This window comes from Pristiophorus japonicus, chromosome 6 (assembly GCF_044704955.1).
Source record: "Pristiophorus japonicus isolate sPriJap1 chromosome 6, sPriJap1.hap1, whole genome shotgun sequence".
In the NCBI taxonomy this organism is placed as follows: Eukaryota; Metazoa; Chordata; class Chondrichthyes; family Pristiophoridae; genus Pristiophorus; species Pristiophorus japonicus.
In genome coordinates this window covers 199569205-199713383 of record NC_091982.1, presented here as the reverse complement: position 1 = coordinate 199713383, position 144179 = coordinate 199569205, and the positions used below count along the sequence as shown (strand labels likewise).

Below are 144179 nucleotides of genomic sequence, written 5' to 3'. Positions count from 1 at the left end.
CAGTGCCAGTGAGAGTAATTGTGCGCAAATTGAAAGGGAAGCTTTGGCATTAATATTTGGGGTCAAGAAGTTTTGCAAATACTTGTAAGGTCATAAGTTTATCATCGTTACGGATCATAAGCCCCTTACAGCGATCCTCCATCCAAAGTCCCCAGTTCCAACATTAGCTGCAGCCCGAATGCAGAGATGGGCTTTGATTTTGTCAGCATATACATATGATATTGAATACAGATGATCAGCTGATCACAGTAAAGCTGATGCAATGTCTAGATTGCCTTCCCCATCACAAGTTACACCTGATAGGGAAGAAGTGTTTTATTTTTCATACATTGATGAACTGCCAGTCACAGCTGAAAAGATTGGTAGAGCAACCAAACGTGACCCAGTGATGTCAAAGGTGTATGAATATATTGCAAATGGATGGTCAAACCAGGTAACAGACAAAGATATTCATCCATTCTTCATTCGTAGGAATTAATTATCAGTCGATAAAGATTGTATCATGTGGGGTGCAAGAGTGGTTATAATAAATAAATTCAGGTCCAAATTATTAGGAGACCTCCATGACCAGCACCTGGGAATGTGCTTGACCAAGAGTTTTGCACGCAGTTATTTATGGTGGCCAGGTCTTCATAAAGATATAGAGTATGACATGTCAATCGGTAAGCAAGCAACCACCACCAGTACCATTACAGACAGGGAAATGGCCTCCCAGGGTCTGGCAAAGGCTACATATTGATTTTGCTGAGTTAGAGGGACAACAATTGTTCATTGTGATTGATAGCCATTCGAAGTGGGTTGAGGTGTTTCCAATGTGGAAAATAACAAGTAAAACATTGGACATTTTACGAAAATTATTTTTTTCATTTGGCCTCCCAGAAGAAATTGTTTCGGATAATGGACCACAATTTTGTTCAGAAGAATTTGCACAATTCAAGAGCAAAAATGGTGTGAAACATACCAAGGTTTCACCATACCATCCTGCTTCGAATGGTGCAGCAGAGTGCACTGTACAAATTGTAAAACGTGCCCTCATAAAACAAATGTTAGATCCAAATCCAAGGAAATTACAGTTGTCATTGGATCACAAATTGGCTAATTTTTTGATTACATATCGAAATACTCCTCATACAACTACTGGTAGAACACCAGCAGAGTTGTTTCTCAAACAACAGCCACGAACCAGATTCTCATTGTTAAAGCTAAATTTGGCACAGTCCGTAGAAGAGACACAATTAAGACAGAAAAAGAATCATGATGAAAGTAGAGTAAAAGAGAGAAGTGTGAAATTAAACCAGAAGGTGAGAGTGAAGAACCATCACCGTAAATGGTTAAAGTGGTTACTAGGAAGAGTGGTGAAGATATATGGTGCTCGCACATATTTGGTGAAGATATTTGATAATGGACAGGTTAGGTTTGTTCATATTGATCATATTTTACCTACAGACATGGAAGGAGTTGAAGGTGGGAATGATTCAATTATTTCTGACTCATCAGATAGTTTTGATACATCAGTAGCAAATCCTAAATCCAATGTACTGGAAACAAATCCAGGAGAGATTCAGAATGAAAGTCTGAGTCCGAGTCAGGAAAACAAAGAGCCTGAAATTAGAGTGAGTTCAAATGAAAATCAAGGAAATTCCGTGGAGGAAAATGTTCCTCAGGACGAGCCTCAAATGAATTTCGATTCGACACCATGTTTGGAAGGTTCTGTTCGAGAGCGAAGGTATCCTCTTCGAAACAGAAAACAAGTGGTAAAATTAAATTTGTAAATATGGAAATAAAAATAAGTTTATATCCTGTGTTATGTATCAACATGAAAGTTATGTATGATGTTTGTTATGATTGTTTCTTTATTAAGGAGGGAGAAGTGTAATATCTGTAAGTAATATCTGCAGTGCCACACTGTGGATGTGGACGTATTGTGTACTGCAAGTGCAGGGTTAATCATTAAACAGAACCAGGCAATTCCGGAGGCTTCCGAGAGAGCTGCCTGCCATGTTAGGAAGCTGTGTGTGCTGTGCGCTGTGAATATATCACACCAGCCTTCAAGACCATCCACAGGCTGGGGCCATTAGAGGGAGCAACGTGTGGCGGTATACCACTCCAGGGAGTGACGTGTGCTGCTGCAGGAGGGCGACGGCTGCGAAGAGGGCAACCGGATTTGACGTCACCCAAATCCAGATCGCTGACTGGAACATGGGCAGGTACAGCAGGAGCAGGCGAGGTTGGGGTGAGGGAGCAGCAAGAGTTTGTAGAGGGACATGATCGGGGCTCTGGAGAGGTGTGAGTTTGGGCCCAGGAGAGGCGAAGGCCCAGGGGCAGCACAGACCAACCACACTGCGATATGTGCGCATGCTAGATCCGTGCAGCAGAGCTGGTCTCCAGTTGTCTTGATTCATCCTTGCCACTGGACCAAGACCTAGCTCTGTCAAGCCCGTGTGGTGTGCAATGGCCACCACACATTAAAAAAATTCCACACACAGGCATCTTCCACCCTTTAACGTGTAGTTCGGGACCTGGAATATTAGATTCTTCAGTGAAACACCTGTGAACGCATTCCTTTTTGGCGTGGAAGCAAGTCAACCTCGTTTCGAGGGACTGCCTATGATGATGAATTTCGTATCCAGGCTGCCAATGTCCCTTTTATTCCATGGGCTTCAATTTTGTTGGAAATCCTATTAAGTGACACTTTGCAAAACACCTTTTGGAAATCCAATGCTTTGATATGGACTTCCACAGTTCAAGAAGGGAACTTGAAGGTATTGATTGGAAAATACAAGAGACATCTGTCCCTCCCCACTATTGATTCATATTGATACCTGGGGGTCTAAATTGGGCCATGTAGCACTTATTTTTTTAGGCGCAATGTGGCCAACTGACACTCGAAAATGTGGTCCGAGATGCATGCACACACTTCCAATAGGATGCCATCTTAGTAAAGGGGTTTGCGCGTGCCATTAACAAATGCCAGCAGCATGTAGAGCAGGGAGATGATGACACAAATCTATTTGCAATGCTGATCTGAAGCCACCACTGCCGTTTTGCAACTCCACACTCCAGCCAATACTCTGTCTTAACTTTGCTCAGCTGTACACGTTAAACAGAATGAAGGACTCACCACCAGCGCTATTTAAAGAGAGCATGAAGTACTGACTTAGTTACTGGATTCCTTCTTCTGGCTGCTGGTGCAATTTTACGCATTTTTGGAGGTTTCCTATACTTGGCTATAGCTTGATTAATTTACAGGGCGTGTTCTGACTGGTCTTGCAGTTTTTTTTTCATATAAAATATTACGCTGGAAGAAGTTGCTTCCTGACATGGGTGGCCTGGTAGGACTTTCTCTGGGAATTGGACATGACTGGGAGAAGGAAGAAAGGCCACGCAGAGCAGGAAAAGCTACTAGAAGAGAGAAGAGGAGCAAGAGGGGTGAAGGGCACTCAGAAAGAAGCCATATCCATGGAGGGCTTCAGAGAGCAATTCTCTTACCTCAATTTCAGTGATGACCAGTGCATGAGATGTCTTCATTTCACAAAAGAGGCCGTGAGTGAAATCTATCAACTGCTGCCGCCATAACTGCAGCCTCAAAGCAGGGCAAGGACAGCATTGATTGTGGCTGTCAACATGACCATGGCTCTTAACTTTTATGCATCTGGCTCCTTTTAGGCTGCTGTTGGAGATATAAGCAACATCTCACAGTTTACAGTGTACTGCTGTATAAGGGAGGTTACCGAGGCTCTCTATATAAAGAGAAACACATTTATCTCATTCTCTCCTCCAGAGACAGCAGGAGGAGTGAGTACAAGATTTTGCACGATTGCAGGCTTTGCAGGGTGTCATTGACTGCACACACATTGCACTGTGTGCTCCTCAGCTGAACTCAGCCACGATCATGAGCAGAAAGGGATTCTATTTCCTCAATGTGCAGCTGGTGTGTGACCACTGGCAGCACACCACGTAGATGACTGTCCATTATCTTGGCAGCAGTAATGATTCTTCCATTTTGTGGCACTCCTCTGTTTCACCTGTATTTGAACCAGTATGACAAGTCAAAGCCATGCTGACTCTTCTTACTGGCAATTACCTATTTAAAGTTCAAATGCACAACCAATAAAGACTGTAAATTAAATAACAAATTAAAAGGAAACTTAACAAATTAAATTAGAATTCTATACCTGGGGGTGATGAAGCACTCCAGTCCCTCTGGTGCCCACCAGTCACAGAAGGCCTCAAGTGTGCTGGTGGATACCCCGTGCTCCATCTCCAGGAATACCCGAGCGTGAACGTAGCCGCGGAAGAGAGGCAGGCAGTCGGCCCCAACGACCCCCTTGACCACCCGCTGCCTGGACCTGTTGATGGTCAAAACTATGCTGCCCGAAAAGAACATTATAGAATATATCATCACTGTCCTCAAGCAAAGCTTCCACCGCCTGGACGGCTCTGCAGGAGCCCTGCAGTACCCAGCTGAGCAGGTATCTCAATTTGTGCTGGTATGCTGCATGCCACATAACCTGGCCATTATGAGGGAACAGCCCTAACCACCACCTATTAGGTGAGGAGAAGGAGGAGGAAGTGGAGGAAGATGAAGGGAGATGACAAAGTAGACAGGCATCTTCTGCCTGAGCACAACCTGATCAGATTATTCATGAGCAATATCCGTAACCGCAACTACACCTCCCCATTGTACCCCAAGAAGTACAACACTCCTTACCTTTCCTTTATCACTGACAATCACATCGTCATCTTTCTGACAACACAGAAATAAAAACCACAAGCAAATTAAAAATTTAAATTCAATTTTATAAATTCACTCATTAAATAATGCATACAAAATGAAACTAAGCATTCTCTTAGTGCTTGCCTTCCGTGCTGCTTTATCTTTCCTAGTGCTCCCAAGAGGTGCTGCCCCAGTGGTTGCAACATGGGAGGTGGAAGGTTGCTGACCTTCAATTCAGCAGACTGCAAATGGCCTGGAGGGTAATCTCAAGCAGCTCTGGGCCTAGGGGTTCGGCTTCAGACCGCATCATCTCGGCCTGGGCTACAGAAGTCTTTGCTGGCTGATTGACAGGCAACAGCAAGGGACCTGGCAGAATGGCAGGGGTGGGAGCAGGAATGCTGTCACTGTGAGAGAGGACAGCAGGTTTCTGTTCCATGGAGCCACTGCCATTCTTCTGGGGGTGGGGACAGGGGGGGCTCAACAATCCTGGTGATCTGTTGGAGAACACATTGCTGGACAGCTCTGATGCCCTGGAAGCCCCTTTGAACAGTGGTATCCAGAGCCATGATGGCAGCAGTCTGCGCTTCCACTGCAGCAGTCAGACCTTTTGTTATGTTCAAAATAACTCCACAAGGCTGTATACTGTAAGCTCAAACTGTTGTGACCTTGGTCTCTTTAATGTAACTCCAGAGTCTGGAAGCAGCATGGTGGACTGCCTATTATACCTGCTTGCCCGGGATGTGCAGGTGACCCTTGGGTCTCCCACAGGTGTGCCCCCAGGTGGCAAGTCTTGCACACTAGTAATGCTTACATACATAACATCCCTCCCCCTCAAAGTCTTAGATACAAGTTATTTACAAGTTGAGGCGATCCGGGGCTCTACGTTCCCGGGTTGATCGCCTGAGTTGAAGTCCTGGCATGGGTGAGTCGGTCGGATCATTGCTGCACTGTAGTGCAGCTGCTCTGATCGGACTGTCGGGTATGGTGGGTTCACCTTGTGGTTGACAGTGAGGTCGATTGCTGGTTGGGTGTGTGTTGGTGGATCAATGATGGTAATGTCCTCTTCAAACTGTTCTTGGTTGTCAGTGAATCGCAGTTTGGTCTGATCCAAGTGCTTCCTGCATGTTTGTCCATTCAAAAGTTTGACAACAAACACTCTATTCCCCTCCTTGGCTAAAATAGTGCCAGCAACCCATTTTGGACCATGATCGTAATTAAGAACAAACACAGGGTCATTAACCTCAATGTCACGCAATACAGCCGCGCGATCGTGGTACATGTTATGCCGGTGACGCCGGGTTTCTACATGATCATTGAGATCTGGGTGATCTAAGGAGAGCCTTTTTGAGTGCTCTCTTCATTAACAATTCTGCAGGGGGAACACCAGTAAGCGAGTGGGGTCGCATGCGGTAGCTGAGCAGGATCGGAGATAACCAGGTCTGCAGGGAATCATCCGTCACGTGTTTCAAGCTCTGCTTGATAGTTTGGACTGCCCGTTCCGCTTGACCATTGGATGCGGACTTAAACGGGGCTAACCTGACATGCTTGATGCCATTGTGGGCTATGAACTTATTGAATTCCGAGCTGGTGAAACATAGTCCATTGTTACTAACAAGGACATCAGGCAAACCTTGGGTGGCGAACATGGCCCTAAGGCTTTCAATGGTGGCAGTGGAAGTACATGATGACTTTGTTATACATTCAATCCATTTAGAGTAAGCGTCCACTGCTACTAGGAACATCTTTCCTAGAAAGGAGCCAGCGAAATCTATGTAGACCCTGGACCACGGTTTGGAGGGCCATGACCACAGGCTCAGTGGGGTCTCCCTTGGTGCATTGCTCAACTGTGAGCAAGTGTTACATTGATGTACGCATGACTCCAATTCCGAGTCAATGCCGGGCCACCAAACGTGCAACCTGGTGATAGCCTTCATCATGACTATGCCTGCGTGGGTACAGTGTAGGTCCCGTATAAACATTTCCCTGCCTTTTTTGGGCAAAACTACGCGATTCCCCCATAGGAGACAATCCGAATGGATGGAAATTTCATCCTTGTGTTGGTAAAACGGCTTAATTTCGTCTTGCATTTCCCTGGGAACAGCCAACCAGCTCCCATTAAGGACACAGCTTTTTACTAGTGATAGCACAGGGTCCTAGCTAGTCCAGGTCCTGATCTGGCGAGGAGTGACGGGTGACCCCTCACTCTCAAAAGTATCCATTACAAGAAGCAAGTCTGTGGGTTGCACCATTTCCACCCCGATGGTGGGCAATGGTAGCCGACTGAGGTCAGCAGCACAGTTCTCAGAGCCTGATCTGTGGCGGATTACATAGTCATACACAGATAACGGTAGTGCCCATCTTTGGATGTGGGACGAAGCATTGGTGTTAATACCTTTGCATTCTGAGAACAGCAAAATGTGCGGTTTGTGGTCAGTTTCGAGCTTGAACCGGAGTCCAAATAGGTATTGGTACATTTTCTTAACCCCGTATACTCATGCTAACGCTTCTTTCTCAACCATACTGTAGGCTCTTTCAGCCTTAGATGAACTTCTGGATGCAAATGCAACCGGTTGCAGTTTGCCTGACACATTGGCTTGTTGTAACACCCAACCGACCCGGTACGAAGATGCATCACAAGCTAGTACTAAATGTTTACACGGGTCATCCAATACAAGTAACTTGTTGGAACAAAGCAGGTTTCTGGCCTTATTGAGGCTGTTTCTTGAGATTTAGCCCAAACCCAGTCATCACCCTTGCATAGCAATAAATGCAAAGGTTCCAGCAAAGTGTTCAACCCCGGTAGAAAGTTACCAAAATAGTTGAGGAGTCCCAGCAACGAACGCAGCTCCATCACATTCTGTGGTCTGGGTGCATTCTTGATGGCCTCCGTCTTGGAGTTCGTGGGTCTGATGCCGTCCGCCGCAATCTTTTTCCCCAGAAATTCAACCTCTGGTGCCAAGAAAACACACTTGGAGTTCACGGAGGGTGAGGACTGGGAAGCCTATGTCGAATGGCTAGACCAGTACTTTGTAGCCAACGAGCTGGACGGAGAAGGAAGCGCTGCAAAAAGGAGAGCGGTCCTCCTCACGGTCTGCGGGACACCGACCTACAGCCTCATGGAGAATCTTCTGGCTCCGGTGAAACCCACAGATAAGTCGTATGAGGAGCTGTGTACACTGGTTCGGGAGCATCCTAACCCGAGGGAGTGCGTGCTGATGGCTAGGTATCGGTTCTACACATGCTAGCGATCTGAAGGTCAGGAAGTACCGAGCTACGTCGCCGAGCTAAGGCAACTTGCAGGACAATGTGAGTTTGATGGCTACCTGGAGCAAATGCTCAGAGACTTTTTTGTACTGGGCATTGGCCACGAGACCATCCTACGAAAACTTTTGACTGTAGAGACACCAACCCTCAGTAAGGCCATTGCGATAGCACAGGCGTTTATGTCCACCAGTGATAACACCAAACAAATTTCTCAGCACCCAAGTGCTAGCAATGTTCATAAATTAATTGGAACTGTGTTTGCAAGCAGAAATGTACAGGGCAGAAACCACAAGTCTGCAACTGCCAGTAGGCCTCAGGTGACCCAGATGACTCAGAATCCGCAACAAAGGATGAATGCAAGGCAATTCACACCTTGTTGGCGTTGTGGAGGCTTCCATTCAGCCTATTCATACCGCTTCAATGTATATGTTTGCAACAGCTGTGGAACAATGGGGCACCTCCAACGAACTTGCAGACGAGCTGCAAGCTCTGCAAAACCTGCTAACCACCAAGTGGCAGAGGAAGATCGGTCCATGGTGGACCAAAGCAATTTCAAGCCTCAGAGAGAGGATGCAGATGCTGTAGTACACGGGGTGCACACATTTTCAACGAAATGTCCACCTATAATGCCAAACGTAAAATTGAATGGCGTATCCGTAGCCATGGACACTGGCGCTAGCTAATCCATCATGAGTAAAAAGATGTTTGAGAGACTGTGGTGCAACAAGGCACTCAGACCAGCCGTGAGCCCCATCCACACGAAACTGAGAACGTACACCAAAGAGCTTATCACTGTCCTGGGCAGCGCCATGGTCAAGGTCACCTACGAGAGCACGGTGCCCGAACTGCCACTCTGGATGGCCCCACACTGCTTGGAAGGAGCTGGCTGGGCAAAATTTACTGGAACTGGGATGACATCCGAGCGCTATCACAAGTCGATGAGGCCTCATGTACCCAGGTTCGTAACAAATTTCCTTCCCTTTCTGAGCCAGGCATTGGAAACTTTTCCGGGGCGAAAGTGCGGATCCACTTGGTCCCAGAGGCACGACGCGAGCGGTACCTCACATGATGAGGGAAAGAGTGGAAATCGAGATGAACAGGCTGCAACACGAGGGCATCATCTCCCCAGTGGAATTCAGCCAGTGGGCCAGCCCGATTGTTCCATTACTCAAAAGTGATGGCACGGTCATGATTTGCGGTGATTACAAATTAACTATTAATCGTTTCTCGCTACAGGACCAATACCCGCTACCTAAGGCAGATGACCTATTTGCGGCGCTGGCAGAAGGCAAGACGTTCACCAGGCTCGACCTGACTTTGGCCTACATGACGCAGGAGCTGGAGGAGTCTTCGAAGGGCCTCACCTGCATCAACACGCACAAGGGACTGTTCATCTACAACAGATGCCCGTTTGGAATTCGGTCGGCTGCAGCGAAGTTCCAGAGAAACATGGAGAGCCTACTCAAGTCGGTACCACGCACGGTGGTTTTTCAGGACGACATATTGGTCACGGGTCGGGACACCGTCGAGCACCTACAAAACCTGGAGGAGGTCCTCCAGTGACTGGATCGTGTCGGGCTGCAGCTGAAGAAGTCGAAATACATCTTCATGGCAACAGAATTGGAGTTTTTGGGGAGAAAGATCACAGCGGACAGCATTCGGCCCACAGATGCCAAGACAGAGGCTATCAGGAATGCGCCCAGGCCAAAGAATGTCACGGAGCTGCGGTCGTTCCTGGGACTCCTCAACTATTTTGGTAACTTCCAACCAGGGTTAAGCACCCTCTTAGAGCCCCTACATGTGTGATTGCATAAAGGTGAGAACTGGGTATGGGGAAAAAAAACAAGTAATTGCTTTTGAGAAAGCCAGAAGCATTTAATGCTCCAACAAGCTGCTTGTACTGTATAACCCGTATAAAAGACTTGTGCTATCATGTGATGCGTCGTCGTATGGAGTCGGGTGTGTATTACAACAAGCTAACGTTGCGGAGAAGTCGCCTATGCCTCCAGGAGCTTGTCAAAGGCCGAGAAGGCCTACATCATGATTGAGAAGGAGGCGTGTGTGTTCGGGGTAAAGAAAATGCATCAGTACCTGTTTGGCCTCAAATTTGAGCTGGAAACCGATCACATGCCCCTCATATCCCTGTTCGCTGAAAACATGGGGATAAATACTAATGCCTCAGCCCGCATACAAAGGTGGGCACTCGCGCTATCAGCATATAACTACACCATCCTCCACAGGCCAGGCACCAAGAACTGTGCGGATGCGGTTCAGAGACTGTCCTGAACAACCCACAGCAGGCACCACCTTTTTTGAGCCCACAACACACACCCAAAGGATCAACGACATCAGTCCGGACCAGGAAATCGAACCCATCACGCCCAACAGCCCAGCAAGGTCAGGCTCACCCAGCAGCCCTGCAGGGCCAATAACACACCAGCCCAGCGAGTGCACAGCCAACACACCAGAACAGACATTTCTACCGAGGCGGTCCACCAGGGAAAGAAAGGCTCCCGACCGCCTCACCTTGTAAATAGTTTTCATAGAAACATAGAAACATAGAAAATAGGTGCAGGAGTAGGCCATTCGGCCCTTCGAGCCTGCACTGCCATTCAATGAGTTCATGGCTGAACATGCAACTTCCGTACCCCATTCCTGCTTTCTTGCCATACCCCTTGATCCCCCTAGTAGTAAGGACTACATCTAACTCCTTTTTGAATATATTTAGTGAATTGGCCTCAACAACTTTCTGTGGTAGAGAATTCCACAGATTCACCAGTCTCTGGGTGAAGAAGTTTCTCCTCATCTCGGTCCTAAATGGCTTACCCCTTATCCTTAGACTGTGACCCCTGGTTCTGGACTTCCCCAACATTGGGAACATTCTTCCTGCATCAAACCTGTCTAAACCCATCAGAATTTTAAACATTTCTATGAGATCCCCTGTCATTCTTCTGAACTCCAGTGAATACAAGCCCAGTTGATCCAGTCTTTCTTGATATGTCAGTCCTGCCATCCCGGGAATCAGTCTGCTGACCCTTCGCTGCACTCCCTCAATAGCAAGAATGTCCTTCCTCAAGTTAGGAGACCAAAACTGTGCACAATACTCCAGGTGTGGCCTCACCAAGGCCCTGTACAACTGTAGCAACACCTCCCTGCCCCTGTACTCAAATCCCCTCGCTATGAAGGCCAACATGCCATTTGCTTTCTTAACCGTCTGCTGTACCTGCATGCCAACCTTCAATGACTGATGTACCATGACACCCAGGTCTCGTTGCACCTCCCCTTTTCCTAATCTGTCACCATTCAGATAATAGTCTGTCTCTCTGTTTTTACCACCAAAGTGGATAACCTCACATTTATCCACATTATACTTCATCTGCCATGCATTTGTCCACTCACCTAACCTATCCAAGTCACTCTGCAGCCTCATAGCATCCTCCTCGCAGCTCACACTGCCACCCAACTTAGTGTCATCCGCAAATTTGGAGATACTACATTTAATCCCCTCGTCTAAATCATTAATGTACAATGTAAACAGCTGGGGCCCCAGCACAGAACCTTGCGGTACACTTTGACTTTGTGGGGGAGTGATGTTGTGTATCTGTAAAGCATGCACTCCCATGTTCCGCCACCAGGGAGCGCATCCCATTGGAAGCACTGTATATAAGCCGGCCCCTGAGTCCTGTTTCTCACTCTGGAGTGTCTTAATAAAGACTGAGGTCACTGTTACTTTAACCTCCCTGTGTGCAGTCTCATCTGTGTTTGGAACACAATAGTGAGAAAAGAGTAGAAAGTAAGAAGTATGTATTTACACCATCTACAACTTGTAAGTCAGAAGAGATTGTGGGATGAGGGAGAACTGGGAAGAGAGAAGGATGATTTGTTATGGAGAGACCCTCATATCGATTCCTCCAGCACTGCCAGTGGTCACGGCCTTAGCGATGCCACTTTCCATGATGGCCAGCAATATTTCCTCCATGGCAGTTACAACGTGCAGGCGTGCTGGTCATCCTCCAGTTTTTTCCTGCTGCCTCCTGTTATGTGGCACCTTCTCCTGCAAGAAAGAGGGAAGTGTCAGTGAATGTCCTATAATATGCTTTGGTGATGTGACTGTCATAGTTAATAGCTGTCAGCGTTGTGCAAGCTGTGAGTTGTGGATGTGAGGCTTCCAACTGTGTTAAGTTTGTGAGGGTGAGGTAAATCATATGAATTGAAGGGTTGAATACTGATTGATAGATATTATTGGTAGGTGGTTGATGGGGATGTAGTGAATTGAGTAGTGAGTGAGGCTAATGGTGTAGTTGGTAGGATATGCCAGTGAAGGTTGAACTTACTCACCTTTACAATTCGTGTCACATCATTGAAGTTCTTCCTGCACTGCATCTCTGTTCTTGGAGCTATACTGTTAGCATTGAACTCCACTGCTATCTCTTCCCACTTCCTCCTGAGTTTATATCTCGAGGGTCCCTGCACTCCGGCAGATATAGGGTGACTCTCCTTCTCTTCACGTCTTGCGCCAAGGTTACCAGTACATTATCAGGAAACCTTGTTGCATGCTTTCTCACATGTTCAGTGATTCTTCATTTATTATAGCACAAATTCAGTTAACAAAGGACTCCCATCACTTCTTGGAGCCACAATACACCTCCCCTTTAATAAGTTCAGGCTGCTTTTAAGTAGCACTAGCCACCCGCAATATGTGGCCCCCTGCTGATGAGTGCAGCCAATGAACAGCATGGGTAATGCTGGCTGCATATAGCAATCATGTAAAACATCAGGCAGCACAAATTTAGCATGCTGCCAGCAAAGTAATAAATGGGCGTGATTTACTTGCATACCGCGATCCCTATGCCATTTTTGGGGGTTATCCAATTTAATCTGCTTCGAACCTTGGTGGATTCCAACTTCAGCGTGCATATAGTCCTCCAGGATCACTCTGAGAAGAGTCTTTCTCATCTTTCTTCAATGATAGCAAAATTCCCCAATACCAGTTAAGTTTGTGGTATAAAAGATATATGTCCAAACATTTCTCCTTCATGGTTCAAATCTCTTAAGCATGTAACTGAAGGGCTTCCTCTGACCAACATGCAAGATCCAGAACCAAGCTGTGAAGTAGATTTGTGATTGCAAAGAGGAAGCTGGAAGGAGAGTTATCTTCAAGGCGACAACAATCCGTTGCTAAGTCCCCTCATGTATGATTTTGGATTAGTAGCTGGTGATGAATAAACATCGGATGTTGGACTTGGATGTCTAGAACATCAAGGTGGTTGGCACAATTTTACCTTGACTTGCACATGCCTATGAGGCTCCTATCTGTTTCCAATGGGAACACTGGCCGTCAGGATGGAGGTCCATCTGAATATTGGGATGGACTTGAATGCAACAGTACTTGATATTACCACCCTATTGTTAAGCACAAATGGGGCAGTAACAACATGAAATCATGGGGTTGGGGGTAATATATTAGCATGGATAGAGGATTGGCTAGCTAACAGAAAACAGAGAGTCGGGATAAATGGATCATTTTCCGGTTGGCAAACAGTGACTAGTGGGGTGCTGCAGGGATCAATGCTGGGTCCTCAACTATTTACAATCTATATTAATGACTTGGATGAAGGGACCGAGTGTAATGTAGCCACATTTGCTGATGATACAAAGATGGATGGGAAAGCAAATAGTAAGGAGGACATTAAAAAATCTGCAAAGTCAGACTAAGTGAGTGGGCAAAAAATTGGCAGATGGAGTATAAAGTGGGAACATGTGAAGTTATCCACTTTGGCAGAAAAAATAGAAAAGCAAATTATAATTTAAATGGAGAAAAATTGCAAAGTGCTGCAGTACAGAGGGTCCTGAGAGTCTTTGTGCATGAAACGCAAAAAGTTAATATGCAGGTACAGCAAGTGATCAGGAAGGCAACTGGAATGTTGGCCTTTATTGCAAGGGGGATAGAGTATAAAAGCAGAGAAGTCCTGCTACAACTGTACATGTTATTGGTGAGGCCACACCTAGAGTACTGCGTACAGCTTTGGTCTCCGTATTTAAGGAAAGATATATTTGCATTGGAGGCTGTTCAGAGAAGGTTCACTTGGTTGATTCCAGAGATGAGGGGGTTGACTTATGAGGATAGGTTGAGTAGGTTGGGCCAAGACACACTGGAGTTCAGAAGAATGAGAGGTGAGCTTATTGAAATATATAAGATAATGAGGGGACTCGACAAGATGGATGGAGGGAGGATATTTTCACTCATAGGGGAAACTAAAATTAGGGGCATAGTCTCAGAATAAGGGGCCGCCCATTTAAAACTGAGATGAGGAGGAATTTCTTCTCTCAGAGGGTTGTATGTCTGTGCAATTCTTTGCCCCAGAAAGCTGTGGAGGCTGGCTCATTGAATATATTTAAGGCGGAGATAGACAAATTTTTGAGCAATAAGGGAATAAAGGGTATGGGGAGCTGAGTCCATGATCAGATCAGCCATGATCGTATTGAATGGCGGAGCAGGCTTGAGGGGCCAGGTGGCCTACTCCTGCTCCTATTTCTTATGTTCTTATGTTCTTATGTTCACTCTTGGGACATCAATCAGGAATAGATCCTTCTATTATAATGCCCAACTAAATCTTAGTTTTACATTGCTGTTAATGTTTCAGTTCTGATATTTATTCTTTTGTGCAAAAAAAACATTTCAAGCAATTCCTCCTAACACCCTCTGATATTTTTGACTCTGATCTATTGTGCATATATTGCATCCCTCCCCCGAATCCACTATCAGTGGTGGAGTAGCAGAGTCTTCACCTTAATACATCTGAGCTCTGGAATTTTCTACCTAAACTCCTCCTCCTCACCTTCAAAAGCCTCCTCAAAAATCAACCTTTCACTATGCATTCTGCCACCTCACCTAACTCTTCTCACAAGTCCCCCTCACTATCCAATTCCATTTGGTGATGTGCCACTATATTAAAATGCATTGTAAGTGAAAGTTATTTTTTGCCAGCATTGCCTTGAGTGCTGACAACTTGATCTGAGTTGTAATAAGGTATCAACAAAAATTATTGGAATCCATAGCCTGCCTGTGAGGAATTTGACAAACTAACAACTATTTTCCACAAACTTTTTTGTTTTGGTGAGGGCACATGCTTTTGCAAACTCAGATATTTCATTGTTTCATTTAATTCACTTTGATTCCAGAAAGTTCACCGTATTGTAATGCTAGTTAATTAGAATAACTTTTGGAAGTGGAGACCTTGACAGTCTCTTGTGAATATTATGATCTGACCTAGTCATAAACTATGATTTCAGACTCTTGTGCTGCTGTAGACCCCTAATGAATATTTTTAAAGACAACCAACCAGTGGATCCATGCATAAGGATTTTCCTATAACCCTGGTTAGGGAATTAAGTACATTGCTGCACTGGTACATATCGTCTGCTGTTGTATTCCAGGCAGTAATATCATTTGAGTAAATCTTTTTCTGTAAATTCAAATAGCTCTGCATAATATTTTGATTTATATTCCATAATATTTTCAGCAATGTGCTTTAACCTAGGGATGTCCAATAATTTGGACCAGGAGGCTGGACACATATCTCTAAAGACCCAAACAGCCCCCAGTTGAAAATCTCCTAGAATGAAGACCCTAGCTCGACACATTAAACATCCAGCTCACTACACTAAACTTGCATGTCCTCCTAGGCTAAAGATCCAAGCTCCCACTGAAAATCCAAATCTCCATGCTAAAAGTCTCAGCCCTCATGTGCAAAGTCCAACCCCAATCCCCACGCTAAAATCTGAAGCCACCCTGACATGTATTTCACCATCTTGCAATGACTATAAGTATGTAACTGTAACTCATGCACACTGTATCTGTACCCTTGTAATGCACACCCTGACCACAGGGAGTGAGCTCCTCACCTGGGCTTCCAGGTATAAAAGGGGAGGTCCCACCCAGGATCAGGACTCTTTAGTCCTGCGAATAAAGTGAAGGTCACAGAGTGACTGTGTCTGATATATCCATGCCTCGTGTGAGTTTGTAACAAGGTGCAGAGACACAACATCTGGCGACGAGAAACGGGAATCACCGAACCACGAGAATGGCCACCGGCAGCACAGAGGAACGCTACTGTGTGGGTGAGGACTGGGACGATTTTGTGGAAAGACTCCACCAGAGCTTTGTCACAAACGACTGGCTGGAAGAGGCAGCAGCTGAAAAGCAGAGGGCGCATCTACTGACCAGCTGTGGTCCACAAACGTATGCGCTAATGAAAGACCTGCTCGCACCCCAAAAGCCAGCGGACAAGTCCTTCGAAGAGCTCAGCCAGCTGATCAGTGAGCATCTCAAGCCAACAAGTAGTGCACATATGGCCCGGCACCAGTTCTACTCTCACCGGCGTCGGGAGGGTCAAAACATCTCGGACTTCGTGGCGGAACTGCGGTGTTTGGCCAATCTCTGTAAGTTCTCCGATGCCTGCAGGGGGGAGATGTTAAGGGACTTTTTCATCGAGGGCATTAATCATGCCGGCATTTTCAGGAAGCTCATAAAAACTAAGGATTTGACTTTAGAAGCTCAGACCTTTATGGAAGGGGAAGAGGAGACCAAGCTAATCTAGGCACACAGCCCTGGTTTTAAAATTGCGTTGAACCAGGGAATCAATGTTATAAAAATGACACAGAACCCCACAGGCAGGCAAGGACAATTCGACACGGTCTAGGCAGGCAGGCAAGGGCAATTCGACACCACCTAGGTAGCAACAAGCTCCTGGCAACAGGGACAATGGAAAGGGGATCGGCAATTCACGCCATCACGAGGAACAATACATCCTGTGATGGGACAATTAACTTCCCCCTTCAGAGTGCTTAGAAACAGCCGAAAGAGAGGAATGCCTGGGAATAGTCCTTTTGTTAACAGCAATCTCAGCTCATGTTGGAGATGTGGGAGCAGACACACCGCAAAAATCTGCAGGTTCCAACTTTACATCTGTAGGATTTGTAACATCAAGGCAATAGCGAGGCTAGTCTGCGAGACAGAGGAACCAGACGAAGGGTCTAAAATGCAGGATGAGGCCTGGGGAACAACCATGGATGCTGAAGTTCAGAGAGTTCATTTGACTGATGTCCATAGCTCATACACCAAAACGCCACCCATGATGATGAAAGTCTTACTGAATGGCATCCCGGTGCACATGGAGCTGGATACCGGAGCTTGTCAGTCACTCATGAGCGGCCATCAATTTGAGAGACTATGGCTACACAGAGCTAGCAGGCCCAAATTGGAACACATTGAGACACAGCTACGTATGTACACCAAAGAGATCATCCCAGTGCTGGGCAGTGCAAACTTGGTGGTAACGCATAATGGATCACAGAACCGGCTGCCACTCTGGATTGTTCCGGGAAATGGTCCCACGCTCTTGGGGAGGAGTTGGCTAGCTGAGATGAATTGGAAATGGGGGGATGTGCATGCTATTTCATCCGTGGAGCGAAGTTCATGCTCGCAGGTATTGCAAAAATTCGAGTCACTCTTTCAACCCGGTGTCGGAACGTTCAAGGGCACCAAAGTAGTGATACACATCACTCCGGACGCCAGATCAGTGCACCACAAAGCCAGAGCCGTGCCGTACATGATGCGTGAAAAAATTGAAAGTGAACTGGACAGGCTGCTCAGAGAGGGCATAATTTCGCCCGTTAAATTCAGCGACTGGGCAAGTCCCATTGTTCCCGTCCTCAAAGCAGATGGCTCGGTCAGGATTTGTGGCGACTACAAAGCCACCATCAACCGAGTGTCGCTGCAAGATCAATACCCACTCCCGAGAGCGGAGGACCTTTTTGCCACGCTGGTAGGTGGTAAGCTGTTCACGAAGCTGGACCTCACTTCGGCCTACATGACTCAGGAACTCGCTGAAGAATCCAAGTTTCTGACCACCATCACGACGCACAAAGAATTATTTGTTTACAATAGGTGCCCGTTTGGCATTTGTACGGCAACGGCTATCTTTCAGTGAAACATGGAAAGCTTGCTCAAGTCCATCCCTGGAACGATCGTGTTCCAAGACAACATCCTTATAATGGGTCGAGACATTGAGGAACACCTCCGCAACCTGGAGGAGGTGCTACGCCGATTAGAACGGCCATGCCTGCAGCTGAAAAAGGCCAAGTGCGTGTTTTTGGCCCCGGAGGTCGAGTTCCTGGGCAGGAGGGTTGCCGCAGACGGGATCCGGCCCACTGAATCAAAAACTGAGGCGATTCGCCGGGCGTCCGGGCCTGGCAACATGTCAGAGTTGCAATCATTCCTGGGACTCTTGAACTATTTTGGGAACTTCCTGCCGAACTTAAGCACATTGTTGGAGCCGTTACACATGCTCCTCCGTAAAGGTTGTGAATGGTCTTGGGGGGATTGTCAAGAACGGGCTTTCAATAAGTCGAGGAACCTGCTGTGTTCCAACAAACTGTTAACTTTGTATGACCCCTGTAAAAAAACTGGTTTTAACATGCGATGCGTCATCCTACGGGATTGGGAGTGTTTTGCAGCAGGGTAACGATGACGGCCGACTCTAACCGGTGGCTTACGCCTTCAGGTCGCTTTCCCAGGCAGAGCGTGGATATGGCAAGGTCGAGAAGGAGGCACTCGCGTGTGTGTACGGTGTGAAAAAGATGTACCAGTACCTTTTCGGTAGACGGTTCAAGCTAGAGACGGACCACAAGCCGTTAACATCTCTGTTGTCCGACAGCAAGGCTGACAACGCTAATGCGTCAGCTCACATACAGCGATGGGCCCTCACGCTGGCTGTGTATGACTACATCATACGGCACCGGCTAGGCACTGAAAATTGCGCAGACGCGCTCAGCAGGCTCCCACTGGCCACCACCAAGGGGGCGTTGGAGCAGAGCACTGAGATGGTCATGGCCGTTGAGGCTTTTGACACTGCGGGCTCCCCCATCACAGCCCGCCAGATCAAACTCTGGATCAACTCTGGACCAACTCCTGTCCATGATAAAGAAATGTGTCCTGACTGGGGACTTGGCGCTCGCACACAGGGCGTGCCCCGAGGAAGTCAGGCCGTTTCAGAGATGGATGGATGAACTCTCCGTCCAAGTCGACTGTCTGTTATGGGGCAGCCAGGTAGTCATGCCCCACAAAGGAAAGGAAGCGTTCATCAGGGAACTCCACAGCGAGCACCCTGGCATCGTGTTAATGAAGGCCATTGCCCGGTCACAAGTGTGGTGGCCGGGGATTGATTCAGACCTGGAACACTGGGTTTGCAGGTGCACGACGTGTGCCCAGCTGGGCAATGCCCCCTGGGAGGCCCCACTCAGCCCGTGGCCCTGGCCCACCAGGCCATGGTCACGTATTCACGTGGACTATGCAGGCCTGTTCATGGGAAAAATGTTCCTGATCGTTGTCGATGCATACTCGAAGTGGATCGAGTGCATCATATTGAACTCGTGCACGACATCCATCACTGTGGAGAGTCTGCATACGGTTTTCGCGACCCACAGCTTGCCAGACATCCTGGTCAGCGATAATGGCCCGTGTTTTACCAGCCATGAATTCCAGGAGTTTATGTTGGCAATGGGATCAAGCACGTCCGGACAGCACCATTCAAGCCAGCCTCCAATGGCCAGGCGGAACGGGCGGTCCAAGTCATAAAGTAGGGCATGCTACGCATCCAAGGACCCTCCCTTCAGTACCGCCTATCGCGCCTCCTGCTGGCCTACAGGTCCCGGCCGCACTCGCTCACGGGAGTCCCGCCAGCGGAACTCCTCATGAAACGCACGCTCAAGATGTGACTGTCCTTCATTCATCAAGCCCTGGCAGACATTGTTGAGGGCAAGCGCCAGTCCCAAATTGAGCTCCATGATCAAGGCTCAAGGGGGAGGTGTCTAGAAATAGATGACCCGGTATTTGTTCTTAACCATGCTTTGGGACCCAAATGGCTTGAGGGCATCGTAATTGGCAAAGAAGGAAACAGGATCAAGGTGGTCAGACTAAACAATGGGCAGATATGCCGCAAACACTTGGACCAAGTAAAGACAAGGTTCAGTGCAGACACGGAGGAACCGGAAGAAGAGCATGATGTGATAGCACCCACACCACTGCCAGCGCACGAGCAACAAAGACAGCCCTCAGCATGCACAGTCCCTGCGGCCAGCTCGGACAGGCCGGAATCACCTCAAGTGACAGAGACACGTGCTGAGGCTCAGCCACCAGAGTCACAATGTGGCGCTCCACGAGAGAGCGCCGACCACCCGATAGACTTAACCTCTGAAACTAAAAGACCTAAGGGGGGAGGTGATGTCATGTATTTCACCATCTTGCAATGACTATAATTATGTAACTGTAACTCATGCACACTGAACCTGTACCCTTGTAATGCACACCCTGACCACAGGGAGTGAGCTCCTCACCTGGGCTTCCAGATATAAAAGAGGAGGTCCCACCCAGGATCAGCACTCTTTAGTCCTGGGAATAAAGTGAAGGTCACAGAGTGACCGTGTCTGATATATCCATGCCTCGTGTGAGTTTGTAACAAGGTGCAGAGACACAACACATCCCATGACAGAAATCTACCCCATCTGCAAATATCAAAGTCCACTTAAATAGTATTAAATATCTTTTTAAATCTATACAAAGATTCTGTGCTGCGCATACCTTTTTATTCTTTGTGGCCTGCACCACAGTCCCACGCTCTCATCTACAGCTTAGTTTGCTCCACTATAGACTATACCGTAGCTCTTTCTGCTATCCCACAGTTCACAAAGTGGAAGCTGCTTCCTGATTTGTGCATTTGGACCAGTAAAGGAGTATCATTTTTGATCCAATCAGGAAGCAGTTTTTTGAATTCTCAAGGCCAGGGAGTTTGAACTGCTCAGGGAAGTCTTTGTTGTGCCCAAGTACACAAACAGAAGAAAGGAGTCAGGCATCGAGTTGATGGAGCTTGTGGAATTAAAATGTAAACGTCCCTCCCCAATGAATGCAATCAATCATGGGATGATCAATCTCTCCCCAACTGGTAGATTTGGCTGGTTGGTTCTGAGGATCCACACTCCTTACTGCCTGGTGGCAAATGGCCTCTGTAAGCTGCTGTGAGCAACATAGTCCAGCAAGAGCAGCAATTGTCCTCTTCCTTCTCTTTGCAGGCTCCCCAACAAGAGGGGTCACCAAAAAAAATTGCATATGGCTCCCCTTAGGAAATTCACAGGTATCAGAGCAGATGGTAAGGCACAAGTCCACCATGGCAACTTTACACTGGCTAGCATGGCAAAGGGGTAGTCCTACCTACCTTTTTATTCAACAATCTATTCTTTTTATGGTACTGACTCCTGTTGTGGATCTAGCAGCTATTATTTACATGTGATTTTAGGAAGGATACAAAATTGATGGGATTCCACTCTCTGAGGGTGAGTGCACCAGGGCAGTATTTTCATCTGCTGGCCGTTCAAGCCATTAACCCCATTCCAAATCCTGAGGATGAGGTCAATAACCTAGACAGGTGATCCACACTTGTAGAGATTCAACAAAGGCATCCTTGCCAGTGGAAATGGAGTGTGGCACCCTGCTGTTCCAAAGGGAGAGGCCCAAGGCACTTAACAATCTGAAGAGGTTGGAAAAAATAAATTCATGGCCCTGAAATCCCGGTGCCGGGCTTCCCGCGGGCACTCGCCAGAAAATAGTAAAAAAGATCCGCACCTACCTTTTGCTGCTGCGCCCTCCAGCGATCCCCCTCGGAGGCCTCCTCTCCCTACGCATCGGAGCGTGTTCACATCTTGGAGATGAGCAGGGAGAAGCTGGCGTCACGTGGCACTGGACAGCCAATCAAAGTACAGTATTCTCATTCATAATAATGGAAACTCCGTAAGTAGGAATTCTCATTAGTATGAATGAGGAACAACTCCCCCAAACACCAAAACACAAATTTAAAAAAATTAAAAAACATGACACATTTAACATTAATTTAAATTAAAGTTAATAAATGTTAGAAAAAAATATATATTTTTCGGATTTTTTTTAAAGTTTTGTAATTAGGGTTTAAAATAAATGTACCTTCGTGGGCAGGGTTTTTAACGGGAAAATGTGTTTTTAAATGTTATTTTTATATGTTTTTTGTATGTTTTAAAACTCTTATGCTGGTAAAAGTAGGCTATGCGCCTGCTTTTCCCAGGCGCAAGAGTTTTAAGGACATTCGCTAAGCAAGAGATGGGAAAATAGTGCAATCTTGCCCATGCGAATGTCCTTGCTGCCGAGATGTGTTGGATCTGTGAAGCCAGAACTTGACAGATGGGAAATGCCAGTTTTTGCCACATGCGCATTGCACGCCAAAAAACGGCTTTTGAGGTGCCTCGGTGCGGACCCGGTCAGGGTGGAATTTCAGGCCCAACAATTCTCCACAAAGAAACTAGAGTGTGAATTCTGAGGCAATTGATCCCCAATGGTATCGATGACCTGTACTCCTTAACACCTTTGAGGCCTTTACAAGGCCCACCATGGAATCCATGCCTCTTCTCAACAGCCATGGAATCCATTCGGCCTATCAGTGGAATGCTGGGTGGGAATTCCTGGACGAGCCCAGGAACACTTCCAGTGTCTGTGCAGGATATAAGGGGAGAGCTTCAGAAGTACCCACCCAGCTACACACACCCCATCTCCCTCCTCCCACCACTCTAGTTGGGATTTACAACAGTGTAAATGGGACAGAAATCTGTCAGACCCAGGTACTTCACCCCCTGCTCACCTCCCAGACCTAACCCTAAACCCCATCGGCGTGTGAAATTTCAGGCCCGAGTGCCAAGTAATTACGCAATTGCGTGAAATATCACGGCTGATCCTAAGGCTGTAACCTCTGCGGGTATATTTTATTACAATCCCTCATGTAAACAGAAAAGTCAGTGTGAGTAATGGGAAATCCTGTTTCATACTTGCTGGAATTATGCCCAGTGTGTAGGATAGGGTTTTAATAAAGGCCAGGCTGTGAAGGATTACTCAAAGGACATAAGGTGGTGACATCATCCCTGATAATCAGGCCATTAATACCTAGCAATGCATCACGTTATTTTGGAGAGTGAATTTTTATTAAAATTAGCACCGTCCGTAGAATATGAACTCACACCAAGTCAAAACTAAATGGAGACATCTGGAAACTTCTGAATCTTTGTAGCCATCAGAGGAATTTGTTATCTTCTCTATTTGAGCTGCCCTAAATAGTGTCTCAAGGTACAGGGATAATGCTTCAGAACAGTGCCCTTTCAAACTGAGATTCTATTGAGAATTTTGTTTTTACAATCAGTTTGCTTGTAAAACCAAAAATTTGCTTATAACCCTATTGACAATATGATATTGTGTAGTGATATCCGTCAGTAGTTTGAGTAATTACAGCAGCAACAGAGACATATTTAAAAGAATGCTAATTTAAAAGCTGCTTTTATTAGCTGTGCTGGTAGTTTGCTTTCTTTTTTAAAGCTTCCAGTTTTCTTGATTTCCATCCATTTCAGTTTGTATGAACTAATCTTGGCGCTCAGTACAATAAACATTTGATGAAAACTTCATCCCATTATTAAGCTTGATATTTTATAGCCAAGGAAATGTGGAATGCATGGAAGGAAGTTCAATCCTTTGCAATGAATCAACTTTAAAGTCTATTTTTGTTGAAGCGGTTATTTCCTCAACAACCACGAGCCTTATTGTGTTCTCTGGTTTCTGTTACCGTGGGGTCATTTTGTGTTCTGAGAGTTAATGGGCATCAGCATTCAGTTCCGGAGAGCTCCCGGTGTACAAACTTCATGTTGGAATGTGAGTACTGCCAGAATGTTAGCTATCACAAGCCACACAAGAGAAAAGTCAAGTTTTTGTTTGAAAAATACAATTTCACTGAATATATTTTCAGACTCCGACCTGAAGAAAACATTTTCCACATGGCCCCCGTACTTGCACTGTAATTCTAAGGAATTCTACTTATCATTGCTGGTGAGTTCTTATTACAAAGTAATATGTCAGATGTGCAGTGCCAGCTGTCTAGATTGCACCAAGTGTCATTTGCACATAAAAGTCTATAAATATCGTCCTAATAAAAGGTTCAGCTGAGGCTCTTTGCCTCTCACCTTACTGCCATTTCCTGCCAGGCATGCCTCTTTTAAAACTTGAATGACTTTATTGCCAGTTATTTTGTTGATAACATCATATGACTGCAGGCACAAATTATAGTTTGTCATTAAGTCGTCACAGTACAGTGCACTTCCCTTCACCAATTACACACTAATGTGCTTAAACTTGAAGGAAAGAGTTCAAAAGCTGTATCAATGGGCTCAAGTTTCGGACCCCCGCTAGAACAGCGCACATCGGAGAGGCCCGCCTAATTTGTAGAACAGAAATTGCGCCAAATACTTACCTCACCATTCTCCGATAGCTGTAGGCCCGTTTCCAGCTCGGCGCGGCGCAGCAGGAGCTGCTGGGGGCGGAGCTACAGCCCTGCGCTAAAAACAGTGCCGGCAGCTGCGCGCGTGAGCAATGGAGGCTGCGCGCGTGCGCAGTAGCTCCTGGCCCTCCCAGCGCATCCTGTCTCCAGGTGACAACCCTATCCCAGGCCGAAGGGACGTCACCCCTATCCCGGGCCGAGTGGCCTGACACCTTTTACCTCGTCGGCTGGGCCCACCCGGCATCTCCTGGGGGGCGGGCCCTGCCCAAAGTTCTCGGCTGCCCGGCTTCTCGGTGTGGGCATCGGTGTTGTCGGCGGCGGCGGGGCCCACCCACGCGGCCTCTCGCTGGGGGCGGGCCCCGTCCGAAGTCCTCGGCGGGGGCCAGGCTTCCACGTCATCGGCGGGGCCCGTTCAGCTTCCCCCGCCTCCCTCCTGCTCAGCCTCCCCCCCTCCCTCCCCCCTTTCTCCCCCCTCCCTCTTGTTCAGCTCTTCCCCCTCCTCCCCCCTCCTCCCCCATCCTCTCCCCTCCTCCCCCTCCTCTCCCCATCCCTCCCCCCTCCCTCTCCCTTCCTCTCCCCCTCCCCTCCCCCCTCCTCTCCTCCTCCCTCCCCCTCCTCCACCCCCTCCCCCTCTCCTCCCCCTCTCTCCCCCCACCCACCCCTCACTGTCAGAAACACAGAGAGACACTGACAGAGACAGAGAGAGAGCGAGAGAGAGAGACACTGGGGGGAGGGGGGAGCCATCCCAGCACGCTGTTGGAGGGCTCCCGGTGCTGCAGTAAGTGAGTAGAAACTTAATTTTTTATTTATTGATTGATTTTTTTAGTATTTTTTTTATTTTTTAACTTCCTCCTCCTCCGCCCCCCTCCACCCATCTCTCATTCCCTACGCCTGATTAATAAGTATAGGCAAGGTTTTTCTGAGCATACAAAAATCTACACTTACTCCATTCTAAGTTAGTTTGGAGTAAGTTTTCGCTGCCTAAACTTGCAAAACAGGCGTAAGTGGCCGGACACGCCCCCTTTTGAAAAAAAATCTGTTTTAAAATGAAACTATTCTAACTCACGAGAACTGGAGCAAACTAAATGCCGAGAATTGCAATTTCTAAGATGCTCCATTCTAAACTAGTTGCTCAAAAAAAATAGGAGCAACTCAGGCTGAAACTTGAGCCCAATGATACTGCCAAAATCAGACCCCATTGCAGGTGAAATTATAGCCTCTTAAGTTTGTAATATTTCTAAAGATTTGATTGGGCATAGTTCACAAGCTGACCACTTGCTAAAAAAATGATTGCAGTCTTCACAACAAATGATACTAGAAAGAAAAATTAACCAAACAGATGTCTTAAACCTAGAAATTTCTGACAATATAAGATGCAGCATTATTAGCCAGCAAATTGGAGAGTCTCTTATTCCACATAATTCCCCACGTTATACGCCAGCCAGAAAGTTCCAGCAATCCCTTTGAGCTTGCAGTGTAGTAAAGTGTCTGTACAATGCTAAAGCTTTGCTAATGTTCACTAATTCTTCAAGTATTGCAGGATAAGCAGGTAACCCAAAAAGATTCAAATCTTCACCCATTGCATGTATGCTGCCATGTGAAGTGGGCATTATAGTCAAAACAGGTTTCTGAATCAGAAGGGAATTGTAGCAGGTTCACACAGTTTGTGCAGACAGAAAGTTCACGCGAGGCCACCTCGGGGAATGCTTGGTAATGGTCCCTGGTTAAGGTATGGCTAGGGGATGTGGGGGGGAAGGTGGCGGGGGGGGGAGGGAAGCCCCTAAAAATGGCGTTGGAATATGAATGACATCATCAGACCCCAACTTTTACACTTCCCTTGGGTCCTCATCTGCCTGGGGTGAGGGATGGAAACACTGCCTGAATCGCACTGGTAAAAACAGTAATTGGTGTGAACTGAGTGTGGACAAAGTGAGTGTTACCCTGCCACAATTTTAATCCCCTAAATGCCCCATCCTCATCCGGTACGGGGAGGGTTAAAATTGTTAAAATCTCTCGATGATGAAATCAAATATAGTGCAACTGCAGTGCTTTCCCTTAGTGCTGCTGCATTGTGGTTGTGTGTGTTTACCCTGTACCTCTTCATGTTGACTAATGAGATGGCCTACAACTGATTCAGCCATATCTGCTATTACAGTGGCTGGCTGGTCCTGCTCACTGGCTGGCACATCTCTTGTCATATGCACCAGGGTGCTGGGTCCTGCAACCAGTATTAACTGTCAATAACATGTTCCCACACCTGCTTTGAGGAGACTTCCTTCCTGTGTTATATAAGCCCTCTTTTTCTGCACTTCATGAATGAGAAGTCGAGCACTAGATATGTATTAGTTGCCTGTAAATTTTGCAATTACTACACTTTCTAACAGTTCTATGGGACGAAATTGCCCCTTTTTGCAATGCCCGTTAGTGTGGGGCACAAAACACCTTCGCCCGGGGGGGTGGGGGGCACTACCGGCTCCTGGGAAATTGACAGCGAGCTTGCGGAAGTGCTGTCACGGCAGCGCAGCACACCGCATGTAGTGACAAGGGCCGCTGTGCAACCGCCGATTATGTCATTGCCGTGCACGCCGACCCCTTTTCGCCCCGCAGGGGAAATTGCCCCACTCCTCACGAGTGGGTGTCAACGCCAGCTTCCCAGGTCACGAAGCTGGCTGACATCGCTCATGGGGCGGATATTAAAGGGAAGGTTGCAAGCGCCCGCGCTGCCATCTTTAAAGTTTCGCCAACTCCGAGAATGGCTCCCCAGCATGGACTGGGCCACCATTGTGCAGCCCAGACTTCGTTTTGGGTGCTGGGCTGCAGGCCTGGTACCACGCTACCTTGGTGATCCAGTGGAGGCCATCAGAGTGTGCAGCAGCCTGCCCCTTTAAGTGAAGGGGAGGGACATTGAAGTCACGGAGCATCCACGTTGTGCTCCCGATTGCACCCAGTTAGCGCCACTGGTCCCGCCCCATCATGAAGTGGGGCACGCAAGATTGCCTCCACTTCCTTTGAGGGACAGTAAGCCCAATTCAGCGACTGGGGTAGGCCTTCCACGCCAGGCGCAGGAAGTCCCACCCCGAGCAGGTTACCGGCCCCAATCTGCAGGGCAATTTCACCTCTTTAATATTTAATAATTAGTGGAATTTTTACTTAATGTCCACATTTTAGCAAACAATGTTGCATATATTTTCAGCGACATCCCTGCCCTCCCAACTTTTCTCAGGAAATCATTCCAACCTAGGCTAGTTTTTTGGGACTAAAATCAACAGGACATGTAAGTGCTTCTGGCATGGGTTTTTCTTTGTTCCCTTCCCTTTGGACTGATCGCCCACGAATAAGTAAGCCACTTGGTCCCAGCCTGTGCTAAAGTTGCTCTAAGCCAGGCAATTGTCAGGAAATATTTGAGAGCAATGCATGGTTAAACTTTCCAATGAGACTATTCTCCCAGCAGCAGTGTGACTAAGATCACAAACACAATGCTGTGCAGAGAATCCAACCTATGTGCCACCATAGCCTGGCAAAGTATTTTGATACACTTTGCTATACCAAAGAGATTACAGCTATTGGGAAAATGTGAACAGGTTAGGGTTTTTTTCGTGGAAAAAAGAAGACTTAGAGGAGACCTAATAGTCTTTAAAATTATGAATTGGTTGGACAGGGTAGAAGTGGAGAGAATGTTTCCACTTGTGGGAGAATTCAAAACTAGGGCCCATAAATACAAGATAGTTTCCAATAAATCCAATAAGGAAATAAGGAGAAATTTATTTACTCAGAGAGTGGTTAGAATGTGTAACTCACTACCACAGGATATGGTTGAGGCAAATAGCTTAGATGCTTTCAAAAAGAAACTAGATAAGTACATGAGAGAAAAAGGAGTAGAAAGACATGCTGAGAGACTGAGATAAGGCAGGTGAAATGGGAGGAGGCGTATAAACACCAGCACAGATTAGTTGGGCCAAATGGTCTGTTTCTGTGCTGTATATATTCTATGTAATACCAACATTAACCTAGAATCATATTTCATAGAAATATATGGCACAGAAGGAGGCCATTCAGCCCATTGTGTCTGTGCCAGCCAAAGAAGAGCTTTTCAGCCTAATCCCACTTTCCAGCTCTTGGTCTGTAGCCTTGTAGAATAAAACGTTTTAAGTGCATATCCAAATACCTTTTTAATGCGATGAGGGTTTCTGCCTCTACCACCCTTTCAGGCAGTGCACTCTGACAACCACCCCACCCTCTGGGTGAAAAAAGTTATCCTGAACTCCCCTCTAATCCTTCTACCAATTACTTTAAATCTATGCCCCCTGGTTATTGACCTCTCTGCTAAGGGAAATGTCCTTTCTATCTACTCTATCTAGGCACCTCAGCCTCCTCTGTTACAAAGAAAACAAACCCAACCTATCCAATCTTTCCTCATAACTAAAATTCTCCAGTCCTGGCAACATCCTCATAAATCTTCTCTGTACCCTCTCTACTGCGATCACATCCTTCCTGTAGTGTGGCGACCAGAACTATAGGCAGTACTCTAGCCGTGGCCTATCCAGGGTTTTATACAGTTCAAGCATAACCTCCCTAATCTTATATTCTATGCCTCAGCTAATAAAGTATTCCGTATGCTTTTTAACCACCTTATCTACCTGTCCTACTACCTTTAGGGATCTGCAAACATGCGCTCCAAGGTCCCTGTGTTCCTCTACACCTCTCAGTATCCTACTATTTATTGTGTATTCCCTTGCATGTTTGCCCTCTCCAAATGCATTACCTGTGATATATCCTTACGACATCACAAACAAATGCACTCTACAAGATGGCTCTAATACAGAAACTGTCATCATGTGACTTTGCCACATGACCCTTTTTTTGTTATACATCAGTAGTTGTAGCATATCAGTAGTCCACTAGGTAGAGCTCTCTATTACACTTCTCCCTCCGTAATGAAGAAGTAATCATAACAAAATAATCATTATAAATAACTTGCATGGTTATAGGCAACAAAAGATATGGGGCCAGACTTTCGGCTTCATTGTCAGCGATTTTCTCGGCATTACAGCTGGTTTTTCACCCGGCGAGAGTTTGCACGTAAGTTTTTTCCTTGATATCGCCCACATCTGAAGTCGCCTGCCGTGACCAAACCGCCCACGTGCAACGGCGAGAATAACTGCCTGGGCATAAGTTTGGGCTCAACTGCCGGCGTCCAGATCACCGAGAGACCGGTAAGGGGGGGACCATGCAAAGAAAGATAAGTTAAAGGTTATTTAATTATTTATTTAAAATGTTACCATGGTGATTAGGCTTAAAATTGCCTTGGGAATGCTTTGTATGTGTTTTTTTTAATGATAATTTTTTTCTTTAGGTTTTCCCCCTTCGTAAGTCCAACTACAGCCTTGGCCTAAATTTTTGTACTTACCGTCAATTCCGGTAACGACTGCCCATTTGGCTAACTTTCCACTTACCTGCCGAGAAACCGCCGAGAATGAGTGTGCAACGCCGATTTTTTTCGCCAGGCGATCAGTTCTATACACTTTTACCCTCAAAATTGAAATTCTGGTGGTTTCTGCATCCACCACCCTTCCAGGCAATGAGTTCCAGACCCCCACAACCCTCTGCGTGAAGAAGCCTCCCCTCAAATTCCCTCTGAACTTTCCACCAACCACCTTAAAACTATGCCCCCTCATAATTGACCCCTCCACCAAGGGAAATAGGCCCTTGCTATCCACTATATCCAGGCCCCTCAAAATTTAATACACCTCAATGAGGTCTCCTCTCAGCCTTCTCTGTTCCAATCTATCCTCATAGCTAAAATTCTCCATTCCAGGTAGCATCCTAGTAAACCTCCGCTGCACCCTCTCCAGTGCAATCATGTCCTTCCTATAATATGGCGACCAGAATTGCATGCAGTACTCCAGCTGTGGCCTAACCAGAGTTAAGCATAACCTCCCTGCTCTTGTATTCTATGCCTTGGTCAACAAAGGCAAGCATTCCGTATTCCTTCTTAATCACCTTATCCACCTTGCCTGCTACCTTCAGGGATCTGTGGACAAACACTCCAAGGTCCCCTTGTTCATCTATACTTTTAAGTAGCCTACCGTTTAATGTGTATATCCTTTCCTTATTAGCCCTCCCCAAGTGCATTAACTCACACTTCTCCGAATTAAATTCCATTTGTCACTGTGACCAGTAGATTGGTAGCCTCCTGCAGTCCATGACTTTCCTCTTCATTATCAACCACACAGCCAATTTTAGTGTCATTTGCAAACTTCTTTATCATACTCCCTATATTCTATTGTAGATCATTGATGTATATCACAAAAAGCAAGGGACCCAGTACTGAGCCCTGCGTAATCCCACTGGAAACATCCTTCCAGTCACAAAAACATCCATCAACCATTATCCTTTCCTTCCTACCTCTAAGCCAATTTTGGATCCAACTTGCCACTTTGCCCTGCATCCCATGGGCTTTAACCTTCATGACCAGTCTGCCATGTGGGACCTTATCAAAAGCTTTGCTGAAGTCTTTTAACACTACCTCGTACGCACTACTCTCATCAACCCTCCTGGTTACCACCTCAAAAAATTCAATCAGGTTAGTCAAACACGATCTTCCCTCAACAAATCTGTGCTGACTGCCCGTAATTAATCCTTGCCTTTCCAAATGTAGATTTATCCTGTCTTTCAGGATTTCTTCCAATAATTTTGTCACCACTGAGGTTAGGCTAACAGGCCTGTAATTACACAGCCTATCTGTTATGTATGTTAACTGGGCTTTACCTGCCACCGGAGGGCGGGACTGTCGGAGTCCTAATGGTCACTGGCAGACACATGAAAGGTGTGTATATAATGTTGGTAGCCATGTTGACTCCTCACTTTGAGAATAAATAAACTGGAGTCAGGTCATGCCCGAACTACCTCACCGTACTTAGCCTCGTGGAGTTATTCGATACTTAGCAATTGGCGACAAGTTAAAAATACAAACATTCATGCAACCATGTCTGTTGGAATTTTGGAGAGATTCATGGAAGGGGAACACTGGGAGGATTTTACTGATCGCCTCGACCAGTACTTCGTAGCCAACGGATTGGAAGGAACCGATAACGCAATTAAGCGCAGGGCGGTTCTCCACACCGTTTGTGGATCAAAAATTTATGGCCTTATCAAGAATCTACTCTCACCGACTCGACCAATGGATAAGACTCACGATGAATCGTGTACGCTGGTTAGGAACTACTTTAAACTGAAGGAAAGCATCATCATGGCGAGGTATTGTTTCTATACGCACAATTGCTCCGAATGCCAGGACGTGGCAGAACTTGTCGCTGACCTGAGACGTCTCGCTGGGCCGTGCAACTTTGGAGCTGCGTTGGAGGAAATGCTGCGGGACATTTTCGTGCTTGGCATTGGCCACGAGGTCATCCTTCGAAAACTGCTGGCTGCTGAATCTCTAGACCTGAGCAGGGCCATCACCATCTCCCAGGTGTGCATGTCCACGGACGAAAACTCAAAACATATATCTTCCCAGCATCGAAACTCACCGGCAAGTACTGTGCATAAAATAATATCATCAGCAGGCAGAGCTGCACATGGCAGGGCCTCCTCGTCCGCGTTCGTGCGACCTGTAACTGCTCAAAGTCCACCATCGGGGGTGAATCAAATCTCGCCTTATTGGCATTGTGGGGGCTATCATCAGGCCCATCAATGCCGATTCAAGCAATATGTGTGCAAAGGTTGTGCAACAATGGGACACCTTCAGCGAATGTGTCCGCAACCGAGCAAGCGTGCTGCGGCATACCACATGGCTGAGGATGATCGATCCAGCATGGATCAAGCAGCACAGGCAACTCAACCCAAGGTACAAGACGATGAAGTGTATGGGGTCCGTTCTTTTACCAAAAGTCCTTCGATAATGCTGGAAGTTAAATTTAATGGGGTTCCAGTATCCATGGAATTGGACACGGGTGCGAGTAAGTCAATAATGAGCCAGAGGGCTTTCGAAAAGCTGTGGGACACTAAGGCAAAAAGACCCAAACTGAGCCCAATCAATGCGAAGCTGCATACCTACACCAAAGAGCTCATACCAGTCATTGGCAGCGCGGCAGTAAAGATATCGTACGATGGAGCTGTGCATGATTTATCATTGTGGATCGTTCCTGGCAATGGCCCAACGCTGTTCGGCAGGAGTTGGCTTGAGAAAATTAAATGGAACTGGATATTAAAGCCTTATCATCAGTGGATGATGCTTCTAGCGCTCAAGCACTGAGCAAGTTTCCCTCGTTGTTCGAACCAGGCATCGGCAACTTCACGGGAGCCAAGGTGCAGAATCATCTAGGCCTGGATGCAAGACCCGTCCATCACAAGACTCGGGCGGTTCCGTACATGATGAGGGAGAAGGTCGAGATCGAACTGGACAGACTTCAAGGGGAAGGAATCATATCATCAGTCGAGTTCAGCGAATGAGCCAGTCCAATTGTCCCGATGTTGAAAAGTGATGGCACAGTCAGGATCTGCGGCGACTACAAGGTAACGATCAACCGAGTCTCGATACAGGATCAGTACCCGTTACCCAAGGCTGACGACCTGTTTGCAATGCTAGCGGGGGGGAAGTCGTTCACCAAATTGGATCTGACCTCCGCTTACATGACACAGAAGCTAGTCAAATCTTTGAAAAAACTGACGTGCATCAACACGCACAAAGGACTGTTTATATACCACAGATGCCCTTTCGGAATTTGCTCGGTGGCAGCCATATTTCAGAGAAACATGGAGAGTTTGCTGAAATCCGTCCTAAGAACTGTCATGTTCAAAGATGACATCCTGATCACCGGTTGCGACAGCACTGAACACCTGCACAACCTGGTAGAGGTTCTACGTCGTCTAGACAGAGTGGGGCTCAGGCTAAAATGCTCCAAGTGCGTTTTCATGGCACCAGAATTCGAATTCCTGGAGAGAAAGATTGCAGCAGATCCATCAGGCCTTCAGACTCGAAGACAGAGGCCATCAAGAATGCACCCAGACCCCAGATTGTGACGGAGCTGCGTTCGTTCCTGGGTCTTCTCAACTATTTCGGTAACTTTCTACTTAGTTTGAGCTCATTGCTAGAGCCCTTGCACATGTTGCTGAGAAAGGGTAACGACTGGGTTTTGGGGCAAATCTCAAGACAGAGCCTTTGAGAAGGCCAGGAACCTGCTATGTTCCAATAAATTACTGGTACACTATGACCCATGTAAGCGGTTAGTGCTGGCCTGTGACGCCTCATCATATGGGGTCGGTTGTGTGCTCCAGCAAGCCAATGTATCAGGCAAACTGCAACCAGTTGCACACACATCCAGAAGTCTGTCTAAGACTGAAAGAGCCTATAGTATGGTAGAGAAAGAGGCTTTAGCATGCGTATATGGGGTTAAGAAAATGCACCAATACCTGTTTGAGCTTCGGTTTGAGCTTGAAACAGACCACAACCCACTCATTTCATTGTTTTCTGAGAGCAACGATATAAACACCAATGCCTCATCCCGCATTCAAAGATGGGCACTGACATTATCCGCTTATGATTATGTCATCCGCCACAGACCAGGCACTGAAAATTGTGCTGATGCACTTAGACGGCTCCCATTGCCCACAACCGGGGTGGAAATGCCGCAGCCCACAGACTTGCTGCTGGTCATGGATGCCTTCGAGAGCGAGGGGTCACCCGTCACGGCTCGCCAAATTAGGACCTGGACCAGCCAGGATCCTGTACTGTCAAACGTAAAAAGGTGTGTCCTAAATGGAAATTGGTCCGCCATTCCCAGGGAAATGCAGGATGAAATTAAGCCTTATAGCTGCCGCAAAGATGAATTGTCTATTCAGTCTGATTGTCTGTTATGCCAAAAAAAGGCAGGGAAACTGTTGTGCGAGATTTACACAGTACCCACCCAGGCATTGACATGATGAAGGCCATTGCCAGGTCTCACGTTTGGTGGCCCGGCATTGAATCGGACTTGGAGTCATGCATGCATCAGTGCAACACTTGCATGCAACTGAGTAACGCACCTGTGGAGGCTCCGCTGAGTCTGTGGTCATGGCCATCCAAACCGTGGTCAATGATCCACATAGACTTTACCGGACCCTTTCTCAGCAAAATGTTTTTAGTGGTAGTGGGCGCTTACTCCAAATGGATTGAATGCATAATCATGTCATCCAGCACGTCCACAGCCACTATTGAAAGCCTCCGGGCCATGTTCGCCACCCATGGCCTGCCTGACATCCTTGTCAGTGACAACGGACCGTGTTTCACCAGTTCGGAGTTCCACGAGTTTATGACCCGTAATGGCATCAAGCATGTTAGGTCTGCCCCTTTCAAACCCGCGTCTAACGGTCAAGCGGAGCGGGCTGTCCAAACCATTAAGCAGAGCCTAAAACCCATGACTCACGGCTCCCTACTGACCCGCTTGTCCTGCATTCTGCTCAGTTACCGGACGAGACCCCACTCACTCACCGGGATCCCTCCTGCCGAGCTGTTAATAAAGAGAGGCCTCAAAACCAGGCTCTCCCTTGTACACCCGGATCTTGATGATCCTGTCGAAACCAGAAGGCAACGGCAGCAATGGTGCCACGATCGCGCGGCGGTATCATGTGACATTGCTGTTCATGACCCTGTGTTTGTCCTGAATTATGGTCATGGTCCAAAGTGGGTTGCTGGCACGGTTTTGACCAAGGAGGGGAACAGGGTGTAATTAAATTGTTAAATGGCCAAACATGCAAGAGGCACATCGACCAAACCAAACTGCAATTCACAGACAACCCAGAACAAGTTGAAGATGACATCATCATCGATCAACCAACACACATCCAACCATCAGTTGACCCTTGTGTCATTCACAAAGACGAATCTACCATCACCGACAGTCCTGTCAGACCGACTGCTCAGCAATGCAGTAATAGGTCCTACTATCCAACTAACTCACCCAAGCTTGGGTTCGAACTGAGAAGATCAACTAGGAAGCGGAAGGCCCCGGACCATCTCAACTTGTAAATACAACCTATACCAATGTCTGTGGGGGGAATGATGTTATGTATGTTAACTGGGTTTTACCTGCCACCAGAGGGTGCGACTGTCGGAGTCCTAATGGTCACTGGCAGACACGTGCAAGGTGTGTATATAATGTTGGCAGCCATGTTGAATCCTCACTTTGAGAATAAATAAACTGGAGTAAGGTCATGCCTGAACTAGCTCACCATACTTAGCCTTGTGGTGTTATTTGATACTTAACACGATCTCTTTCTCCCTTCTTAAACAAGGGTACCACATTAGCAGTCCTCCAGTCCTCCGACACCATGCCTGAATCCAAAGAGGACTGGAAAATGATGGTCAAGGCTTCTGCTATTTCTTCTTTTACTTCACTCAACAGCCTGGGATGCATTTCATCCAGGCCTGGGGACTTATCTATTTTCAAAGCTGCTAAACCCCTTAATACCTCCTCTCTCACTATGTTTATTTCATCCAGAATATCACACTCCTCGATAACAGTATCTGCATTGCCCCTTTCCTTTGTGAAAACAGATGCAAAGTATTCATTCAGAACCATACCAACACCAACAAAGATTACCCTCATGGTCTTGAATAGTCCCTACCCTTTCTTTAGTTATCCTCTTGCTCTTTATATATTTATAGAACATCTTTGGGGTTTCCTTAATTTTACTTGCCAAGAATTTTTCATGCTCTCTCTTAGCATTCCTAATATCTTTTTTAATTTTACTTTTGAACTTTTTATATTCCTCCAAAGATTCTATAGGATTTAGCTGTTGGTATATGACATAAGCTTCTCTTTTTTTTCTTTATCCTCCCCTGTATTCAAAAAGGAGTTAGATGAGGTCCTTACTGCTAGGGGGATCAAGGGGTATGGCGAGAAAGCAGGAATGGGGTACTGAAGTTGAATGTTCAGCCATGAACTCATTGAATGGCGGTGCAGGCTAGAAGGGCCGAATGGCCTACTCCTGCACCTATTTTCTATGTTTCTATGTAAGTCCTTAGACATCCAGGGGGCTCTAGAATTGTTATTCCCACGCTTTTTCTTTAAGGGCACAGGTTTGGTCTGGGCCCTCCGGATCTCTTCCTTGAATACCTCCCACTGTTCCGACACTGATTTACCCACAAGTAGCTGTTTCCAGTCCACTATGGCCAAATCACTCCTGAACTTAGCAAAGTTAGCTTTTCCCCAATTTGGGACTTTTATTCCTGGTCTATCCTTGTCCTTAACCATAACTAACTTGAATCTGACTGAATTACGGTCACTGGCACTCAAGTGCTCTCCCACTAATACCCCTTCCACCTGCCCAGCTTCATTCCCCAAAACTAAATCCATAACCACCCCCTCTCGTGTTGAGCTTGTTACATACTGACTAAAAAAGTTCACTTGAATGCATTTTAAGAATTCCACACCCTCTATACCCTTTGCACTATATTTGTCCCAATCACTACTAGGATAGTTAACATCCCCTACTATTACTGCCCTATGGTTTTTGGATGTCACAGAAATTTACCTACATATTTGCTCCTCTATCTCCCTCCCACTGTTGGGGGGTCTATAATACATGCCCAGCAGTGTGATAGGCCTTTTTTTATTTTTCAATTCGACCCACATGGCTTCATTTGATGATCACTAGAACATATCATCCCTCCTCACAGCTGTAATGGATTCTTTAATCAATACCGTGACCACCCCACCTTTTTACCCCCTGACTGTCTTGTCTAAAAATCCTGTAACCAGGAATATTGAGCTGCCAAACCTGCCCCTCTTTCAGCCATGTCTCTGTAAGGGCTATAATGTCATACTCCCAAGTGTCTACCTGTGCTCTTAGCTCATCCGCCTTATTCGCTATACTCCTTGCATTAAATACCATTTAGCACAAGGAAGACCTACTTGATTACTACTTACTAACCCTTGTTTCCTCTGCCTTACAGATTCACTTTCTAAATTCTTGCTATCCAATTTTAGCTTTACCTCCTTCCCTATTGAATTTGTTCTCAGGTTCCCATCCCCCTGCCAAGCTAGTTTAAACTCTCCCCAACAGCACTAGCAAAACTCCCCACAAAGATATTGGTGCCGGCACTGTTGAGGTCCCAGTTTGTACAGATCCCAATGTCTCAGGAATTTGAAGCCCTCCCTCCTACACCAACTCTCCAGCCACCTGTTCATCCTCTTTATCCTTCTATTCTTATACTCATTAGCACGTAGCACCGGTAGTAACCCAGAGATTACTATCTTTGAGGTCCTACCCTTTAATTTTCTTCCTAGCTCCCTGAATTCTGCCTGCAGGACCTCATCCCTCTTTTTACCTATGTCATTGGTCCCGATATGGACCACAACCTCTTGCTGTTTACCTTCTCCCCCCAGAATGCCCGACATCCGCTCTGTGACATCCTTGACCCTGGCACCAAGGAGGCACCATACCATCCTGGAGTCACATCTATGGCTGCAGAAACGCCACTCTATTCCCCTAACTATTGAATCCCCTACCACTACAGCTCTTTTATTCTTCATCCCTCCCCCCTGTGCAGTTGGGCCACCCGTGGTTCCTTGGACTTAGCTCTGGCTGCACTCCTGAGAGGCACCATCGCCCTCACCAGTGCTCAGAAGAGAATATCGGTTGGAAAGGGAGATGGACTCATCCCCCATGACTCCTGTACTACCTGCCTAGCGTTCTTACTCCATCTGGTGGTTACCCACTTCCCTTCTACCTGCATGCTTTTAAGCTGTGGAGTGACCACCTCCTGAAACGTGCTATCAACGTAGCTCTCAGCCTCGCAGATGCACTATATTAACTCCAGCCGCCGCTCAAGATCCGAAACGCGGAGCTCGAGTAGTTGAAGCTGGAGACACCTCCTGCACACATGGTTGTCTAGGCTGCGCGAAGCATCCAGTACTTTCCACATGCCGCAGGACATGCACTCCAGAGGACTGAGCTGCCCTGCCATCTCTCTAATTAGACATATCGAACTAAAATCTAACTAAAAAGAAAAAGAGAGAGATACTTACCGAACAAACAGCCAACCACTTACCTGCCCGGCTGAGAGCTGTGAGCTTCTCACCAGAAGTGAACTCCTTGCCTACCTCTGGCCCTCCTCCTCCTCAGACTCCTGGTCTCCCGAACTCACAGAACTCTCTGGCCTCTCAGACTCACCGGGATCGGGGCCTCTCAGACTCAACGAGGTCAAGGCCTCTCGGACTCCGGGGTCGGGGCCGTTCGGACTCCGGGGTCGGGGCCGCTCAGACTCCGGGGTCGGGGCCTCTCGGACTCCGGGGTCGGGGCCTCTCGGACTCCGGGGTCAAGGCCTCTCGGACTCCGGGGTCGGGGCCGTTTGGACTCCGGGGTCGGGGCCTCTTGGACTCACCGAGTCAGGGCCTCTCGGACTCCGGGGTCAGGGCCTCTCGGACTCCGGGGTCGGGGCCGCTCGGACTCCGGAGTTGGGGCCTCTCGGACTCCGGGGTCAGGGCCTCTCAGACTCCGGGGTCGGGGCCGCTCGGACTCCGGAGTCGGGGCCTCTCAGACTCCGGGGTCGAGGCCTCTCGGACTCCGGGGTCGGGGCCTCTCGGACTCCGGGGTCAGGGCCGCTCGGACTCCGGGGTCGGGGCCTCTTGGACTCACCGAGGTCAGGGCCTCTCAGACTCCGGGGTCGGGGCCTCTCAGACTCCGGGGTCGGGGCTGCTCGGACTCCGGGGTCGGGGCCGCTCGGACTCCGGGGTCGGGGCCTCTTGGACTCACCGAGGTCAGGGCCTCTCGGACTCCGGGGTCGGGGCCTCTCGGACTCCGGGGTCGGGGCCGCTTGGGTTGGGGTCTCTTGGACTCAGTGAGGTCAGGGCCTCTCGGACTCCGAGGTCGAGGCCGCTCGGGTCAGGGCCTCTTGACTCTTGGGTCGGGGCTGCTTGGGCGCTCAAATTTTAGTCCAGTCCGACTGGTAAGAAACAAAATTGTCAAAAGAAACAAAGGGATCTGGAAATTCAGTTGCTTAAACCACTAAAATTACCAACACAAATTGAAAATAGAGTTAAGATTAACAATGATCTCCTGTGCCCCGTCTGAGAGCACGTCATGCACTGAGAGCACCTCACGCAGTGGATCTGGCAGCTCTTGTCTCCCTTGCCTTGTTAGCCCTCCCCAAATACATTATCTCACACTTATCCAGATTGAATTTCATTTGCCACTGTTCTGCCCACCTGATCAGTACATTGATATCTTCCTGCAGTCCGCAGCTTTCTTCTTCATTATCAACCACACTGCCTGCTTTAGTGCCATCTGCAAACTTCTTAATCATACCCTCAACATTTAAATCAAAGTCATTGATATATACTACAAAAAGCAAGGGACCCAGCACGGAGCCCTACGGAACCCCACTGGATACCGCCTTCCAATCACAAAAACACCCATCAACCATTACCCTTTGCTTCCTGCCTCCAAGCCAATTTTGGATCCAACTTCCCACTTAGCCCTCGATTCCATGGGTTATTACTTTCGTGACCAGCCTGCCATGTGGGACCTTATCAAAAGCTTTGCTAAAATCCATATTCACTACATCATATGCACTGCCCTCATCGATCCTCCTGTTTACCTCCTCGAAAAATTCAATCGTTAGTCAGACACGACCTTCCCTTGACTAATCCATGCTGATTGTCCTTGATTAATCCATGTCTTTCCAAATGAAGATTTATTCTGTCCCTCAGGATTTTTTCCAATAATTTCCCCACCACCAAGCTTAGGCTGACGGGCCTATAATTACTCGGTCTATCCCTTACTCCCTTTCTAAACAAAGGTACATAATTAGCAGTCCTCCAGTCCTCTGGCACCACATCTGTAGCTCAAGAGGATTGCAAAATGATGGTCAGAGCCTCTGCTATTTCCTCTATTGCTTCTCTTAACAGCCGGGGATACATTTCATCCTGGCCTGGGGATTTATCCACTTTTAAAGCTGCTAAGCCCCTTAATACTTCCTTTCTCATTATGTTTATCTTGTCTAACATTTCACACTCCTCCTCCCTCATTACAAAATCTGCATCGCCCCTCTCTTTTGTGAAAATGGATGCAAAGTATTCATTAAGAATCCTACCCACATCTTCTGCTTCCACACACAGATTTTCTTTGTGGTTTCTAATAGGCCCCACACTTTCTCGAGTTATCCTCTTACTCTTAATGTATTTGGGTTTTCCCTGAATTTACTTGCCAACATTCTTTCATGCTCTCTCTTTGCTTTCCTGATACCTTTTTTAATTTCACCCCTGCACTTCTTATACTCCTCTAGAGTTTCTGCCGTGTTGAGTTCTTGGTATCTGTCATAAGCTTCCCTTTTTTTCTTTATCTTACCCTGTATGTCCCTTGACATCCAAGGGGTTCTAGATTTGTTAGCCCCACCTTTTCTTTAAGGGAACACACTTGCTCTGTACCCTCAGGATCTCCTCCTTGAATGCCTCCCACTGCTCTGACACTTTGACCAAATACCATCTCAGCTCAGCAAAATTGGTTTTACCCCAATTGAGAACTTTTATTCCTGGTCCTCCCTTGTCCTTTTCCATAACTACCCTAAATCTTACTGAATTATGATCACTAGCACCTAAGTGCTCTCCTACTGATACCCCTTCCACCTGCCCCTCTTCATTCCCCAAAACCAAGTCCAAAACCGCCCCCTTCCTTGTTGGGCTTGTTACATACTGGCTAAAAACGTTCTCCTGAATGCATTTTAGGAATTCCGCACCCTCTGTACCATTCACAATACATTTTCCCAGTTAATATTAGGGTAATTGAAATCCCCCACTATTACAGCTCTATAGCTTTTGCACTTTGCAGCAATTTACCCATATATTTGTTTTTCTATCTCCCTCTGACTACTTGGGGGTCTATCGTACACTCCCAATAGTGTGATCACCCCTTTTCTGTTCTTTAATTCAACCCATATGGCATCGTTTGATAACCCGTCTAACATATCATCCCTTCTCACAGCTGTAATTATTTCATTAATCAATATTGCAACCCACCCTCCTATCTTACCCCCCTTTCTATCCCATCTAAATACCCTGTAACCAGGAATGTTGAGCTGCCATACCTGCCCTTCTTTCAGCCATGTCTGAGTAATAGCTATACTATCGTACTCTAAGTGTCAATCTGTGCTCTCAGCTCATCTGCCTTATTTCCTATACTCCTTGCATTGAAGTATATACCATTTAGTATTGCCAAACTCCCCTGTTTTCTATTTTCCAGCCCTTGTTTCCTCTGTCTTCCAAATTCACTTTCTACTTCTACTACTCTGCTGCCCAATTCCAGCTTTGCTTGCTTCCAACTGAATTTATTCTCCAGTTCCCATCCCCCTGCCAAACTAGTTAAAAACCCTCCCCAACAGTACTAGCAAAACCTCCTGCGAGGCTGCTGGTCCCGGCTCTGTTGAGGTGCAACCCGTCCGGCTTATATTGGTCCAACGTCCCCCAGAAATGGTCCCAATGCCTCAGGAATCTAAAGCCCTCCCGCCTGCACCATCTCTCTAGCCACGTATTCATCTTCTCTATCCTCCTATTAATGTACTCATTAGTATGTAGCACTGGCAGTAACCCAGAGATTACTACCTTTGAGGTCCTGCTTTTTAGTCTCTCTCCTAGCTCCCGAAACTCTGCCTGCAGGACCTCATCCCTCTTTCTACCTATGTCATTGGTACCGATATGGACAACGACCTCTGGCTGTTCTCCCTCTCCCCCCAGAATGTCTTGTAGCTGCTCGATGACATCCTTGACCCTGGCACCAGGGAGGCAACATACCATCCGGGAGTCACGTCTGCAGCCACAGAAATGCCTGTCTGCTCCCCTGACTATTGAATCCTCTACTACTATTGCTCTTCCATTCTTCTTCCTTCCCCTGCCACCGCCACACCACACCCCCCCCCCCTGCCCGCCCCCAGGCAGCTGAGCCACTCGTGGTGCCGTGGGCTTGGCTCTGGCTGCACTCCCCAGAGGCACCATTGCACTCACCTGTACTCGGAACAGAATACTGGTTGGAGAGCGAGATGGACTCATGGGATTCCTGCACTACCTGCTTGGTACTCCTCTTCTGTCTGATGGTCACCCACTTCCTCTCTGCCTGCATACTCTTAAGCTGCGGAGTGACCACCTCCTGAAATGTGCTATTCATGAAATTCTCAGTCTCGCGGATGTGAGTGACTCCAGCTGCCGCTCAAGCTCCGAAACACGAAGCTCGAGTTGCTGAGCTGGAGACACCTGCACATGTGGTCGTCCAGGCAGCGAAAAGCATTCAGGACTTCCCACATATCACAGGATGTGCACTACACAGAACTGCCATGCCTCTAGCTAATAGACACGGAACTATCGAGCAGAAATAAACTCTAAAACTTAGCAAAACACACCCTGCAGCTACTCAGCAATCAGCTGATTTAATTAATGAGGCTTTTTTAGATGAGAAATATTACTTATCTATTTTTAGTTTTTAGTTGCGGCTCTTAACTTACACCATTGCCCAAGGTAAAAAGAGAAATAGAGACATACTCACCAACCAACCAGCCAATTACTTACCTGCTTGGCTGTAACATCACACTTTAATTTTGGCCCTCTCTTCGCTCCCAACAGCTAGCTCCTTTTATTCCTGCCGCTCAGACCCATTCTCGCTGTATATGGTGGAACTTTGGTATGTTTCACACCATTTCTGCTCATGATCTGTGCAAATTCTTCTGAACAAAATTCCAGCCCATTATCAGACATAATTTTTTCTGGGAGGCCATATAAAGAAAACAATCTTTGCAAACTGTCTAGTGTTTTACTTGTTGCTATTTTCTGAATCGGAAACACATCTACCCACTTCAAATCATTATGAATAATTGTTGTCCTTCTAGCTCAGCAAAATCTACATGTAACCTTTGCCACACTCTGGGAGGCCATTGCCATGGCTGTAATGTTACTGATGGTGGTTTCTTGCTTACCGATTGACATGTTGTACACTGGCTAACGATGTACTCTATATCTTTATCCAAATTTGGACACCATAAGTAACTGCGTGCAAAACTCTTGGTCAAGCACATTCCCAAGTGTTGGTCATGAAGATTTCCTAACAATTTGGAACTGAACTTATTTGGGATAACTAATGTTGCACCCCAGATGATACATCTTTATCCACTGATAATTCATTCCTACAAACAAAGTATGGCTGAATATCTTTCTCTGACACCTGGTTTGGCCAGCTATTTGCTATGTAATCATATACCTTTGACATAACTGGGTCACATTTGGTTGCTCTACCAATCTCTTCAGCTGTGACTGTCAGCTCATCAATGTATGTAGAACACTTCTTCCCTATTGGGTGTAACTTGTGATGAGGATGGCAACCTGGATATAGCATTAGTATTACCATTTGACTTTGGTGCAACAACAATGCGTGTAGCCCAATTACTTAGATCTACCTTAGAGATAATGTTCCCAGTTTGTAATCTTTTGAATTCTTGCACAACTTTCTCCTTGAGTGCGTATGATATGGGATGTGGTTTGCAGTAAACTGGTCTTGTGTCCTTCTGCACACTGACACTTGCCTTGAAGTTTTGGATCGGTCTGCCTGTTTTGTGGAACACCTTTGGATACTACTTGACGACATCATCTTTTGATGCAAATTTTGTTTCCACATGAAAAATCTCATTCTAATCCGCTTCAGTGATCCCAACCTATTTCTACCTATCAAGGCAGGCTTGTCTCCTGCCACTACTATAAGATGCAAACTCTGAAACAGATCCTTGTATTTCACCGGTATGGTGATACGTCCTACAACAGGGATTTGCCCTCCTGAGTGACCTCGCAGCTCTATCTTCGATTTCTCCAGTCGAAACTCACTCAACTTGTTAAGATATAGCGATTCTTGTACTACCCTCATGGATGCACCAGTGTCGATTTCCATGGGTATCCTGGTTCCTGCAATGTCTACTTGGATGATGATACATCGCAAATCGCTGTTAGATACCCTCGTGCTCCTGATGACCTCCTTGTCCTGTTGCTTCTCTTCAATGCTATGTAATGTCTGGCGATTTCTACTTCTAGCATTGAAAGTTGGTTTACTCTTCAGTTGGCATGCCTTCACAAGGTGCCCAGTTTTATTGCAGTAGAAACACTCTGCCTTCACATATGGACAACTTTGAGCAATGCGTTGTCTCATGTACCGATAGCATGACTTCAATGCACCATCACCTTGGCCAATTGCTGAGGCCTTGGGGCCCAACTGCCTTTTACTTTTAAACTGCAGGTGATTCACCTCAGCTGTCTGATGGCTGGAAATGGGGTGGAATTCTCGGGAGTATTGGTCGGCCATATCCATTGTCATAGGTTGTGGGGATCTGGAACTCGCTGCCTGGAAAAGTGCTGGATGCAGAAACCCTCACCACTTTTAAGAGATGGTTGGATGAGCACTTAAAGTGCAATGACCTGAAGGGTTACGGACCTAGAGCTGGTAATTGGGATTAGACTGGATGACCTTTTGTTGGACAGAGCAGATATAATGGTAAGTACTGCAGGGAATAGAATACCGCCAGGATGATCCCCTGGACTAGTTTTGATCATCTGGATGGGTCGGAGAGGAATTTTCCCAGATTTTTTCTCCCTAAATTGGCCTGGGTTTTTATCTGGTTTTTACCTCTCCCAGGAGATCATACGGCTCCGGTTGGGGTGGAGTGTAGAATGTTTCAGTATAAGGTGTGTTGCAGTTGGGGTGAGGTGGACTGGTTGGGCTGGGTGCTCTTTGCCTTTCCGTCATTGTTCATAGGCTTATATGTAACCTTTAGGGCTGCTGCCCAAGCGTCGTGCGGCTCTTTGTCAGCTAACGCGGACACGATGGGCCAAAATGGCCTCCTTCTGCGCTGTAAATTTCTATGTTTCTATGTTTCTATAGCAAGCTAAATCAAAATTCAAGTTTGGGGTTGTCAACAATTTTCTTCTAATTGCTTCATTTTTCAACCCACAAACAAAGCGACCACGCAATTCTTGGTGCTGAAAGTTTCCGAAATGATGGTGACTGGATAACTTTTTAAAGCTACAATGTACTCTCATACCCTCGTTATGTAATTGATCTCATATTCCAAAACGATAACTTTCAGCAATTTCTAGTGGCTCAGGTCTGAAGTGCTAAATCTCCATCAGTGGCGTGTCCTTCAGCTTTACGGGAATAAGCACATTTTTCAGAGTTTCATACACTTCGGGGTCTGCTTCAGTCATGCAAATAGCCCATTTTCTTTCTAAAACCACCCAGTTATGGTTTTCATCACCGGGGTCTTCGACGATACTATTCGCGGTGAAAAACATTTCTAGCCTCTCCACATACGCTCTGAAAGTCTCTCGGTCGGGATGGAACTCATCCAAGCGCCCTATTATTCCCAGAGGCATGGCCATCTGGACTCTGGTAATGTTGACAGTTCGGCCAAGTGTGCTTCTAATTTACCTTGGATTTTCTTTTAACTGTTCTGCAAAACAAAGAACCTCTCAACGTCTCTCTGTTGGTTGGCAGGAACATCCACCATCAAAACCTTCAGCTAAGATTCCAGAAATCCTATCCTAGTAACATGGAAACATAGAAAGTAGGTACAGGAGTAGGCCATTCGGCCCTTCGAGCCTGCGCCACCATTCAATAAGATCATGGCTGATCATTCCCTCAGTACCCCTTTCCTGCTTTCTCTCCATACCCCTTGATCCCTTTAGCCATAAGGGCCATATCTAACTCCCTCTTGAATATATCCAATGAACTGGCATCAACAACTCTCTGCAGCAGGGAATTCCACAGGTTAACAACTCTCTGAGTGAAGAAGTTTCTCCTCATCTCAGTCCTAAATGGCCTACCCCTTATCCTAAGACTGTGTACCCTGGTTCTGGACTTCCCCAACATCGGGAACATTCTTCCCACATCTAACCTGTCCAGTCCTGTCAGAATCTTATAAGTTTCTATAGATCCCCTTTCATCCTTCTAAACTCCAGTGTATAAAGGCCCAGTTGATCCAGTCTCTCCTCATATGTCAGCCCCACCATCCCGGGAATCAGTCTGGTAAACCTTCGCTGCACTCCCTCAATAGCAAGAACGTCCTTCCTCAGATTAGGAAACCAAAACTGAACACAATATTCCAGGTGAGGCCTCACCAAGGCCCTGTACAACTGCAGTAAGACCTCCCTGCTCTTATATTCAAATCCCCTAGCTATGAAGGCCAACATACCATTTGCCTTCTTCACCACCTGCTGTACCTGCATGCCAACTTTCAATGACTGATGAACCATGACACCCAGGTCTTGTTGCACCTCCCCTTTCCTAAACTGCCGCCATTCAGATAATATTCTGCCTTCGTGTATTTGTCCCCAAAGTGGATAACCTCACATTTATCCACATTATACTGCATCTGCCATGCATTTGGCCACTCACCTAACCTGTCCAAGTCACCCTGCAGCCTCTTAGCATCCTCCTCACAGCTCACACCGCCACCCAGTTTAGTGTCATCTGCAAACTTGGAGATATTACACTCAATTCCTTCATCTAAATCATTAATGTATATTGTAAAGAGCTGGGGTCCCAGCACTAAGCCCTGCGGTACTCCATTAGTCACTGCCTGCCATTCTGAAAAGCCCCCATTAATCCCAACTCTCTGCTTCCTGTCTGCCAACCAGTTCTCTATCCACATCAGTACATTACCCCCAATACCATGTGCTTTGATTTTGCACACCAATCTCTTGTGTGGGACCTTGTCAAAAGCCTTTTGAAAGTCCAAATAAACCACATCCACTGGTTCTCCCTTATCCACTCTACTAGTTACATTCTCAAAAAATTCCAGAAGATTTGTCAAGCATGATTTCCCTTTCATAAATCCATGCTGACTTGGACCGATCCTGTCACTGCTTTCCAAATGTGCTGCTATTTCATTTTAATAATTGATTCCAACATTTTCCCCACTACTGATGTCAGGCTAACCGGTCTATAATTACCCATTTTCTCTCTCCCTCCTTCTTTAAACAGTGGTGTTACATTACCTTCCAGTCCATAGGAATTGATCCAGAGTTGATAGAATGTTGGAAAATGATCATCAATGTATCCAATATTTCTATGGCCACTTCCTTAAGTATTCTGGGATGCAGACTATCAGACCCCGGAGATTTATCGGCCTTCAATCCCATCAATTTCCCGAACATAATTTCCTGCTTTACAAGGATATCCTTCAGTTCCTCCTTCTCACTAGACCCTCAGTCCCCTAGTATTCCGGAAGGTTATTTGTGTCTTCCTTCATGAAAACACAACCAAAGTATTTGTTTAACTGGTCTGCCATTTCTTTGTTCCCCATTATAAATTCACCTGAATCTGACTGCAAGGGACCTACGTTTGTCTTCACTAATCTTTTTCTCTTCACATATCTATAGAAGCTTTTGCAGTCAGTTTTTATGTTCCCAGCAAGCTTCCCCTCATACTCTATTTTCCCCCTCCTAATTAAACCCTTTGTCCTCCTCTGCTGTATTACACAATTCTCCCAGTCCTCAGGTTTGCTGCTTTTTCTGACCAATTTATATGCCTCTTCCTTGGATTTAACACTATCCTTAATTTCCCTTGTTAGCCACGGTTGAGCCATCTTCCCCGTTTTATTTTGACTCCAGACAGTGATGTACAATTGTTGAAGTTTATCCATGTGATCTTTAAATGTTTGCCATTGCCTATCCACCGTCAACCCTTTAAATATCACTCGCCAGTCTATTCTAGCCAATTCACGTCTCATACCATCGAAGTTACCTTTCCCCAAATTCAGGACCCTAGTCTCTGAATTAACTGTGTCACTCTCCATCTTAATAAAGAATTCTACCATATTATGGTCACTCTTCCCCAAGGGGCCTCGCACAACAAGATTGTTAATTAGTCCTTTCTCATTACACATCACCCAGTCTAAGATGGCCAGCCCTCTAGTTGGTTCCTCGACATATTGGTCCAGAAAACCATCCCTAATACACATCCCTAATACACTCCAGGAAATTCTCCTCCACCACATTGCTACCAGTTTGGTTAGCCCAGTCAATATGTAGATTAAAGTCGCCCATGATAACTGCTGTACCTTTATTGCATGCATCCCTAATTTCTTGTTTGATGCTGTCCCCATCCTCATTACTACCTTTTGGTGGTCTGTACACAACTCCCACTAGCGTTTTCTGCTCTTTGGTATTCCATAGCTCTGTAACTCCACCCATACAGATTCCACACCATCAAGCTAATTTCCTTCCTTACTAGTGCATTAATTTCCTCTTTAACCAGCAACGCCACCCCACCTCCTTTTCCTTTCTGTCTATCCTTCCTAAATGTTGAATACCCCTGGATGTTGAGTTCCCAGCATTGGTCATCCTGGAGCCATGTCTCCATGATGCCAATTACATCATCCTCATCGCCAATGTGATATATCCTTATGACATCACCAACAAACACACTCTGAAAGCTGGCTCCAATACAGAAACTTATACTTCAGTAGTTGCAGTATATCAGAAGTCCACTAGGTGGAGGTCTCTATTTCATTACATAAGAACATAAGAAATAGGAGCAGGAGTAAGCCATTTGGCCCCTCGAGCCTGCTCTGCTATTCAATATTATGGTTGATCTGATCGTGGCCTCAATTCCACCTCCCTGCCCGCTCCCCATAAGCCTTCACTCCCTTATTGTTCAAGAATCAATCTATCTCCACCTTAAATATATTCAATAACCCAGCCTCCAGAGCTCTCTGGGGTAGAGAATTCCTATGATTTATGACCCTCTGAAAGAAAAAATTCTACCTCATTTCCATTTTAAAATGGTGACCCCTTATTCTGAAACAATGCCCCCTAGTTCTAGATTCCCCCATGAGGGGAAACATCCTCTCTGCATCTATCCTGCATTACCTAACACTTCTCCAGATTGAATTCCATTTGCTACTTTTCTACCCACCTGACCAGTCTATTGATACCTTCCTGAAGTCTACAGCTATCTTCCTCACTATCAAACACACGGCCAATTGTCGTATCATCTGCAAACTTCTTAATCATGCCCCTTTCATCAATGTCTAAATTATTGATATATACCACAAAAAGCAAGAGACCTAGTACTGAGCCTTGTGGAACCTATAAGTGGGGTGGTCTCTATGAGGGAGTCAGGTTCCCTTCTGACCAACTTGAGCGGTTTCGAATCGCTCCCACTCCCTTGGGTTCTGTACTCTGGATTTATTTGGGGGGGGGGGGTGACAAAAGTGCAAAGGACACTGGTTTGATGCAAATAACTTTGTTTTTATTACAGTCAAAGTAATACAGGCTTATTACTCTAGTAAGTAAAATACAAGGCCAAACTTACAATCACTCTAATAAAGAACAATACAAGGAAAAGTACAAGGTCAAACTTAAAATCACAAATCACTCTCATAAAGAACCATACACTACACATTCAAAGGGGGTTACAGTAAAATTATACCTCCCACCTCTCAACACCGAGTTCTAGCTAGGTTAGACTCCAGGGACTTATGCTTACCAATCCTTTTGATAGTTAATAGTAGATCGCGGTTGTGTTTTCCCTTGATACCACTTTGATTGTGGTCGGTCGCTGCTGCGATGGTGATATTCTTCCTTCCTCCAGGACTTCAGGACTTGGAGGCTGGAGAGGTTAGTTTATAACTGTCACGTTGATTTCTCTCCTTGTCTTAATGACACAACGTACTATGGTACTAGTCTATCAGTAGCAACCACCTAACCTCTGTTGAAAACAGGGGTCAGTTATACGATTTCAGTGTTCTAATCTTGCCGCCAAATCTGTTCAAAATTCTTTGTATAATTTTGGCAGGCTTGGTTCTTCTTTGTAATATTTTGTTGGGCTCATTAAAAGTTGACATGTCTTGGGTGGGTTGATGTTCGAAAACTGTTTCCTGATGGAAATATTAGTTTGGTAATTGCAATATCCTTTTGTGCTTAGTCTTTCGCATACAGGCTGGATTGGGCCTCTTTGTGATGTATATGCTGAAATGGTTATCCAGACCCATGTTGATGGGTAGCTACCTCTGGGTGATTTTGTGATGTTAATGTCTTTTGTGGGGGAAGGATTTTTGAATACTCATTCTTCCAGACAGGTTAACTCAGTTCTCACACCCAGGTAGCTTCACTTAATTAGACTGTCTCTTGCTAATTTCGTAGGTCCACCCACAGGCTTGAGTTTGTCTTGTAAAGTCCCAAATTCTATTAAAGTTCGTAGTTTCTTCCATAAGCACTTTAGAGTTCCAAACTTTTCGGTAGATAGCTCCAAATTAAATTTCCTTTTGAATGAGCCCAAACACAGGGGGGGGGAGGTTTCTTGTGAATTTTGCATTCCTTCAAACCCCACTGGAATCAGCCTTCCACTCACAAAAACACCCGTGACCATTACCCTTTGCTTCCTGCCACTGAGCCAATCTGCTTGGTGAAGGAATGGTTCATTATGAATGAAGAGAAAACAAACCATAATTATGGGGAAAATACATATCTTAAAAAATATACAATTGAACTTTCCAAAGCAATTATTAGAAGCTGGCTTAGGGAAATGGAGAAAACTGATATCATGATTTGAAATTTTTAAAATATTTTTCCACAGAAAGAATTTGGAAAAATGTTTAGTTTTTTCAAAGGCAAATTGGGCTAGATTTTCGGTTGTCTGCGAAAACGATAGTTTTACGCCAAAATTACCGTTTTCGCTGCACTACCTTTTTTAGGCCTAAATTTTGAACTTTACGCATCGGTAAAGTTAGCGTTGCATGAGGATTCGTGGCGAGTTTCGGCAACTTTAGTCCGGGGCCGGTAGCACTGTGAAAGAGACCTTGGAGGGGTGGATAGGGGGGGGTGTAAAATTGCAAAAAAACATTCAAAAATCTTTCACAAAACATTCACAAAACCCTTACCTACTAAATCGCTGAAAAATAATTAAAAAATAAAAACTTTAACTTACCTTTTTTGCAGGTCTTCATAATTACCGCTGCTGGCAGGGCTCAATAATTGGTTTGTGTCATGTATCTTACATTATTATATATAACTGTATCCTAACATGCTATACATGACTGTAATAAGATATGACCTGTAACCACCAGCATACCTTACCACCAGGTCTCAGGCAAGTGCAGCATTCCAGAGCTGTGAAATAAAAGGTGCAGGTCCAGAGTGACCTTGACTTCACTATATGCCTCATATGAATCTGTACTGAGGGGACAGGACTTTGCAGTGGCGACGGGTTATGGGATTACAGAATCCACAGAATGGCGAACAATGGATCAGATGAAAAGTACAATGAGGGAGACAATTGGGAGGACTTTATAGAAAGGCTCCAGCAAAGCTTTGCAACCAAAGACTGGTTAGGCGACGATAAGGCAGATAAGAGAAGAGCCCATCTCTTGACCAGCTGTGGCTCGAAAACATACGCTTTAATGAAGGATCTGTTGGCACCCGAGAAACCAGCAAGCAAGTTGTTTGAAGAATTGAGCACACTGGTAAGAGGCCACTTGAAGCCAGCGAGCAGCCTACACATGGCCAGCCACAGGTTCTACAACTACAGACGCTGTGTGGGCCAGAGCATACCTGACATCGTGGCGGAACTTCGGAGGTTGGCTAGTTTATGTGAGTTCTCCGATGAATTGAGGAGAGAAATGCTGAGAGACTTTTTCATTAAAGGAATAGGCTACACAGGCATATTCCGAAAGCTCATAGAGACCAAGAACCTGACCTTAGAGGCAGCAGCACTGTTTGCACAGACATTCTTGGCAGGGGAAGAAGAAACGAGGTTGATTTACAATGCAGGTACGACAACTAACGAAATATCGGAAGAAGAAGTTCACAGCACTAAACAAGCTGCTACCCCAACACACAGACAAAACTGGGAGAACAGGCTCTCGACAGCAGGCAGAAGCCATCAAGCTGCTACCCCCACACACAGACAAAACCAGGAGAACAGGCTCTCGACAGCAGGCAGAGGCCATCAAGGGCCACAGGAACGGCCGTTCACACCTCATCAACCCGCAATGCGAGCAATCAACTACAAACTGAGAGAAGCTCAAGCGAGATCAGCCAGACGCAGCTCATTCTTTGGGAACTCTTTGAACAATGGAACAGGTCTGTGCTGGAGGTGTGGGGGTGGGCACTCGTCAAGGGGATGTCGATTTCAGCAGGCTGTTTGCAGAAATTGTGAACATACAGGGCATTTGGCCCGCATGTGCAAACAAACGGCAGCTCGGCTGGTATACGAATCAGATGGGTTGGAAAGCGGACCAGAAGATGGTGGGGACAGTACCCGGGACACCGATGTACAGCGGGTCAACACGATCAATGGCCGCTGCTCCTACAACAGGACGCCTCCTATAATGATGAGGGACCTACTCAACGGGATATCTGTCAACATAGAGCTGGATACGGGAGCGAGTCAATCTCTCATGGATGGGCAATGGCAGATATTTAGAGACCGCATGGATGAATTACAACAATTGTACATTCCTGTCTGGCGTAAAAATAAAAAAGGGAAGGTGGCTCAACCGTGGCTATCTAGGGAAATCAGGGATAGTATTAAAGCCAAGGAAGTGGCATACAAATTGGCCAGAAATAGCAGCGAACCTGGGGACTGGGAGAAATTTAGAACTCAGCAGAGGAGGACAAAGGGTTTGATTAGGGCAGGGAAAATGAAGCTTGCAGGGAACGTTAAGGCGGATTGCAAAAGTTTCTATCGGTATGTAAAGAGAAAAAAGTTAGTAAAGACAAACATAGGTCCCCTGCAGTCAGAATCAGGGGAAATCATAACGAGGAACAAAGAAATGGCAGACCAATTGAACAAGTACTTTGGTTCAGTATTCACTAAGGAGGACACAAACAACCTTCCGGATATAAAAGGGGTCAGAGGGTCTAGTAAGGAGGAGGAACTGAGGGAAATCTTTATTAGTCGGGAAATTGTGTTGGGGAAATTGATGGGATTGAAGGCCGATAAATCCCCAGGGCCTGATGGACTGCATCCCAGAGTACTTAAGGAGGTGGCCTTGGAAATAGCGGATGCATTGACAGTCATTTTCCAACATTCCATTGACTCTGGATCAGTTCCTATCGAGTGGAGGGTAGCCAATGTAACCCCACTTTTTAAAAAGGAGGGAGAGAGAAAGCAGGGAATTATAGACCGGTCAGCCTGACCTCAGTAGTGGGTAAAATGATGGAATCAATTATTAAGGATGTCATAGCAGCGCATTTGGAAAATGGTGACATGATAGGTCCAAGTCAGCATGGATTTGTGAAAGGGAGATCATGCTTGACAAATCTTCTGGAATTTTTTGAGGATGTTTCCAGTAAAGTGGACAAAGGAGAACCAGTTGATGTGGTATATTTGGACTTTCAGAAGGCTTTCGACAAGGTCCCACACAGGAGATTAATGTGCAAAGTTAAAGCACATGGAATTGAGGGTAGTGTGCTGACGTGGATTGAGAACTGGTTGTCAGACAGGAAGCAAAGTGTTGGAGTAAATGGGTACTTTTCAGAATGGCAGGCAGTGACTAGTGGGGTACCGCAAGGTTCTGTGCTGGGGCCCCAGCTGTTTACATTGTACATTAATGATTTAGACGAGGGGATTAAATGTAGTATCTCCAAATTTGCGGATGACACTAAGTTGGGTGGCAGTGTGAGCTGCGAGGAGGATGCTATGAGGCTGCAGAGTGACTTGGATAGGTTAGGTGAGTGGGCAAATGTGTGGCAGATGAAGTATAATGTGGATAAATGTGAGGTTATCCACTTTGGTGGTAAAAGCAGAGAGATAGACTATTATCTGAATGGTGACAGATTAGGAAGGGGGAAGGTGCAGCGAGACCTGGGTGTCATGGTACATCAGTCATTGAAGGTTGGCATGCAGGTACAGCAGGCGGTTAAGAAAGCAAATGGCATGTTGGCCTTCATAGCGAGGGGATTTGAGTACAGGGGCAGGGAGGTGTTGCTACAGTTGTATAGGGCCTTGGTGAGTATTGTGTACAGTTTTGGTCTCCTAACTTGAGGAAGGACATTCTTGCTATTGAGGGAGTGCAGCGAAGATTCACCAGACTGATTCCCGGGATGGTGGGACTGACCTATCAAGAAAGACTGGATCAACTGGGCTTGTATTCACTGGAGTTCAGAAGAGTGAGAGGGGATCTCATAGAAACGTTTAAAATTCTGACGGGTTTGGACAGGTTGGATGCAGGAAGAATGTTCCCAATGTTGGGGAAGTCCAGAACCAGGGGTCACAGTCTAAGGATAAGGGGTAAGCCATTTAGGACCGAGATGAGGAGAAACTTCTTCACCCAGAGAGTGGTGAACTTGTGGAATTCTCTACCACAGAAAGTAGTTGAGGCCAATTCACTAAATATATTCAAAAGGGAGTTAGATGAAGTCCTTACTACTCGGGGGATCAAGGGGTATGGTGAGAAAGCAGGAAGTGGGTACTGAAGTTTCATGTTCAGCCATGAACTCATTGAATGGCGGTGCAGGCTAGAAGGGCTGAATGGCCTGCTCCTGCACCTATTTTCTATGTTTCTATGGGCGCTCAACAATTTGAACAACTGTGGCCATATAAAAGAGACAGACCAAAACTCACAAGGGTCGACACCAAACTAAGGACCTATACCAAAGAAATCGTACCAGTCCTCGGCAGCGCCATGCTCTCTGTCACACACAAAGGAACAGTGAACTGACTTCCCCTGTGGATTGTCCCCGGAGACCCTCCAGCACTGCTGGGGAGAAGCTGGCTGGCAAAACTAAACTGGAAATGGGATGATGTCCATGCCATGTCATTAGAGGAATGGACCTCCTGCTCAACAGTTATAAAGCGATTTGAACATCTCTTTCAGCCAGGTGTGAGCACTTTCAAAGGGGCCAAAGTCAAAATCTACATCACACAGGATGCTAGACCAGTCCATCACAAGGCCAGAGCTGTACCCTATATGATGAGGGAAAAGATTGAACACGAACTAGACAGGCTTCTGCAGGAAGGCATTATATCATCTGTGGAATTTAGCGACTGGGCAAGTCCCATCGTCCCAGTCATGAAGCCTGATGGATCCGTACGAATCTGTGGGGACTACAAATCTACCATAAACAGAGTCTCCCTACAGGATCAGTACCCGCTGCCCAGAGCGGAGGACTTATTTGCCACATTGGCTGGAGGTAAACTTTTCTCAAAATTAGACCTCACATCTGCGTATATGATGCAAGAATTGACCGAGGAATCCAAGCTACTCACCACCATCAACACATATCGAGGCCTTTTCATGTACAATCGATGTCCATTCGGCATCAGGTCGGCAGCTGCCATATTCCAGCGCAACATGGAGAGTCTGCTCAAGTCCATCCCGGGGATGGTTGTATTTCAAGACGACATACTTATCATGGGCAGGGACACCGACTCCCATCTCCATAATTTGGAGGAAGTACTAAAGCAGTTGGATTGGGTAGGCCGACGAGTCAAGAAATCCAAGTGCCTGTTTCTTGCACCCGAGGTTGAATTTTTGGGCAGAAGGATTGCCGCTGATGGAATCCGCCCAACAGAGTCCAAAACAGAAGCAATTCGCCTGGCACCCAGGCCCCGGAATGTCTCAGAACTGTGCGCCTTTCTCGGGCTACTCAATTACTTTGGGAACATTATGCAGAACTTAAGCACGCTGCTGGAGCCTCTCCACGTGCTACTCAGGAAGGGGTGCGATTGGTTTTGGGGGGACACCCAGGAACGCGCCTTCAATAAGGCACGCAACCTTCTGTGTTCCAACAGTGTTTTGACTTTCTTTGACCCAGGTAAAAAGCTAGTTCTCACATGCGATGCGTCAGCGTCTGGGGTCGGGTGCGTTTTGCAACATGTCAATAGTGCGGGCAAATTACAATCCATAGCTTATGCCTCCAGGTCACATTCGCGGGCGAAGCGCGGGTACGGAATGGTAGAGAAGGAGGCGCTCGCGTGCGTGTATGGTGTCAAAAAGATGCACCAATACCTTTTCGGGACCAAGTTCACGTTAGAAACCGACCACAAGCCCCTCACATCCCTCCTATCCGAGAGCAAGGCAATAAACGCCAACGCCTCGGCGCGAATTCAACGGTGGGCACTCGTGCTGGCGTCCTACGACGATACCATAAGGCACAGACCAGGCACAGACAACTGTGCCATCGCGCTCAGCAGGCTCCCCTGGCGACCACGGAAGGGTCTGACGAACAGGACTGTGAGATAGTCATGGCAATCAATGCCTTTGAGTCCACAGGTTCGCCCATGACGGTTCGCCAAATCAGAGCCTGGACAGCCAGCGACCCCACGTTATCCTTAGTAAAAAGATGTGTCCTAACCGGTGACTGGGCAGAGGCTCGCGATGCCTGCCCCGAGGAATTAAAACCCTTTCACAGGCGCATGCATGAGCTATCACTACAAGCAGACTGCCTGATGTGGGGCAGCCGAGTAGTCATGCCTCTGCGAGGCAGAGAGGCATTTGTCCGGGAGCTCCACCGCGAGCACCCGGGGATCGTTCTCATGAAGGCCATAGCCAGATCCCACGTCTGGTGGCCTGGTATTGACGCGGACTTGGAGCTCTGCGTCCGAAGGTGCACCATTTGTGCCCAACTCAGCAATGCCCCCAGCGAGGCGCCACTGAGCCCCTGGCCCTGGCCTACCAACCGTGGTCGCGAGTGCACGTAGACTATGCGGGCCCATTCATGGGCAAAATGTTCCTCGTAGTTGTAGATGCATTTTCAAAGCGGATCGAATGCACCATTTTAAACTCGAGCACAACCTCCACCACTGTGGAGAGCCTCGCAACCATGCTTGCAATGCACGGAATCCCTGACATATTGGTCAGTGACAATGGTCCGTGCTTCACCAGCGCAGAATTCCAAGACTCTATAATTGACCATAGCATAAATCACGTCATGACGGCACCATTCAAGCCGGCCTCCAACGGCCAGGTGGAGAGAGCAGTGCAAATCATGAAACAAGGCAAGGTCCCACGCTGCAGGGTCGCCTGGCATACAGATCTCGTCCGCACTCATTGACTGGGATCCCCCCTGCGCAACTGTTGATGAAAAGGACTTTAAAAACAAGGCTCTCATTAATCCTCCCAGACATGCACAAAATCATTGAGGCAAAGCGCCGTCAGCTGACTGAGTACCATGACAGACATTCGAGGGGGAGATGGAATGAGATAGGGGACAAAGTGTTTGTACTAAACGATGGCAGGGGTCCCAAATGGCTTGCAGGGACAGTAACGGGCAAGGAAGGAAACAGGCTACTGGTAGTACAAATGGACAATGGCAAAACCTGCCGGAGGCATGTAGACCAAGTCAAAAGCAGATTTACCAACAACACTGCGGAACCAGAGGCAGACTACAATGTGGAACTCGCACCACACCTGGTGGACAGACAGAGGGAACAACCTGAGGAAAGGGCAATCCCAACAGACAGCCCAGGCGAGTCAACAACAATCACACCAAGCAAAACAGACAGCCCAGGCGAGTTACCAGCAACCACACCCAAAGAAAAACAGACACCAAGGCAAACAACTGAACCACAACTCAGACGCTCCACGCGAGAGCGCAGACCACCTGAGAGACTGAACCTATAAAGACAATAAGACCTTGGGGGAGGGTGATGTCATGTATCTTACATTATTATATATAACTGTATCCTAACATGCTATACATGACTGTAATAAGATATGACCTGTAACCACCAGCATACCTTACCACCGGGGGTGCACTTGCAAGAGACAGGTATCTAAGGACAGGTCTCAGGCAAGTGCAGCATTCCAGAGCTGTGAAATAAAGGTGCAGGTCCAGAGTTACCTTAACTTCACTACATGCCTCGTGTGAATCTGTACTGAGGGGACAGGACTTTACAGTTTGCCTGTCAGTATTCTGGACATGGTGGAGAGTGCCGAAAGTATGACGGTAATGCAATACACAGCGTTGCACGTTGTTTCACGCCAGCGCACCTCTCCTTGGCGGTACGTGGAAGCGCCACCACAAAAATGTGCCCGAAGATCCCGCCGACCAGGTTTTCGCCGCGGAAGGTCAAATTGAAGTGAAAATCCGGTCGCAAAGTCGGCGAAAATCGTGTAATCACACGAGTTTTTATAAAATAACATCAAGACAAAAGGTGATTAACATACTAATGGCATAAACATTGAAGTTGTTTTCCATCAAAGCTTTTAAAAAATGTTTTAGCCTGTCTTATTAATTGGTAACCACCTCACACCCTTGGTGAGGCTTCACCTGGAATATTGTGTTCAGTTTTGGTCTCCTAATCTGAGGAAGGACGTTCTTGCTATTGAGGGAGTGCAGCGAAGGTTCACCAGACTGATTCTCGGGATGGCAGGACTGACATATGAGGAGAGACTGGATCGACTGGACCTGTATTCACTGGAGTTTAGAAGAATGAGAGGGGATCTCATAGAAACATATAAAATTCTGACGGGACTGGACAGGTTAGATGCAGGAAGAATGTTCCCGATGTTGGAGGAGTCCAGAACCAGGGGTCACAGTCTAAGGATAAGGGATAAGCCATTTCGAACCGAGATGAGGGGAAACTTCTTCACTCAGAGAGTTGTTAACCTGTGGAATTCTCTTATGCAGAGAGTTGTTGATGCCAGTTCGTTGGATATATTCAAAAGGGAGTTGGATATGGTCCTTACGGCTAAAGGAATCAAGGGGTATGGAGAGAAAGCAGGAAAGGTGTACTGAGGTGAATGATCAGCCATGATTTTATTGAATGGTGGTGCAGGCTCGCAGGGCCGAATGACCTACTCCTGCACCTATTTTCTATGTTTCTATGTACCTGGGCACTTGGAAGGTGTGCTCTGGTAAGCAATCCATTCTGACTATGAATACTGAGATAAAGACAGAGACAGAAACAGTCACTCTCAGCCAGGCCCAATAAAAGTGGCAAAGTCAGTCAGGTTTTAAACAGAAAGCTGTGGGGATAAGCTTTAGTCAGGCTTAAAAGGAGAATTCTTAAAGGAAGTATAGTTACAGGTCATTTGGTTTTAGTCAAGTAAGACGAACCAATGATGTGGGGAAATATAGTGTCCTCGATATTTACGGGTAGGTAGGGAGGATGCGGGAGGAGGCAGAAAATGGCCAAAGAACCTGGCAAGGTTGGAGAAGCGGAACTCCAGCCGAACTTAACAGCCGGACCTCATTCACATTTTTTAGTTCTGTTTCCCACCCGGCAGCCGGCCAAATGGACAGACTGGGCTGCGGCTGGGAGGGAACACCAGCGGCAGGAGACCACAGCCAGCGGAGGGATCATTGTGTATGGACATTGCCAATTGGGAGGAACAAGAAAGAGGACGTCAAGCAATCATGAGGGGGAGCGACAACAGCAAGCGGTCAGGAGTGGGGAGCGAGGTCGGCAAGTGATCGGGAGGGGGAGAGATGTCACTGTGGTGGTGGCTGCCGATCGAGGCTGGACTTCCTTGAGGGGCCGGAGAGAGCACCCCTGCTTCTCCTGCTCCATAAGGATTACTGAAAGAGGCATTTAATCTGTGGACCTGTCAGTTCCCGCCTCCCTTTGGTTTCCTGACCTTAGATAAAGCATGACACAGTCCTCAGTGCTGGCCTCCTTATCACTGGTAAGGAATGTTTTGTTTTTGATAGGTCCTTACTATACAGTATAAATGCACACGAGGCCCATGCTTGAGAGAAGGTCAGTCTGTGACCTGTCCTTTATTCCTTCGCACTCCAAGTGATAAAGGTGGGTGGAGCTTCCCCTTTTGTACCTGAAGGCCCAGGTTAGGAGTGTCTCCCACCTAGTGGTCATTGTTCTCACAGTGTACAACTTAGATCAGATTATACATGGGTTACAATGCTGGTTGAATACATGACATCACCTCCCCCGCAAAGTCTTATTGGGATCACAGGTTGAGTCTCTCTGGTAGTTTACGCTCTCTTGTAGAGCGCCTGAGTTGGGGCTCCAGTTGTTGGGTGCTGGCCTGAGTGTCTGCTGTTTGCGGTGCCTCAGGCCTATCCAGACTGCCCACAGTGACTCTCCTCCCTTTGGTTCCGGTGTTCGGTCACCTGTGGTGGAGTGAACTCTACATCATGTTCTTCCTCTGCTTCTTCTATGGGGTTGCAGAACCTCCTTTTTGTTTGATCCAAGTGTTTGTGGCAGATTTGTCCATTGGTAAGTTTAACTACCAGAATCCTATTTCCCTCTTTGGCAATCACAGTGCCTGCGAGCCATTTGGGCCCTGCAGCGTAGCTGAGGACAAAAACAGGATCATTTACATCAATACATCGCGCCCTCGCATTCCTGTCATGGTAGTCATATTGTGGCTGGCGCCTGCTCTCGACAATTTCTTTCATGGTGGGGTGTATAAGGGATAACCGGGTTTTGAGCGTGCTTTTCATTAGCAGCTCTGCGGGTGGAACCCCTGTGAGCGAGTGTGGTCGGGATCTATAGATCAACAGGAGGCATGATAAGCGTCTTTGTAGGAAACCCCCTTGGATTCTGAGCATCCCCTGTTTGATTATCTGCACTGCTCGTTCTGCCTGGCCGTTTGAGGCCGGCTTGAACGGTGCCGTTCTGACATGGTTAATTCCATTGCCTGCCATGAAGTCCTGGAATTCAGTGCTTGTGAAGCACGGGCCATTGTCGCTGACCAAGACGTCCGGTAGACCGTGGGCGGCGAACATTGCCCGTAGATTTTCTACCGTGGCAGAGGATGTGCTTGAATTTAAAATTTCACACTCGGTCCATTTGGAGTAGGCGTCTACTGCAACCAAAAACATTTTTCCCATGAAAGGACCTGTGTAGTCCACATGGATGCGTGACCAAGGCTTAGCGGGCCATGGCCAGGGGCTAAGGGGGGCTTCCCTGGGCACATTGCCGAGCTGGGCACACGTGTTGCACCTGCGAACACAAAGTTCCAGATCTGCATCTGTCCCTGGCCACCAAACGTGTGACCTGGCAATTGCCTTCATCATGACAATACCTGGGTGCTCATTTTGGAGTTCTCTGATGAACACCTCTCTGTTCATCTGGGGCATGACTACGCGGTTTCCCCACAGTAGGCAATCGGCCTGAATCGAGAGTTCATCCCTGCGCCTGTGAAATGGTTTAAATTCCTCAGGGCTGCCCTGTACGTGGCTGCCCATTCCCCATTCAGGACACATTTCTTGACGAGAGACAATAGCGGGTCTCTATTTGTCCAGACTTTAATCTGACGGGCTGTCACGGGTGAGCCTTCGCTTCCAAAAGCTTCAACAGCCATGACCATCTCAGCAGCATGCTCGGTAGCCCCTTCAGTGGTGGCTAGTGGGAGCCTGCTGAGTGCATCGGCGCAGTTTTCGGTGCCCGGTCTGTGCCGAATTGTATAGTCATAGGCGGCTAACGTGAGTGCCCACCTCTGTATGCGGACCGATGCGTTTGCATTTATGGCCTTGTTGTCGGCCAAAAGGGACATTAGGGGTTTGTGATCTGTCTCCAGCTCAAATTTCCTACCAAACAGGTACTGGTGCATTTTCTTTACAGCATATACACATGCGAGCGCCTCCTTTTCTACCATCCCGTAACCCCTTTTTGCCTGGGACAGACTCCTGGAGGCATAAGCTACCGGCTGTAACTGACCCTTGACATTGACATGCTGCAACACACACTTGACACCATGGGATGACGCATCGCACGTTAACACAAGTTTTTACATGGGTCGTATAGTGTTAACAGAGTGTTGGAACATAACAAATTGCGTGCTTTGTTAAAAGCCCTTTCCTGGCTGTCCCCCCAGACCCATTTGCGACCTTTGCGTAGGAGCACGTGTAGCGGCTCTAGCAGCGTGCTCAATTTTGGAAGAAAGTTACCAAAATAGTTCAGGAGCCCCAGGAACGAATGCAGCTCCGTCGTTTTACGGGGTCTGGGTGCTCTCTGGATTGTTTCTGTCTTGGACGCAGTAGGGCTGATCCCGTCTGCTGCTACCCTCATCCCCAGGAATTCTATCTCTGGAGCTATGAAGACGCATTTCGCCTTTTTCAGTCGCAGCCCTACCTGGTCCAGTCTGCGTAGCACCTCCTCCAGGTTGTGGAGGTGTTCTTCAGTATCGTAACCTGTGATGAGGATGTCGTCCTGAAAAACCACCGTCCCTGGAATCGACTTGAGGAGGCTTTCCATATTTCATTGATGCTTGAGAGAAGGTCAGTCTGTGACCTGTCCTTTATTCCTTCGCACTCCAAGTGATGAAGGTGGGTGGAGCTTCCCCTTTTGTACCTGAAGGCCCAGGTTAGGAGTGTCTCCCACCTAGTGGTCATTGTTCTCACAGTGTACAACTTAGATCAGATTATACATGGGGTACAATGCTGGTTGAATACATGACAGTTTTAATAAACCTTTTTGGTTTTGTTTAATTTCAATTTCCTGACCATTTCCCAGCAAGAACACCAATCATTCAATGCTAAGGAAAAGTTTTCTTCACTTCTAACACAACCTCTGATGGGCTGTTTTTTACAGAAAGGCTCCAAACAATAAGACAGCAATAACAATCAGTACTATGTTAAGAGCAGAATCTTATCCATTATGATACAGTTAGAAACATAGAAACATAGAAAATAGGTGCAGGAGCAGGCCATTCAGCCCTTCTAGCCTGCACCGCCATTCAATGTGTTCATGGCTGAACATGAAACTTCAGTACCCCCTTCCTGCTTTCACGCCATACCCCTTGATCCCCCGAGTAGTAAGGACTTCATCTAACTCCCTTTTGAATATATTTAGTGAATTGGCCTCAACTACTTTCTGTGGTAGAGAATTCCACAGGTTCACCACTCTCTGGGTGAAGAAGTTTCTCCTTAACTCGGTCCTAAATGGCTTACCCCTTATCCTTAGACTGTGACCCCTGGTTCTGGACTTCCCCAACATTGGGAACATTCTTCCTGCATCCAACCTGTCCAAACCCGTCAGAATTTTAAACGTTTCTATGAGGTCCCCTCTCACTCTTCTGAACTCCAGTGAATACAAGCCCAGTTGATCCAGTCTTTCTTGATAGGTCAGTCCCACCATCCCGGGAATCAGTCTGGTGAATCTTCGCTGCACTCCCTCAATAGCAAGAATGTCCTTCCTCAAGTTAGGAGACCAAAACTGTACACAATACTCCAGGTGTGGCCTCACCAAGGCCCTGTACAACTGTAGCAACACCTCCCTGCCCCTGTACTCAAATCCCCTCGCTATGAAGGCCAACATGCCATTTGCTTTCTTAACCGCCTGCTGTACCTGCATGCCAACCTTCAATGACTGATGTACCATGACACCCAGGTCTCGTTGCACCTTCCCTTTTCCTAATCTGTCACCATTCAGATAATAGTCTGTCTCTCTGTTTTTACCACCAAAGTGGATAAACTCACATTTATCCACATTATACTTCATCTGCCACGCATTTGCCCACTCACCTAACCTATCCAAGTCACTCATAGCATCCTCCTCGCAGCTCACACTGCCACCCAACTTAGTGTCATCCACAAATTTGGAGATACTACATTTAATCCCATCGTCTAAATCATTAATGTACAATGTAAACAGCTGGGGCCCCAGCACAGAACCCTGCGGTACCCCATTAGTCACTGCCTGCCATTCCGAAAAGTACCCATTTACTCCTACTCTTTGCTTCCTGTCTGACAACCAGTTCTCAATCCACGTCAGCACACTACCCCCAATCCCATGTGCTTTAACTTTGCACATTAATCTCCTGTGTGGGACCTTGTCGAAAGCCTTCTGAAAGTCCAAATATACCACATCAACTGGTACTCCTTTGTCCACTTTATTGGAAACATCCTCAAAAAATCCAGAAGATTTGTCAAGCATGATCTCCCTTTCACAAATCCATGCTGACTTGGACCTATCATGTCACCATTTTCCAAATGCGCTGCTATGACATCCTTAATAATTGATTCCATCATTTTACCCACTACTGAGGTCAGGCTGACCGGTCTATAATTCCCTGCTTTCTCTCTCCCTCCTTTTTTAAAAAGTGGGGTTACATTGGCTACCCTCCACTCGATAGGAACTGATCCATAGTCAATGGAATGTTGGAAAATGACTGTCAATGCATCCACTATTTCCAAGGCCACCTCCTTAAGTACTCTGGGATGCAGTCCATCAGGCCCTGGGGAATTATCGGCCTTCAATCCCATCAATTTCCCCAACACAATTTCCCGACTAATAAAGATTTCCCTCAGTTCCTCCTCCTTACTAGACCCTCTGACCACTTTTATATCCGGAAGGTTGTTTGTGTCCTCCTTAGTGAATACTGAACCAAAGTACTTGTTCAATTGGTCTGCCATTTCTTTGTTCCCCGTTATGACTTCCCCTGATTCTGACTGCAGGGGACCTACATTTGTCTTTACTAACCTATTTCTCTTTACATACCTAGAAACTTTTGCAATCCGCCTTAATGTTCCCTGCAAGCTTCTTCTCGTACTCCATTTTCCCTGCCCTAATCAAACCCTTTGTCCTCCTCTGCTGCGTTCTAAATTTCTCCCAGTCCCCAGGTTCGCTGCTATTTCTGGCCAATTTGTATGCCATTTCCTTGGCTTTAATACTATCCCTGATTTCCCTAGATAGCCACGGTTGAGCCACCTTCCCTTTTTTATTTTTACGCCAGACAGGAATGTACAATTGTTGTTATTCATCCATGCGGTCTCTAAATGTCTGCCATTGCCCATCCACAGTCAACCCCTTAAGTATCATTAGCCAATCTATCTTAGCCAATTCATGCCTCATACCTTCAAAGTTACCCTTCTTTAAGTTCTGGACCATGGTCTCTGAATTAACTGTTTCATTCTCCATCCTAATGTAGAATTCCACCATATTATGGTCACTCTTCCCCAAGGGGCCTCACACAATGAGATTGCTAATTAATCCTCTCTCATTACACAACACCCAGTCTAAGATGGCCTCCCCCCTAGTTGGTTCCTCGACATATTGGTCTAGAAAACCATCCCTTATGCACTCCAGGAAATCCTCCTCCACCGTATTGCTTCCAGTTTGGCTAGCCCAATCTATGTACATATTAAAGTCACCCATGATAACTGCTGCACCTTTATTGTATGCACTCCTAATTTCCTGTTTGATGCCCTCCCCAACATCACTACTACTGTTTGGAGGCCTGTACACAACTTCCACGAACGATTTTTGCCCTTTAGTGTTCTGCAGCTCTACCCATATAGATTCCACATCATCCAAGCTAATGTCTTTCCTAACTATTGCATTAATCTCCTCTTTAACCAGCAATGCTACCCCACCTCCTTTTCCTTTTATTCTATCCTTCCTGAATGTTGAATACCCCTGGATGTTGAGTTCCCAGCCCTGATCATCCTGGAGCCACGTCTCCATAATCCCAATCACATCATATTTGTTAACATCTATTTGCACAGTTAATTCATCCACCTTATTGCGGATACTCCTTGCATTAAGACACAAAGCCTTCAGGCTTGCTTTTTTAACACCCTTTGTCCTTCTAGAATTTTGCTGTACAATGGCCCTTTTTGTTCTTTGCCTTGGGTTTCTCTGCCCTCCACTTTTCCTCATCTCCTTTCTGTCTTTTGCTTTTGCCTCATTTTTGTCTCCCTCTGTCTCCCTGCATAGGTTCCCATCCCCCTGCCATATTAGTTTAACTCCTCCCCAACAGCACTAGCAAACACTCCCCCTAGGACATTGGTTCCGGTCCTGCCCAGGTGCAGACCGTCCGGTTTGTACTGGTCCCACCTCCCCCAGAACCGGTTCCAATGCCCCAAGAATTTGAATCCCTCCCTGCTGCACCACTGCTCAAGCCATGTATTCATCTGCGCTATCCTGCGATTCCTACCTACTCTGACTAGCACGTGGCACTGGTAGCAATCCCGAGATTACTACTTTTGAGGTCCTACTTTTTAATTTAGCTCCTAGCTCCTTAAATTCGTTTCGTAGGACCTCATCCCTTTTTTTACCTATGTCGTTGGTACCAATGTGCACCACGACAACTGGCTGTACTCCCTCCCATTTCAGAATGTCCTGCACCCGCTCCGAGACATCCTTGACCCTTGCACCAGGGAGGCAACATACCATCCTGGAGTCTCGGTTGCGTCCGCAGAAACGCCTATCTATTCCCCTCACCATCGAATCATCTATCACTATCGCGCTCCCAGTCTTTTTCCTGCCCTCCTTTGCAGCAGAGCCACCTACGGTGCCATGAACTTGGCTGCTGCTGCCCTCCCCTGATGAGTCATCCTCCCCAACAGTACTCAAAGCAGTGTATCTGTTTTGCAGGGGGATGACCACAGGGGACCCCTGCACTATCTTTCTTGCACTGCTCTTCCTGCTGGTCTTCCATTCCCTATCTGGCTGTGGACCCTTCTCCTGCGGTAAGACCAACTCACTACACGTGATACTCACGTCATTCTCAGCATCGTGGATGCTCCAGAGTGAATCCACCCTCAGCTCCAATTCCGCAACGCGGACCGTCAAGAGCTCGAGGCGGATACACTTCACACACACGTAGCGCCCAGGGACACCGGAAGTGTCCCCGAGTTCCCACATGGTACAGGAGGAGCATATCACATGGCCGAGCTCTCCTGCCATGTCTTAACCTTAGATACCCTTAAATTGGTAGTAACAATGTTACAGTTCACTTACTGATATAAAAAAGAAAAGAAAAGCTACTCACCAATCACCAGCCAATCACTTACCCCATTGGCTGTGACGTCACTTTTTGATTACTTTCTACTTCTATTTTGCTTTCTCTCCCGCTGTAGCTGCACCGGTATAGGCCTTTTATAGGCCGCTCCGACACTGCTCCCACTGGGCCTTTTATAGGCCGCTCCGACACTGCTCCCGCTGGGCCTTTTATAGGCCGCTCCGACACTGCTCCCGCTGGGCCTTTTATAGGCCGCTCCGACACTGCTCCCGCTGGGCCTTTTATAGGCCGCTCCCCTCTCACCAACAGCCGCTGACCCTCGATCTCCCGCTGGGCCTTTTATAGGCCGCTCCCCTCTCACCAACTGCCGCTGGCTCTCGATCTCCCGCTGGGCCTTTTATAGGCTGCTCCCCTCTCACCAACTGCCGCTGGCTCTCGATCTCCCGCTGGGCCTTTTATAGGTCGCTCCCCTCTCACCAACTACTGCTGGCTCTCGATCTCCCACTGGACCTTTTATAGGCCGCTCCCCTCTCACCAACTGCTGCTGGCTCTCGATCTCCTGCTGGGTCTTTTATAGGCTGCTCCCGCGTCTCACCAACTGCCGCTGGCTCTCGATCTCCCGCTGGGCCTTTTATAGGTCGCTTCCCTCTCACCAACTGCCGCTGGCTCTCGATCTCCCACTGGGCCTTTTATAGGTCGCTCCCCTCTCACCAACTGCCGCTGGCTCTCGATCTCCCGCTCGGCCTTTTATAGGCTGCTCCCATGTCTCACCAACTGCCGCTGACTCTCGATCTCCCGCTGGGCCTTTTATAGGCCGCTCCCCTCTCACCAACAGCCGCTGACCCTCGATCTCCCGCTGGGCCTTTTATAGGCCGCTCCCCTCTCACCAACAGCCGCTGACCCTCGATCTCCCGCTGGGCCTTTTATAGGCCGCTCCCCTCTCACCAACTGCCGCTGGCTCTCGATCTCCCGCTGGGCCTTTTATAGGTCGCTCCCCTCTCACCAACTGCTGCTGGCTCTCGATCTCCCACTGGACCTTTTATAGGCCGCTCCCCTCTCACCAACTGCTGCTGGCTCTCGATCTCCCGCTGGGTCTTTTATAGGCTGCTCCCGCGTCTCACCAACTGCCGCTGGCTCTCGATCTCCCGCTGGGCCTTTTATAGGCCGCTCCCCTCTCACCAACTGCCACTGGCTCTCGATCTCCCGCTGGGCCTTTTATAGGTCGCTCCCCTCTCACCAACTGCCGCTGGCTCTCGATCTCCCGCTGGGCCTTTTATAGGCTGCTCCCACGTCTCACCAACTGCCGCTGACTCTCGATCTCCCGCTGGGCCTTTTATAGGTCGCTGCCCTCTCACCAACTGCCGCTGGCTCTCGATCTCCCGCTGGGCCTTTTATAGGCCGCTCCCCTCTCACCCACTGCCGCTGGCTCTCGATCTCCCGCTGGGCCTTTTATAGGCCGCTCCGACACTGCTCCCGCTGGGCCTTTTATAGGCCGCTCCGACACTGCTCCCGCTGGGCCTTTTATAGGCCGCTCCGACACTGCTCCCGCTGGGCCTTTTATAGGCCGCTCCCCTCTCACCAACAGCCGCTGACCCTTGATCTCCCGCTGGGCCTTTTATAGGCCGCTCCCCTCTCACCAACAGCCGCTGACCCTCGATCTCCCGCTGGTCCTTTTATAGGCCGCTCCCCTCTCACCAACAGCCGCTGACCCTCGATCTCCCGCTGGGCCTTTTATAGGCCGCTCCCCTCTCACCAACTGCCGCTGGCTCTCGATCTCCCGCTGGGCCTTTTATAGGCTGCTCCCCTCTCACCAACTGCCGCTGGCTCTCGATCTCCTGCTGGGCCTTTTATAGGTCGCTCCCCTCTCACCAACTGCTGCTGGCTCTCGATCTCCCACTGGACCTTTTATAGGCCGCTCCCCTCTCACCAACTGCTGCTGGCTCTCGATCTCCTGCTGGGTCTTTTATAGGCTGCTCCCGCGTCTCACCAACTGCCGCTGGCTCTCGATCTCCCGCTGGGCCTTTTATAGGCCGCTCCCCTCTCACCAACTGCCGCTGGCTCTCGATCTCCCGCTGGGCCTTTTATAGGTCGCTTCCCTCTCACCAACTGCCGCTGGCTCTCGATCTCCCACTGGGCCTTTTATAGGTCGCTCCCCTCTCACCAACTGCCGCTGGCTCTCGATCTCCCGCTCGGCCTTTTATAGGCTGCTCCCATGTCTCACCAACTGCCGCTGACTCTCGATCTCCCGCTGGGCCTTTTATAGGTCGCTGCCCTCTCACCAACTGCCGCTGGCTCTCGATCTCCCGCTGGGCCTTTTATAGGCCGCTCCCCTCTCACCCACTGCCGCTGGCTCTCGATCTCCCGCTGGGCCTTTTATAGGTCGCTCCCCTCTCACCAACTGTCTCTGGGGCAATTAATGGTCTTGGGCAACAGAAAATAAATGTTGTACTGGGGTACAATGGCGAGAATTTCTCTGTTATAGATTTTTGGACTGGACAACTTAAGAGGGTAGATTTCTGTCTTTACCACCTGGGCAGTAATCTGGTGGAGCAGATCACCTGCTTTTTTTATAGAACCTGCCCAATTATTGTTCAATTGATTTCGAATACTATAAAGGACATGTGATCCACTATTCCAGATCACTGCCCAGGCGGTGAAGATGGAAGCCTGCTCCAAGCTCTTCAGCACTGAGCTCATTTCTTTTGATTTGATGTAGATTTCGACAGTTGTTTTCTGTTGCAATTATTTCTTTGATGTTTAGTTACTCATCCCTTTTACGAGGAAGTGCTTGCAACAGGAAGCTAGAGCAATATTGCACAGCCTGACCGTTCAAAAAGCTAAATATATTGGTAAGTAAATATCTGTTCATCGAATAATATTATTACAATTTGACTTGTTCTCCATCTGATAACTTGGACATTTGGAGCAAGTATAAATATAAATTAATATCCAGAATTGCAAGACTATTTCTTCCTTTTTCAATTAGGTTAGAACTGGAAGCAAGGTTGAAGTCAAAATAATTGTGGGCACCAGCTTAGATCTGATATATTATGTTGAAATAATGGACAAATTATGTTGATTATTTCTAAGTGAATTTAAACATCTTATGGAAAAGAACTATGTTGTTTAAAAATCCGTAGATTTATAAAATACAGGTGGGGATGTTTTTGCTGGAAGCACACTTTATTTCCTTCAATTTCAGAAGTGAACTTGTAACATTCCATTCATGGTCAGATGATTCATTACCTACTGCCAAACATGACTCCATTGCTAACAAAATAAGATAATTTTGGCAAAAAATGTCAAAAACAACCATAAAAAATGAATTCCACTTCCGGTCTCATTAATTGGAACATTTAGTTTGAGCAGTCAAAATGAATATCTGACTCTCTAGGACAAAATAAAAAATCCAGAGTTTGTTATGAATCAAGGCTCTGTGCCTAGTTTGAATAAATTTGGATTCTCTGAATCAGAATCAGTGTCCAAAGGGATTTTTATGTGTTTATGTTTTAAGTAACTGGCTAGTGCTGTTGGAGAGGGTTTAAACTAGCTCGGCAGCAGGGTGGGAATCTGAGAGTAGATTTAGCAGGGAGAGAAGCAAAGCTGGAAATGGAAGGCAGTAAATTGGTAAGTGAGTTTGGAAGGCAGAGGATGCAAAGGCTAGAAAATAGTATATACTTCAATGTAAGGAGTCCAGTGAATAAGGCAGAGGGCACAGATAGACACGTGGAAGTATGATATCATAGCTGTTACTGAAACATGGCTTAAAGAAGCCCAGGAATGGAAGCTCAACATTCCTGGTTACAGGATTTTCAAACGAGATAGAGAAGGGGATAAAAAGGGAGGAGGGTCGCATTATTGGTTAAAGAAACTATTGCAGCGGAGAGGAGGGACGATATGTTAGAAGGATCATCAAATGAGGCCATATGGGTTGAACTGAAGAACAAAAAAGGGCCGACCACACTGCTGGGAGTGTACTATAGAGCCCCAAACAGTCAGAGGGAGATAGAAGAGAAAATATGTAGGCAAATTTCTGTGAAGTGCAAAAACGATAGTGCAGTAATAGCTGGGGATTTCAACTATCCTGATAGTAACTGTAATCGAATTAGTGTAAAAGTTATAGAGGGCACAGATTTCTTAAAATGCATTCAGGAGAACTATTTTAGCCAATACGTAACAACCCCAACAAGAGAGGGGGCAGTTCTGGACTTAGTTTTAGGGAATGAAGCTGGGCAGGTGGTAGGGGTATCAATGGGAGAGCATTTTGGTGCTAGTGATCATAATTCCATTAGATTTAGGTTAGTTATAGAAAAGGACAATGATAGACCAGGTGCCAAAGTTCTCAATTGGGGAAAGGCCAATTTAACCAAGCTGAGATGTGATTTAGCAAAACTGGACTGGAAATAACTACTTAAAGGTAAATCAGTGTCAGAGCAGTGGGAGGCATAGTGAGGGTCATAGAAACATAGAAACATAGAAAATAGGTGCAGGAGTAGGCCATTCGGCACTTCGAGCTTGCACCACCATTCAATGAGTTCATGGCTGAACATGCAACTTCAGTACCCCATTCCTGCTTTCTCGCCATACCCCTTGATCCCACGAGTAGTAAAGACTACATCTAACTCCTTTTTGAATATATTTAGTGAATTGGCCTCAACAACTTTCTGTGGTAGAGAATTCCGCAGGTTCACCACTCTCTGGGTGAAGAAGTTTCTCCTCATCTCGGTCCTAAATGTCTTATCCCTTATCCTTAGACTATGACCCCTGGTTCTGGACTTCCCCAATATTGGGAACATTCTTCCTGCATCTAATCTGTCTAAACCCGTTAGAATTTTAAACGTTTCTATGAGATCCCCTCTAATTCTTCTGAACTCCAGTGAGTACAAGCCCAGTTGATCCAGTCTTTCTTGATATGTCAGTCCCGCCATCCTGGGAATCAGTCTGGTGAACCTTCGCTGCACTCCCTCAATAGCAAGAATGTCCTTCCTCAAGTTAGGAGACCAAAACTGTACACAATACCCCAGGTGTGGCCTCAGCAAGGCCCTATACAACTGTAGTAACACCTCCCTGCCCCTGTACTCAAATCCCCTCGCTATGAAGGTCAACATGCCATTTGCTTTCTTAACTGCCTGCTGTACCTACATGCCAACCTTCAATGGCTGATGTACCATGACACCCAGGTCTCGTTGCACCTCCCCTTTTCCTAATCTGTCACCATTTAGATAATAGTCTGTCTCTCTGTTTTTACCACCAAAGTGGATAACCTCACATTTATCCACATTATACTTCATCTGCCATGCATTTGCTCCACTTACCTAACCTATCCAAGTCACTCTGCAGCCTCATAACATCCTCCTCGCAGCTCACACTGCCACCCAACTTAGTGTCATCCGCAAATTTGGAGATACTACATTTAATCCCCTCGTCTAAATCATTAATGTACAATGTAAACAGCTGGGGCCCCAGCACAGAACCTTACGGTACCCCACTAATCACTGCCTGCCATTCTGAAAAGTACCCATTTACTCCTACTCTTTGCTTCCTATCTGCCAACCAGTTCTCAATCCACATCAGCACACTACCCCCAATCCCATGTGCTTTAACTTTGCACATTAATCTCTTGTGTGGTACCTTGTCGAAAGCCTTCTGAAAGTCCAAATACACCACATCAACTGGTTCTCCCTTGTCCACTCTACTGGAAACATCCTCAAAAAATTGTAGAAGATTTGTCAAGTATGATTTCCCTTTCACAAATCCATGCTGACTTGGACCTATCATGTCACCTCTTTCCAAATGCACTGCTGTGACATCCTTAAAAATTGATTCCATCATTTTACCCACTACCGATGTCAGGCTGACCGGTCTATAATTCTCTGTTTTCTCTCTCCCTCCTTTTTTAAAAAGCAGGGTTACGTTGGCTACCCTCCACTCCATTGGAACTGATCCAGTGTCTATGGAATGTTGGAAAATGACTGTCAATGCATCCACTATTTCCAAGGCCACCTCCTTAAGTACTCTGGGATGCAGACCATCAGGCCCTGGGGATTTATCGGCCTTCAATCCCCTCAATTTCCCTAACACAATTTCCCGACTAATAAGGATTTCCCTCAGTTCCTCCTTCTTACTCGACCCTCTGACCCCTTTTATATCCAGAAGGTTGTTTGTGTCCTCCTTAGTGAATACTGAACCAAAGTACTTGTTCAATTGGTCCGCCATTTCTTTGTTCCCCGTTATGACTTCCCCTGATTCTGACTGCAGGGGACCTACGTTTGTCTTTACTAATCTTTTTCTCTTTACATATGTATAGAAGCTTTTGCAGTCCATCTTAATGTTCCCTGCAAGCTTCCTCTTGTACTCTATTTTCCCTGCCCTAATCAAACCCTTTGTCCTCTTCTGCTGAGTTCTAAATTTCTCCCAGTCCCCGGGTTCACTGCTATTTCTGGCCAATTTGTATGCCACTTCCTTGGCTTTAATACTATCCCTGATTTCCCTTGATAGCCACGGTTGAGCCAACTTCCCTTTTTTATTTTTACGCCAGACAGGGATGTACAATTGTTGTAGTTCATTCATGCGGTCTCTAAATGTCTGCCATTGCCCATCCACTGTCAACCCCTTAAGTATCATTCGCCAATCTATCCTAGCCAATTCACGCCTCATACCTTCAAAGTTAGCCTTCTTTAAGTTCTGGACCATGGTCTCTGAATGAACTGTTTCATTCTCCATCCTAATGTAGAATTCCACCATATTATGGTCACTCTTCCCCAAGGGGCCTCGCACAAAGAGATTGCTAATTAATCCTCTCTCATTACACAACACCCAGTCTAAGATGGCCTCCCCCGAGTTGGTTCCTCGACATATTGGTCTAGAAAACCATCCCTTATGCACTCCAGGAAATCCTCCTCCAACGTATTGCTTCCAGTTTGGTTAGCCCAATCTATATGCATATTAAAGTCACCCATGATAACTGCTGCACCTTTATTGCATGCACCCCTAATTTCCTGTTTGATGCCCTCCCCAACATCACCACTACTGTTTGGAGGTCTGTACACAACTCCCACTAACGTTTTTTGCCCTTTGGTGTTCTGCAGCTCTACCCATATAGATTTCACATCATCCAAGCTAATGTCCTTCCTAACTATTGCATTAATCTCCTCTTTAACCAGCAATGCTACCCCAATGCCTTTTGCTTTTATTCTATCCTTGCTGAATGTTGAATACCCTTGGATCTTGTGTTCCCAGCCTGGATCATCCTGGAGCCACGTCTCTGTAATCCCAATCACATCTTATCTGTTGACATCTATTTGTACAGTTAATTCATCCATCTTATTACGGATATTCCTTGCATTAAGACACAAAGCCTTCAGACTTGTTTTTTTAACACCCTTTGTCCTTTTAGAATTATGATGTAGTGTGGCCCTTTTTGTTTCTTGCCTTTGTTTACTCGGCCTTCCACTATTGCTTTTTACCTTTCTACCATCTGTTTCTGACTCCATATTACTTTGCCCTGTCTCGCTGCATAGGTTCCCATCCCCCTACCATATTAGTTTAAACACTCCTGAACTGCATTAGCAAATGTTAACCCCAGGACATCAGTTCCTGTCCTGCCCAAGTGCAGACCGTCCCTTTTGTACAGGTCCCACTTCCCCCAGAACTGGTTCCAATGTCCCAGGAATTTGAATCCCTCCCTCTTGCACCACTGCTCAAGCCACGTATTTATTCTAACTATCCTGCACCCTCTACTCTGATTAGCACATGGCACTGGTAGCAATCCAGAGATTACTACCTTTGAGGTCCTACTTTTTAATTTAACTCCTAGCTCCATAAATTCAGTTTGTAGGACCTCTTCCTGCTTCTTACCTATATCGTTGGTACCTACATGTACCACGACAACTGGCTGTTCACCCTCCCTCTCCAGAATGCTCTGTAGCCGCTCCGAGACATCAGGGAGGCAACATACCATCCTGGAGTCTCGGTTGCGGCCACAGAAACTCCTATCTATTCCCCTTACAATAGAGTCCCCTATCACTATAGCTCTCCCACTCTTTTTCCCGCCATGAACCTGGCTGCTGGTGCCTTCACTTGGTAAGTCATCTCCCCCAACAGTATCCAAAATGGTATATCTGTTTTGGAGAGAGATGACCGCAGGGAACTCCTGCACTACCTTCCTGCTCTTGCTTTGTCTCTTGGTCACCCATTCACTATCTGTCCTAACCCTTACCTGCGGTGTGACCAACTTACTAAATATGCTATCCACAACATTCTCAGCATCGCGCATGCTCCAGAGTGAGTCCATCCGCAGCTCCAGTGCCATCACATGGTCTGTCAGGAGCTGCAGCTGGACACACTTCCCGCACACATAGTATCCCTGACTTCCCACATAGCACAGGAGGAGCATGACACGGGTTCGAGCTCTCCTGCCATGACTGAACCTTTAAATTAATTTACTTACTAAAATTTACTTAAACACCAAACAGCTACTTAGTGGTTCGCTGCCAGTTAAACCAATCTAAAAGTCAGTCTGAAAGAGAGTTATACTTACCAGTCAAGCAGCCAACCACTTACCAGCTTGGCTGTGACGTACCTCTCAATTTCGCACCCCTCTATCTTTGTCTGCAGCTGGTTGGGCTGGTCTCTGGGCTTCCGTCTCCTACTCTCGCACTCCTTATCAGCTGCTCTAGTGTCAGCACTGGTAGGAAAAACAAGACAAAACAGCACCTGCCACCCCTACTTGCCCGAACTCACCCACTTACCAAACTCTGCTGCTGCACTCCGTGCTCTGCACGAGATGCCTCTTTTTAAACTGTATCTAGATCAGATGACTCACTACTGGTCAGTTGTTTACAGAAGTGGTTTTAACTAGCTGCTAATTGCCTCCTACTGGAGAGTTACATTGTTTTTCTCAGCCTAAACCTGAAAGATTCCTAACTAGCTAGCTTGTCCCCTTTAAATTAAACTGCTACTTACTTAGAAGCTACTGGCATTTGCCACTAACAATTTACTCCAGCCTCTAAATGGTTTAAAGAGAATAACCCTTAAAACTCACCCACTTACCAAACTCATGAATGCCACTCTTTGCTGCTGCACTCCGTGCTCTGTACGACCTGCCTCTTTTTAAACTGTATCTTGGTCAGATGACTCACTACTGGTCAGTTGTTTACAGAACTGGTTTTAACTGGTTCCAGAGCAAATCTGTTCCCACAAAGAAAAACGGTGAGACTCCCAAATCTACAGCCCTCTGGATGTCAAGGAGCATACAGTTAAGAGAAGGAAAAAAAAGGGAAGCGTTTGTCAGATACCGAGAGCTCAATACTACAAAAATCCTGGAGGAGTATAGAAAGTGCAGGGGTGAAATTAAATAGAAAATTAGGAAAGCAAGGAGAGGGCATGAATAAAATATTGGTAAGCAACATCAAGGAAAACACAAAGATGTTTTATAAAAACATAAAGAACTAAAGGATGACTAAGGAAAGAGTAGGGCCTATGACCAAAAAGGTAATCTATGTGTGAAGGCGAAAGATGTGGATATGGTTCTTAATGAATATTTTGTGCCTGTCTTCATAGAAGAGAGGGACGATGCAGACATTGTAGTTAAGGAAGAGGAGTATGAAATATTAGATGGGATAAAAATAGAAAGACAGGAAGCATTAAGTGGTTTAGCATCTTTGAAAGTAGATAAATCGCCAAGCCCGGATGAAATGTATCCCAGGCTGTTAAGAGTGGCAAGGGAGGAAATAGCAAAGGCTCTGACCATCATTATCCAATCTTCTCTGGTTACAGGTGTGGTGCCAGAGGACTGGAGGACTGCTAATGTTGTGCTATTGTTGAAAAAGGGAGAAAGGGATAGACCAAGTAATTATAAGCTTATCAGCCTAACCTCGGAGATGGGCAAATTATTAGAAAAAATTCTGATGGACAGTATAAATCGTCATTTAGAAAGTCACGGATTAATCAAGGACAGTCAGCACGGATTTGTTAAGGGAAGATCGTGTCTGACTAACTTGATTAAATTTTTTGAGGAGGTAACAAGGACTGTCGATGAAGGTAATTCATTTGATGTAGTCTACATGGATTTTAACAAGGCCTCACAAGGTCTCATATGGCAGACTGGTCAAAAAAGTAAAAGCCCATGGGATCCAAGAGAAAGTGGCAAGTTGGATCCAAAATTGGCTCAGTGGTAGGAAGCAAAGGATAATAGTCAATAAGTGTTTTTGTGACTGGAAGGCTGTTTCCAGTGGGGTTCTGCAAGGCTCAGTACCAGGTCCGTTGCTTTTGGTGGTATATATAAATAATTTAGACATTGATCAAAGGGACGTAATTAAGAACAATTGGCTGTGTGTTTGATAGTGAAGAAGATAGCTGTGGACTGCAGGAAGGTATCAATGGACTGGTCAGGTGGGCAGAAAAGTGGCAAATGGAATTGAATACAGAAAAGTGTGAGGTAATGCATTTGGGGAGGGCTAACAAGGCAAGGGAATACACAATAAATGATTGGACAATGAGAAGTATAGAGGAACAGAGTGCATGTCCACAGATCCCTGAAGGTAGCAGGGCAGGTAAATAAGGTGGTTAAGAAGGCATACGAGATACGTGCCTTTATTAGCAGAGGCATAGAATATAAGAGCAGGGAGGTTATGCTTGAACTGTATAAAACACTAGTTAGGCCACCGCTAGAGTACTGCATACAGTTCTGGTCACCTCACCACATTACAGCAAAGATGTGATTGCATGAGAGAGGGTATATAGGAGATTAATGAGGGTGTTGGCTGGACTGGAGAATTTTATCTATGAGGAAAGATTGGATAGGCTGGGGTTGTTTTCTTTGGAACAGAGGAGGCTGAGGGAAGATCTAATTGAGGTGCATAATATCATGAGGGGCCTGGATAGAGTGGATAGGAAAGGACTATTTCTTTCAGCAGAGGGGTCAAGAGGGGGCATAGATTTAAAGTAAGTGGTAGGAGGTTTAGAGGTGATATGAGGAGAAATCTTTTTACCCAGAGGGTGGTGGAGGTATGGAACTCGCTGCCTGAAAGGGTGGTAGAGGCAGAAAACCTCATAGCATTTAAAAAGTACTTGGATATGCACTTGAAGGGCCGTAACCAACAAGGCTACAGACCAAGATCTGGAAAATGGGATTAGGCTGGATAGCATGGACACAATGGGCCGAATGGCCTCCTTCTGTGCAGTAAATGTCTATGATTTCTATGATTAATACTGATGAATTGAAGTGGCAGTAATAGACTGCCTGCCCCATTTAATCAACCTCTCACTTCAGGCCATGAAGGTGCCCAGAGTTCTGCTAAATCTGACTATACTATACTGATCCTTAAAATCTACATCTTTGACCAAGCTTTTCTTCATCTGCGCTAATATCTACTTATGCAACTCGGTGTCAAATGTTTTATCACATAATACTCCCGTGAAGCGCCTCGGGACGTTTCACTATGTTAAAAGCGCTATATAATTACAAGCTATTGTTGTTGTAATGTGATTATTTTATTGTTTACTTTTTTTTTCAATAGTTGCATCTGTCATATAATATTTATTTTTCAGAATCTGCCATGTCAGCCGTTTCAGAGATAATGTGGAAGTGGATGGAGTTACACGATTCAGTTTCCTCCGCCAGTGCTGTGAGAACAAACAAGAACATCAAGGCTGCAGATGTGGATCAACCTCAGCAGGGACGATGCATCCCTTTATGTCCTTCCATGGGACTGATATCTGGGGACAGAATAGAGGCGTTGCCTGTTGCAAACAAGGGAAGAAATCTGGAAGCAGTTCAAGGCCAACTGCCTGCAAAAACATCTGTAGATTCTAAGTATGTTGCAATCTCTTCAAACAAATAACATATTATTGAAGTACTGGCCATGAATTCTACATAATTTCAAAGAGCATATTAAATATAAGAAGAAAAATAACTACAGTAACAGATTTTCTAAATAAAAATATTTCAGGATTCCAGATAGGATGCTGAGTTCAATTCTCATTCATCATTCTCAGCCAACTCAGAATAAACCAGGCATTGGACCTGGGACTTTCCTCAGCAACAGGCCATAAAATGAATTTACCCTTTAAACCATCACCACAGTTTGATTCTGTATTTGTATAAATAAGGTATGATGATGAACAAGCACACTCTCTAATTCTACATAAGATTGATATTGTTAATGTTGGGGGAATAGTAATTGCTGTTCATTGTTACTGAGCCACTTGGATATGCACTGCTTGGCCTTATTTTCATAGATTAGTATTTATTGTTTATAGTATGTATATTTGGTATCTTTGCCGAGTGATTATAGAATGTTTTATGTATTCATGTTAATCTTCCTGCAAATAATTTACGTACTATTTGTTTATCATGAATGTCACATTAAATACTGATATTCATCTAATTGTCACAGGGCTCCAGTTTTGAATGATGATTGTAAGAATAATTTGGGCTGGACTCCACTCCACCATGCTGCATTCTGTGGACATATTACTTTGGTCAAGTATCTTCTTCACAGGCGTGCAGCTATCAACAGCAGGAGCAAGTATCATTACACTGCAATGCACAGGGCTGCTTGGAATGGACATACTGATACAGTGGATTACCTCTTACACCGTGGAGCTCTTCTTGAGCCCCAAACCCGCTGCGGAGCAAGTCCACTTCACTGCACTGCAGCAAATGGTTCTTTAAGTACTGCCCAGCTACTACTAAAATATGGGGCCTCTCGAGACATCAAAGATAACAATAAATGGACTCCATTACACTGGGCCTGCGTGAATGGGCATATTGATGTCATTGAACTGCTGCTAATGTGGGGATCTGCACTGGATGAGAGGACAGACTATGGTATGACTCCACTACATTTAACGGTTGAGGCTGGAAATATCAAGGCCACCGACTGTTTATTGAAGAAAGGAGCAGACATAGATGCCAGGGATGAAAATAATCAAACTGCTCTGCACAAAGCTGCCGCAAATGGAAGTATAGAGGTAAGAAGGCATGGAACTGGAAAATCTGAGAGTTGTTGGGCAACAGAGAAGAGAGCTCCTGTGCCCCTGAAACCATACTGCAGCATGATTTAGCATCTCTAGGATAGACAATGGAGAGAGAGAAAACTTATCTATTTACAGAGCCACATCGTGTTAATGTTGCACTGTCTATTTTGTTAAAGTATAAGAGCATTTCCAACTGTTCCTAAGTACAATACTACAGTGTAGTAAATAATATCAGAATGGAAGACCTTCATAGTCTGGTCTGGAAATAAGCAAGTAAAAAAGAACATTTCAAGTTTCATATTGAAAATGTTTTTGAAGATTTACCTTGTTAACTTTTATCTCAAGCTCAGTAACATAAATCTCGCTCTGTAGCACCCATGAATTTCATGTACCCTCCATGTTAATAAAATTATGCTCAATACTTTGCGTAGAAAGTATTATGGAATTGCATTGCAGTTAAACATTTTGAGGAGGTCCCAAGCATGATGTATAGAGAAGTTTATATGGATGTTGTCTGTGTGAACTTCCAGGAGGTATGCACAAGAGATTATCAGCAAAAATGCAAGTGCACAGGATTGGAGATAACCTTGTAGCATGGGTTGGAGGTAGGAGACAGATGGTAAGGATAAAGGGTTTGGGCTGGATTTTGCAGTCTTCTGCACACCGGGTTTCACCCCGGAGCTGCTGCAATGGTGGCAGTGAGGGCTTCTGGGCAGGCGGTCAGCCTCCAGCGCCCGCAGCAATCCTTGGGTCCGGTATTGCGGCAGTGCAGAGCAGCACCGCCCTGAAGAGCTGCGCCTGGTGTGCAACGCCCCTGGTTGTGACACCGGCACGAGTTTGAACTCCTGCCCGACCCGTCCGCCCGCAATGACTGCCTAGGAAATCAGGGCGGTCCAATCATCCTGTCGGCGAAGAGGTAAGTGTGATAGTTTTTTCTTGTAAATTTGAGTGATTTGTGTTGTGGTGGCGTGGGAAATGTTTTTGGAATGTTTTTGTGTTTTATTTTAGCCCCCCACCCTCCCAGACGTCTCTCAGAGTACTCCTAGGACAGCTCTTTAGCGCCAAGAGAGATGTACAATGCCTTCTTTATCACTACGCCCCCTGGTGCAGGGCCCAGCTGTCCAAACTTACCTAAAATTGGCTGTGTGGTTGATAATGAAGAGGAAAGTCATGGGCTGCAGGAGGATATCAATCTACTGGTCAGGTGGGCAGAGCAGTAGCAAATGGAATTTAATTCAGAGAAGTGTGAGGTGATGCACTTTGGGAGGGCTAATAAGGAAAGGGTATACACATTAAGCGGTAGGCCACTTAATAGTGTAGATGAACAAAGGGACCTTGGAGTGCTTGTCCACAGATCCCTGAAAGTAGCAGGCCGGGTGGATAAGGTGATTAAGAAGGCATACGGAATGCTTGCCTTTATTGGCCAAGGCATAGAATATAAGAGCAGGGAGGTTATACTTAAATTGTATAATACTTTGTTTAGGCCACAGCTGGAGTACTGCGTGCAGTTCTGATCGCCATATTATAGGAAGGATGCGATTGCACAAGAGAGGATGCAGAGGAGGTTTACTAGGATACTGCCTGGAATGGAGAATCTTAGTTATGAGGACAAATTGAATAGGCTGGGTTTGTTCTCATTGGAACAGAGGAGGTTGAGAGGAGACCTCATTAAGGTGTACAAAATATTGAGGGGCCTGGACATAGTGGATAGTAAGGGCCTATTTCCATTGGTGGAGGGGGCTAATACAAGTGGGCATAGTTTTAAGGTGGTTGGTGGAAGGTTTAGAGGGGATTTGAGGGGGGGGCTTCTTTACACAGAGGGTTGTGGGGATCTGGAACTCACTGCCTGGAAGAGTGGTGGATGCAGAAACCCTCACCACTTTTAAGAGATGGTTGGATGGGCACTTAAAGTGCCGTAACCTGCAGGGTTACAGACCTAGAGTTGATAATTGGGATTAAACTAGGTGACTTTTTGTTGGTTGGAGCAGATATACTGGTAAGTACTGCAGGGAATAAAATACGGCCAGGGTGATCTCCTGGACTAGTTTCGATCGCTTGGATGGGTCAAAGAGGAATTCTCCCAGATTTTTTCTCCCTAAATTGGCCTGGGTTTTTATCTGGTTTTTGCCTCTCCCAGGAGATCACATGGCTCCAGTTGGGGTGGAGTGTAGATGTTTTTAGTATAAAGGGGTGTTGCAGTGGTGTGGCGCGGAATGGTTGGGCTGGGTGCTCTTTGCCTTTCCATCATTGTTCATGGGTTTGTATGTAACCTTTAGGGCTGCTGACGAAGGGCCATGTGGCTCTTTGCCGGCTGGCGTAGACAGGATGGGCCGAAATGGCCTCCTTCTGCTCTGTAAATTTCTATATTTCTATGTTTCTACTGAGGCGCAAACTATTCCCGGGTGCTAACTTTCCCGCCCACCGCCATTATCGCCCCAAAGACATCAAAGCCGAAAATCCAGCCCAATGTTCTCTGATTAGCGGGATGTGACAAGAGATGTTCCCTGGAGATCTGTACTGGCATCTCATCTTTTCACCATATCAATATGTATCAATGACTTGGACGAAGGAATAGAGAGTTGTATATCCAAATTTGGAAATGACACTGAGTTAGCAGACACAGTTTGTTGCGTATGTGGAAGCATAAAGTTACAAAGGGACATAGGTAGTCAAAGTGAATGGGCTAAAGTGCAGTGGATGGAATTTAATGTGGGCAAGCTTGAGGCCATATAATTTAGATCCGAGAAAGAAAAATCTGAATATTTTCCTCATGGTGAAAGATTAGGAGCAGTGAAGGTGCAAAGGGTGTTCATGTGCACAGATCACTAAAAGCTAATGCACAGGTACAAAATGCCTAATGGAATGTTGGCCTTTATCTGGAGAAGGTTGGAATATAAAAGTGATGAAGTTATGCTTCAGTTGTACAGAGCCTTGGTCAGACCCATCTGGAGTACTGCGTTCAGTTTTGGGCACCAAACCTCAGGAAAGATAGATTAGCCTTGCATAGATTCATCAGACTGATATCAGGTCTTAAAGAGTTGATTTATGAAAACAAGTTGCATACACTTGGTTTATATTCCCTTGAGTTTAGGAGTTTGAGGGGTGGTTAATCCAGTTCTTTAAAACAATAAAGGGATTTGATCAGGTAGATATAGAGAAACTATTTCATCGAATGAAGGAATGCAGAACAAGAGGGCATAATCCTAAAATTAGAGCTAGGCCATTTAGAAGTAAAATCAGGATCAATTGAAATTTTCAAGACTGAGATCAATAGAGTTTTGTTAGGTAAGGATATCAAGGGATATAGAGCAAAGGCGTGTAAATGAAGTTAACGTACAGATCAACCATGATACAAATAAATGGCCTATTCCTGTTCCTTTGTAGTTAACACAGACTAAAAGGGCTAGAAATTCAGTATTGGCCGGCTGGGGCGTTAACTTTTGAGCAGTTCGAAGTTTAGCGCCAGGCGCCAATCAATCTCGCTACACACTAAATTCAGTCTCAGCGCTCCACGTAAGCAGGGGCGCTAAATCAGGTGTTAATGGTGTAGGTGAGTGGCATTAGGCTCCAAGCAATAATGAATATGAGGCATTGTATAATCGGGAGTGAGCATTGATGAAGGCGCCTTCCAGCCATTAAAGGGGAGGGTCAATGGAGTCTGCACACCACCCCCCAATGATTTGGGGCGTGCAGAACGGCGATATGCTGTGGATCAAATGCAAAATCCTTTGATGGCTCGCAACATTCCAGAAACTAAGCAGCCTTTATTTGGCTGCAGTTACATCCTGCACTCTCTGCAACTCATAACTGACCTTTGGAATTGAGGTTCCTTGACAGCTGGGCCGCATCCCTTTAAGAAGTGCCAGCTGGTTCATGCCTCCGCTCCCTGTCACTGTCAGCGTAAGGCAGGGAGCACTACTAAACTTTTCAATTCGGGCACCCAGCGAGCGTCACGACCTGCAGGGCGAGAGATGCCGAGGCGCTAACTGTTATTGCCGGTGCTATGGGGCTGGCGAATTTGCCATGTGCATGGGATTCACCATGCCATGCGCTACTGTCTGAGCGCCCTGTTAGCGCCCCTGTCAGGCTAACATGCTGAATTTCTCCCCCATTGGATCAAGATGTGTTCTTGTGAGTAGAATTGGCCTGGAGATGGTGCTGTTGTATAGAACACACAACTAGAAAAACTGTCCTGGGTGATGTAATTTTTGTTAAATGTATTTAACAAATATATCTGGAATACACAATTTGAAAAGGTGGTGGAAGCAGATTCAATAGCAACTTTCAAAAGTGAATTGGATATATACTTGAACAGAAGAAATTTGCAGGGCTATGGGCAAAGAGCAGGGGAGTGGGATTAATTGGATAGCTCTTTCAAACAGCTGGCACAGACATGATGGGATGAATAGTCCTTTCTGTGCTGTATGATTCTATGTTTCTAATTTGTATGTATCATGATTTTTTAAATTTACAGTATTTGATAATGGTCCTATACACATGAAGACATCATAGGTTATCAATTACATTTTGGCTTTTTGATAGCACAGTGGGTGAATATACTTGTATATTGATCCATATAAATGAGTTGGGGCTAGAAATTAATTATAACCAAGAAATGGGCAGCGTTTAGACTAAAAATGGTTAAGTCGCGCCAGTTGAAAACTGTCTAAGCTGCACGCAAAATTCATCCTCACTCCTCATTAAAATGATTGCAGTCATGATTCTAGTCTAAAAGCTCAAGCTCATTGGCATTACACTGAAAAGATCGATCAATATCGATAGTAGTCTAAACACAAGTAATGATTGCCATAGGCCTTTTTCACTGCTTAAATGGGAGGTACATTGATGCTGCAGCACCTCATTCTCAGCATTGTTGGATGTGCAGCTGTCTCAACAACCATAAGAAGCACAAGGAGAAGCACTTATTTACAAATCCTGATGGCAAATCGCCACCCCAGGGAGAGAGCTCTGAGGTTTTCTGAGGAAGCTTTGGAGCCATTGGTTTTAGCGATGGAGAGAAAGCGGGTGGTACTGTACCCAGCAACTGGCAGGAGGTCCTCGCCACAAGTCTGCCAGATTTTGTGGAGGAAGGTGGCACACCATGTCACAGGCAGCACTGTGCTCTCCAGGTCCCACATCCAATGCAGGAGGAGGTTTAATGAGCTCACATGGGTGGTCAGGGCGTGAAGGCTTCAACAAATACCACCATCTGTACCACAGGCTTCACACACTGCTCAATGCACCACATCCCCAGCACTCACCCACCAACATTTCCACCGAGCAACACTCACACACACATCGCACATCTTGCACACAATGACAGCTATTCAACTATGGCAGGCACAAGGGTCATTAGTTATTCAAATTGATGTGATATGTGTGATATGTTTATAGATACATTTATTAAGTGTGTTTGGAATATTTTGTGGTCTCTCTCATTTCACCTTTGTGCCCAGGAGGACTATGTCCAGGATGCTATGCTATGGCATGAGACAGGGATTGTATGATGGGGATGTGGTGAACTACGGGGATCTGGGGTTTCAAACATGTGAATCAGAGTCTGATGAGCTGGTCACAGATAACCTATCTAGAAGGCCGATTGTCTTGCTGCCTCATCCTTACCTCCTGTTCCTCCTCCTCTGCATCGTCGTTCTCCTGAGGTAATGATGCCGTGACTGTGAGGAAGTGTTGTGAGCAGAAGCCTTTATAATGAGTGACTTCTGCTCTTGAATCGATGGGCTAGATGGCCTACTCCTGTTCCTAATTCTAATTCTTATGAATCAACAGTTCCTGTCACCAAAATAACTTGAAATAAGTTGCAGGAAGTAGCAAACAGGCACTGAAACTGAAGAACCATGTTAGTTGCAGCTGATTGGGGGTGGTCCCATTAAATATCACTGCTGCTGCCTACTTCCTACAGGTAGACGCCGGCTCTCCCTGACTTTGTTCTGTACTGCCGTTAAGGTAAGTGGCTGTGACAAAGTTGAGAGATCGGACATCCAGTGAGTGTTATACACTTGCTGAGATCATGATCTCCATGATGGCGAGGTCCCTGGAGAACAAGTTTACCAGCAACACCAATATGGCGTGCAGCGCCGTTGTTACAGCTTTCAACGGCATCTTAGCACCATCTTGTGGCGCTAACGTGTGGCACAAACCACACAAATTTCTCCCCCTAAAGACTCAGGTTCAATTTCTCATCTATGCATAGTTAGCTGAACAAAGCTTGCTAAGAAGCCTACTAACACTTAGGCCTAGAAATTCGAAGTTGCCGTACTCATTTTGCAGGTGCTAAACAGGTGTCTAAACCTTCAATATGGCAGGCAGGGAGCGTCACATCCACCCTCCCATTTGTGACCTCGACAACCACTCCCCACCCCCCGCCTGATCATGACCGTGACCCCTCCCCCCATTGTTACATTGACCACACCGATCCTGACCCATTAACTGAAAAAAACAAATATCTTCTAGCTCTCCCATAAAAATTTGTCTGTCCCTGCCCCTTTAATGGTGCTGCTCTCTTTCAAGCCCAAATTACATGCACACCTTTTGACCATGCACCCAATAGAGCACCTTCAGCAGTGCCTAAAGTTGGCTTTCTTCATTATAACAAGGCTACCAGGATGTCTTAGTGCTCTATGACTTACCTGGGGCACATTCACTTCTAGTGCATTGCATCTAATGTGCCACTAAACAGCGCCTGTCCAGAAAAACTAGTCCTTGCCTGTTCAAGAGCTCTTTCTATTTTTGGTGTCCACTCTAGTTACCTCATTCACTGCCTATTTTACACTGTCGCCTCATTGTCACTGACTAACGCTTATGGAAGAACAGTTGCTGATGCGCTTGCTTATTGCAACGCTTTTAGTTTTATTTCAGATTTCCAACATTTGCATTTCTTTTCCTTTTAATCACTGAATAGTTTCACAGTGTACAAGTGAGGCATGTTGAGTGCACTGATTCACACATCAAGCCTGTACCTGTATTGCTTCAAGCAGCTGCTCATCTCAGTGCAGCAATGTAAAATATGTTGTTACGTTTCTCTTTCTTGTGCAATAGTAAAACTAACAAAAAAGCTGCAGAACGTTCCGAAATCTAAACTAACCTCATGGAAGATGGCAACATTATCAGCAAATCCGAAACCCAGTCTGACATCAATCGGTGTTGTAAACCGCTCTCAGTAGCTTGTGTGGTGTATAGAATATAGATACAGGGTAGAACCTCATTCAGGAGCTGGGATGTTTGTAGAGAGCTTCTTGCCTTATTTCCCCGCTGTGTCTGGCTATAGCTGCAGCACCATATTTATTTTCTACAGGGATCAGACACGAGCAAGTGGATGAGGCATTGTGCTTCTCAAACTGCTATCACTTAAATGCTACCTGAAAACCAAAAAGAAGTGGCTGCATGGGCTGTAATTCTACATTCTGATTGCTGCATTTTCATTAAAAGAGCTGAATATGTTTTGAGCAATTAGCTAGGTGAGACTGATGCTTAAAAATGTGCTGCAAAATTGACTGGCATCTTTTTCACTTTAGTGCAAATTGTACTGTGGATCCCAATTAGATAAATGAAAGGAATGTTGCGAGAAGACTTGCACACATGTAATAATATTTTTGTGAAGTTTGAAAATTATGGCCTTAGGTGGTTCATAAAATATGTGCTGGAGCCTTTAAGATTATGAAGATCTTTGATTCCTTTCAAAACCAACCTCCCAAATGCTGTGCAGTAGTTACCACACAAAAGACACCCTAACATAACATTGCCTCAATCACCCCCTCTTATTTCAGACATAAGTTTAAATATCAGAATAATAGCTTGGCTGTTCAGTGCTCTGTTCTGTGTATACTAGAGTGGTTTTAGTTTACTTTTTGGTCGATCGTTAGAATAAGGAGGCAAAGCTTGAGTGTCAGCTGTTAAAATATCTGTTACCTGTGTTTTCTCAGAGACTGCGGGTAACATTATGTGTCGTCAACATTTATTTATTTGCTTATCGTTCTTTAGATCTTGCAGCTGCTGCTAGAAGAAAATGCCACAGTGGATGCTTCAGATGGAAACCAGCTCACGCCTCTGCACAGAGCTGCAGATAGTGGAACTGTTGCTGTCCATTTGTTATTGCACTTTGGTGCTTCCATTGACAGCAGAGATGTACTGCAGATGACTGCTCTGCATCAAGCTGCTTTCCAAGGTCACATGAAAGTGACTAGGATTCTAATCCAGCATGGCGCTGATATCCATGCCAGAAACTGGATGGATAAAACTCCTTTACATCTGGCTGCAGAGAAGGGCCACTGTCGTGTCGTACAACTGCTAATTAGCAACGGGGCTGATTTGCAAGCCAAAACAAAGTGGAATGAAACAGCAGCTGATCTTGCCATAGAAAGAAAACAAAAAAAGGTCCTTAATGTACTGAGAGGATAACAAGAGTGACAATGTGTACAGATAGGACAATACAAACTCCATGCATTATTTTTTATAAAAAGAAATGAATGTCATATGTATATATATATATATATATGTATATGTGTGTGTGTGTGTACATATACACTTACAGAGTTGCTGTGGCATCCTTGTGAAGCAGCACACAATACAAGGTTCAACTCCTTCCCTGTCTCCTTGATTCCAAGGGGGTAATACTTACCCATTCTTAACTTGTAACCTACTTTCCTGCAAACCCATCCACAGCAACAAGAGATGGAAGAGAAGAGATGCTGAGGAGAGACATTGAACTTCTACCTCGTGGACAATGAGGATGGCAAAGGCAAAGAGGATGATGAAGATGGATAGGCAATTGTGATATATTCACAGAGCACAGCACACACAGCTTCTAACATGGCAGGCAGCTCTGTCAGAAACTTCCGGAACATGCCTGGTTCTGTTTATTATTAACTCTGTAGTTGCAGTACACAATACGTCCACATCCACAGTGTGGCACTACAAACATTACAAGCTTACAGACATTACACTTCTCCCTCCTTAATGAAGAAGTTATTATAACAGACATCATACATAACTTGCATGTTTATACATAACACAGGATATAGACTTATTTTTTCCAAATTTACAAATTTAACCTAACTACTTGTTTTCTGTTTCGAAGAGGATACCTTTGCTCTCGAACAGAACCATCCAAACATGGTGTCGAATTCACACTCATTCGAGACTCATCCTGAGGAACGTTTTCCTCCACGGAATTTCACTAATTTTTATTTGAACTCACTCTAACTTCAGGCTGTTTGTTTTCCTGACTCGGACTCAGACTTATATTCTGATTTTCTCTTGGATTTGTTTATATTAGACGTAGGATTTGCTACTGGTGTATCAAAACTATCTGATGAGTCAGAAATAATTGAATCATTCCCATCTTCAACTCCTTCCATGTCTGTAGGTAAAATATGATCAATATGAACAAACCTAACCTGTCCATTATCAAACACCTTGACCAAATATGTGCGAGGACCACATATCTTCACCACTCTTCCTAGTAACCACTTTACCCATTTATGATGATTATTCTTCACTCTCACCTTCTGGTTTAATTTCACACTTCTCTCTTTTACTCTACCTCTATCAAGATTCTCTTTCTGTCTTAATTGTGTCTCTTCTACAGACTGTGCCAACTTTGGCTTTAACGATGAGAATCTGGTTCATGGCTGTCATTTGAGAAACAACTCTGCTGGTGTTCTACCAGTAGTTGTATGAGGAGTATTACGATACGTAATCAGAAAATTAGCCAATTTGTGATCCAATGACAACTGTCGTTTCTTTGGATTTGGATCTAACATTTGTTTTATGTGGGCACGTTTTACAATTTGTACAGTGCGCTCTGCTGCACTATTCGAGGTAGGATGGTATGGGGGAACCTTGGTATATTTCACACCATTTTTGCTCTTGAATTGTGCAAATTCTTCTGAACAAAATTGTGGTCCATTATCCGAAACAATTTCTTCTGGGAGGCCAAATGAAGAAAATAAACTTTGCAAAATATCTAATGTTTTACTTGTTGTTATTTTCCACATTGGAAACACCTCAACCCATTTCAAATGGCTATCAATCACAATGCACAATTGTTGTCCTTCTAGCTGAGCAAAATCAATATGTAGCCTTTGCCACACCCTGGGAAGCCATTTCCATGGCTGTCATGGTACTGATGGTGGTTGCTTGCTTACCAATTGACATGTCGTACACTGACTCACAATGTACTCTATATCTTTATCAAGACCTGGCCACCATAAATAACTGCGCGCAGAACTCTTGGTCAAGCAGATTCCCAGGTGCTAGTCATGGAGGTCTCCTAATAATTTGGACCTGAATTTATTTGGTATAACCACTCTTGCACCCCACATGATACAATCTTTATCAACTGATAATTCATTCCTACGAATGAAGAATGGATGAATATCTTTGTCTGTTACCAGGTTTGGCCATCTATTTGCAATATAACCATACACCTTTGACATCACTGGGTCACGTTTGGTTGCTCTAACAATTTCTTCAGCTGTGACTGGCAGTTCATCAATGTATGAAAAATAAAACACTTCTTCCCTATCCGGTGTATCTTGTGATGGGGAAGGCAATCTCGACATTGCATCAGCATTACTGTGATCAGCTGATCATTTGTATTCAATATCATAAGTATATCCTGACAAAATAAAAGCCCATCTCTGCATTCGGGCTGCAGCTAATGTTGGAACTGGGGATGTTGGATGGAGGATTGCTGTTAGGGGCTTATGGTCCGTAAAGATGGTAAACTTATGATCATACAAGTATTTGTGAAACTTCTTGACCCCAAATATTAATGCCAAAGCTTCCCTTTCAAGTTGCGCATAATTACTCTCACTGGCACTGAGAGTGCGTGAAGCAAAAGCAATTGGTCTCTCCTCCCCACTACGTGATACATGAGAGATTACTGCCTCAACTCCATACGGAGAGGCATCACATGCTAGCTTAATCTCCTTAGATATGTCACAATGAACTAACATGGTGCTCTACCAATTTGCTTTTACACTCCTTGAATGCTGTATCGCATTCTTTTGACCACTTCCAATGGACCTGTTTTTTTCAATAGTTCATTCAGTGGATGTAACACTGTAGCCAAATTTGGTAGGAACTTCCCATAATAGTTTAAAAGACCAAGAATGAACGCAGTTCAGTGACATTCCTGGGAGTGAGTGCATTTCTAATTGCATCCAGTTTTCCCATGGTTGGATGTAAACCATCTTTGTCTCCTCTGTACCCTAAGTACTCCACTGAGTTTTGAAATAACTCACACTTACAAACAGACACTTGTACTCTGTGCTTCTCTGGATGTGGATGTATTGTGTACTGCAACTACAGAGTTAATAATAAACAGAACTGGGCATGTTCCAGAAGCTTTTGACAGATCTGCCTGTCATGTTAGAAGCTGTGTGTGCTGTGCTCTGTGAATATATCACATTTGGCGACGAGGATGGGATTTTTCGGATGATTTAAAGCTGAAATTTTGTTGGTGAAGGATTCAGCCAGCCGACAGAGAGACTTTGGGGGCTTCTCTGTCTTTGGAAAAAACTACAAAATCTAAGGTAAAATACAGCATGCTGTGTGAACAGCTAGAAATTAAAATGGCAGCACCCGCAGGTGTAATGGGACATTTGGGTGAATATAGACATGACCAGGAATGTTTTAAAGCATATGTGGATCGGCTAGAAATGTATTTCACTGCAAATAACATAATCGAAGTTCCAGACAATGCAGTCCAGAATCAGGCAATATTGGAACGTAAGTGAGCAATCTTATCAGAGGCGGGTCCGGCATTGTATGAAACGCTGATAAACCTGCTTGTGCCTGACGAGCCAAAGGACACAATGCTTAAAGAGATTTTAGTGAAGCTGGAGCAGCACTATAACCCCAAACGGTTAGAAATTGCTGAAAGCTATCGTTTCAGTATATGAAATCAACAGTCTGATGAAAGTATTAACGATTACATCGTAGCATTAAAAAAGCTATCGATTCACTGTAATTTCGGAAACTTTCAAAACCGAGCATTGCGGGAGCGTTTTGGCTGTGGGATGAACAATGATGAGCTCAGAAGAAAGTTATTGACGACAGATGGCTTGACTTTTGAGAGTGCTTGTCAGACAGCGAGGTCGATGGGCATGGCCGAACAATATTCCCGAGAATTGCAAAATAATTACGGTCGTCAGTCAACCGAGGTGAAGCGCCTGCAGGTTCAAAGTAAAAGGCGGTGGGGGCCCAAAGTCTCAGAAACTGGAAATTCTAACAGAGCGTCGAAGTCGTGCTATCGGTGCCTGGGACAACACATTGCTCAAAGTTGTCCATATGTGAAGGCAGAGTGTTTCTTCTGCAGAAAGACTGGGCATCTTGCGAAGGCATGCCAACTGAAGGGTAAACCAGTTTTTAAAGCTATGAGCCCAGAGTTAAAAGCTATGAGTAGAAATCCCCAGAGACTACATAGCATGGAAGAACAACAACAGGACGAGGGGATGTTAGAGTTACACGTCATCAGGAGCACGAGGTTAACGGACAGCGATTCGGAAAGTATCAAAATTCACATAGAGATTGCAGGATTGAAGATACCAATGGAAATCGACACGGGTACATCCATGGGTGTAGTCGCTATACCTCGACAAAGTGCGTGATTTCCCATTGGAGAAATCCAAGATAGAGCTGCGAGGCTACTCAGGAGAGAAAATTCCTGTGGTAGGTCGTATCACTATACCGGTGAAGTACAAGGATCAATTTCAAAACTTGCCTCTAATAGTAATGAAAGGAGACAAGCCTAGCTTACTAGGAAGAAATTGGTTGAGATCTCTGAAGCTGGATTGGAGTGAGATTTTCCGTGTGGAAGCGAGATTTGCATCAACAGATGATGTTATCAAGCGGTATCCGAAGGTGTTCTGCAAAACGGGCAGTCCGATCCAAAGCTTCAAGGCGAGTGTCAGGGTACAGAAGGACGCTAGATCAGTTTACTACAAGCCACGTTCCGTACCATATGCACTCAAGGAGAAAGTTGAGCAAGAACTCAAAAGACTAGAGACTGAGAACATTATTTGTAAGATAGATCGACGTAATTGGGCTACACCCATTGTTGTTGTATCTAAGTGTGATGGTAAGGTAAAATTGTGTGGTGATTATAAAGTAACCGTAAACCAGGTTCTAGAGGGTAATGTCCCCAATACATTGCTGAATATAGAAGATTTGTTCACAACACTGACAGGTGGTCAGATTTTCTCAAAATTGGATCTTACAAATGCCTACTTACAGCTTGAACTAGATGAGGAGTCCAAGTCATGCTTGACTATAAGTACTCATCTAGGCCTATATCAATTTTATAGGTTACCGTTTGGAATGTCTTCTGCTCCTGCCATATTCCAAGGGATAATGAACCAGATTTTGCAAGGTATTGAAGGGATAGTATGTTATTTAGATGACATTAATTTCAGCACCAAATAGGCAAATTCATAATAACGTTTTGAATAAAGTCCTCAAACGGCTAGAGAAGCTGTGTGTGCTGTGCTCTGTGAATATATCACAGAAATCAAGGTGAAGCCCATCCCTGAGTTCCTGTACCGACATCCTACCCCTTGATCCTTTGCTATCACCCCCTTGATCTCATCACTTATATCATTTGCTTTTCCTACACACCTGCTCAGATACATTCATCAGGAGAAATAGATTATGTTAGTGAGGATGTGGCATTGGTGATTAAGAGCATAAGGGAGCTGGAGGGTAGAGTCGTTGAGGAGGTGCCAACTTCCCATGGAGGCAATGAAGAAAGCTGCCTATGGCTTCAGATGAATGTGGCCAGAACGCCTGGGTACTCCCCTGAAAAGAAGCATGTCCGAGGATCATCACACCTATGCACCTGCTCTGAGGTCACTATTCAAGGATGTGCAGCAACTGACAAGTATAATTCTAAAGTCTACAGCCCTGATTTTCAGCATCGGGGAAGCTTTTTCTTCACTGCAGATATCTATGAAGCTTGTGGCAGCTTCACTGGGATCTGCAGCACATCCCTACCTAAAAAGCAGCCAGGAACCACTCAAAGCCCCACCTCCATGGAAGCTCAGACTGCAGTTCTGGTGGCAATAGTGGACAGAATAAACATTACCATGCAAGATATTTTCCAGGCCTTGGCAGTTAGGATGCAGGTTCCTGTCTATCAAGGCTTTCAGGGTCTGATAACTAACATTAGATGAGCCATCCCACTGATAAATGCAAACACAGATCTAAGGCCCATTGGACTGGGGACAGCTGGAATTGACCTGCCTGAGGCTGCTTCTCAAGAAAGCAGACCATGCCAGGCCTCTAGCCTTTCCTCTCAGAGCACCATGCCAGTATCACATAAGAGGCAACACCAGCTTCCCAGGCACAGGTACCAGAGAGACAGCCATTGGTAGCTCCCTCCCAGGAGCCAGCTGCCATGAGAGGAGCCCCTCCTGACCCCCATTAATTCTTTGCAGCACGGGAGCAGCCAAACACCTGGTGTGAGACTGGTCCACAGATTTTACCGAGAAAAAGCATTAGAATAGGAGAAAAAAAGGCATGTTTCGCCACTCAAGTGTCAAGAAAGAGTAGGTTGTCTTGTGCTCACTTTGGACATTGTATTAAAAGAGAATTCCCATGTATGCTTTGTTATTTATGGAGATGAGAGTCATACAGGAAATGGTACAGTTATTTTATAATAACAAGAACATAAGAACATAAAAAATAGGAGCTGGAGTATACCATGCAGCTCCTCGAGCCTGCTCTGCCATTTAATAAGATCATGGCTGATCTTCGACCTCAACTTCATTTTCCCGCCCGATCTCCATATCCCTTGATTCCCTTAGTGCTTGAAAATTTATTGATCTCAGTTTTGAATATACTCAATGACTGAGTATCCACAGCTCTCTGGGGTAGAGAATTCCTTCGATTCGCAACCCTCTGAGTCCTCCTCCATGTCCTAAATGGCCGACTCCTTATCCTGAGACTATCACGAGTTCTGGACTCTCAAGTCAGGTAAAACAGCCTCTCAGCATCTACCCTGTCAAGTCTCTCTAAGAATTTTATATGTTTCGATGAGATCACCTCTTATCCGTCTAAATTCCAGAAAATATAGGCCTAGTCTAGTCAATCTCTCCTCATAGGTCAGCCCTCTCATCCCAGGAATCAATCTAGTGAACGTTTGTTGCACCTTCTCTAAGGCCAATATATCTTTCCTTAGGGAAGGAGACAAGGGGCTTGATTTTCGGCTTTGCTGATTTCGGGGAGGTAATGGTGGTGGGGCGGTAAAGTTTGCACCTCAGTCAGCAAAATTGGGCAGCTGGCATTAGGCCAGCAGAGCATGTGAAAATCCCGAGTTAAAGAGCCAGCCTCGGAGCGCTCCAAGAGAGGCCTGGAGAGAGAAAAAAAAAAACAAACAAAAAACACCCAAAACATTCCCAATAAATAACTCACGACACCACAACATAAATCGCAAAAAAAAACAATCACACTTATCTGAGGTCAACATTCCTTACCTCACTACAGCTGCTACAGGTCCGACCGCCCGCTTTCACAGGTGGTCCCAGCACAGCGCTCTATGGAGCGCTATGGATCAGGTGGGAACTAAAAATTGAGCCAGTGTCGCAACCAGGGCCTTTCACACTGAGCGGTAATGCTCCTCGCCCCGCCGAAATCGGCCCCAAAATCCCCAGTGGGGCGCTGAAAGCTGGCCGTCCACCTGGAAGAGCTTACCGCTGCCATTGACGGTCCTCCAGGTCGAAAACAGAGATGGCAATGAGCCAAAAATCTAACTGTACACCGTACTCCAGGTGTGGTCTCATCAAAGTGTTATATAATTGCAGCAAGATTTCCTTATTCTTATACTCCCAACACCCTTGCACTAAAGGCTAACATAACATTAGCCTTCCTAATTGTTTGTTGTATCTGTTGTATGCTGACTTATTCTAGCTGGTGATTATTAGTGTTATGGTCATGTAGGAGCATAGCGATCTGATGTTCTAGGATGGATACTGGGTTGAAGGATCAGTTCATATCCTCTTGCTTATTGTGGATAATACCGCAGGAGCTGTGCTAATATAGATTTATAAATATAGATAAAGGTATTTGTAAATCTCCTGTGGCATTGCTCATGGCAAGTTGGAGGATTAGTGCCCTCCACTCATTAGGGTAATTTTCACCTTGGGTTTGGACAGAGAACTGGAGGTGTGGTTCAACCATCTGATTTTCCTTTCTATTGAAGGGGTATATAACGGGTGGCCGATCCAGTTTTCCGCGCCCCCAAAAGTGAAAATGATCCCTATTGTCTGTTTCTTACTCCCCATTCCAATCTACTTTTTCCTTTGTGTCAGTTAATACTCATTTTTTCTTTCCTTTTTCAACCCGGATGTCTTTTCCTGTGAGGTGTAGAATCTGTCTTTCTGAAGCTATATCCACAAGAAGTTTCATACAATACTCGTCTCATCAAATTAATGTGTAATCATTTGTACTTAGTGGTGTACAGGTAAAGATTGCATCTGTTGGTATATCTGGATGCAGGTGATGATTTTCTGTGGAGCAGAGGCAAGAACTGAATAGGAGATGGAGGATGTGGTGTGAAAGACCATGGGCCCGAAATCGGTGAAACCAAAGGCCCACTCATTTGCCGCCCAAAAGACCGCCGATGGCTGCCGAGAGATCGGGCGGTACTTTGACAAGAAGATTCCACTAAAAGTGATGGCAGTACTGCCTGGCGGCAAAATAATGGCTTACGCCATCAATCTGGGCGGCAGCTCCCAATCTCGGTGGCAAAGATTGTTGCTGTCCATGTGCCACCGAGGATGGAATCGGGCCGAGCGAGGGTGGAAGACCTGAAAATAAAAATCATTGCAAAGAAAAAAAAAACATTGCAATAACTTCCGGGGACCGCATCTAGGTAAGTTGCTATAAAAAACGCTTTAAAGATGTTCGCTAATCTTTTATTGCAGGTCCTTGTGCTTACCGTCGGAGTTAGACCAGCCTCCTTCCCCCTGCTGAGGCCGACACCCGCCGACACCAATCTGGCAGCTCAGCGGACGGGAGGTCACTTGTGCTACTTGGCCATCAGCAACCTTCAACGGGCTGTTCCTGGCGGTACTCCCCCTCCACCCGCTCCAGCCCAAGTGGAAACTGGCACAGAGGGGAGACTGGAGGCAAAACTCGGTGGCAGTCGGCAGCATTGGGCGGTAAGGCCACCAGTATCAGGGCCCATAGCTAATAGAAGAGATGCACTCTCTTATTTAAAGCAACTTACTTAGGTAAGAATCAATTATAGATAGTAGCCCTCCATACCTGTAATTTTCCTTTATGGATTTTCTGCATTAAACCTGTAGTGTTGGATATGTGTTTCATGCCCATTATGTTTTGTCTGTAAGTGGATTGGATCTGTGGATTTAGTGCTGTGGGCCTGTGCACCAGAGGGTCATTTTCATATCACTTTCAATAGAAGAAGTGACCTAGGGGTTTCAGCATATGGTTCACTGACAATTAATGAAGAGTGCAATAGGAAGAGAAGCAGAGTACCATGATGAATCCTTGGTTGACATATGCCTCTCTGCCTCCTGCTGCTTGTCTCCTCCAGATGTGGTGCAAGATCAAGAAGCAGCAAGAGACATGGCTCCAGGGTGACCAAGCTGGGAACTCAACATCCAGGAGTATTTAATATTCAGGAAGGATAGACAGAAAGGAAAAGGAGATGGGGTAGCGTTGTTGGTTAATGAGGAGATTAACGCAATAGTAAGGAAGGACATGAGCTTGGATGATGTGGAATCTGTATGGGTGGAGCTGCGGAACACCAAAGGGCAGAAAACGCTAGTGGGAGTTGTGTACAGACCACCAAACAGTAGTAATGAGGACGGGGACATCATCAAACAGGAAATTAGGGATGCGTGCAATAAAGATACAGCAATTATCTTGGGTGACTTTATCCTACATATAGATTGGGCTAACCAAACTGGTAGCAATACGGTGGAGGAGGATTTCCTGGAGTGTATTCGGTATGATTTTCTAGACGAATATGTCGAGGAACCAACTAGAGAGCTGGCCATCCTAGACCGGGTGTTGTGTAATGAGAGCAGATTAATTAGCAATCTTGTTGTGCGAGGCCCCTTGGGGAAGAGTGACCATAATATGGTAGAATTCCTCATTAAGATGGAGAGTGACACAGTTAATTCAGAGACTAGGGTCCTAAACTTAAAGAAAGGTAACTTCGATGGTATGAGACGTGAATTGGCTAGGATAGATTGGCGAATGATACTTAAAGGGTTGACGGTGGATAGGTAATGGCAGACATTTAAAGATCACATGGATGAACTTCAACAAATGTACATCCGTGTATGGCGTAAAAATAAAACGGAGAAGGTGGCTCAACTGTGGCTAACAAGGGAAATTCGGGATAGTGTTAAATCCAATGAAGAGGCATATAAATTGGCCAGAAAAAGCAGCAAACCTGAGGACTGGAGAAATTTAGAATTCAGCAGAGGAGGACTAAGGGTTTAATTAGGAGGAGGAAAGTAGAGTATGACAGTAAGCTTGCAGGGAACATAAAAACTGACTGCAAAAGCTTCTATAGATATGCGAAGAGAAAAACATTCGTGAAGACAAATGTAGGTCTCTTGCAGTCAGAATCAGGTGAATTTATAATGGGGAACAAAAAAATGGCAGACCAATTGAACAAATACTTTGGTTCTGTCTTCACTAAGGAAGACACAAATAACCTTCCGGAAATACTAGGGTACTGAGGGTCTAGCGAGAAGGAGGAACTGAAGGAAATCCTTATTAGTCAGGAAATTGTGTTAGGGAAATTGATGGGATTGAAGGCCGATAAATCCCCAGGGCCTGATAGTCTGCATCCCAGAGTACTTAAGGAAGTGGCCCTAGAAAAAGTGGATGCATTGGTGATCATTTTCCAACATTCTATAGACTCTGGATCAGTTCCTATGGATTGGAGGGTAGCTAATGTAACACCACTTTTTAAAAAAGGAGGCAAAGAGAAAGAAGGGAATTATAAGCCGGTTAGCCTGACATCGGTAGTGGGGAAAATGTTGGAATCAATTATTAAAGACGTAATAGCAGCGCATTTGGAAAGCAGTGACAGGATCGGTCCAAGTCGCATGGATTTATGAAAGGGAAATCATGCTTGACAAATCTGCGAGAATTTTTGAGAATAGTAGAGTGGACAAAGGAGAACCAGCGGATGTGATGTATTTGGACTTTCAAAAGGCTTTTGACAAGGTCCCACACAAGAAATTAGTGTGCAAAATTAAAGCACATGGTATTGGGGGTAATGTACTGATGTGGATAGAGAACTGGTTGGCAGACAGGAAGCAAAGAGTGGGAATAAACGGGTCCTTTTCAGAATGGCAGGCAGTGACTAGTGGGGTATTGCAAGGTTCAGTGCTGGGACCCTAGCTATTTACAATATACATTGTATTTAGATGAAGGAATTGAGTGTAATATCTCCAAGTTTGCAGATGACACTAAGCTGGGTGGCAGTGTGAGCTGTGAGGAGGATGCTAAGAGGCTGCAGGGTGACTTGGACAGGTTCGGTGAGTGGGCAAATGCATGGCAGATACAGTATAATGTAGATAAATGTGAGGTTATCCACTTTGGTGGCAAAAACAGGAAGGCAGAATATTATCTGAATGGTGACAGATTAGGAAAAGGGGAGGTGCAACGAGACCTGGGTGTCATGGTACATCAGTCATTGAAAGTTGGCATGCAGGTACAGCAGGCGGTGAAGAAGGCAAATGGCATGTTGGCCTTCATAGCGAGAGCATTTGAGTATAGGAGCAGGGAGGTCTTACTGCAGTTGTACAGGGCCTTGGTGAGGCCACACCTTGAATATTATGAACAGTTTTGGTCTCCTAATCTGAGGAAGGACATTCTTGCTATTGAGGGAGTGCAGCGAAGGCTCACCAGACTGATTTCCGGAATGGCAGGACTGACAATATGAAGAAAGACTGGATCGACTAGGCTTATATTCACTGGAATTTAGAAGAATGAGAGGGGATCTCATAGAAACATATAAAATTCTGAAGGGATTGGACAAGTTAGATGCAGGAAGAATGTTCCCGATGTTGGAAAAGTCCAGAACCAGGGGTCACAGTCTAAGGATAAGGGGTAAGCCATTTAGGACCGAGATGAGGAGAAACGTCTTCACTCAGAGAGTGGTGAACCTGTGGAATTCTCTACCACAGAAAGTTGTTGAGGCCAGTTCGTTAGATATATTCAAAAGGGAGTTAGATGTGGCCCTTACAGCTAAAGGGATCACGTGACATGGAGAGAAAGCAGGAATGGGGTACTGAAGTTGCATGATCAGCCATGAGCATATTAAATGGTGGTGCAGGCTCGAAGGGCCGGATGGCTTACTCCTGTACCTATTTTCTGTTTCTATGATCCTCAGAATCTAACAGTCCAGTAATGTGAAGCACACACTCTCAATTGTTTAAATCCTTATTTTGTAGATTAGAAAATTCAGTTATTGAGAGAAAAAAGTGAATCAAAACTTTTCAGAGGAAAGATGTCCAGAAAGCATTTTCAGTGACGAGAGGGGGGGAATGCCACCTGGTGGCTAGATTGTGAAATTACAAGGTGACGATTACAAGTACTTTGACAATTTCCATTATAAATGTAGGCATGAGAATTTATAATGTAAAAATGTTGACACAAAAGTGTGACAAATAGAATGATAACAGGAAGTAAGATTTTGCAGACACAAAGGGCTAGAAATTCGCCAGCCTAATGCACGTTTTAACGTGATTTTTTCTGTCATTAAAACAAACTACAAAATTCCCCAAAGGTTAAGAATGGCGGTTTCGAAATATCGCTGAAAAGCGGATCACCAAGGTGCAACGCAAAAAAAAAAAGCACCGCCTAAATTTGGCCGTTTGCGAACCTGTTCTCGGGTGAAAAAACAATACACAAGAAAAGCATCCGTTGCAGCCTCAGAAATGTTGGAAGACCTACAAAAAAGGTAAGTTAAAGCTTCTATTTTTAAATTCTTTTGCAGCGATTACTTAGTTAAGAGTCTTGTAAATGTTTTGCGATTTTTGATTTTTTGCAATTTTTTTGTGTGTGTTTTCTCCCCTCCCAGGGCCTGTATTTTTGGCGTTGATAGGCCTCGGGCTAAAGTTGGCGAGATCATGGTTTCCACAGCGAATCCTCGTGCAATGCTGTTTTTTAACGACAGGCGTATTTTGTGGCCAAATTTACCCCGTTCAAAAAATGGCGAAATTTTTATTCTTATTTCTTCACAAAAATGATGTTATTTATCAAATAACGACATGCTGGGGAATTTCTCGCCCAAAATGCGCTCAGTAATATACAGATTCTGAATGATCACTTTATTCATTTAACAAAGAAAGACATGAGCAACATTCTCTCCCTAACAATGGTAACTAAAGTATAATTAATGACTTTAATATAAATGAGATGGAAGTCCCAGACTAAAAGGGACCAAAACAAATAAATCACCAGCGATAGATGGCATTTATCCAATAAATTTTAGAGAGATCAGTGAAGAGATTTATGAGTTATTAACAACCATTATAGAATCATAGAATAGTACAGCACAATAGTACAGTACATAAAAAGGAAAAGAGTAGCTAAAGTAAATGTTGGTCCCCTGGAGGATGAGACTGGGGAATTAATAATGGAGAACAAGGAAATGGCAGAGACGTTGAACAAACATTTTGTATCGGTCTTCACGGTAGAAGACACTAAAAACATCCCAATCGTGGATAATCAAGGGGTTATAGGGAGGGAGGAACTTAACACAATCACTATCACTAATGAAGTAGTACTCGGTAAAATAATGGGTTAAAGGTGGACAAGTCCCCTCAACCTGTTGGCTTGCATCCTAGGGTCTTAAAAGAAGTGGCTGCAGAGATAGTGGATGCATTGGTTGTAATCTACCAAAATTCTCTGGAAACTGGGGCAAGCCCAGCGGATTGGAAAACCACAAATGTAACGCCCCTATTTAAAAAAGGAGGCAGTCAAAAAGCAGGAAAATATAGGCTAGTTAGCCTAACATCTGTTGTTGGGAAAATGCTGGAGTCCATTATTAAGGAAGCAGTAGTGGGACATTTGGAAAAGCATGATTCAATCAAGCAGAGTCCACATGGTTTTATGAAAGGAAAATCATGTTTGACAAATTTGCTGGAGTTCTTTGAGGATGTAACGAGCAGGGTGGATAAGCGGGAACCAGTGGTTGTGGTGTATTTGGATTTCCAGAAGGCATTCGATAAGGTGCCACATTAAAGGTTACCGCACAAGATAAAAGTTCATGGGATTGGGGATAATATATTAGCATGGATTTAGAATTGGCTACCTAACAGAAAACAGAGAGTTGGGATAAATGGGTCACTTTCTGGTTGGCAAACAGTGACTAGTGGAGTGCAACAGGGATCGGTGCAGGGTCCTCAACTATTTATAATCTATATTAATGACTTGGATGAAGGGACCGAGTGTAATGTAGCCAAGTTTGCTGACGATACAAAGATGGGTGGGAAAGCAAATTGTGAGGAGGACACAAAAAAATCTGCAAAGGGATATGACAGGCTAAGTGAATGGGCAAACATTTGGCAGATGGAATATAATGTGGGAAAATGTGAGGTTATCCACTTACCAGAAATAATACAAAAGCAAATTATAATTTAAATCAAGAAAAATTGCAAAGTGCTGCAGTACAGAGGGGGGTCCGTGTGCATGCAACACAAAAAGTTTGTATGCAAGTACAGCAAGTAATCAGGAAGGCAAATGGAATGTTGGCCTTTATGGCAAGGGGGAGAGTATAAAAGCAAAAAAGTCCTGCTAAAACTGTACAAGGTATTGGTGAGGCTACACCTAGAGTACTGCGTGCAGTTTTGGTCTCTGTATTTAAGGACGAATATTCTTGCATTTGAGGCTGTTCAGAGAAGGTTCACTGGATTGATTCCGGAGAGGAGGGGGATGACTTATGAGGATCGGTTGAGTAGGTTGGGCCTATGCACATTGGAGTTCAGAAGAATGAGAGTTGATCTTATTCAAACTTATAAGATAATAGAGGGGGCTCAACGAGATGGAAACAGAGAGGCCACTCATCGGGGAAACTAAAATTGGGGACATAGTCTTAGAATAAGGGGCCACCCATTTAAAATTGAGATGAGGAGAAATTTCTTCACAGAGGGGTGTAAATCTATGGAATTCTCTGCACCAGAGAGCTGTGGAGGCTGGGTCACTGAATATATTTAAGGCAGAGATAGACAGATTTTTGAAGCTTTTAAAAGCCAGCAAAGAATGACTAAAAAAATGATTAAGAAAGAGAAGATAAACTATGAAAGTAAACTAGCATGAAATATAAAAATAGATCGCAAGCGTTTCTATAGGTATATGAAAAGGAAAAGAGTGGCTAAAGTAAATGTTTGTCCCTTAGAGGATGAGATCGGGGAATTAGTAATGGGGAACATGGAGATGGCAGAAACTCTGAACAAATATTTTGCATCAGTTTTTATGGTAGAGGACACTGACAATATTCCAACAGTGGATAGTCAAGGGGCTATGGGGGGGTGGGGTGGGGGGGGGAGGAACTTAACATATCACAATCACTAAGTTGGTGGTACTCAGTAAGATAATGGGACTAAAGGCAGATAAATCCCCTGGACCTGATGGCTTGCATCCTCGGGTCTTAAGAGAAGTAGCGGCAGGGGTAGTGGATGCATTGGTTGTAATTTACCAAAATTCCCTGGATTCTGGGGCGGTCCCAGCAGATTGGAAAACTGCAAATGTAATGCCCCTATTTAAAAAAGGAGGCAGACAAATAGCAGGAAACTATAGGCCAGTTAGCCTAACATCTGTGGTTGGGAAAATGTTGGAGTCCATTATTAAAGAAGCAGTAGCAGGGCATTTGAAAAAGCATAATTCGGTCAGGCAAAATCAGCATGGATTTATGAAGGGGAAGTCATGTTTGACAAATTTGCTGGAATTCTTTGAGGATGTAATGAACAGGGTGGATAAAGGGGAACCATTGGATGTGGTGTATTTGGACTTCCAGAAGGCATTTGACAATGTGCCACATAAAAGATTACTGCATGGTAAAAGTTCACTGGGTTGGGGGTAATATATTAGCATGGATAAAGGATTGGCTAACAGAAAACAGAAAGTCGGGATAAATGGTTCATTCTAGTGGGATGCCGCAGGGGTCAGTGCTGGGACCCCAACTATTTACAATCTATATTAATGATTTGGAAGAAAGGACTAAGTGTAATGTAGCCAAGTTTGCTGACGATACAAAGATGGGAGGAAAAGCAATGTGTGAGGAGGACACAAAAATCTGCAAAAGGACATAGACAGGCTAAGTGAGTGGGCAACTATTTAGCAGATGGAGTATAATGTTGGAAAGTGTGAGGTTATGTACTTTGGCAATAAAAATTGTGAAGTGCTGCAGTACAGCAGGACTTGTGCATGAAACACAAAAGATTAGTATGCAGGTACAGCAAGTGATCAGGAATCTTGGCCTTTATTGCAAAGGGGATGGAGTATAAAAACAGGGAAGTCTTGCTACAGTTATACAGGGTATTGGTGAGGCCACACCTGAATACTGCGTAGTTTTGGTTTCCACATTTACGAAAGGATATACTTGCTTTGGAGGCAGTTCAGAGAAGGTTCACTAGGTTGATTCCGGGAATGAGGGGGTTGACTTATGAGGAAAGGTTGAGTAGCTTGGGCCTCTACTCATTGGAATTCAGAGGAATGAAAGGTGATCTAATCGTAACGTATAAGATTATAAGGGGCTTGACAAGGTGGATGCAGAGAGGATGTTTTCACTGATAGGGGAGACTAGAACTAGGGGGCATAATCTTAGAATAAGGGGATGCCCATTTAAAACTGAGATGAGGAGGAATTTCTTCTCTCAGATGGTTGTAAATCTGTGGAATTTGCTGCCTCAGAGAGCTGTGGAAGCTGGGACATTGAATACATTTAAAACAGTTTTTTAACTGATAAGGGAATAAGGGGTTATGGGGAGCGGGCAGGGAAGTGGAGCTGAGTCCATGATCAGATCACGATGATCTTATTGAATGGCGGAGCAGGCTCTAGGGGCCAAATGGCCTCCTCCTGCTCCTTTTTCTTATGTTCTTACATTCTTAGAAGGAGGCCATTTAGCCCATCGAGTCTGCGTCATTGTCATTGGACACTGGGGAGGTACCAGTAGGTTTGGGAAGTGGCCATCGTGGTGCCCATATTCAAAGCGGGTGACAAAGCTGACAGACAGCTGTAGACCCATTAGTCCCACTTCCATTACATGTGAAATAATCTCATCAATTATGAGGAGTAAATGGTGAGGTGAGGGGGGTACTAAGTTGGGTGCCTCAGGACTTGATGTTGGGATCACTATTGTTTCTAATTTACATCAATGACGTTGATTCAAAAATTCAATGCAAATTGGTCATTTCTAAAAATGATACTAAACTAGAAAGGGCAAATAGTGCAATTGGAAAAGGCAGCTCAGAATTACAAAAGTAATTACATAATATATACATATTTATATGGACAGACCAATGGCAGATTAAATTTAATGTAGACAAGTATAAAGTACTGCGCATAGGAAGGAAAAATGGACAACACAAAAACTTCATGAAAGGATGAGGCTGAAAGAGATCTTGATACATTAGTAAACTTGGTGCTAAATCTGTCTAATCAGTGTAGAGCCTCAATCAACAAAGCCAGCAGAATTTTGAACCACGTAGCCCAAACAACAGCATATGTCAGAGAAGTTGTGCACTTACTCCAACAGTGCATCTTAAATACTTCAACCTCCTCCAGCTCTACAATCTTCAGAGATCTCTGCATTCCTCCAATTCTGGTCTCTTCTGCATCCCCATCTTCCTTTGCCTTCGGCCATCTAGGCCCTAAGCTCTGAAATTCTCTCTCCAAACCTATCCACCTTGCTCTCCTCATTTAAGATGCTCCTTAAAATCTAGTTCTTTGACCAAACGTTTGTCCACCTCTCCTAACGTCTCCAAACCAAACTGGTAGCAATACGGTGGAGGAGAATTTCCTGGAGCGTATTAGGGATGGTTTTCTAGACCAATATGTCGAGGAAACAACTAGAGGGCTAGCCATCCTCGACTGGGTGATGTGTAATGAGAAAGGACTAATTAGCAATCTTGTTGTGCGAGGCCCCTTGGGGAAGAGTGACCATAATATGGTAGAATTCTTTATTAAGATGGAGAGTGACACAGTTAATTCAGAGACTAGGGTCCTGAACTTAAGGAAAGGTAATTTTGATGGTATGAGACGTGAATTGGCTAGAGTACACTGGCGAATGATACCTAAAGGGTTGACGGTGGATAGGCAATGGCAAACATTTAAAGATCACATGGATGAACTTCAACAATTGTACATCCCTGTCGGGAGTCAAAATAAAACAGGGAAGGTGGCTCAACCGTGGCTAACAAGGGAAATTAGGGATAGTGTTAAATCCAAGGAAGAGGCATATAAATTGGCCAGAAAAAGCAGCAAACCTGAGGACTGGGAGAAATTTAGAATTCAGCAGAGGAGGACAAAGGGTTTAATTAGGAGGGGGAAATAGAGTTTGAGAGGAAGCTTGCTGGGAAAATAAAAACTGACTGCAAAAGCTTCTATAGATATGTGAAGAGAAAAAGATTAGTGAAGACAAACGTAGGTCCTTTGCAGTCAGGATCAGATGAATTTATAATGGGGAACAAAGAAATGGCAGACCAGTTGAACAAATACTTTGGTTCTGTCTTCATGAAGGAAGACAAAAATAACCTTCCGGAAATACTAGGGGACCGAGGGTCTAGCGAGAAGGAGCAACTGAAGAAACTCCTTATTAGTCAGGAAATTGTGTTAGGGAAATTGATGGGATTGAAGGCCGATAAATCCCCAGGGCCTGATAGTCTGCATCCCAGAGTACTTAAGAAAGTGGCCCTAGAAATAGTGGCTGCATTGGTGATCATTTTATAACAGTCTATCGACTCTGGATCAGTTCCTATGGACTGGAGGGTAGCTAATATAACACCACTTTTTAAAAAAGGAGGGAGAGAGAAAACAGGGAATTATAGACCGGCTAGCCTGACTTCAGTAGTGGGGAAAATGTTGGAATCAATTATTAAAGATGAAATAACAGCGCATTTAGAAAGCAGTGACAGGATCGGTCCAAGTCAGCATGAATTTATGAAAGGGAAATCATGCTTGACAAATCTTCTAGAATTTTTTGAGGATGTAACTAGTAGAGTGGACAAGGGAAAACCAGTGGATGTGATGTATTTGGACTTTCAAAAGGCTTTTGACAAGGTCCCACATAAGAGATTGGTGTGCAAAATTAAAGTACATGGTATTAGGGGTAATGTACTGATGTGGATAGAGAATTGGTTGGCAGACAGGAAGCAGAGAGTCGGGATAAACGAGTCCTTTTCAGAATAGCAGGCAGTGACTAGTGGAGTGCCGCAGGGCTCAGTGCTGGGATCCCAGCTCTTTACAATATACATCAATGATTTAGATGAAGGAATTGAGTGTAATATCTCCAAGTTTGCAGATGACACTAAACTGGGTGGCAGTGTGAGCTGTGAGGAGAATGCTAAGAGGCTGCAGGGTGACTTGGACAGGCTAGGTGAGTGGGCAAATACATGACAGATGCAGAATAATGTGGATAAATGTGAGGTTATCCATTTTGGTGGCAAAAACATGAAGGCAGAATATTATCTGAATGGCGGCAGATTAGGAAAAGGGGAGGTGCAACGAGACCTGGGTGTCATGGTACATCAGTCATTGAAAGTTGGCATGCAGGTACAGCAGGCGGTGAAGAAGGCAAATGGTATGTTGGCCTTCATAGCTAAGAGATTTGAATATAGGAGCAGGGAGGTCTTACTGCAGTTGTACAGGGCCTTGGTGAGGCCTCAAGTGGAATATTGGGTTCAGTTTTAGTCTCCTAATCTGATGAAGGACGTTCTTGCTATTGAGGGAGTGCAGCGAAAGTTCACCAGTCTGTTTCCCGGGATGGCAGGATTGACATATGAGGAGACACTGGAGTTTAGAAGGATGAGAGGGTATCTCATAGAAACATATAAAATTCTGACGGGACTGGACAGGTTAGATGCAGGAAGAATGTTCCCGATGTTGGGGAAGTCCAGAACCAGGGGTCACAGTCGAAGGATAAGGGGTAAGCCATTTAGGATTGAGATGAGGAGAAACTTCTTCACTCAGAGTTGTTAACCTGTGGAATTCTCTACCGCAGAGAGTTGTTGATGCCAGTTCATTGGATATATTCAAGAGGGAGTTAGATATGGCCCTTACGGCTAAAGGGATCAAGGGGTATAGAGAGAAAGCAGGAAAGGGGTACTGAGGTGAATGATCAGCCATGATCTTATTGAATGGTGGTGCAGGCTCGAAGGGCCGAATGGCCGACTCCTGCACCTATTTTCTATGTTTCTATGTTTCTTTGGTTCGGTGTCAATTGTTTTGTCTGACTACGCTCCTGTGAAGCATCTTGGAAAGTTTTATTATGGTAAAGTCACTATATAAATGCAAATTATTGTTATTGCATCCAGGTGTGTCACAAAGAAGTGGTTCATGGAATCTTTTATGTAACATTTCAATGCTGAAATGGAGGCACTTTAGGATCTTTCTAGCTGGATGAACTAAGTTCATAACTATCTTGTTAGAGCAGCCAAGTAGCTCCCAATCTAGAGACACTACTGATAGGCCTTGTCCATGCCTGGGTGGCCCTGGAGAAGGAGCCAGTCGCGGAAGGCCTCATGCATACCAGTGGATGCCGAATGCTCCTTCTTCAGGCCCACCCGGGCAAGGACAAGGTCGTGGAAGAGAGGCAGGCAGAGTGACAACCTCCCACGCGCCATGTCCAGCCATGACCTGTGGACCTTGGCCAGGGTCAGGAGCAGACACACTCGGACTTTCTCTAACTTACACAACCCTCTCTGCTCCAGGTGGCCAAAGAAAAGATCAGGACTGTGACTCTCTACAGATGGTGACCAACCTGCTGAGCGTTTCCTGCATTTTCTGCTTTTACTGTGGAAAAATTAGCCAGTTACCAATAAAATAACAATTCCCCCTAATATTAATTGCAATTTCCCCTTACTTCCGCTTGACTAAAATGTTGGCTTGCATAAGAACATAAGAATTAGGAACAGGAGTAGGCCATCTAGCCCCTCGAGCCTGCTCCGCCATTCAGTAAGATCATGGCTGATCTGGCCGTGGACTCAGCTCCACTTACCCGCCCTCTCCCCGTAACCCTTAATTCCCTTATTGGTTAAAAATCTATCTATCTGTGACTTGAACACATTCAATGAGCTAGCCTCAACTGCTTCCTTGGGCAGAGAATTCCAGATTCACAACCCTCTGGGAGAAGAAATTCCTTCTCAACTCGGTTTTAAATTGGCTCCTCCGTATTTTGAGGCTGTGCCCCCTAGTTCCAGTCTCCCCTACCAGTGGAAACAACATCTTTGCCTCTATCTTGTCTATCCCTTTCATTATTTTAAATGTTTCTATAAGATCACCCCTCATCCTTCTGAACTCCAAGGAGTAAAGACCCAGTCTACTCAATCTATCATCATAAGGTAACCCCCTCATTTCCGGGATCAGCCTAGTGAATCGTCTCTGTACCCCCTCCAAAGCTAGTATATCCTTCCTTAATTAAGGTGACCAAAACTGCACGTAGTACTCCAGGTGCGGCCTCACCAATACCCTGTAGTTGCAGCAGGACCTCGCTGCTTTTGTACTCCATCCCTCTCGCAATGAAGGCCAACATTCCATTCGCCTTCCTGATTACCTGCTGCACCTGCAAACTAACTTTTTGGGATTTATGCACAAGGACCCCCAGGTCCCTCTGCACCGCAGCATGTTGTAATTTCTCCCCATTCAAATAATATTCCCTTTTACTGTGTTTTTTCCCCAAGGTGGATGACCTCATACTTTCCGATATTGTATTCCATCTGCAGATATTAATTCGTGAGGAGTATTACAAGAAACAAGAATAAACCAACTAATGTTATGCTTGGGTTGTTTTTGTGACTTGACTTTTGGTTGTCCCTGGGCTGTGGGCTGATATCTCCCTACTTGAAGGGAACATTGTGTTCCGATGAGACAACCATTACCCGCGGGGAAAGCGGCTCTGCATTCCAGTAAAACACGGGTCTGCGTAATTTCAATGCCAATCAGCCAATAGGAAAGCAGTGTTTGTTCTCTGCACAATTGGCATTGGCCACCTTGCGTCAAACATCAGCGCCTGCGTCACAAAGGAGCGGTTCCCGGTGACATCAGTGGCGGGTGCGGGTCGCGCGCTTTCGCCGAGTGACTACGAAATGAGTTCCGGGTTTCGCTCACTCCGCAGGTGAAGATGTCACAGTATTTCCAGAAATTACGTCACATTTCCCCATAGTAATTGCGAAACTCAGATTGTCATTTCACACACACGAAGCTTAGGAGGCTCCGGAAAATTTAAAATCGCTATATCAATATTTAGGTACCATTCGAAGTCAATTTTTACGTGTTTTAACCGCCGGTTTGGAGTGTTTCTGGGAGGTTCTCTATTGCGACGGGCACCGATACGGCACGTTGCTTTGAGAGGAGTTGGGCGCTGCGCAGTGCGCCTGCGCCTCTCCAGGGCCATTTCTCCCCGTTTTTTTTTGTTGAGACAAAATGGCGTCAACGTCGGCCGCGAGCGAAGGGATCCTGATCGGCGACAAGGTTTACTCGGCAGTCTTCCTCGCCATCGACAACTCGCTCATCCCCGAGGAGAAGCTGTCGCCCACCCCGTCCATGCAGGATGGCCTGGACTTGGAGGTGGAGACCGACCTGCGCATCCTGGGCTGCGAGCTGATCCAGTCGGCCGGGATCCTCCTGCGCTTACCCCAGGTGGGTGCCGGGCCAGGGGTTGGGAGGCCGCGCCTTGTCTTCGTCTTCTCCGTTCACTCACTGTCCTGTCTTCTCTGCCCGCAGGTGGCCATGGCGACGGCGCAGGTCCTGTTCCAGCGTTTCTTCTTCTCCAAGTCCTTCGTTAAACACAGTTTCGAGGTGAGTGCCGCGAAAGTGACTGGGGTTTAACCAGTGGGGGGTTCTCTGCCGATCCGCTCGGCCTGTGTGTGTGTGTGTGTGTGTTGGGCGGTGGGATGGGTTTTAATTTTTTTTTCTCTCGTCTCCGGGCCGCCTGGGCCCAGGCCCGGCCGTTGGCGGAAGTGGGTGGAGGTGGGGCCGGCAGGTTCACAAAACAAAATGGAAGCGGCCTGCTGTGCCCAGCGGCGCTCTGAGGCGGGGCGGAAATGGATGGTGCCGCCCGGGATTCCCCTCGCCCACTGAGAGCTGTGGGGCGTTCAGTTTCTGGCAGGCTAGCTAAACGCTACTTTTTACTTTAAACTCGGTCCTTTACGCTTTTTTAAAAAAAAAGTTGCGCACTTTGAACTTTTAAAATCTATTAAACTGCTGGAGTTGGATTGCATTTTCGTGGTAACTTTAATGCACTGGAATATATTTAAGGGCTTCTGGTTGGATCATTCCACTGAAACGTGCATGACACGGATTTAGGAACATAATGGTAGTAGGCCATTCAGCCCCATGGCTGATCTGTTTCTTGACACCTGCCTTGGTTCCATAATTCTTACTACATTTGCCAAACAAAAATCTTATCTGCATTTTGCAATTTTCATTTGACCCAGCATTAACAGCTTTTTGGGGGAGAAAGTTCCAGATTTCCACTACCCTGTGTGTGAAGTGCTTCCTGACATCACTCCTGAATGCTCCAGATCTAATTTTGTGGTTATGCCCCTTGTTCTGGACTCTCCCACCAGAGGAAATAGTTTCTCTCTCTCTCTACCCTATCCAACTTCTTTAGTCATCTTAAACACCTGAATTAAGAGACTTGCCTTTCGCAACCACCGGACATCTCAGAAAGTGATTTACAGCCTATGAAGTGCTTTTGAAGTAATATGGGAAACTTGACAGCTAACTTGCACACAGCAAACTCTCAAACAGCAATGTGATAATGACCAGATAATCTTTTTTTATGTTGATTTGAGGGATAAATATTGGCCAGGTCAGCGGGGATAACTTCCCTGAGGGCTGACGGGGCCTCAGTTTAACGTCTCATCTGAAAGATGGCACCACCGACAGTGCAGCACTCCCTCAGCACTGCACTGGAGTGTCATCCTAGATTTATGTGCTCAAGTTCCTGGAGTGTGACGTGAACCCACAACTTTTTAGATCATCTTTGGTCTTGAAATCAATTATAGGGTATTGGTTGCTGGGCTCCTCTGCCATTAGGCAATCTTTACTGTGATGCTGTAAAAAGCCACTGATTCCATCCCTCTCTCCAACTTCTGTCTGAGGCTGAACCAGACTGTTCACAACCTTGGTGTCATATTTGACCCTGAAGTGAGCTTTCGACCAAATAGCCTCAGCATAACTAAGACTGCCTATTTCCACCCCGTAACATTGCACGACTTCGCCCTTGCCTCAGCTCATCTGCTGCTGAAGCCCTCATCCATCGCTTTGTTACCTCTAGACATGACTATTCCCACGCACTGTTGGCTGGCCTTCCACAATCTACCCTACGTAAACTAGAGGTGATCCAAAACTGTCAGTGTCCTAATTTACACCAAGTCCTACTCACCCATCACCCCCTGTGGTCACTGCTTAACCGGAAGCCAATGTAGGTCAATGTCTTTCAAATTTCTCGTCCTTATTTTCAAATCCCTTCATGGCCTCGCCCCTCCCCCTCTCTCTCATCTCCTCCAGACCCACAACCACCTGAGATGTCTGCTCCTCTAATTCTGCCCTCCTGAGCATCCCTGATTATAATCTCACAACCATTGTGGCTGTGCCTTCTGTTGCTCTGGAACTCCCTGCCTAAAACTCTCTACCTCTCTCTCCTTCAAGATGCTCTTTAAAACATACCTACTCCTGGGAAAGAGCCTTGGGACGTTTCACTACATAACACTATGTTAAAGGCGCAATATAAATACAATTTGTTGTATTTATATAGTTTAGAAGAATGAGGTGATCTCATTGAAATATACACAATTCTTGCACGGCTTGACCAGGTAGATGCAGGGAGGATGTTTTGCCTAGCTGGGAAGTCCAGAAGCAGGGGTCATAGTCTCAGAACAAGGAATCGGCCATTTGGGACTGAGATGAGGAGAAACTTCTTAACTCAAGGTGGTGAATCTGTGGAATTCTCTACCCTGAGGGCTGTGAAGGCTCAGTCATTGAGTATATTCAAGACGGGAGATCAATAGATTTTTGGATATTAAGGGAATCGAGGGATATGGGGGTAATGCAGGAAAGTGGAGTTGAGGTGGAAAATTAGACATTCTCATTGAATGCCGGAACAGGCTCGAGGGGCCAAATGGCTTACTCCTACTCCTATTTCTTATGTTATAGTACGTTTATCACACCAAAATTGTCTCCAAACACCCTTTTATTGTTGTCTAGTGATAGTTATTTGGGCAACTCCTGGTCCAGTCATCCCTTGGCCTCTAACCCTGCTTCAGCTGAATGCCGCACTTCACTCTGCAGTGCCATATGAGGTTGGCTAATATCTCTATATAAGTTGTGGTATCAGCCTCATACTTCAGATCTCACAGGAAAATTTCTGTCATGTTCAAAAAATAACATTTAATCTGCAGAGCAACTTTCCCAGCAACAAAATACTATAATTGATCTCTGGGTGCCCAAAGACCAATTAGCCTTTAACTTCAGTATGTTACAGCGTTTGGACTTGTGGCCTTAAAGGATCAGTCCAGCTTGCACCGAATAATGCATTTTCTGTTGCAGGGTATAATGCTCCAGTTATAAAATAGTGTATCTGCTGACCGTGAGTGTATTACCACAGGAGATCCGCTAGTAATCAAAATTATTTTTCAGATTGTTGCAATGGCTTGTATCAATCTTGCATCAAAAATAGAAGAAGCGCCTCGTCGTGTGAGAGATGTGATAAATGTGTTCCACCACTTGCGTCAGCTAAGAGGCAAAAGGTAAGCCCGTTTCTTCAACTCCAGTGTTCACTAATATGCAAAACAAATTCCTTAACATGCCCAAACTTTCAGGAGTCTTATTAATCAGTTGCATCTAGTCTTCACTGTTGGCTCAGTGGGGAAAACAATGATGTAATGAGCCGTACAGACCAGGACGGTCCCAGGCTCAATTCCTGACTACTGAGTTATCAGGTCTTAGTACCACATGTGCTACACTTGGTTACAGTGACCCAGTGTGTTGGGCAAGGATGAACAGCAAGAAATCATTACCACCCAGTAACCCCTGCTGGAATATGTACAAGGGGGTTGGCTGATAAGATTCTGACAGAGTAACCTGCTAACGCTCACTGACTTAAGCTTACGGGTGAAGAAAGGCCACTTTTATGTGGTACAAGGGATCTTCTATCACAAGTAAAACTACCCCAGGGTGAGTCATAATCTTTTAAGAACAAGAAATTGGGGTGGGAATGAGTAAGAAAATTGGTTAACACATGCCAGTTGATCTGATGATGGGAATTTTTGAACTTTGAATTTAGTTTGGCAATAAAACAAATACATTTTAAACAGGCAATAAACTAAAATAGAAAAGGTTTTAAGGTAAGCTAGTGAATCATAGTATATTTGAGTCATATGCATGTTAAATGGATGGCTATAACACAGATAAGCAATTTAAATTCGAAATTATTTTGCCTTTATCTTAATTCTGTGAAATAAACTAAAAGAATTACATCACTGGTATTAATGAGCTTCATTTTTAGACTAGTTTCTTGGCGTATTCTATTATGGTCAGGGTTAAATATGCCTTTAGCACTATGCAGGAGTGTTGCTGTTGGAGGGAGACTGGGTTTCCTTCTGTTAACTGCACTCTTGTATAGTATAAACAGTCCCCAATCTTAATGTGGTTTACAATTCTGCCACTGGGGCGATGGATTTTGTTGCAAATGCAGGGAGGGAGCACACATACTTGCACCCAAACTAAAGCACGAAATATAAAAGTGCCTTTAGTTAGCTTGCAGAACTGCCGATCAGAGTCTGGAATTTTGTGAGTAAGCTAAGTGGATGAGAACTATGTAAAGGAACGAATAGCATTCTGGATCTCACTGGAGTGTGCATGTCATGATGCAGCATTGTGATGCTATTTACCATCTTGGAAGAAGCCATTCTGGAAACTAACACGAAGCAACACATAACTCGATAAATGTAGTTTAGTTGTGTAATGGCAGTATGAATCTAGGTGCAGCAGTGTGTCAGACCTGAATCTGAATACTTAAGGCTGTTCTGAACACATCAATACTCCAGTCTGCATATGTAGCGGAAAACCAAGAAATAGTTTCCAAATGTTATGCTTGGAAGAGCTGTGTAAGAAATCAAAGGAGAAGTTGCATTCTTTAATGCTGTAATGTGTATGCATTGTATTTTTGTATACCTTCAACTGTTTAATTGAAGCTGGTAAAATCTTTAACTCCTTAATTGGTGAGCCAGAGAATTATGTAAGTAAAATAATGAGGCAAGAGTAATTCCTTGCATAGTTAAAAATGAAAGGCCAATCAGTTCATATTTAATCTACAGAATGTTAAGTTTTATGAACACCCATTGTATCTCTGCTGTGGGGGAGGGAGGGAAGGAGGTAAAATCCTTTTTTCCACATTGAAAGACTTTTTTTCGCCAAAAAGACGTGACGAAACATAATTTCACAATTTCAAAAAAGCATTGATAGAGAATTAGTCTAGATTAGAGAATAAGTACGATTGTATGTGAAAATTGCTCTCGGGTTGCTTCTTACTGTGATCGTTTTTACTATTGTGCATGAAGTTAAAATGCAATATTGACTTTTATTCTTTTTTCCCTTGCAACCAACCTAACAGCGACCAACTACATTTACCAAAGACTGGGTGATGTGGAATGGTACGTAAAGATGAAGCTGTCGACATGGCAACAGTGAAAATAAGAAGTGCCGTTTGATCCCGATGGAGAACCAGTGCTCTTTGAACGGGTCACTGGAATCGGGGGCTTTGGAAGGTTGGGCACAGCACTATTAAAACCTAGGAACTCCTGTACTTGGTTCTCAGCTTTTTGTCTTTGCTGTCCAGGTGGTACCATCACATTTTTGCCTTGGCTTTAGTTATCTACTCTGAGGGAGGTTAGTATGTTTCTTCAGAAACTTGGAGATTATAAAGAATCAGAATTTGTTTTTTTTCCACCCAATTTATAATAGGGCCTTTGAAAGCCTGAGTTAGTGAAATACTGATGGCGATAGATCAAAATGTTGGAAGTTTAAATACACATTATCATTTTGCTTGAGTTTTAGAACTTGGTTTTTGAAAATAAAAGCTACAATTTTGTAGTAAAGTGAGGAATTGCCAATTCTGTCCTTAATGACAAATGTGCACTTCTGTCAATGGATTTTTTTGTGTATGATTAACAGATAGCGGTACTATTTTTAGAAATAATGGCTAAAATTGTCCAAAATATAACATGTGGATTTGCTTAGGGTGACTGACAGAAATTCTGTTAGAAAGTAGAAATGTTCATCTTTGCAAAAAGAAAATCTATAGCCACCCTTGTTATCCATGGCTTGGATATTTAAGGTGCCATCTCAAACCTGATTTGAAATCTCTGAAGGATTTTTTCAAATTAACATTTTTTTATTCTACCTTGCCTCCTGAGTCAAATCTCTGGGTTCAAGCCCTACTCTAGGACTTGAGCATGCAATCTAGGCTAATGCTCCAATGCAATATTGAGGGAGGGCTGCATTGTTAGTTGCATTTTCGATAAGATGTTAGACTGAAGTTCACCTGTTGGTTCAGGTAATTGATAAGGATCTCTGCACTGTTGAAAGAACAATGGGCAGCTCTTCTAACAGTACAGTGCGATCCTCATCAGCCACCTAATGGCTCCAACCCTTTTCTATTGGGGAGTTCTGTCCTGAGCAATGTTCCTCCTTCAACCAACACCATACAAAAGATAAATATGGTTCATCTCATTGTTGAATTTTACTATTTGAAATGGCTGCTGTTTATGCACATTATAGTTCCTGCACTTCACAGTAATTCATTTATGTGAAGTGTCTTTTTGACATGCTCTTGAAAGATTGTTACATGCTATGTAAATGTACGTCTTTAGGGTGCACTTACACTTTAACTGTAGCGCTGGTGCAAAGTGCTTTAATGCAAGTCAACCCTGCAGTAGTAGTTGAAATTCAGCACGAGTCTGGGGTCAAGATGTGAACTCCCACTAAGATTGTGTGGGATTCCTTGGAGAGTCTCATTCTGTTACAATCCAAACTGATTGGATGGAAACACCCAGTTTATGTTGCAAGAGTTTGATGTAATTCAAAGCTGGAACTACTTAACATCGACACCAAATTTGTCGTGTAAATGCACCCATACTTTCTAGGGGTGGCCAGACTACTGACAAGCCCCAATGACTTGTGCTGTAGTTGTGCTTTTATTATTGAATTTCATTGGCCGAGTGTCTTGGAAAGTTTGTTCTTGGTACTGAAACTTCAATGGTAGATAAATCTTAAATGTACCAATGAGGAAGTAGGGCTAGGACCAGTTCTTTCCGAACCACCAGCTCTACAAAATTCTAACTGGTCAACCAGAAGCACCGGGAAGATCATGGGCAGCAAGTCGGGGAGAGCAAGGGCTACAAGATGGCACATTTGTATTGAGGTAGAAAAAGCTTGGCTGTGATCTTGAAACGGTTGGTAAGTAATGGTTAGAAATATAAAAGTTAGGATGAGAAGAGAAACACAATGTTAGTTCAGGCCAAATTCAACAATGGAAAGCTAGCATCGCATCACAACAGATTTTTTAAAATTCACACACTCAGTTAATAAAAGTATCCTGCACTAAGGTAGTTTTATTCAAATGTTGCTTATAGCTGAAGGTTTTAATGATATCAGTACATAAAGGCATAACATCTACTGCACGGCATCAGGAAAAATAATGTCCTGCTTTTAATCCAACATTACTTTCTAAAATGCTTTCCTATTTATATACTAATGTATAAATTGGATTTTTAAAAATTTCATCTCCCATGGCATTTCATGGTGTCTTCAGGCAAGGCGTTTAGAGGGCGAGGAATAATTGAACTGGGCTGTGTAATTGGACCCATTTTAAGTGTCCTATATTCTACCTTTTTATTTTTAATATACTTTGATACAACAGTTTTGGAAGCAGAGTTGGTTGCAGCATTGGAGGTTATTTGCAGTGCAGGCTGAGGCACAGGGAAATTCAAACTGAAGTGCAAAAGTGCCACCACTGGTGGGAGGGTGTAATTACTGCTCAACAACTTTACATTGGCAGTTTCCATTATAAATGGGCAGCACAGTTATTTATAATGGGAAGAGTTCACATACAAGCTGTTAAAACATTTTTCTAGGAAGATAACCTGGATTGTTAGTGACTAAGAGGCATGGATGCTCAGTTTCTTTTTTGGGGGGGAAAACTTTGTTTTTAAAATTCATACCCTGAACACTTGCAATGCGTTCAGTGCACTTTTTCTTTAATTCCTTTTCTCTCTCTCTCTCTCTCTCTCACTCTCTCACTCTCTCACTCTCTCACTCTCTCTCTCTCTCTCTCTCTCTCTCTCTCTCTCTCTCTCTCTCTCTCTCTCTTGTGATTTGATGGCCATGGAGACCACTGCTAGCTAAACCAGATTCTTTACTCCTTGTCATCCACATTCATTTTTCAGCAGTATAATCAGAAGCAGTTGCTCACCCAGGCTGATTTTTGTTTTCCTCATCCTTGCTTCCCTGCAGAGTTCACTCATGTCACTTGTAGCATCTGAAACGCTGAGCTCAGTCAGTTTTAATACAGACTGGGGATTAACTGGAACTGCTGGTTTATATTTCTCAAGACTGCACTCTAGTAGAGATTTCAAATCTCAATAAAAGGCACTCAATTTATCTTGTTGAGAAAGAATAGTGGAAGCCAGTCAATTTAGTGGAGCCGTTTGGTAATCAGAAATGTGCAGCACAGAAGAGGGCCATTCGGCCCAGCATGTCTGTAATGGGAAGTATCTGTTCCATGTTGGGTGATTGGTAAATATGCAAAAGAAGGAATGCTATTTGGAAAATTGCTTATGGTGCATTTTAAGCCTATTCATAATCCTCTGCTCAGTGAATGTTTTAATGTTCAACCATTGAATCATCATTTTCTAATTCAAGCATTTAGTTTTTAAAAGATACAGAAATCTAAAGACCATTGACACCACAATTCAGCTGCTTGTATCTGAAAACCATTTGCTCACTTTCTTGCTGTTAACATTTCTTAATTCTATGAATTTAAAATACTTAGTAAATAAGTTTTAGAATGTGAATTTAGTCAGTTTCTGAAATCCAAAGAGCATATTGTCAACGTAAGAATGACTAAATGTAGAATCTGTTGGGACTGCTTTTCACTGAATTGTCATTTTTACAAATGACAATCCAAATGTTTAGAATTGGATCCCATTAAATAGAACAACATTCATCTTCATACTAGTTAATAGGTGAGTAGGCCTTAATAGCATTTATAAACACTTCGAGCAAGTGCTTTCATTTGAACGTGGTATGTAGTAAATGGGTCCATTTTTTAAAATGAATAATGCTGACCCCAGCCAGAAGAATTTCAACTAGTAGAGGATCAGAGTCTACAATTCAGGGATGCAGAAAACTTTGTGGAGTTGTATTATGTAAAGCAGAAATGGATGGATTGTCATGTAGAAGTGGTAAGAAAAAGGTATAAAAAGAGTTTTGGAATTTACTAATAGCACAACAGACATTCCAGGGAACACAAACTTGTGACCCTAAGGCACATATTTAAATTTCTTATTGCAGATTTTTAACTTGCTTATTTTTCTAATAGCTTTTTCTGTTGACTAATTTTTTTGATTGCTCTTGTACTGATATTGTAACTTCTTTCTTGCATGTAGGTTTTGGGCATAAAATAACTTCTGTAATTTTGAGTGAACTGTGCAATGTTTCACAGCCACCTTTTAAAAGATGCTGCCTATAAGGGAAGGGTTAATAAGACTGTCCTGAAGTCTGTTGATATACTGCTATTGATTTATCTTTATATTGTAGTAATCTTTAGCCTGCAATTTAGATGCAGTGACCATTGAACTGTTGAATGAAGACTGACCTTAAAGCAATGGGCAATTTAGTACCTAATTAAGACATTCCAACGCATACTGATGCATATATTTGAGAATTTTAATTAGTTAAGGTCTGCAGAAGACAATGTCTGCGAATACATCGCCCTTTTTGGAAGTAGATTAATATGCAGTGGTACAGACTTGTAATTAAAATAGAACACGAGTGAAATTACCAATAAGATATCAAATTAGGGGAATTGTAACGGTCTATGGGAAATAAGTGATAACGGACAAGCTCATTAAAATTCATCTATGCAGTTCTATTGTGTAATGCAGAAATGTGAGGATTGGCAGAAGGAGCAAGAAAGGTATAAAAAAAAAAGTGGGAAGAGACTTGGGATTCGTAAAGTCTTAAGAAACTGAGCTCAGAACTAACGCATTTGAGTCCTCTGACTAAACCTGTAAGCCTTGTCATATGTACTGCATTTTATGCATATCTAATTACTGAATACTTAATAAATCTGATTTTCAATGTGTACAAATCCTAAATTTGAAGACTAAATTATATGTAAGAACACAGCTATCCTTTCTAACACTGCCATTGGAATGGCTGTAGTGAGCCATGTCGGCCTGTGGCCACTGTACTGCTCCAATAAGCCTGAAGCTGAGTTCACTACATCAATACATGCAAATAAAAGTTTAAAAACCACACTTGGAGGTAATAGCATTCAGTCCTGAAAATGGCATCATAATTTTAAAAATCTTTGTAGCACAGATTTGGATATGGAGGACAAAGTTGGCTCATTGCAGGCGAGTAGACGCTTACATTTTGTACAGAAGCTTGTATACTTTAGAGGTGCCTTCTCTTTTAAAGAGTAGCAAACTTTTGGTCTTGTTAAAACATACTCGGGTGATTTTCTTAGAAATAAGCAGCAGAGTGTCTGCTTTAAAATGTTTGTTTTAAATAATGCAGTAAACCGTTTACAGATCGAACAAGTCAGTATTATGAGAACCATGTAAACTTTAATTCAATGTGTTGTATTGCAGAATTATATTTTCTGTGGTTTAAGATGACATAACATTGAAAAAGGACTTGGTTTTTTTAATTGTGTGGTTTCATGAGCAGATTGGCATCAGAAGAATGAATAAATGTAATTTTTTAAATAGTCACATTTGAAGAGGATTCAATTCAGTGACATTCTGTACATTTAAATTGCATCCTAAGTGTCAGGTTTTTTTTCAGAAACTTGGTCTTTGTGAATTGTAGCATAAGTATGGTGTTGGTTAAAATGAATATTAAGAAAATGCACATGATTTGGCTTGAATTTATTTAAATCTGTTATGTAATTTTCAGCAAACTTTTACTGAAATGGCTTTAATGACTTATCTATTTTAATGGCCTTTTTTGGATAGGTTCTACCACTCAAATATTTTCCTCATAACTGGTGATAACTGCTAAACAGGCTGTTCAGTGTATTTACTGTAATTTTCAGTTTGAAATGGACAGCACAAGACCAAGGCTTTGGGTGCAGTTACAGGAGTTTCTTCCGATGGTTGGTTGGAAGGGAAAAAAAGTCCCTTGTAGAGAATTAGAAATGGAAACTAATTTCAAGCGTTTGTTTTAGACTTGCAAATAGTTTTGATTTTTTTAAAGCAGGACTCCAACACCACTGATACTTGATCAAAACTACATTAACACCAAAAACCAAGTGATCAAAGCAGAAAGACGAGTGCTGAAGGAATTAGGATTTTGTGTTCATGTAAAGCATCCACACAAGGTAAGTCTGCAGACAGTTGCATTTTATTTGTGTAAAACTGGAATTTAAAAAAAAAAACTCAATCTGTAATTTTTTTTCTCTTCCCTGCCAGATCATTTTTATGTATCTTCAAGTGCTTGAGTGTGAACGGAATCAAACACTTGTCCAAACAGCCTGGTAAGTTTCTTCTTTGATGTGATATAGCGATGGAAATAGTACCAGAAATTGAAATGTTTTATTTATATAATATCTAAAAGTTAGAGCAAAAAATTGAGTTCACATTCTAACATTTGTAATTGTATCTATACAGAAACAGCACACAAGCAAATTTTCACTAACAGCAACTTTGTAAAAAAAAATGTACATTTGTGCTGTAAATCCTTTATGAAACTGGTATTAAAATTTCTGCATACTATTTTCATGGCCTATTTGTTTGCTACCATAAAGGGGAACTCAATTTAATTATTTTCTTTTTTCTACTCTTTAATTAAAGGGTAGTCCATGATGGTAAGTCATAAAACTCAAAGAACTCTGAACTCTGCTTCTCAACTACTTGACCTCTGGATGGCCTTTGATTGGCTGCCCCTTCAGCCAATCCAGTGCAAGCTCTCATCCGAGACAGCTATTCACTGAAGTGGTCACAAAACATCTGGCAACATCATCTAGTTCTGGCAGGCTTTTGAAGGATTTGTATTGACTTCTGGCAATGGATATTCAACACGCATACTTTCAGTAACTTAGATTATATGTCTTAACATTTCTGGTTGGCTAAATTTTAGAATGAATTTTTTTTTAAAGCATGTTGAAAGAAAGGGACTTGATTACAGCAATTGCTACAGTATACTCTAAATATTTAACATAACTGGTGCATATGGAATGATTTTGCAACACACTATTACTGATGGTCTTAGCCGCTCTGTTTTACAGACTACAATCTAACCATGACTAGACCTTCCTGCCAATAATTCTCTGTTTCCTGTTGGGATGGGGGAGGGGAGAATAGCTGAGGTTATAGCAATCTGAAGAATGAATGAATAATTATAATGCAATTGCTCTTAAGCTTTTAATTCAAGTTTCATCTTTAAGTCACTGTTTAGTTTGTAAGCTGGGGAGTTGCATCTGTGAACTAGTTCCATGTATGTATACTGGTAAATCCATTTCCCTTCTCGCATATAAATAGGAAAGTGGGTATTGGGTTGCGATCTGACCTTTTCTGCATATGGTTGATTCCAATTGATCAAAGGATGGGGCTTGCTTGTGCTTTTAACTGTGGTTGTGAAATGCTACCAATGCTGCAGCTATGGTTAGTGCTGAAAACAAAAATTATGGCTATTTAAAAAATTTAATTGAAAGCTTTCCTAATCTCCATTCATAATTGAAATGGTAACAAAGGCCAGCTGGACTTTCTCAAGCTAAGCTACATGAAACCGGTTTAAGTTGCATCAATTTAACACGTTTCCTTTAAAAATGTAATGCAAATTAAGCCTTGGTGTGATCAATGCTGCTTGAAAGTATTGACAGTTGGTGGATACTGAAAGTTGGTAAGTCTACTTGTATTGTGCAGCAGATTACAACCAATGCCGTGTAAGGTTTAAGCGGAAACCTATGCCGATATAATGTGTGTACTATATATGACTAGGTGCCCCACAGACCAAATGCAGATGCAAGCAAGCTGTGAATGCATTGGAAGCAAATGGAGAATTCATGTCCAACCAGCCTCCCTTCTGTATATGTATTATAGCGCCAGACCAATACTGGCAATTATCTCCTGGCTTTGAAATTGTTATACTGAACAGCACTGTTTGCTTCAGTGGCTCCAATATGTTCATTCCCTACTCATTCCACGTTTACTGTATTCCCAAAGCAATTACAGCGATTGAAGCTGAGCCTACAAGTAATTAAAATTAGGCTAAGCAATTCTGTTCCTTGCCTAAAGAAAAAGCTAGATATTTGGGAAGCTGAGGTTAATGAAGTGGCAGTTAAGTTACTTCAATTAAACTTTACAATTTTTGTTGCTAGCTGAACTTAATGTGAATGACATTGTCTAAAATTAACTTGGTTTCAAATTGTAGTTTGAACTATTGGGCAAAACAGGTAATTTGATATGTTCCTGTACCGCAGAGTTTCTGTTGAACTGTTGCAAAAGATCTGACAGTAAAATCTCTAACTGGAATATCTTGTATACCAGCATGTTTTTGTTTGGATGGAAACTGGAGGCATTTCTAACCCTGTAGTCCTTTTCTAGATTGGTTCAATATGCAACATTTCTGAGCTTTATCCACAAGTGACATTCTTCATGATTAGGTGAAAACCCTTTGGTCATGTTCCATCTTTTTCCCAAATGTGATGGGTTTTGACATTGAGGGTAGCAAAGTTAAAACAGAATAAAGGCTGTCAACTTAACTTTTTTTAAACTTTGAAAATGACATTGCCAGGTAAGGGATCAGAGATTTAAAATAGACAACCATGAATGCATGAAATCTGAGATCTGCAAATAGTTCCCATCACTTTTTAAGAGATTGCTATTTCAGATATAACCCTTTAATGCAGTTGGCATGGTCTTGTCAGCATTATAAAGGAGCTCTTACCAGTTCTGGTAAGTTAAACTTGGAAGTACTGTGTTTTTGTTCTTTCCTCCAGTTTTTCCCCTCCTGAGTAGTCATGAAGGCAGTAAGTCATGCTGGGGCAAGTTCCACAGGTGCTAGTGGCCATTTGGTACTTTGGCCACATTGTGAGCTTGTGCAGTGAGTCATAATGGCCAATCAGATCATGGTTGCTACTGTCCTTTGGCATTTTCTGTGCCCTTCTATTGGGGCATTGAGTAGGTGCACTGCATCTTTTTCTTTGGGTTGGGGAAGTCGGTTGCAGTATCTGCATTGCCTCTGAGAATTAAGGCCCATTCCAAGAACTGTCCATGATAACCTTTGTGCTCTGCGTGGTGCCATGCTGTCTCATGTGATCCATTTCCCATTGAGGAAACTTGAGGAAAAACTGAATTATCCTTGATGTAGTTCCATAATGTGTCTACATAAAGTGGTGGTTGTAGTGTAAATTACTGTAAGTTGGTCCCTTTTGACTTGGACATTTTATAGATGTAATTCAATTGTTCTGTTGGGAAGCTAGTGAGTGCCAAAAGTGGGCACAAATTGTGTACTTTCTAGATTTTTTTCAATTTATTGTTCTATGAATTGTTCAATTTCTAGAGCGGAGACTGCATGTATTCTTTTTGGGAACCCATTTCTGTTTAGCTTACTCCTGGATGTTGCCTTTCCCTGAAAGCTGCAAAAGAATTTCAGCTGGATGTTTTGGAACATTCCATACAAGTGTATATACAAATTTGAAATGTTGCTTAATATGGTTTATATTGTGCATTCCATATTTCAAATAATGTTATAAATTTTGGAGGTCTCTGCTGAAGGTGTCACAGGGCTTAATGTTTCAATTAAGAAAAAAGAACATCCCGAGTCTCCTCTTCTATGCACTTGAAAGCTAATGTAACTTCTAATAACTCTTGTCTCTGTCTTTCAGGAATTACATGAATGACAGTCTCCGCACAAGTGTATTTGTCCGGTTTAAGCCAGAAACTATAGCCTGTGCTTGCATCTACCTTGCAGCTAGAGCTTTACAAGTGAGTGGAGAACTACTGATTAAAGGAAAAAGCATGTGGAAGTACTTGCAATGTCTAATGTACTCTCCTTCTGAGACTGATCAGACTTGTGGTCATTTGCGCATCTCATTTTTAGCTGCTTCACTAATTTTAACACCTGATTTAATGACTGTCAGATGAAATGCTCTGTTAATATTTTGCTGCATGCTAATTGGGAGGCAAAGTAGTACCTGTTTTGGGGGCCTTATCCCTTGTCGCTGGTTCTAGGTAAACCGAGATGATTCTCTACAGAGCAGCTCCCTGGGGTAAGGGAAGATCCAAGATGGTAGGTATCCACATGGCTGGCAATGAATAATTCAGCTAGCTGTATTGTTTTAGTTAGCAGATACTTGTAATTTAGTATTTCACAATGATGTATTTTGTATTGCTGTGCTTCAGTTTTTTTTCTTTACATCTTCAGATTGTTTTACCGAATCACCCTCATTGGTTTGTGCTTTTTGGTGCGACAGAAGAGGAAATCCATGATATCTGCATTACTACTTTAAAACTTTATACTCGAAAGAAGGTCAGTTAGACAAAAGTAATGTTAAAATATTCTTTTAGGGTTAATTAACCAATTATGACATTTTAACATTGGATCCCCATTGTATAGTACTGCATCTTGTGGCTTTTGCTTTGCTACATTTGAAGAAAAAATGTGTTTCAACAGCCTAACTATGAGCATGTGGAGAAGGAAGTAGAAAAGAGGAAAGTTGCATTACAGGAAGCCAAGTTGAAAGCTAAAGGACTGAACCTTGATGGAACACCTGCTCTTTCCACATTGGGAGGCTTCTCTCCAGCTTCTAAACCATGTAAGTATATAAAATGTAGTGCGTTTAAAGTGCCGCTTGTATTCAGACTGCAGATGTCCAAAGCTTGGCAAAATAAATACTAGCAAGACCAGTGGACCAGTTCCTAGGATTATCCATGGATCTGCTGACTGACTGGAGCTGCTCAGCCCTAACATTATGGTGGTTCATTTAACTGCAAGTTACAAATTAAAGTAAATCTGTTGAACTGTAAGTAAGTTTATACTCAAATATTTTCCTTTTGAAGCTATTAAGTATATAGCTAAACACCAGTTAATATACTATATAAAATATTTGGAATTTCAGATTCTAAAATAGGACTCTTTTTGTGTAGGTTCACCAAGAGAAGCTAAAGCAGAAGATAAGACACCTGGAATTCAGAACCCTAAAGCTATCAAAAAGGAGCCAGAAGACCGTCAGTTGAACTCTAAAAGCCCTTACAATGGGTTAGTAATTAAGTACTTCAATGTATTTTAGAGGCTGTTCAATTATCTCTCGAGTTTAGGTTATCAGAAATTGGCCAAAGTGGAAATAAATCATAGAATCTTACAGTACAGAAGGCCATTCTTACCTGTGCTGGTTCCTTGAAGGAACTATCCAATTAGTGCCACTGCATCAGTCTTCCCCTTGGTCTGCAAATTTTTCCTTGTACATATAAATTCTTTATGGTAATTGAGGTACTGCATGCTGAATTAGTTTTGTACTTTGAAAATATTTTACAGCATAGTAATTCAAAAATCTTGTGTTCCGAAACCTATAGGCTGAGGAAAGAAAATAAACAAAGCCGAAACAGTAGGAGCATCAGCCGTTCAAGGTCACAAACAAGATCAAGGTCCCATTCTCCACGAAGGCAGTAAGTATTAAGTGTTTGATTAGTGGGTATAAAAGATTATGGGCCCAAGTTTTGAGCCGCGCCTAGAACGGCGCAGTCCCGACCTGGACGCCCGTTTTTCGCGCCACAAAGTGCGCCTAAAAAAACCCTCCAGATTCTCCACCTCCCTGCAGGTCCTCTGGCCCTCGGCGCAGCGCAGCAGGAGCTGTAGGGGGCGGAGCCAGGTCCCTGCGCTGAAAACAGTGCCGGGACCTCTGCGCATGCATGTGCAGTAGCTCCAGGTGCCCAAAACTGTGTGGGAGGGGCCCGAAGCATGCAGGCCCTGGCTGCATGAATAAGGCTCCTCCGATGCCCAGCTCCTGCTTCCTCCCGACTCGACTCCTGCTTCCCGCCTCCGGACCCGACCCAGACTCCCGCTTCTCCCCCACGCCCCTGGACCGGACCCGACTCCCGCTTCCCCCCCCCCAGACCCGACCCGACTCCCGCTCCCCCGCCCCCGGACTGGATGCGACCTGACCTCCCTCCCCCCCGAGCCGACCGACCTCTAACCACCCGCGCTCCCCCGACCCGACCCAACGCCACCTACCTGTAAGTCTGGTGCTGGGGACGCGCCCTGTCCGAAGTCTCGGGCCCGCCCCGTTCAGCCTTCCTCCCCAATCTCCTTCTCCCCCCTCCACCCCCTCCCAATCTCCTTCTCTCTTTCTCCTCCCCCCCCCCCCCAATCCCCTTCTCTCCTCTCTCCTCCCCCCCCCCCAATCCCCTTCTCTCCTCCCCCCCCCCCAATCCCCTTCTCTCCTCCCCCCCCCCATCCCCTTCTCTTCTCTTCCCCCCCCAATCCTCTTCTCTTCCCCCCCCCCCAATCCCCTTCTCTTCCCCCCCCCCCAATCCCCTTCTCTTCCCCCCCCAATCCCCTTCTCTTCCCCCCCAATCCCCTTCTCTTCCCCCCCAATCCCCTTCTCTTCCCCCCCAATCCCCTTCTCTTCCCCCCCAATCCCCTTCTCTTCCCCCCCCCAATCCCCTTCTCTTCCCCGCCCCCCCAATCCCCTTCTCTTCCCCGCCCCCCCAATCCCCTTCTCTTCCCCGCCCCCCCAATCCCCTTCTCTTCCCCGCCCCCCCAATCCCCTTCTCTTCCCCGCCCCCCCAATCCCCTTCTCTTCCCCCCCCAATCCCCTTCTCTTCCCCCCCCCCCCAATCCCCTTCTCTTCCCCCCCCCCCAATCCCCTTCTCTTCCCCCCCCCCCAATCCCCTTCTCTTCCCCCCCCCAATCCCCTTCTCTTCCCCCCCCAATCCCCTTCTCTTCCCCCCCCCCAATCCCCTTCTCTTCCCCCCCCCAATCCCCTTCTCTTCCCCCCCCAATCCCCTTCTCTTCCCCCCCCAATCCCCTTCTCTTCCCCCCCCAATCCCCTTCTCTTCCCCCCCCCAATCCCCTTCTCTTCCCCCCCCCAATCCCCTTCTCTTCCCCCCCCCAATCCCCTTCTCTTCCCCCCCAATCCCCTTCTCTTCCCCCCCCAATCCCCTTCTCTTCCCCCCCCAATCCCTTCTCTTCCCCCCCCAATCCCCTTCTCTTCCCCCCCCAATCCCCTTCTCTTCCCCCCCCAATCCCCTTCTCTTCCCCCCCCCCAATCCCCTTCTCTTCCCCCCCCAATCCCCTTCTCTTCCCCCCCCAATCCCCTTCTCTTCCCCCCCAATCCCCTTCTCTTCCCCCCCAATCCCCTTCTCTTCCCCCCCCCAATCCCTTCTCTTCCCCCCTCCCTTCTTCCCCCAATCCCCTTCTCTTCCCGCCCCCCAATCCCCTTCTCTTCCCCGCCCCCCCAATCCCCTTCTCTTCCCTCCCCCCCCCAATCCCCTTCTCTTCCCCCCCCCCCCAATCCCCTTCTCTTCCCCCCCCCCCAATCCCCTTCTCTTCCCCCCCCCCAATCCCCTTCTCTTCCCCCCCCCCAATCCCCTTCTCTTCCCCCCCCCCAATCCCCTTCTCTTCCCCCCCCAATCCCCTTCTCTTCCCCCCCCCAATCCCCTTCTCTTCCCCCCCCCCAATCCCCTTCTCTTCCCCCCCCCAATCCCCTTCTCTTCCCCCCCCCAATCCCCTTCTCTTCCCCCCCCAATCCCCTTCTCTTCCCCCCCCAATCCCCTTCTCTTCCCCCCCCCAATCCCCTTCTCTTCCCCCCCCCAATCCCCTTCTCTTCCCCCCCCAATCCCCTTCTCTTCCCCCCCCCAATCCCCTTCTCTTCCCCCCCCCCCAATCCCCTTCTCTTCCCCCCCCCCCAATCCCCTTCTCTTCCCCCCCCCCAATCCCCTTCTCTTCCCCCCCCCCAATCCCCTTCTCTTCCCCCCCCCCCAATCCCCTTCTCTTCCCCCCCAATCCCCTTCTCTTCCCCCCCCAATCCCCTTCTCTTCCCCCCCAATCCCCTTCTCTTCCCCCCCCAATCCCCTTCTCTTCCCCCCCCAATCCCCTTCTCTCCCCCCCCAATCCCCTTCTCTCCCCCCCCCAATCCCCTTCTCTTCCCCCCCCCCCAATCCCCTTCTCTTCCCCCCCAATCTATTCCCCAATCCCCTTCTCTTCCCCCCCCCCCCCAATCCCCTTCTCTTCTCTTCCCCCCCCAATCCCCTTCTCTTCTCTTCCCCCCCCCCCAATCCCCTTCTCTTCCCCCCCCCCCCCAATCCCCTTCTCTTCCCCCCCCCCCCAATCCCCTTCTCTTCTCTTCCCCCCCCAATCCCCTTCTCTTCTCTTCCCCCCCCCCAATCCCCTTCTCTTCCCCCCCCCCCCAATCCCCTTCTCTTCCCCCCCCCCCAATCCCCTTCTCTTCTCTTCCCCCCCCCCAATCCCCTTCTCTTCTCTCTCTCCCCCCCCCAATCCCCTTCTCTCCCCCCAATCCCCTTCTCTCCCCCCCCAATCCCCTTCTCTCCCCCCCCCAATCCCCTTCTCTCCCCCCCCAATCCCCTTCTCTCCCCCCCCCAATCCCCTTCTCTTCCCCCCCCCCCCAATCCCCTTCTCTTTCCCCCCCCCCCCCCCCATCCCATCCCTTCTCCCTCCCCCCCCCCCCCTGACAATGACAGACACACTTTTTGGGGGGTGGGGGGGCATCCCAGCACGCTGTTGGAGGGCTCCCGGTGCTGCAGTTGGTAAGTAGAAAATGTTTTTTTTTATTTGAATTTAAAAAAAAAAAATTATTAATTTTTTTTGATTGATTTATTGGTTGATTTATTGATGTATTTATCATTTGTTATTGATGATGGCTCTTTATTTGTAAAACTGAAGTGTTTAATGTTTGTAAACTTCCCTATTTAAACCCACCCCCACCACCATTCCCTATGCCTGATTTGTAACCTACGCCTGATTTTATAAAGTGTAGACAAGGTTTTTTCGAGACTACAAAAATCTTCACTTACTCCATTCTAAGTTAGTTTGGAGTAAGTTTTCACTGACGAAACTTTGAAAGCAGGTGTAAGTGGCCGGACACGCCCCCTTTTGAGAAAAAAATTCTGTTCCAAAGTGAAACTGTTCTAACTGACTAGAACTGGAGCAAACTAAATGACGAGAATTCCGATTTCTAAGATACTCCGTTCTACACCAGTTGCTCCTAAAAATCAGGAGCAAATCATGTGGAAACTTGGGGCCTATAACTATAATGTATTGATCTAGTCAACAAGTATTTTGCAACTTGTACAATTATGTTAATTAACATCCATGACCAAGTTAACAAATGGGACCCAAAATTACCTGAAGATGTATTTTGTTACTCTAGTGTGTACTATAATTTGATTTTAGCAATATATCCAATTTATAGAAAAAAAATTCTTTAGTAGCCCAGTGCTAGTTGTATAGAGCTGAGGCCAAGCAGAGCCGTCGAGTGAAGTGGGGATAATTGGACCAAGATGCACAGATGTAATTCAGTCCTTATTCTGAAGTCATGTGTTCGTCCACTGTTAATGTCCATTATTAATGTAAACTTGTCACTCCAATTGCGACCTCCTGATGACAATGGTAATGCTGCATCCACTGGCAAAATGGTGTAATTACAATGTGAAATTTAAGTGGGCAATTTCTGTGACCACATTTATAATGGGAAATGTGCACAGAAATTTCTAACATTACTGGGTGATTTCCTGTAGCATTTCAGTCAGTCAGAATGTAACTTGCCTATCTGCTGTTGTCTTGTTTTTGCTGTTTTTTTTAGATGGTGCCTGATATAATGTAGTGTGGCTGGGAAAGAATACAACAATGACTGCAATCGGCATTTGGGTGGAGGTTAAAGGGGATTGCCTGTACCAATTCTCTTAGCCCTCCTTTCTAAACTCCTTTGCTGTTTCCCTCAGGCTTTGGTTCAATTTTTTTTCCCATTGTCTTTCTCTTCTCTTCCCATCTCCTGGCCCCAGGTTTCTAGGACACTAAACAAAAGATTGTAATCTGAACACTTGTCACTTTATCCGCTTTCCGGCACAGCATGCACATGAGCATACAGCCTCTATTTAAATAAAATGTAAATTTTACCTTGTGCTGTCCCCCTTTTTAATTATTTGAAGAAATGTTAGAGCAGAAAGTGCTAGAAGCTTTTTATAAAAAAAAATGCCATCAATACATTTGACTGGAATTGATGCATCCAGATAAACTGCATAATCCAAATTCAGGTTAGGTACAAAACCAATCTCAGGATTGTGTGGTGCAGAGGGCTTCAAGTAAAAACATTAATGAAGGCATCAAAAGATTGTTAATTTTTAATTAAAAAAAAACCCATTTGAACCTTGTTTTAAACATCCAGTTACCGAAGAAAAACAGGTAAAGAAAAGTTGAGAAGCTAGTGAGCAATTTGTGGAACATGATGGTTAGATTGTACAATTAGAATGACTAGATTACACTGGTCAACCTCAAGTGTGTACATAAGTTATGATGGAAAATGTTGGGACAAATTGTGATAGAACATGCCCATATTTTACGATTCTTAATGTACACTGGAATCTGAATTTGTCAATCAAAACAATAATATGGGACATTGCTGGATTTAACCAGTTAGTTTATTTATTCATGTATAAATTTTGCTGTAATAGCAATACTTTACACTGGATTACTTAATGTTTTTCCTTGCTCAAATAATAAACACAAAAATCAAATTATAGCACAAGTAGCCAAATACAAGCCTTAATGGACTTGGGGTCCTTTTTTTAAAAAAAAACTGTTCTGGCTAAGATAATTACAGCTTTCAAAATGTATGAGTTTGGCCAGCTTTATTCCCCATCTGGCTCCTTTTCAGTTTTCACCACCTGTCTTAAAAGCTGTGACTCATGCTTAGGTAATCTTATACAGGCACTTGGATATTTTACTCATGGCCACTTTTCATGTGAACATAGGGTGAAGAATACTATGCTGTGGCCGGAGCATCACAACTGTGCCTGACTACTTGGCTAATATTCACTCTGGAACACCTGAAAAGTGAGCATGGATAGTGATCAGGAACCCTACCTGATTTTCCTCTATGCTCATCCTCTGTTCTGAGAACATTGAGACTGACTAATATTGCTATGGAGAGCATAACTTGTCCATGTGTATTTGCACTTTGCTATCCCAAGAATTTCTGCTAATTTTTTTTTCTCTTCCCTCCTGATAAAACCAACTCAAGGGTAAAGTTTCATTGGTGCTGGTTGTCCTCCAGTACCTCACCCAAGATAGTCTGTTAAAATAAGCTTTTCCCCAGCTACTTTGTTTTGTGTTGGTTTAATTTGTTTTTTTATTTCCTTTCAGTTACAATAGAAGAAGCAGATCTGGAACATATAGTTCCAGATCAAGGAGTAGGTCCCATAGTCGCAGTATGTCCCCTCGTCGACGTCACAACCACACATCACCACACATCAAGTCGAAATTTCATCACTGTGAGGAAACCAAGGTTTCTATTAGGCATGGTCACAAGAGGAAGAAATCCCACAGTAGATCCCGCACCCGTAGTAAATCCAGGGACCGCTGTGATCCTGTGAAGAAACGACGACATGACAAAGAGCATCATGGGGATAGACATGAGCGATCGCGATCTTATGAAAGATCCCATAAAAGCAAGCATCACAGCAGTAGTCACTCAGGACACGGCAGGCATCATCGGTAAATACTGAAGAGCTCATTTAAAAATGAATGCTAAATGTAATTACGTTAAATGTGTAGTGTATTGACTTGTGAATGATGCTTTTTTATAAGGGGTTTGTTTAAAAACAAAGTTCTTTGGTTTATGCAAAGGAAAAACTAACAAAAGAATTTGCACACTTTCAGAAATATAGAAATACTTTATTTGACTGTACAGTTAACCATGGACAAATTTATGTATGCAGAGTTTTTCTCTATTCTACAGAATTTGAAAGGAGATTGCTGTAGAAATATGCCTTATTTTTATACAATGAAAATGGACACTGGGTATATTTAAGTAAGAGTTCATTTGTTAAAACTGTGGTGATTACTTTGTTAGACTGGTTTTTAGTCTGCATGTGGTCATACATTTTTACAGAAAATAAAAACAAAAAAAATCTTGTGTATTTTGTGATATTTGCAAGGTGAAAGTCAAAGTACATTTTTGTTCAGATGTATTGGTTCAGTGTTTTTGCATCTCAAATGAAATATGTTGGACTGCAATTGGCACGGCAATACCCCCATGAAAGCCATATTATTCCCTCTTCCTATCCTTTTTGAAGTTTCAGTCCTTTTCATTGCTTCATTGGCTTTGTAATAGGTTTTCCATTTGGAGCAGTTTATTTTTGTGGCAATGTTCTTTGGTCAGCACTTGTGCCAGTTTTACCAAAGCATTGCAATGTTTTGGTTGCATGAAAACACCTGGTGTGAAATTTTTGATAGATTTTCAGATGAGAATATTACTAATTAGGGAGTCAGTGCATTCTACTTGCATGTCTTACACAATATATGATTCTGGAGATGAGGGGATTAACTTATGAAAGGTTGAGTAGGTTGGGCCTATACACATTGCAGTTCAGAAGAATGAGAGGTGATCTTATCGAAACGTATAAGATAATGAGGGGGCTTGACAAGGTGGATGCAGAGAGGATATTTCCACTCATGGGGGAAACAAACTAGGGGATATAGTCTCAGAATAAGTGGCTGCCCATTTAAAACTGAAATGAGGAGGAATTTCTTTGGGTTGTAAATCTATGGAATTCTCTGCCTGAGAGCTGTGGAGGCTGAGTCTTTGAATATGTTTAAGGTGGAGATAGACAGACTCTTGAGCAATAAGGGGAGCAGGCAGGGAAGTGGAACTGAGTCCATGATCAGATCACCAATGATCTTATTGAAATGGTGGAGCAGGCTTGATGGGCCAAATGGCCTAATCCTGCTATTATGTTCTTGTATTCAACCACTTTTCCATTTGATGCTGGGCCATATGCCTTAAAGCTATAAGACAGTTTCCTCCAGCTCACCTTGCCAAGAAAGCAGTCTCTTTATGAACAGATTTAAATACTTTGCATCTTTTAGCATTTTGAAACAATTTCTCATTTCTGTGCTATCAGTACCACTTATACAGGGTTTGACGATGGTGCATTATAGTTTATTCTACAGCTTTCAACCCTCTGAAAATTTGGTGTTCCTCCAACTATGGACTCCTGTGCACCCCCCACTCCCTTCACACCATCAGTACTGCCTTTGCCTTTGGCCATCTAGGCCTGAAACTCTGGTGTTCCCTCCCTAAACCTCTACCTCCCCACCTTTTTAAGACGCTCCCTAAAATTTACCTTTTTGACACCTATTTTCTATGTTTCTATAACACATGACCTCCTCACGCCTGCCTAAATCCCTTAATTGGCACAGACCGAGTCCCGAGGGTGCTGGTTAAGGGAGGTTCAACCTGTAGTATAAGGTAAGGGACACGTTTATTTGTAACACCTAAAGCTCTAATTGGGTCCCCTTGATCACAAGACCTCATTGCTGCTAGGTCCCCTTGGAGGATAAGACACACCCAGCAGTTTATCTGGAATGTGTAATTAGAACTGCCCTGCCTACTTAATCATGTACTTTGCAAAATAGTAGGAGGAGTAGGCCCTTCGAGCCTGCTCATGGCTGACCATTCCCTCGGTACCCCTTTCCTGCTTTCTCTCCATACCCCTTGGTCCCCTTAGCCGTAAGGGCCACATCTAACTCCCTCTTGAATATATCCAATGATCTGGCATTAACAACTCTCTGCGGCAGGGAATTCCACAGGTTAACAACTCTCTGAGTGAAGAAGTTTCTCCTCATTTCAGTCCTACATGGCCTACCCCTTATCCTAAGACTATGTCCCCTGGTTCTGGACTTCCCCAACATTGGGAACATTCTTCCCGCATCTAACCTGTCCAGTCCCGTCAGAATCTTAGACGTTTCTATGAGATCCCCTCTCGTCCTTCTAAACTCTAGGGAATAAAGGCCCAGTTGATGCAGTCTCTCCTCATATGACAGTCCAGCCATCCCTGGAATCAGTTTGGTGAACCTTCGCTGCACTCCCTCAATAGCAAGAATGTCCTTCCTCAGATTAGGAGACCAAAACTGTTTACAATATTCCAAGTGGGGCCTCACCAAGGTCTTGTACAACTGCAGTAAGACCTCCCTGCTCCTATACTCAAATCCCCTAGCTATGAAGGCCAACATACCATTTGCCGCCTTAGAAACATAGAAAATAGGTGCAGGAGTAAGCCATTCGGCCCTTCTAGCCTGCACCGCCATTCAATTAGTTCATGGCTGAACATGCAACTTCAGTACCCCATTCCTGCTTTGTCGCCATACCCCTTGATCCCCCTAGTAGTAAGGACTTCATCTAACTCCTTTTTGAATATATTTAGTGAATTGGCCTCAACAACTTTCTGTGGTAGAGAATTCCACAGGTTCACCACTCTCTGGGTGAAGCAGTTCCTCCTCATCTCGGTCCAAAATGGCTTACCCCTTATCCTTAGACTGTGTCCCCTGGTTCTAGACTTCCCAACATTGGGAACATTCTTTCTGCATCTAACCTGTCTAACCCCGTCAGAATTTTAAACGTTTCTATGAGGTCCATTCTCATTCTTCTGAACTCCAGTGAATACAAGCCCAGTTGATCCATTCTTTCTTGATAGGTCAGTCCCGCCATCCTGGGAATCAGTCTGGTGAACCTTCGCTGCACTCCCTCAATAGCAAGAATGTCCTTCCTCAGGTTAGGAGACCAAAACTACACAATACTCCAGGTGTGGCCTCACCAAGGCCCTGTACAACTGTAGCAACACCTCCCTGCCCCTGTACTCAAATCCCCTCGCTGTGAGGGCCAACATGCCATTTGCTTTCTTAACTACTTGCATGCCAACCTTCAATGACTGATGTACCATGACACCCAGTTCTCGTTGCACCTCCCCTTTTCCTAATCTGTCACCATTCAGATAATAGTCTGTCTCTCTGTTTTTACCACCAAAGTGGATAACCTCACATTTATCGACATTATACTTCATCTGCCATGCATTTGCCCACTCACCTAACATATCCAAGTCGCTCTGCAGCCTCATGGCATCCTCCTCGCAGCTCACACTGCCACCCAACTTAGTGTCATCCGCAAATTTGGAGATACTACATTTAATCCCTTCATCTAAATCATTAATGTACAGTGTAAACAGCTGCGGCCCCAGCATAGAACCTTGCGGTACCCCACTAGTCACTGCCTGCCATTCTGAAAAGTCCCCATTTACTCCTACTCTTTGCTTCCTGTCTGACAACCAGTTCTCAATCCATGTCAGCACACTACCCCCAATCCCATGTGCTTTAACTTTGCACATTAATCTCTTGTGTGGGACCTTGTCGAAAGCCTTCTGAAAGTCCAAATAAACCACATCAACTGGTTCTCCCTTGTCCACTCTACTGGAAACATCCTCAAAAAATTCCAGAAGATTTGTCAAGCATGATTTCGCTTTCACAAATCCATGCTGACTTGGACCTATCATGTTACCTCTTTCCAAATGCACTGCTATGACATCCTTAATAATTGATTCCATCATTTTACCCACTACCGATGTCAGGCTGACCGGTCTATAATTCCCTGTTATCTCTCCCTCCTTTTTTAAAAAGTGGGGTTACATTGGCTACCCTCCACTCCATAGGAACTGATCCAGAGTCAATGGAATGTTGGAAAATGACTGTTAATGCATCCACTATTTCCAAGGTCATCTTAAGTACTCTGGGATGCAGTCCATCAGGCCCTGGGGATTTATCGGCCTTCAATCCCATCAATTTCCCCAATACACAATTTCCCGACGAATAAGGATTTCCCTCAGTTCCTCCTCCTTACTGGACCCTCCGACCCCTTTTATATCCGGAAGTTTGTTTGTGTCCTCCATAGTGAATACCGAACCAAAGTACTTGTTCAATTGGTCCGCCATTTCTTTGTTCCCCATTATGACTTCCCCTGATTCTGACTGCAGGGGACCTACGTTTGTCTTTACTAACCTTTTTCTCTTCACATATCTATAGAAACTTTTGCAATCCGTCTTAATGTTCCCTGCAAGCTTCTTCTCGTACTCCATTTTCCCTGCCTTAATCAAACCCTTTTTCCTCCTCTGCTGAGTTCTAAATTTCTCCCAGTCCCCGGGTTCGCTGCTATTTCTGGCCAATTTTTATGCCACTTCCTTGGCTTTAATACTATCCCTGATTTCTCTTGATAGCCACAGTTGAGCCACCTTCCCTTTTTTATTTTTACGCCAGACAGGAATGTACAATTGTTGCAGTTCATCCATGCGGTCTCCAAATGTCTGCCATTGCCCATCTACAGTCAACCCCTTAAGTATCATTCGCTAATGTATCCTAGCCAATTCACGCCTCATACCTTCAAAGTTACCCTTCTTTAAGTTCTGGACCATGGTCTCTGAATGAACTATTTCATTCTCCATCCTAATGTAGAATTCCACCATATTATGGTCACTCTTCCCCAAGGGGCCTCGCACAATGAAATTGCTAATTAATCCTCTCTCATTACACAACACCCAGTCTAAGATGGCCTCCCCCCTAGTTGGTTCCTCGACATATTGGTCTAAAAAACCATCCCTTATGCACTCCAGGAAATCCTCCTCCACCGTATTGCTTCCAGTTTGGTTAGCCCAATCTATATGCATATTAAAGTCACCCATGATAACTGCAGCACCTTTATTGCATGCACCCCTAATTTCCTGTTTGATGCCCTCCCCAACATCACTACTACTGTTTGGAGTTCTGTACACAACTCCCACTAACGTTTTTTGCCCTTTGGTGTTCTGCAGCTCTACCCATATAGATTGCACATCATCCAAGCAAATGTCCTTCCTAACTATTGCCTTAATCTCCTCCTTAACCAGCAATGCTACCCCACCTCCTTTTCCTTTTATTCTATCCTTCCTGAATGTTGAATACCCCTGGATGTTCAGTTCCTAGCCCTGATCATCCTGGAGCTACGTCTCCGTAATCCCAATCATATCATATTTGTTAACATCTATTTGCACAGTTAATTCATCCACCTTATTGCGGATACTCCTTGCATTAAGACACAAAGCCTTCAGGCTTGTTTTTGTAACACCCTTTGTCCTTTTAGAATTTTGCTGTACAATGGCCCTTTTTGTTTTTTGCCTTGGGTTTCTCTGCCCTCCACTTTTCCTCATCTCCTTTCTGTCTTTTGCTTTTGCCTCCTTTTTGTTTCCCACTGTCTCCCTGCATTGGTTCCCATCCCCCTGCCATATTAGTTTAACTCCTCCTCAACAGCACTAGCAAACACTCCCCCTAGGACATTGGTTCCGGTCTTGCCCAGGTGCAGACTGTCCGGTTTGTACTGGTCCCACCTCCCCCAGAACCGGTTCCAATGCCCCAGGAATTTGAATGCACCACTGCTGAAGCCATGTATTCATCTGCGCTATCCTGCGATTCCTACTCTGACTAGCAATTGGCACTGGTAGCAATCCTGAGGTCCTACTTTTTAATTTAGCTCTCGCTCCTTAAATTCGTTTCGTAGGACCTCATCCCTTTTTTTTACCTCTGTCGTTGGTACCAATGTGCACCACGACAACTGGCTGATCTCCCTCCCTTTTTAGAATGTCCTGCACCCGCTCCGAGACATCCTTGACCCTTGCACCAGGGAGGCAACACACCATCCTGGAGTCTCGGTTGCGGCCGCAGAAACGCCTATCTATTCCCCTTACAATTGAATCCCCTATCACTCGCTCTCCCACTCTTTTTCCTGCCCTCCTGTGCAACAGAGCCAGCAACAGACCGCCTGCTGTACCTGCATGCCCATTTTCAGTGACTGATGAACCATGACACCTAGGTCTCGTTGCAACTCCCCTTTTCCTAATCTGCCGCCATCCAGATAATATTCTGCCTTCGTGTTTTTGCCCCCAAAATGGATAACCTCACATTTATCCACATTATACTGCATCTGTCATGCATTTGCCCACTCACCTAACCTCTCCAAGTCACCCTGCAGCCTCTTAGCATCCTCCTCACAGCTCACATCGCCACCCAGTTTAGTGTCATCTGCAAACTTGGAGATATTACCGGTACACACAATTCCTTCATCTAAATAGTTAATGTATATTGTAAAGAGCTGGGGTCCCAGCACTGAGCCCTGCGGCAGTCCACTCGTCACTGCCTGCCATTCTGAAAAGGACACATTTATCCCGACTCTCTGCTTCCTGTCTGCCAACCAGTTCTCTATCCACGTCAGTACACTACCCCCAATACCATGCACTTTGATTTTGCACACTAATCTCTTTTGCGGGACCTTGTCAGAAGCCTTTCAAATGTAATTCGATCTATTCTGACTGCCAACTCCAGACAGAACAGAGCTCACTTGGAACAGACAGGGCTCACTCTCACGGGTTAAAACCTGACACCCCGCAAACAAGTTCTTGCCCCCAAGAGCCTGACCTCTTTCCCCCCCCAAGTTTCTGACATTCTCTTTCCCCCTTCCCCCCTCCCCCCCACCCCAGCCATAGATGGTGCATTGTGTATGGATCACAGATTGTTAATGGGTTTATTGGGTATAAAATGACAGTGTCGTGACGTCTGGATTTCGTCACTTGCCACACGCACCAAGCTTTCTGAGAAATCAACCAGGTTTAGGGGGAAGAGAGGGACAACGTGGTGAGGGTGTAAAGGGTGGGGTTCGAGAGCCAACCAATGGGAGAGCATTTTTGTGGTAGTGATCATCATTGAGTTTGTTTTAGCATATTTATAGATAAGGACAAAGAAAAAACAACAGTAAGGGTTCTAAATTGGGGGAAGGCCAATTTTATTAGGCTGAGAAGTGATTTAGCAAAAGTAGACTGGAAACAAGGTAAGTCAGTGCCAGAGCAGTGGGAGGCATTCAAGAGGGAAGTACATGGAGTTCAGGGTAAACATGTTCCCACAAAGAAAAATGGTAGAACTGCCAAATGTAGAGTCCCCTGGATGATGAGGTGCATACAGGATAAGCTAAGACAAAAAGGGGAAGCCTATATTGGATATTGTGAGCTTAATACTGCAGAAAGCTGAGAAGAGTATAGAAAGTGCAGGGGTAAAATTAAGAAAGCAAAAAGAGGGCGTGAAAAAATACTGTCAAGTAGAATCAAAGAAAACCCAAAGATGTTTTACAATTACATACAGAGCAAGAGGATAACGAAGGAAAGAGTTGGGTCCATCAGGGACTAAAATAGTGATCCATGTGTGGAGGCAGAGGATGTGGGTAAGGTACTAAATGAATACTTTGCGGCTGTCTTCACAAAAGAGGGGGATGATGCCGACGTTAAAGTTCAGGAGGAAGATAGTGAAATATTGGATGGGATAAACATAGTAAGAAAGGGAGTTTTAAGAGGTTTATCATCCTTGAAAGTAGATAAATCGCAAGGACCGGAAGAAATATATCCGAGGTCACTAAAAGAAGCAAGCAAGGAAGGAAATTGCTGTGATTCTGACCATCATTTTTCAATCCTCCCTGGCCACAAGGGTTCTGCCAGAGGATTGGAGAACTGCTAAAGTTATACAATTGTTTTAAAAGGGAGGAAGGGATAAACCGAGCAATTACAGACCAATTAGTTAAAGTCGGTGGTGGGCAAGTTACTGGAATCAATTCTGAGGGACAGTATAAACCTTCATTTAGAAAGTCAGTATACAAGGACAGTCAGCATGGATTTATTTAGTGATGGTCATGTCTGACTAACTTGATTGAGTTCTTTGAAGAGGTAACAAGGAGGGTCGATGAGGGCAGTGCATTAAATGTAATCCACATGGATTTTAGCAAGGCCTTTGACAAGGTCCCACATGGCAGGCTGGTCAAAAAAAGTACAAGCCCATGGGATCCAAGCGAGAGTGGCAAATTGGACCCAAAATTGTCTCTGGCAGAGAGCAAAGGGTAATGGTTGAGTGGAGTTTTTGTGACTGGGGTTCCACAAGGCTCAGTACTCAGTCCCTTACTTTTTGTAGTACCTGTATATCTTAATGATTTAAACTTAAATGTAGGGAGCATGATAAAGAAATTTGCAGATGATACAAACATTGGCTGTGTGGTTGACAGCGAGGAGGAAGCTGTAGACTGCAGGAAGCTATCGATGAACTGGTCAGTTGGGCAGAAAAGTGGCAAATGGAATTCAATCCGGAAAAATGTGAAGTAATGCATTTGGGGAGGGGCAACAAAGCAAGGGCATACACAATAAATGGGAGGAGTCTGAGAGGTGGGGATGAACAGAGGGGACCTTGGTGTATATGTCCACAGATCCTTAAAGGTAGCAGGAAAGGTCGATAAGGTAGTTAAAAAAGCATACAGAATCCTTTCCTTTATTAGTCGAGGCATAGAATACAAGAGCAGGGAAGTTATGCTTGAACTGTATACAACACTAGTTAGGCCATAGCTTGAGTACTGCATGCAGTTCTGGTCACCACATTACAGGAAGGATGTGAGTGTACTAGAAAGGGCGCAAAGAAGATTTACGAGGATGTTGCCAGGGCTGGAATAACTAGGGGGCATAGATTTAAAGTTGGTAGAAGGATTAGAGGGGAGATGAGGAAACATGTCTTCACCCAGAGGGTGGTGGGAGTCTGGAACTCACTGCCTGAAAGGGTGGTAGAGGCAGAAATCCTCATCACATTTAATAAGTATTTGGATGTGCACTTAAAGAGCTGTAATCTACAGGCTACAGACCGAGTGCTGGAAGGTGTGATTAGTCTCGGTAACTCTTTTTCAATCGGCAGGGACACGGTGGTCTCCTGTGTCGTAAATTTTCTGATTCCCCCACTCTCTCTCTCTCTCTCTCTGCCCCATCACTCCCCCCTCTGCTCCCCACCCGCCTCCCCTCCCCTACTCACTCTCTCTCTCTCTGCCCCAGACTTTCTTTCTATGTTCCATATCTCTGCTCCAGTCCCTCTCTGTCTCTGCCCCACTCTCTCTCTCTCTGCACTACTCTCACCGGCCGTGAAAATGATCGTGTAGATAATCACATCACTATTCTAGGCAAAAGTCCTGGAGCCTCCTTTAGTATAGTCATTGATTTTCGATAGGTAACCCAAAAGCCCCGGCAGGCTCAGATGCGAGCAGCAGCTTGGCAACATGGTTTAGCCCCACTTCCGGCTCCCTCATATTTCGTACTGCACATGCACAACCGGATCGAGCGCGCATGCACAGAAGGACACAAAAATGTCAGTGCAGATGATCACTCCAAAAGATAAATTTAGGACTGATATCAGGAGATTTTTCACACAAATGGTGATCATTTGGAATCGACTGTCCAGTACATGTAGTGGATGTGAAATCCCTGGAATCATCTAAGAAACAATTAGATGCTACAATAAGGGGTGTTATGTTTTTAATACTCTTATGAATGACTCCACGAGGTCTAGTATTGTACTTGAGCTGTTGTGACCTTAGTCCCATTTATTGTAACTCCAGAGTGAGACACAAGCATGCTGGCCAGCCTTTTATACTGGGCCCTGCACACCTATGCAGGTGACCCTCAGGTCTCCCACCGCAGTGCCCTCTGGTGGCACACCTTATGTGACTATACAGTTAGTATACATGGTCTACATACATGACATCACTTCCCCCCAAGTCTTTAATGCAAATTAACTCGTACATTGACGGTGACCTGGGCTTTGCTCTTCCTGGTTGACCATTGGAGAGTCGCTTCTAGCTTGGGTGGGTTGGTAGTGAGATTTGTTGCCAGTGGAGGTCCCCGTGGTTTCTGTAAGTCCATGACTACTCCATTCTCCCCCTGACACAGAGATCATGCTAATGGCCTGTTACATGCACGTTTCTTCCAAGTTCATCACATGGGTTTTACATTTACATCTTGATACATTTGTTGGGTGGATTACAGTTGCGTTTCTTTTTGTGTGGTACATTTACATGATCAGTACAGGTATATCAGTACAGGTACACAAGGACAGTCTAGTTCCAGCATGGCCGGATGAGATCACGATCGTCTGGTGGCGGCGCAGCGCCCCATGCTAGTGGGTCTGTGGGCGAGGTGAGCTCATTTTGCTCGAGTTGCTGGAGCTCAGGGCTTTTGCCGTTACTCCTAGTGTCGGGCAGGCCAAAAGACAGCTGATGTGTCTGTGACCTCCCTGTCCTTTTCGTTTGCACAGTGTTGCTGCTGCTCCCTGGGAAGTGGTCTGAGCGAGTGAGTGTTTCGTCTAAGCAACGGTGGGGCTGCCTCGTCTTGTCTAGCAGTTCGCGGGGGACTGCTGACTCACTTTCCTTGAGGGCACCGTTGTGAGCACTCTCTAGTTTGGGATCCTGGCTGGTCCAGGTCCCGTTCAGAGGAGCCGTTGCGGGTGACCCTTCGCTCTTGGGCATTGCCGTGGTGGCGAATAAGTTTGTGGGCTGCGCCTTTTCCACCCGGGTGATGGGTGACGGTAGCCAACTGTGAGCATAGGCGCAGTTTACTGTTTCTGGCCCGTGGCGGTTCATGCCATCAGGTGCCTGCAATGTTAAACCGATCTGAGGCAGGGTATTGCTACCGGTGCCTCTGTTCTCCGAGGATTGTTTACTCTGCGGCTTGTCTACTTCTGTCAGCTGTGGGGACACTTTATGATACATCGTTCTGGTCCCGGAGACGCAGGCTACAGCATTGGGTAGCCCGCTGGACCTGCATACGACCGTTAGGTGTTCAGCCGCTACATTGGCTGATTGTAATTTGCACCTGACATC

The 144179-nt window shown here is 45.1% G+C and overlaps 2 protein-coding genes across 4 annotated transcripts; both read left to right on the top strand.

Moving 5' to 3' along the window:
* The first annotated feature begins 31363 nt into the window (after positions 1 to 31363).
* Positions 31364 to 94155, top strand: ankrd67 (ankyrin repeat domain 67). The gene is made up of 6 exons (XM_070884071.1): positions 31364 to 31591; positions 69744 to 69831; positions 78533 to 78797; positions 79381 to 79957; positions 87962 to 88363; positions 93610 to 94155. Exons 1-6 carry the CDS (start codon positions 31364 to 31366, stop codon positions 94153 to 94155), a joined length of 2106 nt encoding a protein of 701 aa, XP_070740172.1.
* Positions 94156 to 110307: 16152 nt separating this feature from the next.
* ccnl1a (cyclin L1a) lies at positions 110308 to 133539 on the top strand. Of its 3 annotated transcripts, none has more exons than XM_070883553.1 (11): positions 110308 to 110827; positions 110912 to 110986; positions 113831 to 113940; positions 121679 to 121799; positions 121891 to 121955; positions 125307 to 125406; positions 125846 to 125950; positions 126095 to 126236; positions 126568 to 126679; positions 126994 to 127086; positions 132800 to 133539. In XM_070883553.1, exons 1-11 carry the CDS (start codon positions 110612 to 110614, stop codon positions 133152 to 133154), a joined length of 1494 nt encoding a protein of 497 aa, XP_070739654.1. In that variant the 5' UTR covers positions 110308 to 110611; the 3' UTR covers positions 133155 to 133539. The 3 variants fall into 3 exon arrangements, with proteins under 3 accessions (XP_070739654.1, XP_070739653.1, XP_070739655.1); XM_070883552.1 differs by having other exon boundaries at positions 121676 to 121799; XM_070883554.1 differs by having other exon boundaries at positions 110313 to 110435; positions 121676 to 121799; positions 132800 to 133538.
* Positions 133540 to 144179: the final 10640 nt, after the last annotated feature.

What these genes read in the sequence shown, in the direction of transcription:
- ccnl1a (XM_070883552.1), top strand. Translation starts at nt 110,612, where the DNA reads ATGGCGTCAACGTCGGCCGCGAGCGAAGGGATCCTGATCGGCGACAAG. An exon ending in TCCTCCTGCGCTTACCCCAG is followed by an intron (nt 110,828 to 110,911) that starts GTGGGTGCCGGG and finishes CTCTGCCCGCAG; the next exon opens with GTGGCCATGGCGACGGCGCA. An exon ending in CTCTCCAGCTTCTAAACCAT is followed by an intron (nt 126,237 to 126,567) that starts GTAAGTATATAA and finishes CTTTTTGTGTAG; the next exon opens with GTTCACCAAGAGAAGCTAAA.
- ankrd67 (XM_070884071.1), top strand. Translation starts at nt 31,364, where the DNA reads ATGTCTGTTGGAATTTTGGAGAGATTCATGGAAGGGGAACACTGGGAG. An exon ending in ACGATGAATCGTGTACGCTG is followed by an intron (nt 31,592 to 69,743) that starts GTTAGGAACTAC and finishes TTTGATGTTTAG; the next exon opens with TTACTCATCCCTTTTACGAG. An exon ending in AAAACATCTGTAGATTCTAA is followed by an intron (nt 78,798 to 79,380) that starts GTATGTTGCAAT and finishes TAATTGTCACAG; the next exon opens with GGCTCCAGTTTTGAATGATG.